The sequence below is a fragment of the Lepidochelys olivacea genome (genome assembly GCF_965140295.1).
Source record: "Lepidochelys olivacea isolate rLepOli2 genome assembly, chromosome: 20".
Lineage (NCBI taxonomy): Eukaryota > Metazoa > Chordata > Testudines > Cheloniidae > Lepidochelys > Lepidochelys olivacea.
Window position 1 is genome coordinate 4,584,553 of NC_140430.1, and position 143,857 is coordinate 4,728,409.

General features: G+C 46.3%; 3 protein-coding genes and 1 long non-coding RNA gene across 6 annotated transcripts in view; 2 read left to right on the top strand and 2 right to left on the bottom strand.

Moving 5' to 3' along the window:
- Positions 1-4,640: 4,640 nt before the first annotated feature.
- CELA1 (chymotrypsin like elastase 1) lies at positions 4,641-16,219 on the bottom strand (the record flags this gene model as incomplete). Its single annotated transcript, XM_084610462.1, has 7 exons — positions 4,641-4,791; positions 6,741-6,890; positions 8,237-8,382; positions 9,856-9,992; positions 11,744-11,869; positions 14,074-14,174; positions 15,929-16,219. 7 exons carry the CDS (start codon positions 16,217-16,219, stop codon positions 4,780-4,782), a joined length of 963 nt encoding a protein of 320 aa, XP_084466588.1. The 3' UTR covers positions 4,641-4,779.
- Positions 16,220-23,391: 7,172 nt separating this feature from the next.
- GALNT6 (polypeptide N-acetylgalactosaminyltransferase 6) lies at positions 23,392-66,988 on the bottom strand. Its single transcript, XM_084610075.1, has 11 exons — positions 66,825-66,988; positions 52,441-53,020; positions 47,325-47,497; positions 41,058-41,207; positions 39,369-39,603; positions 32,845-32,962; positions 32,068-32,268; positions 30,647-30,778; positions 27,582-27,683; positions 24,990-25,142; positions 23,392-24,279 (listed from the first exon to the last, which is right to left on the bottom strand). Exons 2-11 carry the CDS (start codon positions 52,926-52,928, stop codon positions 24,157-24,159), a joined length of 1,875 nt encoding a protein of 624 aa, XP_084466201.1. The 5' UTR covers positions 52,929-53,020; positions 66,825-66,988; the 3' UTR covers positions 23,392-24,156.
- Positions 66,989-71,148: 4,160 nt separating this feature from the next.
- Positions 71,149-82,137, top strand: LOC311510827. 2 transcript variants are annotated; one of them, XR_014709150.1, is made up of 5 exons: positions 71,149-71,652; positions 74,053-74,179; positions 77,219-77,763; positions 79,335-79,394; positions 81,782-82,137. It is a non-coding gene; the product is annotated as an uncharacterized lncRNA (long non-coding RNA). The 2 variants fall into 2 exon arrangements; XR_014709151.1 differs by lacking the exon at positions 79,335-79,394.
- Positions 82,138-98,180: 16,043 nt separating this feature from the next.
- SLC4A8 (solute carrier family 4 member 8) overlaps positions 98,181-143,857 on the top strand; it is a 69,481-nt gene continuing 23,804 nt past the window's right edge. For both annotated transcript variants that reach the window (XR_014709139.1, XM_084610751.1), the window contains exons 1-11: positions 98,181-98,310; positions 122,612-122,693; positions 127,668-127,802; positions 130,191-130,326; positions 131,380-131,540; positions 134,313-134,501; positions 135,988-136,079; positions 137,979-138,136; positions 138,550-138,637; positions 139,756-139,902; positions 142,255-142,346. Coding sequence is in view for 1 of the 2 variants with exons in the window: in XM_084610751.1 (XP_084466877.1) it covers positions 98,263-98,310; positions 122,612-122,693; positions 127,668-127,802; positions 130,191-130,326; positions 131,380-131,540; positions 134,313-134,501; positions 135,988-136,079; positions 137,979-138,136; positions 138,550-138,637; positions 139,756-139,902; positions 142,255-142,346 (1,328 nt within the window). In the remaining variant the exon portion in view is untranslated. The remainder of the gene's footprint in view (positions 98,311-122,611; positions 122,694-127,667; positions 127,803-130,190; positions 130,327-131,379; positions 131,541-134,312; positions 134,502-135,987; positions 136,080-137,978; positions 138,137-138,549; positions 138,638-139,755; positions 139,903-142,254; positions 142,347-143,857) is intronic.

The window sequence follows — 143,857 nt, forward strand, 5'->3', positions numbered from 1 at the left end:
TAAACACGGGACATCTTGGTATTCATCTCTCTTTGAAATATATTGTGAATGGTGGAGGAACAAGCAAATGGCCTTATGTTAATTCGTATTGCTAAGTACCAGTGATGGACCTCCTTCAAAGTCATCCTAATTACCTTTTGTTCCCTGAGAAATTCCAACTTGGCAAAAGACATGACATTGTATAAAGGAGCCTCGGGTCCTGATTCTGTCATCTCAGATCTGCTTAGACTTCATTAGGGGAAGTTTGAGTCACAAGACTGAGGTCCCAGTTATGCCGGTATGCCCTGAATATGAGATTTGGACATTGGACTGTGACCTATGAACTGAATTCTAAAGGAACTCTTTGCAACTATGAAGCGCACCATCTCTGCTATGAATCTGCACCTCAATGAATTGAACTTATGTCTGTCTGTATATTGATCTTTTAACCATATTCTCTCTCTTTTGTTTTTTAATACATTTTAGTTTATAAGAATTGGCTGTAGTGTGTATTTGGGTAAGATCTGAAACATTCATTAACATGGGAGGTAATGTGTCTGATCCTTAGGGATTGGTAGACCCTTTTATTTTGTATGATGAAATAAGATTTACAGAAATGTTCATCATATTTGATGTGGGTACCTGGATGGAGGCCTGAGGCTGGATCACTTTAAGGAATGTTGTTTGGACTTCTGAGCAACCAGTAAGGTAATAAAGAAGCTGTTTCATGCTGGCTTGGTAAATCTAAGTATTGGAATATCCACCAGCTTTATGGGGATTGTCTGCCGCATTCTTTGCGGTTTGCCCTAATTGATTGACCACAGCTGGCTCCCCAGTAGGGCCCCGGTCACAGTGGGCATTAAAATTAAAGACTATAAAATGTTACCCCTGAATGAAGTTGTTTGGGTTAGATGTACTGAAGGTGGTGGGTGAAACAGTCACTAAAATGCCTGGGGGAAAAGACTTTGTTAAAAGGACAGTGAAGTCCTAAGGTGAGCTCCAATTTCCAAATTTTCATGAGGTTCTATTGTTCCCCTCATGTATGAAGTCCTACATGAACCGTGTACATTTCAAAGCCTGGTAGGTTTTGTTATCGGCATGGCTCATGTGACTTTCTAGGGTTGGTTTTCCCTCTTACAGGCCACATCTTCTATTGGTGTAAATTGGCATAACTCCATCACTCCATTGGTGCTCGGGCGATTCACACCAGCTGGGAACCCAGCCTCCTATCTGTATGACTGTACTGACCCTTGGGAAAAAATAATTTTCTGAAAATTCCTTCCCTAGTTGTATTATTGTAGTGCCTGGGAGCCGCAGTCACAGACCTGGACCTCACTGTGTGACGTGCTTCATGAAGAGAACAAAAACAGTCCCTGCCCCAAAGAGTTTGCCATTGAAGTAATCTCTTTCCCTCTTTTTTTCCCCCATCCCAGCACCTCTCCTTGCTTTTTGACAGCTATTGCAGAGCGAACCATCCACAGAGATGCTCAGAACTTTCTTGTGAGAGGTGGCAGCTAATTCAAAATCTGTGCCTCTCCGTGAGTCGTTTAGTCTCTTCCCGTGTGTGTTCGTTTCCTTCGACTTGTGCACATTCCATCTACCATTGCACTGTCCAATTGGCATTTCCTGTGTTCCTGTTTAAAACCTGGCAAGTTAGATCATACCCAACGGTCCAGCTCAGGCCAATACCAGACACTTCAGAATTCGGTGCTACAATATTTATAAATGGACAGTTACGGAATAATCTGCCCAGGTAGGAGAAGTCTTTCTAACCCCGGACTGTTATTGGCTAATTTATGCCCTGAAGCATGTGGGTTTATAACCTTACATTCCAGCCCGTTTAATGTAATGAGAGATATTTGCTTTACTCATACATCTCACACCACCACCTAGCTCTAAGATAGCTCTTTTCATCCACAGATCTCAGAGTACTTCACAAAGGAGGTCAGCACTGGTATCCTGATTGCACAGAGCAGGGACGATGGAAGCTCCCACAATGTGGAGGGGGCCACAAGCACCTGAACTGTGGCCCCGCCTCCCCTTCCCTCCCCGAGGCCCCGCCCCCTGCTCGCTCCTCTCCACTGCCTCCCCCCCCACCATCGCTCTCCCTTACAGCCGGTAAAAAGTGGGAGGGCATAGCCCTCCCACTTTTAAAAGTGATCGGGCCATGGACCCCTGGCCACCCCTGTTCCAGCACACAGGGTGGGACACAGAGTTACAGAGAGGGGAAGTGACTTGCCCAAGCAGGCCAGTGACAAAGCCAGGAATAGACCCCAGGTCGCCTGAGTTCTAGTCCTGTGCACCATTCTCTAAGATAAATGGGAGCTGAGCCCCTCTGGCCCCCATAATAACTTCATCCTCCTACTCCAGCCCCCATTTTAAAGTCTTACGGATTCCATATTACAGCAAATGATAACCAAGCCTGGGCGGATATAGAAGGGAGTTAGGCAGGAAGGATTCCTGACCTGGGATTCTTTCACACCCCTCCCTATTATCTTTATGGATGAAGTGAGGAAATCTTGGGAGCTTCCCGGCTCATTCAAAGCTTTTACATTCTGGAGGAAGTTGGCCGGCACTTTCCAGCTATGCCTGTAAGGTGGATTTTTCTGCAAGATCTTGAGGCTCAATGCTCAGGGATCTTTCCTGGTAGTTACTGTAGCAGTGAGCTGCTTGGAAAGGCCTCAAGACTAGAGCTGGGCTGGTAACTGATTTTGGGTGGCAGTTCCAAAAACATAAATTTGGTTCAGGTCAAGCTGAAATCAGATTTTTTTTTGTTTTTTGTTTTTGAATTTTTGGTAATGTAAGCAGTGTCAGGATGAGCTCCACCCTGACATCTGGTGGTGAAACGTGGCAAGTTGTGGAAAAAAAACTTCAGGGGCCGGTCTCATTTGCATAGGCACACCCACCCCGCCTAGAATGAGGCCATAGCTGCCCAAATGGTCACTTTGGCTGCTGTGGGATCCCCAGTGTCTCTGTTATTGGGGCAGGAAGAATAAATTGTTATTACGCTGATTATGGGAACTGTGCTTGGAACTGTACTTGGCCTTTTGTTATGATGGAGGGACTCACCATCACCTAAGTAGCACTCTCTAGGCAAGGGTCATGGGTTCCAAAACTCTGTGAATTAAGAGAAGCTGGGGACAAGTATGAATACTTGGTGGCATGGGCCCCTTGGTGAGGGCCTTACATGCTAACTGCACTTCCTCCTTTCTCCACTGTGGAATATCAGAGCTAATTTTGATTTCATTAGGAGTCTAGTTACAGGCTGCTGAGCTCACTTTGGGCTAAGGGTGCACCAGCCCTGAGGCTCCCCTACTACAAGTTGAATTCACTAAAGAGCTGAACTGACTAAGAGCTGAAATCACTGAGCGTTGTGTTAAGTAGTGGGGGAGCCTGAAGATATAGTGTGGAGCAGTTTGCCGGACGGCTGGAGTGCCTTGTGGACCAGCTGCTAGTGGGATGCGGAGCAGTTCATGGGGCGGCTGGGGGAGCGGAGCGAAGGCCTGTGGAGCTGTGGGGCATTCAGCTTCAGATCACGTAAGGTGCCTCTTACCCCCGTCCCATCTCCACCCAGGTTGGGAGGTAAAGCTCCGCAGATAAACTTTCGAACTCTGGGGCTGCCCTGACCAGGGACAGAGACTTTTGGGTCATTGGACTTTTGGGACTTTGGGTGATCTGGGGTTGCTGGACTCAAGAACCAAAGGGAAAGGGGCATGCCCCAATTTGCTTGGGGTGAGGTTTTTTTTTTGCTCATGGTTTGTGTTATGAATCCTGTTGGTGGTGTTTCCCCAACATAATGCCACATTGTTTCTCTCTGTTATTAAAAGGCTTTTTGCTACACTCAGACTACGTGCTTGCGAGAGGGGAAGTATTACCTCTTGGAGGTGCCCAGCGGGGGTGGTATATATTTGTCCCAGGTCACTGGGTGGGGGCTTGAGCTGGTTTGCATTGTGTTATTGGATTGGATCCCCTAGATATTGAACCCAGCCCTTGTTGCTGCCAACTCTGACGGGCAGAAGGGTTACAGTAAATTGAACGAGTCCGTTTCAGGTCTGTTCCAGAGCAGAAATTTGAACCTGGTTCTCCTCCATCCTAGGTGAGCATCCTAACCACTGGGCTGAAGGTTACAGGGGGGAAGAGAGGAAGAAAGTTACATCTGTCACCCATCATTCCTCCTCTTTCCCCTGTTTTTGTGAATGGTCAAAACAGCGTGTGTCAAATTTATGGAGCTCGGTTCCTGCCCTTCTCCTAACAAGCTGTTCCTTGAGGCTGGAGGTGCTTTGATACTTCAGTTAACGGGAGCCATAGAAGTAGCTATGATAGGTGATTTGATTGATTTCCATGGTGCGGGAAAGCCCTCGTAAATCACTACACAAAAGGACTTCTCATTATCACTGTTGAACGTCCTTAATGCTTCAAATCAAACCACTTCAGGGTGCGGGGACCGTTCAAAGGAGGCATCACTGCCACAACACAAACCAACACACTACACTAATCTTTGCCACAATGTTGGTGTCAGGTACAGGAGGGGAAAACGTTCCATCATGCATGTCCAAAGGAACCCTCACTGGGGACTGGAGAAGAAAGGGACTTCGTATGTGGTTTCGTCACTACTGAACAGAGAAGAGAGTAATTTTAACATAGGTTTATTGGCACTAGAGTTACAGGTATAATGCTGCAGAGCAAATGGGATAATTGAGCAGATGGGCAGTAGAGAAGATGAAGACGGACAGCGTGAGCGTGTATTCCGATTAGGAAAAGGGATTGTTCTTTGACCTTGAGTCTATCCTCTCAGCCTGTTCAGTTAATTATCTGAAAGGAGGAAAAAAAATTCAAATCAGGCTGTTTCTCAAGAGTTTTCAACAGAGTGGCATCAATTGAAGGCATGGAAGCGTGAATGAAATTTATACATTATTAAATCTTTAAGCCGGAAAGGCTCCAGGTGGCCAACGCTAAAACTTCAGCTCCTGATAAAAGGTTCCAGCACATACATTCTTACGTGCAGAACTGGGAATTGGCACAGACCGGCTGGAACAGCTGCCATTAATCTCACTGCCTCTGCAACTTTTCATCTCTTCTGATGGACTTCAAGGCCAGAAAGACCATGAGATCATTTAGTCTGACCTCCTGTATAACACAGGCTTTAGAATCTCACCGTTACCCTGACACTGAGCTCAGCTTGTGTTTGGCTAAAGCACAATTTACCAGAAAGGCATTCAGTCTTGATCTGAAGGCATCAAGGGATGGAGCATCCACCACTTCTCTTGGCATTTTATTCCAATGATTTATCACCCTCACAGTTAAAAATGGGCCTTCATCTTACTCAAGTTCTTTTCTCCCTTGCAAATGCTTCCTGCTCAGCTTCCCCTATTATATACTGTATTTTTGGTATGATATATTTCTTTAACGATCAGCTATTTAATTCCATAACTATATTATTTATCTCATAAAGCCTGTGTGATACTTCTGATAGACACGATCCAAACCATACACTGGAGAGGGTTCAGAGAAGTGAAACTCCCAACTCTAACGGTTCAACGTAGATCCCACGGCTGGAAGTTGAAACTAAACAAATTCAGACCGGAAACAAGGTGTAAATTTATGATGGAGGGTAATTAGCTATTGGAACAATTTACCAAGGGTCATGGTGGATTCTCCATCATTGACAATTTTTAAATCAAGGCAGATCTTTTAGGAAAACATCCAGTCTTAGGAATTATTCTGGGAAGGTTCTATGGCCTGTGTTATCCAGCAGGTCAGACTAGATGAACACAATGGTCCGTTTTGATTCATAGATTCCAAGGCCAGAAAGAAGTATTTCTCTGGCATTGCATGACCTCAGATTCATAGATTTTTAAGGGACCACTGTGATCATCTCATGCCAGTGGTTTTCAACCTGTGGCCCAATCAGCACAGCGCTCCAGTCCAGATGACATCTTCAGGGCCATACAGGTAGTATTGGATGCGATCCACAATGGTAAATAGGTTGAGAACCACATTCTTGTCGGACCTCCTGCATAACCCAGGCCAGAAAGAATCTCGTTCAGTGATTCTTGCTTCCTAGTTCAAACAGTTGAAACAGATTTAGTTATGCCTTTGTCTGCTAGATTAAAGAATCCTCCAGCCTCAGATATGATCTTCCTATGTAAAGATGTCTAGACCGTGATCAAGTTGCTTCCTAACTTTCTCCCTTCCTTGCTGTTTTCCATCAATGCTAGCGGGTGTGTGTGTGTAAGAACATCACATGGGGGAGAATTGACAGAAGACATGGTTAGGATCCCTTCGCATTAAGGTGAGATTATACTTTCATGCAGGGTAATGATCAGATCTGGTAACCAACACCCAGATGGAAACACCTGAACGTAAATGATAGCAATTCCGTAGGGATGATAATACTGCAAACTGAATCCCGAGTGGAAGAATGCTGAATGGCAATCAATCCCACAGAGATCCCCTGAAGCAATGTCCTTAGGAGAATAGCTCTTGGCAAGTTCAGCCTCATAGAAGAGATCGGTTTGGAAAAAAACACATGCTTACTGTCATCTATCCGCCCGCTCCCATGCTGCAGCCACCATGCATGGGGAGGGTTTCTAGCCACGCTCTTCGGCATGACTGCAGAGGCCGCATTTAAGAGACACGTGTCCTGCAGCTGGCTCAGAACAGCTGATATAATTAGAACAAAACAACTACAAGCAAGAGGCCTTTGTCTGCAGTGGGGTGTTTCCTCAGTGCAGCTTCCCTTCCGTGCAAAGCCAACTTACGCTATTGATCCAGGAAATGTAGGCAGACACCCTGGTGAACACCGTGGGCTTCCGGTAGACATTACAGCCCAAGGAGGAAACAAAACTGGTCACTCCACAGACGTAGTAATTGCCATTCACCAGGCAGTTCAGAGGGCCCCCAGAATCACCCTGCAGAGCAAAGCCAAAGGGCAACAAAACTTGGCACATATTGCAACGAACAGCAATGTTTGGCTTTCTTAGCACTTTCCAACAGACAATCTCAAAGTGCCTTCAAGACTCCACGTCTCCCCTTCCCCAGTGAAGTAGACTATCTCTGAGTGAGGTGACTGAACAGAATAGCCAGCATTAGAATACAGGCATCCTGACCTGTGGAACTCATTGCCAGGGGATGTTGGGAAGGCCAAAACTGTAACAGGGTTCATAAAAGAACTAGCTAAGTTCATGGAGGATAGATCTATTGATGGCTATTAGCCAAGATAGTCAGGGATGCAACCCCATTGCTCCGGGTGGCCCTAGCCTTTGACTGCCAGAAGCTGGGAGTGGATGACACGGGATGGATCACTCGATTGCCTGTTCTGTTCCTGCTGAAGCATCTGGCATCGGTCACCATTAGAAGGCAGGATAGTGGGCTAGATGTACCCTCGGTCTGACTCAGTATGGCTGCTCTTATGACAACTCCTCCTGGGCCATCCACTGGTCCATACAACTCCTCTTCCCACAATATATAGGGCAATGTCCGGTGAATTCATTTCCTATCAGCACTTATAAAAGCCCCGGGCGAGTGTGGTGTCTCCCTTTGTGCCCGTCCACAGAGGATACGAGTCTGTTCTATCCCCAGCTGTCACAGGCTGGCTCTTCAGCGTCTGCTGCAGCACCCTATCCCTTTAGTTCTGGAGGTTCCCCGTTCACTTCCCAGAGCGTTGATCAAGGTGGTGGCCAGACTTGCAGCATTGCAGCCAGCAAATCTACCATTCATAGCCTCGTAAGGGGTTACGGCCAACTAACGCAGCAGCTGGCGAAGCACCAACGGCAGCCTGACTTCCAAAGACAGAAGGTCCAGCTGGAAAGTCAGCACAGGAGAAGAGAATGGAAAAGCGAGCGGTCCCTTGGAAAATCATTTTTTTCAGCCCTAACCCCCTGGGAAGGGAACACAGCCAAGTGGACATTGTGAGTGTATGATCTCCCACCAACCCAAATAACATACAATACCCAAGCTTAACCCCTACGCAGCATCTCCCTTCCAGGAGGTGGAGAGCCCTTCTAAAGGGCTATTCATCTGAAAGTGCTTTGGCAAGGAATTGACTGATGGGCGACACAGAGAGGGGAAATGACCAGACTGAGATCACACAGCAGGTAGGTAGCAGAGCCAGGAACAAAACCCAGGTGCCACTGGACCACAATTCGGAACAATACCCAAGTGTAAACCTTCTATAGAAAACCCCCGTCCAAGGAGGCGACAAGAGCGGCTGAGATCCTGGCAATGCTCTTGCTTGGTTCACTCGCTCGGCAGTTACCTGGCACCCAGAGCGCACACCATCACCTCCAGCACACACCATGGTGTCCTTGACCGTGGAGCCCCAGTAACTGGAACTGGAGCAGATACTGTAGGACACGATGGGAAGCGAAGCTTGCTGCAGGATTTGAGCCAGCTGCCCATTAGCTGCGCAAAACACATCAGAGACCTGGGGTTAGTTTAAAAGGAAAATGGCCCGTTTTTCCCCAGACACCTGGGGTGAAGTTCTGAGCTGCAGGATCAAACACAACCAACTTCGGGATCTAGAATTCTTTTATATTTTCTTACTCGTTGGCCAACTTCTTATCCAATATATGAGCTTTGCTATGCTAATCTCTCCCGTTATGGAGTTACGGCCATAAAACTTGGCTGGGAATTTGCTTTCAATATGCTCGAAAGCAAGGGATTGGAGTCAGTCTGGACTGTTACGGGCACGTCTTGGGATCCCCAAATTATAGATCATTGACTGGGCCTGATTCTGAGCTCATTTTTATGAGTGTAAATTACAACTTCAACAGAGTTACGCCCAGTGTTAAGATCAGAACGAGGCCCAGCAGTTCGTAAATTTGTTTAATCTAGCGCATTTTCTGGAAAAAAAAGGGAGCTTCTAAAGGCTGCACTGGTGCTGGCCACCACACCAAAGGGAGAGTGCCGGATGACCCCACATTTCCCCGAGGTGTTCTCAGGGCTCATGTGAATCAGTGAGCAGATCTCCAAAGGGCAGCTGACTGCAGCTCTGACGTTCCTCCGTAGCGTCTCCTCACTTAGCTGGTGCGGCCGGGAACGGCATGGTCCTGCATGTCAGGTCGTGTTGCAAAACCATCCAGGGGCAGCCGCGTAGCCAGGTGGAGGGAACAGGGGGGAGCGATCCAAAAGAAAAAAGGCACCGCCCACCCACTGCGGCGCTTTTACTCACCCAGCAGCGCTCCGGCGGCCGGCCCTCACTCGCTCGCTCCGGAGGTGCCGCCGAAGACCTGGAGTGAGTGAAGGTCCCGCCGCCGAACACCCGGAGCGCCGCCGGGTGAGTAAAAGTGCTGAGGCAGGTGCCTTTTTCTTTTTGGATCTCTCCCCCCTGTTCCCTCAACAGGGGAAAATTTAAAAAGGCGGCAAGACATGGACAAGGCGCCACTTCTGCTCAGTGCAGGAGCAGCCGCTCCTCCCCCTTAGCTGCACCACTGTCCAGGAGGAATGAAGTGAGGCCAAGCTTCCTCTGGAGGGGGAGCAAACAGGGTTTAGATCTTATGCACCAAACTACAGACCAGGGTATAATCCTGGTCCCGTCGAATGGCAAAACTCCCAATAGGGCCGGAATTTCCCACAGGTCTTGTGTAACAAGTGATACGTTGGCTCTTCTATTACACATTTAATGGGAAGGTTTTAAAGGGCTTTGCAAACCGTTAACAAAGCCATGGGTCGCAACAAGTCTGAGCGATCACCACTGTTTTATACAGGGGGAAACTGAGGCACAGAACGGTCCGGGGTTTGTTCAAACTCTCAGGAAGTGTGGGGCAAAGTGGGGATGCTAGTCACATCCATGCCTCACCCACCTCCAAGTCTGTGCCCTCAATCACTGGGCCATCCCATGCCCCCTCTGGAACGTTCCTGAATTCCAGCACTTACTTTGGGTCAAGCCCCAGCCAGAGATGTAGCAAGGATTGTTGTTTGGCAGAATCTGGCCTGAACTGGGCAGTGCGGCCAGCTGCACGTAGCTGTTCAGAGATGCGCTCTGGGAGAGACGGAGCAGAGCGATGTCGTAGCTGCAGAAGAACAAAGGAAACCGCATCAAACGGCCTTTCACGGGCAAAGGGGTTGCATTTAAGTGACCCCCGCTGTCGCCGATGGTAAAACCGAGGCTGGGGCTTTCAAAGGAGCCCCAATCAATTGAAAGCAGGGGGTGGGACCACCGTGTTGTGCGACGGTCACTTGACAAAATGACCGTACTTGGTGATGGACACTGGGGGGGGGGGTTGGGTTGGGTTATGTCATTCAATTTTTTGAAAAATTACCATGGACCACAAAATTTTTACCATGGGCATGTTGCTGACCCCTGATTGAAAGCCGATTGGAACTAAGCACTGAACTCTTCATTCTTTTGAGCAACCGAGCCCTAATGTCCCCTAAAGAAGGCACAGAAGAAGGGACTCAGAAGTCAGCTCTCTCAGGCACATTCCCACCGAAGGACAGCACAGAGGACTGGACGAGGACCCAGCACTAGGCCTTGTATTATTAAGCAGATGCTTGATAAGGTAGAAAAATACCTGAGCCCACTGCCAGCCCAACCCAGAAGCACCCAGTACCACCAGAAACCCAGCTCCCCAGCAGCTAGTCCAGAGGTGGGCAAACTATGGCCCGGGGGCCGAATCCGGCCCTTCGGACTTTTTAATCCAGCCCTCAAACTTCTGCTGGGGAGCAGGTTCCAGGGCTTGCCCCACTCCACGTGTGCCATGGCTCTGTGCAGCTCCCAGAAGCAGCAGCATGTCCCCCTTCCAGCTCCTACACATGGGGCAGCCAGGGGGCTCCGCACGCTGCCCCCACTCCAAGCGCTGCCCCCACAGCTCCCATTGGCCGGCAACCACGACCAATGGGAGCTGCAGGGGTGATGTCTGTGGATGGGCAGATGCAGAGCCGCCTGGCCGCACCTCCGCATAGGAGCTGGAGCAGGGACATGCCGCTGCTTCTGGGAGCTGCTTGACGTAAGTGCCACCCTGACCCCTCCAGAGCCCCAACCCCCTGCCCCAGCCCTGATCCCCTCCCTTTTTCCAAACCCCTCAGTCCCACCCTCCTGCACCCCAGAGCTCACACCTCCAGCTGAAGGCCTCCCCCCCTCCCCCCCGCACCCCAACCCCTTGCCCCAGCCCAGAGCCCCCTCCCGCACCCTGAACTCCTCATTTCTGGCCCCACCCCAGAGCCCACACCCCCAGCCGGAGCCCTCACCCCCTCCTGCACCCCAACCTCCAATTTCATGAGCATTCATGGCCCGCCATACAATTTCCATACTCAGATGCGGCCCTCTCGTCAAAAAGTTTACCCACTCCTGAGCTAGTCGGCCGGAGGATCCTGGTGGTTACCCAGGACAGTCTGTATGGAAAAAGTATGCAGGCCCAAGTGCTACCCCGGTACCCATTAGAGCTGTAGGAAGACACTGGCCAAACTGGAGTCTGCTTTCCTCATTTCCAAACACTGTTTGTTCTGCCTGTGCAACTCTACCTCCTTAGGCCCTGGACCATCCGGCTCTGGTCTGAACCGATCTGTCATACCAGCGAAGAACACTATTGAGTGGGACCTTCTCCAAGATATCCATTTGGGTTCTGGTTCCACCCAAGGGTTTTGAAAACTGTCTATACTGGGGGCCAACTCAGGCTGTACGTCACCGAGTAGCTCAGACGAAGGGAGTGCCAAGTGCAGCGCATTCTTATTTCTCCAGCGTGTAAGGAGCTCGGACTTTGTGACCCTTCATGTGAAATCCCTTATCCGAAGCCATGCAGGTGTGAAACAGGAGGTGCCTTACCCAGCAGCAACAGAGTTGCTGTTCCAACGAGGATGGATGACCTTACTCTGCACGCTCAAATACTGCTCCATGCCATCGTTCATATACAGGTTGTACTCTCCGGCAACCACCCGGAAAGTCAAGGATCTGTGGAGAAGAGGAACAAGCTGTGATGTGTTGTAAGGTGCCAACTTGGCATCAATCCCCCTTCGCCCCCAAGTCCTGACGGCATCGTGATGTGATTGGAATATGAGCCAGTCCCCCCTTTCTCTACTTCTGAGGGGAAGGGTGCTGAACATAATGTTAATAACTAACTCATCTAAAGCTCTTTCTTACCAGATCTTCACAATCTTTATCCTTGCAACATCTCTGGGGGGGGGTAGGCAACTATTACTGACCCCATTTTACAGATGGGGAACGGAGACCTAGAGAGGCTAAATGATTTGCCTAACGTCACACAAGAAGTCTGTGGCAGAGCAGGTAACCAAACCCTGATCTCCCTGATCTAGTGCCTTAGCCACTTGTCCATCCTTTCCCTGAGTAGGAATCACCATACTGGATCAGTTCCAGGAATTCACTGAAGGTTGAGTACAGGCCTCAGGACTGGGCCTTGAATTATTAAATAGCCGCATGATAAAAAGGAACAAAGTCCTGTCTGAGAAGCCAGAGCCCAGCTGCTCCAGAGGAAAATTCAAGAAACCCTATAATGGGCAATTAGTGAAATAAACTGCACAATGGACAGATTTCTGCCTAACTCTAGAGCTGGCTGAAATTTTTCCATTGAAACAATCTCAGAAAAATCACAAAAATGTCTGGTTTAAGAGGTCATCTAGTCCAGCAGTTCTCAAACTGTGGGAGACAACCCAATTTTCATGGGGTCACCAGGGCTGGTGTTCGACTTGCTGGGACTCAGGCTTCACTAGCCTTAGGAGTCAAAGTCTTCCCCAATATCCCTTTGGATGAAAGGTGGCTTTTTTTGTGTGTGCCAAAAACTAAAATTTGAGGTGAACAAGGTTCCCGCAGTGAAAACTCAAGAATTTTCACTGAAAATGTGGGAAATTCTGACAAAATACAGGGCGGGGGTGGGTGGGGGAAGGGGGAAGAACGGTATACATTTATTGGGAAAATAATTAGCATTTTTCAGCCAGCTGTAACTAGCACCCGCCCCGGAAACATTCAGTGGTTGGATTCTGCCCTGCGGTGGGGTGAGAAAGAGAGGAAGTGTGTGTTTTGGCACACCTAGGCCCCACCAGGAAGGAGGATGAGCTACTTAAGTCATGTTTGGATCTGACATGTTCAAGACTAAACACTGCATTGTTGGTAGTTTCAGATGCTACTTGGAATGGGCAGAATTATACACAGGAGGGTGTGTATATAACACGCTGTGTCATTGTGTGCTACAGGCATAGACAGGCACTGGCTAGGGCTAGAGGAGGCTTAGGCCGCCCCCCAGCATCGCCGAAATTTCTCTGTCCAGCCATGCCAGGCAAAGCTATCACAGGGGGAGGGCCCTGCCTACACACTAGACGATTCCCAGCAAGTGGAGCTAGATTCCTCAGTCCCAGCAGGGATTGCCGACTCCTGAGCAGCGCTCCCTGGGCATGGGAAAGGGGATCCTGAGGTGATTGTGGGGGAGAAAGGGAGTCCCAAAGGCAGGGGGAATCCTGAGACCTTGCATCCAACGGCGCCAGGGCCAGGAAAGGGGAGGGATGTTGTGGGGGGACGGCCCCACCTGCGTGTGAACCCATGCCTCATGTGATGCTGGGGTGGGCTCTGAATTTGTGAGGATTGAGAGCCAACGGGTCAGAGCGGGGAGCCAGGCCCAGCCCTGCGGGACAGGCTCCGCCATGGCGGGGTGAGAGTGGGGCGGGCAGGCTCACCTTCCCCCCCACCCCAGTATTTTCACCAGCCACCTATGGGTACAGGTTCCCCCCCTCTGTGCTGATCCCCAGAGGTAGGAGTTGTTACAGCCGCTAGCTACAGAGCCTTGAGTCTTTCACTCAAGCTGTAGCAGTTCCTGTTTTCAGTTCTGGAGGACTCTGGTTTAATCCCCGGTGTGTTGGCCATCATACACGCTCAAGCAGTGGCTGCCTGTCATGCATCCTCATGGGTGGACAAGAAAGCTGCAGGCGTACAAGAGACGTCCCGCTCAAGGGTTAAGAGAAGGGGGAGCCCAACTCATCCTCTGCTAAAAGCACCCCCCTCCCGCATCTTCTCCTTTGCTTCAGAGAGCAACTCCCCTCCTTGCTTGGTGCATTGCCAGTGCCCGCTCCTGCTTTAGACCCTGACCCGCATCTGATTAAAAAGTCTCTTTAATGGGTAGATAAACCAACCACTGGGGCCTCCATTACCTGTCCACGCAGTGAGCTGCAGTCATCACCCAGTTCTGCCTCACCAACGTCCCACCGCAGGTGTGATACCATTGTCCACCAGAGTTATACTGGAGGGAAATCTAGATTTGGGGTGACGAAAGGGAAAGAGAGAGAGAATAAGACAGCAAATATCATAATGCCGCTATATAAATGCATGGTACACATCCACACCTTGAATATCGTGTGCAGTTCCGGTTACCCCATCTCAAAAAAAGATGCATTCAAAATGGAAAAGGTCCAGAGAAGGGGTACCAAAAATGATTAGGGGTATGGAACAGCTTCCACATGAGAAGGAATAGAAAGACTAGGACTGTTCATCTTAGACAAGAGATGATGAAGGGGTGATATGATAGAGGTCTGTAAAATCATGACTGGTGTGGAGAAAGTGAAAGTGTTATTTACCCCTTCACATAACACAAGAACTTGGGGTCACCCAATGAAATGAATAGCTGGCAGGCTTAAAAACAAACAAAAGGAAGCACTTCACACAACGCACAGTCAACCTGTGGAACTCACTGCCGGAGATGTTGTACAGACCAAAACTATAACTGGATTTAAGAAAGAATTAGATAAAGTCATGGAGGATATTAGCCAAGATGATCAGGGATGCAACCCCATGTTCTGGGTTTCCGCTCAGTCTCACTGCCAGATGGTGGGACTGGATCACTCAATAATTGCCATTCTGTTCATTCCTCTTGAAGCATCTGGCATTGGCTACTGTCAGAAGACAGGTTTCAGAGCAGCAGCCGTGTCAGTCTGTATTCGCAAAAAGAAAAGGAGGACTTGTGGCACCTTAGAGACTAACCAATTTATTTGAGCATAAGCTTTCGTGAGCTACAGCTCACTTCATCGGATGCATTCAGTGGAAAATACAGTGAGGAGATTTATATACACACAGAACATGAAAAAATGGGTGTTATCAAACACATTGTAAGGAGAGCGATCACTTAAGATGAGAACCAATTTATTTGAGCATAAGCTTTCGTGTAAGCTCATCTTAAGTAATCATTCTCGTTACAGTATGTATGATAGAACATGAAAAAATGGGTGTTATCATACACACTGTAAGGAGAGCGATCACTTAAGATGAGCTTACACGAAAGCTTATGCTCAAATAAATTGGTTAGTCTCTAAGGTGCCACAGGTTCTCCTTTTCTTTTTGTCAGCAGACAGGATACCTGGCCAGATGGACCATTGGTTTGGCACAGTATGGCCATTCTGATGTTCTCATGGTGGAAGAGAAGAGCTGCATTTTAAAGAGGAAATCTCTCACACAAAGGAGCAACAACCTCTCACCAGCCCAAAGTGAACGTGCATCAGGTGCATGAAGAAACAGTCTTGCTTCTATATGCACCAAGCACATCACATTAGCTGGTTCGAGCATTGGGCCATGGTTTATGGACTTGGTCTGTGCAGGGTGTGCCCTATAGATAGTGGGGCTGAAGTAGCTGGTTGGCTGGGGCTCCAGACACTACCTAGTGAAACAAAAAAACCACCACCACCAAACAAGAAGCTAAGGACTGAGGGTCAGGGCTGGGGTCCGCACAGAGGCATGCTTCACAAAGCTAAACTGGCAACGTGGCCTTATGCCAAGGCAGTAACAGCAAAGAATAGAGATGCCCACTTCAGGTGCCCATCATCCCAGACAGGCACACCCCTCTCTTCCCCCACCAGCTGGGGCTTTAGAACTGGCAAAGGCAAATCCCCCTTGGGAGCGGCTAATCTGCACTCACAGGTATTCTGTATGCCATCCTATCTCTGCGCACCCTCCTTGGGTCATTACTGGGAGGAGAGTTAGATGGAGAAGGGACTTAGAAGTAGACATTGTACCCACCTGCCATGGCCATGCACCACGCTGTGCATTGCTCCCTCCGACAACGCGCCCACTGTCTTCCAGCGACTCTTCCAAGCAGTGTCCTTCAGGAGTAAAGAAGGAACAACATCTGGAATAGCCTCTGCGTATTGCAGGAGGAACCCCAAATCCCATCGCCTCTCTGCTGTTTCCATCACAGGATGGGAATCTAGACTTTTTTTTACTCCCTTTCTTGCCGAGAACATTTTCCTGCTCCAACTCCTCAGAGATAGAGTTTGAGAAGGGAAATGAAGCGCTCTGAGTGCCAGGCATCCCAGCTTTTATGATGAGGGGGCAGATGTTCAACCTTACTTGGCATCCACAGTGGGGGGCCAGTTTTCCAGGAGAACTGGATACACATTGCGTGTGGACCTCTTGAAAGTCTGAAGGGCCCCAATGGCAAATGTTGGGAGCAGAGCAACTTTGAAACCTGTGAGGCCCAGGGGGACTAGGGAAGAGATTAAACTTCTGGAGGCAAAATGGACACAGCGTCTCTTCTGAGGTGATGGAGGATTTTCTCATGTAGATCAGTGCACAGTGGGGCAAAACCAACCACTGCAAAGCACATTTCCATGAAGACTTCAGTCCTAGCTTAGACTTTGGTGGATTTGCCCCTGCTAATACCTATTCTGGATGTGCCCCTCCAGCTACCTCTTTGGGGTGGGGATTTTTATTTTCTATGTTCATACAGGGCCAAGCACAACAGGTCCCTAGCCTGGCTGAGGCCTCTAAATGCTACTGCAATGTGGGTGGTAACCAATAAGTTTCTTAGCACCAGAATGCAAGACATCACCGCCTCAAAAAAACAAAAACCCACTTACCACAGAGGACAAAGACAGCGAGGAGGAGTAGTTTCAGCATCATGAGCGAATGGTAGGGACAATCTCAGTCACTCTACTTCCTATATGCTTCTGGGTCTTATCTTTCATACCATGGCTGGTGTTAAATAGATACATGTGGGGAGGAAGGCATGGGAAGAAATGCAGGTGATTTGGAACTACAAACGGATTCTTGGCTCCATTTCCAAGAAAACACACATTTCATTCTTGGTTCCGGCGAAGGTCAAGGCTGAGACCTGGCATTGAGGGCACCGGATACCAATAAATGCTCTGGAGAGTTTAAAGAAAAAGAAAAAAAAGATTTTACCAATATAGAACATGCTCTGAGAAACTGGAAGTGCAGAATCAAGTGAGTTAGGGGTGGGTGTGCCTGAACAAACTTGGGACCAGTTTTTCCATACCTGGACCTCCTCTTGACCCCAGCTGAAATTGTGGGTGCTCAGGATTAGGGCAAGAATTCCATTTGAAAAAAAAAATGAAAAAAATGAAGGTTTTGGAATTTGTTTTTGCTCTGCATCAGGACAAAAACGAGACCTTTTGAAATTTTTCATGGAAAACAACATGAAGGCCTTCTCCTTGACTAGCCAATAGCCCAGTGGTCAGGACACGCACCTGGATGTGGGAGACTCAGCTTTAAGCCCTTGTTCTGCCTGATTTGGATAAGCTGGGATTTTCAGAAGATTGAAGGGAGTTTGGTGCCACTTGAAATCCAGTAGGCGATGGGTGTTTTTCTCCCTTAAGATACTTAGAAAAATTCTCAGTAGTAGACCTAGGGGGAGGCATCTTCAGGGCTTGGAGAACCAGAGAGATATATACGTGATCAAGCAAAAGATCAGTTGAAGAAGTCTACAAGGGGCACTTAAGAATTCTTGTCCCTTATCCCACATACCCCAACACTGAGCATACATGACTAACAAGATTCAATATATTTATTCTCTCCCTTGCTCTATTATACCCGATCTTCACGTTTCCCTTTAATAGCCAGATCTGCACTTAAAACTGTTACAGCAGATCCTCGCAACCCAAGTGTTCCCTGACCACTTACAATATGGTCGAAGTTTCTACTGTGGATTGGACCGATGCGTATTGGCATCAGGTCACGTAACTGAGTCTGCACCTTTAACATGGACGAGGCTTTGGCCCCGTTACATAAACCCCAGCTAAGATCCTGTCTATATTACACATTATACTTGTGTTATGACTGGCCTTGTGAAAGTTGTATTTGTACCACACTGGGCCTCAGAGCCTTGTTTGGCCGTTACATGAGTTATAAATATATTGTGACCGGATAACCACTTTACATGTTTCCTATTGATATGACCACCATGCTGTTTTGCAGCTATCTGTATTTATAGCCTTAAAACTTCCAGCTTCCTGTGTGTTTGGGGAGCTGTTGTGATAAACACATGTGATTGTGGCCATTGGAAAGTAGCTGTAATTGGGTCACAAAGCGTGCTGTTGGCAAAACGTGTTTATGCGGCCCACTGGAGAGCATACATGACGCATCCCCAGCTATACAGGAGGGCCCTTTTGCGCCAAGCTACAGAGGCTTGCAGCTCTGGAGATCCCCGACATCAGCCACCCTACTGAGACGCCTTCCTAAAGGCGCCCAAATTCATGGTAAGTGCCTCCCAGAACAGACGAGGTCAACCCTGCTTCTGAGTGATCGGGGGAAGATAATTTAGACACAACGTTTCTTCAGTATAGTTTCCATTGGATTTGGTTCTGCATAGTGGTTGGAACACACTTTCTAAATCGATAGCTTCCCGCCTGTGTTGATGTGTCTCAGTATAGTATAGGTCTCAGGCAACGTAACTCATGAGCACCCACCACTGTCTGTCTTAGGCACTTCCATAATAATAAATTAATACCTAGCTCTTCTCATCAGTAGATCTCCAAGTGTTTACCAAGGTGGTCAGTATCGTTATTACAGATGGGGAAACGGAGGCACAGGGGTGGAGCAACTTGCCCAAGGTCACCCAGCAGGCCAGTGGCAGAACCAGGAACACAACCCAGGGCTCCCAAGTCTCAGTCCCACGTTATAGCTACTTACAGCAAACTGCCACCATATGCCCACCACCATAGGACATATGCCTTTGCAGGCTTTGCCTGCACACAAGTTGTACAATGCATGAACTATAGTTAAGCAGTACCAACCCACCAGTGTGGACACAGTTATATCAGTTTAAGTGGTGCCTTGTACTTAGCTTATTCCCTTTGCTGTATGGGAATAAGTTATGATCAATATAAGGCAAGTTCATACCGATATAACTGCATCCACGGTAGAAATTTGTTACTGAAACAGTTCTAGATTTCATACTTATATTTTCAGTAAAAAAAATCTAGAATAGGCATTTGTTTCTTTACGTCCAGGATGTGAGACCCCCGCCATTTTCTCTAAGCTTATTTACTACCTACAACAGGAATCTAACAAATTCCCCCTACCTATCAAACGTCCTGGTTCTTGTGAGCAGTGCTAACATATTTCATTACTACGGAGGTGCATGCTAGCGACACCGTTGTTCAGGTTGGATCTTGGTTTCTCCCATTTGACATGACATTAAGAGCCGTTCAGCTGTGTTTTTAAGTAACCAATGTTTGTTCTGGAATAAGAACAGGCTTCATGGTCCCACAGCACAAATTATCCTACAGAGTGATCACTGTGTAAACTAGTTTGAGATACAGACATTCCGAATCAACGGCTACCCAAAAATAGCAATAGGCACTTGGGTAAAATCCCAACACCCTGAGCACCTGTTGGATTTCTGCTTTTTATCTTTGTTGAAGTACAACATGCCAGGAAACGTAGCAGTGAAGTAAGAAGATGATAAAGGGGTAAGGAACTGACTGCAGAAAAGCAAGAAACCTATAGACCTGTAAGAATAGCTTAAGCAGTTAGCATAAGTACAAGGCCTGACAGCCTGCACAGGAGTACTTGCTTAATAAGTTAGCATAAGTAAGTGAACGAATAGTAACGCTAAGTCACAAGATGACATCAGGCTTTGTTTGCTGTTTTGTAATGATCACAGGTGTTGAAAACTGCCGACAGGTATCTGCAAGAAGGCAGTTTGTAGCAGTTCAGGGTATTTTGGGATGGGAATATCAGCAGATGCCTAACCGCAAGTAACCACATTAATCCAATTGATGTATATGTGAATGGCTTTCATCGAATTAATAGACTAATCTCTAGGAGGACACCCCAACATTATGAGGGTACGGAAGTTAAGATATTATAGAGGGAGGAGGTAGTCATATATATGCATGAAGGACATGGGGCTTATTCAACATTTGGCCTTAGGTAAAGCCCTTGGAGTTCATTGGCATGCCCGGGTCAGACTAGGATCTGTCTCAGTACTTAGAACTCTCCCCAGGACAGAGTGAGTATATACATGTCATGGTCCAGGTCATCCTTACGGTGTTCTATTATCTCACTTTACTTGTTTGGATGGTTTTACTTATTTATTTATTACTACATGGTAGTAATAAAACTCTTACAATTGCAGGTGGTCTTTCCCGCCGCGTGCGAATGGTGTCATTGCTGGGCTCCTAAACCAGTAACTCTGATAAATGTTGGGTCTGATCCTGGGACAAGAACATATCAAATTACAGAATGCAAATTGGAGAACCTAAACAGGTAATCTAATCAATAGACCTTCAGTAGATCAGGCAACAGAAAACTGTCTATGCAATAACTAATAAGTTGATATTTAAAACACACCACATCCAGTAGGCAGCATTATTCAGAAGAAATGGGCTGTGAATATCTGTCCGTCTTCAGAGTAATTCATCAGACTCTGAAATTGAGAAAAACTCAAGACGATTGATATTGAACTTTGTGACAACAATCGAGTAGCATTTCCAGCACCATTCGATTGCATTGGTAGGTGGGGAGTTTTAATCAGAGGAAGGGACTTTATGAACAGGGATGAGATGGGATAAGCCAAACCAGTGTATGTCTGGGGTACGCCTGGGAGGGGAAACAGAATGTGGTAGGACTGCAATAACTGAAAATAGTGCACTGATTATGCAAATTGTCTCAGTCGTGCAACTTTTCTCTGACTCCGCTTCAGTGCGAAACTCATGCGATCCAAGGATGCCTCCCTCTCCAACTCCAAATCAAATAGCTCAGGGCAGGTATAATCATGCTTTGCATCTTCTACCGCTGGCTATCAAAGCTTTCGACCAACATTAGTTGAGCTCTATTACTCTGTGTAAGACCCGTTCTCCAGAGGGGGAATCTAAACCACAGTGCAGCAAAGCGAGTTGACCACAGTCTCAAAGCTGGTCAATGGCAGAGTCCCGACAAGAACCTAACTCTCTCGACTCTCAGTTGCCTGCAATAGCCACAAAGCTAACTTCCCCATCTGTACAATGGGGGAAAAAGAGCACTGCCCAGCTCCACAGGTATTGGGAAGATAAGTACATTTACAAATTCTGAAGTGCTCAGAGACTATGGGAATGGGTGCCATGTAAGTACATAAGATAGAGATCCATCAAATTAAGTCTGTTGGCCACTCAAACAGGACAAGGACGTGGGGACTTGCGACACCCACCGAAGACACTTGGGACAAAGGGAAACTGACAGGGCACTGGTGCCCCACTAAAATACATCCACAGTATAAAGAGGCTCCAACAGAGGACAGCTGAGCTGGCGTGGTCGAGTCAGCAATCCAGGCTGTTTTTCTAGGACACATTGAATTGGCTGGCATTTTCATGCTGAACTCAGGCCCTTTAATACTCTCAGCAGCCTCTAGGAATTACAAAGCAAGACTGCTTCCAGGAGACTGTTCTGGAGTCATCAGGGACAGAGGGGAGGCCTTCCCCAACATGAAGGGTTAGGGGCTTGTGTCTGATCCTATTTTCCTTGCAGGACAGTGAACCTATCGAGCAGCAAAGAGGACACCCGAGTCCTTTGGAGGCAGTCACGACTCTGTAGTTTGTCTGAGATCGAGGGCTAAAGAGGCTGATGGGGTAAGAGTGCCACCTAAAGGGGCCATACCAGAGTGAGAGCTCTAGCATCAGCTTTTAGAGCTGGGAGGTTTTCCTTCCCAACTGGGAAAGATCCCTCCAACTCAACAAGGTGCTCCAAAGGGCCTAGGGAGCCTGAATGTACCGAACAGACCCTGCCCGTCCAAATCAAGCGCCTCACAAACCATCTGAGCGCACCAGAGCGAACGCTTTGAGAGTCTGCTATGCCTAGAAACAAGCTGCGCCATGGGGCGACGTTGTGACTTGCCCCTGGCATCCAGGAAGGGACGGCGTTGAGGAAATGGACACAGGAGCTCAAACCCCAGAAGGGGGCAGCATGTAGCCCTGTCCTCGTGGGTGGACATGACCAGCAGGGCCTGGGAGTTTGCTTCCCCACCCCCGGCACTAGTTTAGCAACACGTGTCTAGGGTATCATGCCGACAAAGTCTCGTTTAGATCTAACCCTTCCCCACCCCAAACCTAAAAGAAATTAAATAAATTGTGGAACTAATATGATATTTACCACCATTGCATTATTCACTCTGCTAGTGTGTTCTATCCCCTTCCTCCCCGCTCCCTGTGTCCGTCTTTTCTATTTAGATGGAGTTCTCTGGGGCAGGGACGGTCTAGTACTGTGTGCAGTGCCGGCAGAATCATAATGCGTGTGGTTAATAACTGAACTGAAAGGTGTGCCAACTCAGAAACAGCTGGGTGAAGTGTTTGTGCCTCTAGGGCCTGTTGCAGCAAACTGGGACCATCTGCTCCAAAGGAACCAAATCTAGACTGGATTCTTTTGTAAAATAGAACATCTCTTTATTTTTGGTTCAGGTCATATGCCCAAAGGTAGGTCTCCTCCCGCATTTCCAGGAAGATTTTTCAATTAAAATGGAAATGGAATCGATTAGAAACTAAAGGAAACTACAGTATTCAAGTCTCAAAGAAAGGGCTTACATTCAATCTCCTACTAGGCCATCTTTCCACAAGATGCTAAAATTTTAGAGAAACTAGCTGCACGGTTTAGTTCGGGAGGCAGGGGGATCCAACAGGGGGAACAGAATCAGAGTTTAAACTAAGCCCTCCAGTAAAGAACGCCCCAGATTCTGGAGTGCGCGCGTCCTGGGATTTGCATCAATGTATCCCGTAGAAACCAGTTGCTCTGCTTGTGCACGTCCTAATTTAAACAGTCTATGGGTGGGGATGAGTCATCGGAGGTGTTCCTTGGATGCAGATTTTTATAAAGGACCAAAACCCAAGCAGGAAATTGAAGCAGACAGCCCAGGATAAAAGTGACACTACATATTTCCTCCGACTGGCACACGCTGTAAGTTATAGATGGTAGGATTGCTTCATTGCACAAGGAAATCAAAAGCCATGAGCTTGCTGGATCTCAGGATCTGTGTTCATGTGCACTGATCCACTGATTCAAAAAAAAAAAAAAGAAAAAATCTCCTCCTCCCATACCCTGCATGCTATTCCATAACCTTCAGTCCAGCCACCAACATGATCTCGCGGGCTCATATGGTACCCGTCTCTCAACCATATCAGGCTTTCCCCTGCTAGGCTATGCTTAGCAGCACCATCACCAGGCCACTTCCCTGCATGGGCCAAGTAAATGATTCATCATCTCTCCTTTGGGGATTAACTGCACAGAAAGTCCTTTTTATTTGCAACACAATTAGTACTACTATCTCCTTGTGCTGGCAAGAGCTCCCAAGGTAACGCACAGGTTTCATTTGGTGCAACAGGCTGGGATTTCACACAACAATGCACCCTGGTGTTATGTTTTAAATGCACACACCTATCTCCTCCTTCAAGGTTAAAAATCTCATTAAACAAGAGCCTGTGCTAGAGAGCAGGGAGATGCTCTCCTGACCGTGACACTGAAATTTCTTCTTGCAGCATCCTGATCTGCCTTTGCACGCAAGCCTATGGGATAACTAGAGGACACCGGGTACTATCTTTGGCATGAGACATATTCAAAGGCCAGCTGGCACCGCTTCTTAGTTGTATTCAGTCTCATCCCTTGCATTCTGACTGGTTGTGGTCCAATTTTCCGGGGCTTAGGAAGTGGGATTGATCATTCATGCAATTATCGATGTAGTTGGTCCCATGTTATTTATCTTTGGACATGTTACAATATGACACTCACATAGGCTGCTAACAAGAAGTTTGCTTAGTCTCTTAGAAAAAGTGGTACAACAATCTCCACGTATTACACAGTCTTATCCCAAAGGCACAGAGTAGAATTAAAGGCAACTGTGAAATGCAGCATATTTAAGACGTTAACTTCTTTTAAATAAAAGGAGAGAGTCTTAGCTTCTGTTTTCCTGAGTGCAGTTTGGAATCAAGGTCTCAAAGTGAGATGGGCTGGCACATTTCTTGCTGACACTGGTTTTGTCTTCATTATGTTGCTTGAGTAAAGAACCACTGTTGATAAGAATCCGAGGGGTTACAGGAAGTCATAGAGGGATGCTCATCTCTTGCAGATAAACACATGTTAGAGGCTATGTTTTTAATCAGACGATCCTAAAAAACAAATAGAGATACCTTGCTCACATCATCCACCGATCTCAAAGTGCTTTACAAAGGACCATTGTTATCCCCATTGTACAGAAGGGGAAACTGAGGCACAGGGAGGCGACGTGACTTGCCCAAGGTCACCCAGCGAACCGAGGAATAAAAACCAGGTCTCCGGAGTAGATCTGGGCCAGATTTTTCAGCCAAGACTTTTTTTGGTGGGGGGAAAAAAAAAATGCAGATTTGGATCGACTGAAACACTTCACAAATTTGTGTCAATTTTGGCTCAATTATTTCAGTCGGAAAAATTCAAAAATTTTGTTTTGACATTTTCAGAACAAAATGTTTAAATTTTCCAATCCAAAATGACTTTTCACTTAAAAAAATTAAAATTGAAGGAAATTTTTCTTTTTGTTAAAAAGCTGCAAATTGCAACAAAACTGTTTGACCCAAACCAAAATTTTTTGATTTTTTGGAACTGCCAGAGATCCAAAATAAGGTTGGTTACTTGCATGGCTCCACTCCTGCGGCCCAGTCCAGTCCTCTCCCCAGTAGGTCCCAATGCCTCCCGAAGGAACCCTCCCGAAGGAACCCTCCCAGTTTGACAGCAAAGCACAAGACAGGCTTCTGCAAGGCACCTAAGAAACTCTCGTCAGAGGTGAGGAAGAGGGAAAGACACTGCTGCTTCTGAGTGCATTGAGCCCATGTTCTTTACTTACGTGGGTCAGTTCCCATTCTTCATTTCCTGGAACACGCGAGTTCTTTCCTGTGAAGTGACAGTCTCCCAGCTCCACTGGCCCAAAGCCGGATCGGAGGCAGAGCTGCTTGCCGATGTTGTGCCGCAGGTCCTTCTGGGACGTGTATTCAAAATACTGAGAACCAAGACCAGACAGGGGAGATTAGGCTGCTGCTATCCAATGGTCACTCATGCTACACGGAAACAGCCTGCCTTCTTCACTAATGAAGGCAGCACCAAAATTAACTCAAGATGCTAGGAGAATTCGCTCTTATGCCAGTTGATAATCAAGTGCACACCAATGCCAGTGGGTCCCCACAAGTCTGAAGGAGTCACCCCCTGCCCTTGATGAGACATCTAATCCCCCAATAAGTTGCGCAGTGAGCAGCTTGGATACCGGATGGACAAGGGGCAGCCCGCTCACACCACCAGTGGAGTGAATCCCATCTCCAATTGTGATGTAATGCCGACGGCCCTGTCATTGTCTTCAGCAGTCGGGACTGAAACGGAGACCTCTGAATCTTAATGCAAGAGCCTCTACCACTCAACCCAAAAGATCCAGCTGTTAGACAAGGCTGAGGCAGGCTCATTGATTTCTGGGCAGTCTAGGCACCACCAGAGAGGGACAGAGGGCTGCACCAAGTTGAGCTGCCGGGGGACACCAAAAAAAAAAAAAAGTGCAATTTAGTGGAGCATATTCAAAAGCAAAACGGTCAGGCACCCAATGGAGCTGGCAGAGTGGGGTGACAGATTTAGTGGTTGGAGCAGAAGACTAGAAATCAGGTCCCCTGAGCTTAGATCAGCCACTGCTGGGCTGCGTGAACTGGGTCAGAATTATTTTCCCTGTCTCACTCCTTCCCCATCGTCTACCATCAAGATAGTTAAGACCAAAGCAGACTGTGAAGAACTTCAAAAAGATCTCACAAAACTTAGTGATTGGGCAACAAAATGGCAAATGAAATTTAATGTGGATAAATGTAAAGTAATGCACATTGGAAAAAATAACCCCAACTATACATACAATATGATGGGGGCTAATTTAGCTACAACTAATCAGAAGAAAGATCTTGGAGTCATCATGGATGGTTCTCTGAAGACATCCACGCAGTGTGCAGCAGCAGTCAAAAAAGCAATTGGGATGTTAGGAATCATTAAAAAAGGGATAAAGAATAAGACGGAGAATATCTTATTGCCCATATATAAATCCATGGTACGCCCACATCTTGAATACTGCGTACAGATATGGTCCTCTCATCTCAAAAAAGATATACTGGCATTAGAAAAGGTTCAGAGAAGGGCAACTAAAATGATTAGGGGTTTGGAACAGCTCCCTTATGAGGAGAGATTACAGAGGCTAGGACTTTTCAGCTTGGACAAGAGGAGACTAAGGGGGGGTATGATAGAAGTATATAAAATCATGAGTGGTGTGGAGAAAGTGAGCAAGGAAAAGTTATTTACTTGTTCCCACAATGTAAGAGCTAGGGGCCACCAAATGAAATTAATGGGTAGCAGGTTTAAAACAAATAAAAGGAAGTTTGTCTTCACTCAGCCCACAGTCAACCTGTGGAACTCCTTGCCTGAGGAGGTTGTGAAGGCTAGGACTATAACAGGGTTTAAAAGAGAACTGGATAAATTCATGGAGGTTAAGTCCATTAATGGCTATTAGCCAGGATAGGTAAGGAATGGTGTCTCTAGCCTCTGTTTGTCAGAGGGTGAAGATGGATAGCAGGAGAGAGATCACTAGATCATTACCTGTTAGGTTCACTCCCTCTGGGGCACCTGGCATTGGCCACTGTCGGTAGACAGGATACTGGGCTGAATGGACCTTTGGTCTGACCCAGTATGGCCATTCTTATGTTCCCCATCCTCTACCATCGCTAGGGATAACCACCTACTTCATGATGGAAAAAGGGAGTAGAGCTAAGGTGAATTTTTTGGATGACATTTTTACTGCCAACAATGAAGATTCAGACAGACCAAAATATTTCACGAATTCACCAAATTCTTTCGGTAAAAAACAAAACAGAGAATCAGGAAAAAAATCTTAACGTTTGTTTCAACACTTCTAATATGCTTTTGGGATAGAATTTTACATTAAAACTGCTAAAAGTCAAACATAACATTTTGTTTCGGTTTGAATGAATTGGTTTGTTTGATCCAAAACCATTTTTTTTTCTTCAGTGGTTTGGTTCAGCCTGGAAACAAACAGAAAATTGGGACAGTTCTGAAAGGGGGCTTTAATTCACACTGTAAAGTGTTTAGAAATCCTCAGATGAAAGGCAGAGAGGCACAGTGTGTCGCTGAAGCGCCATGGACTTCAGCTGTTTGGGGCGGAGACCATTCAGGCTCAGGACTTGAATGGAGGTTATTGTCCTTACTGAAATAAAATAACTTGTTTAAATAAGAAGAGGTATGAAGGAGGGAGAATTGCCCATGTTCCGTGCATGATTCAAATCTTAACTGTGAATATGGAAAGGCTGGGTTTTCTTCCTTCTCCCAGCTCTGGGCTTTCCTATTTCAGTGGGGGGTGGGATAGGGTGAAAGCAGGGGGGACACATTTGCACAGATTGCATACCTGATTGCCTCCCATTCCATGGCAAGGGTACATGATCAGCGGCTTCCCTCCGTGATTGTTCTCGCCAACATCCAGGCAATTCTTTGACCCTTCATTTTTAATCTGAAAGCAAAGAACAAAACAAAGCAAGCAAGCAGCTCAGGTTGGAGGGGACTTTGCCGCGTTTGGGTGCTCAGACACAGACCCGACCCAACCCTGTGTGCTTGGCCAGGGATTCAGGATCCACTTTTCAGCTGAAAACACAGCCCAGCAAATCCTATTACATCCTGTCGGGATCCTTGGCCAGTTTTTTTTTTTTTTTAAAATCAGGGCTTTGCTGTGGTTTGGGGGTTGCGATCCTACCTATTTCTATTCTTTCAGCAGCATTTCATTTAATACTCAGTATATCTGAGCTGAAATTTTCAAAGCCATTGGAGACGGAACACTAGACAGAGAAGGCTCTGAGTTTCTATAGTGAATTCTTACCTCAGGTGTCCAGTTGGTGGGTTTCTCTAACATGCACAGGTTCTGATCACTGTTTGGGGTCTGGAAGGAATTTCCCCCCACGTCAGATTGGCAAAGACCTTGAGGGTTTTTCCCCTCCTTTCATTTGCAGTGTGGGGCATGGGACACTTGTTGGTCTGAACAAGAGCACATGGTGGATTCTCTGTAATTGAAGTCTTTCAATCATAATTCGAGGACTTCAGTAACTCAGCCAGAGGTTAGGGGTTGAGGTAGAGGAGGTTCTGCGGCTGTGATGTGCAGGAGGTCAGACTAGATGACCAAGATGGTCCCTTCTGGCCTTAAAGTCTATGATTGTAGCAACCAATTCACATTAAAATTAATGAGTATTGGACATTCAAATTGCCTCACAATCTCTGCCTTGGAGTTCTAAGTCTTAAGAGGCTGGGACCTTTCGTAAGGCACTAACTTTCCAGGGATGATTATTTTTTGGAGATGGGAAGACAAAGCATTCTGGGGAAATAATGCTGAGAACTCCACAAACTGAAAACTACCCAGAGCAGGCGTCAAGTAATTGGCTATGGACAGATAGCTGTAAAACTGCCTTTGATACAACAACTTCAGGGAGCAGCCCTGCAAATTAATAAATCTGCCATGCTGACTTCTGGCTGCACCTTCTGGAATGCAAGCAAGGCCGGGGTGAGCAGGAGAGTTCAACCAGGATTAGGATCCTATGCACGATTGGCTTATATTTGGTCACTCTTCTGCTGCCTACGTATCACTAGATAACTGGATCAGAGACTTGGAGCTGCAAGTTTTTAACTATGCAAAGCAACATCCTTTCTGCAGTTGGCATTTGACTCCATTTCTCTGAATTGGAATGAGCTCAGCTGCGTGATCTAACTTCCCAGGACAAACCCAAAGTGTGTATTTTCCTTGAGGCACCTGACCTTGAATCGCTGGAGAAGCCAGCAACAACAATCTTTAGTGGCCATAAGAGATAAACAGTGCTCTGCACAGAACTGATTTTTCTGTTTGGAGCTGACAGCACTGCTGTCTCTCACAGGGGTGCATGGGAATTATATATTTAAGTTTGCTTGCATATTTATACCCGCCTCTGGAAATTTCCACAACATGCATTTGAAGAAGTGAGTATTCACCCATGAATGCTTATGCTCCAATACATCTGTTAGTCCATAAGGTGACCCAGGACTCTCTGCCGCTTTTACAGATCCAGACTAACGCGGCAACCCCTCTGATATTTAAGATTGTGAGGCACTCAGATATTATAGTAACACAAGCCAGATAAATATCTAAGAGATGCTATTTTTCTTGACTCACTGGGAAGGTGGGAGTCAAACTCCTTTGTCCGTTGGTGGTTTCACTATATTTCAGCCCCACTTTAAACTCCCCAACTCTCAGAACCCTGCGTGGATACTAGTATCCTTTCAGGCAAGAACTGGATTGGCCACTTAGAAGCCTATTACTTGGCCAGCAGTACAGTTCTTCAGCAATATGAGGTGTGCCCAGCCCTCAGGCAGTGAGTCATCTTTGCTGCACGCCCCTTCCCGGCTAGCCTGGGTGAAAGAGCAAAACCTGCTAAATCACAAACCAGCCTTCCTCAGCGCTGACAGCCCCCACACCCCACCGCTTACCCTCCACTGTTCCATTCTTGAGCATAAGCTGCCAATCATGTAGCTAGTTGGGGAGGAAGATATGGGGAGAAGTCTTAGAAAAAAATTTGCTCCTTTCCATTTTAACATTTTCTATGAAGCTGTTAGTCCTGGTGTAAGATTGTTCCAGTAGGAATAAAAGCCCACTTTAAAAAACAAAACAAAAAACAAAATGCCTTTTCCACGGGGGGGAGGGGGGGAGAAGAGGGGAGGTTGTGTGTGTAAATAAAGGGAAAATGGGTTCTCTATCTCACAACCAGCTAGTGTAGACGAGCCCTGAGACAAAGGGGAATGGGATGGGGGCAGGCGGGGGAGGGAGGGGGGGAGAAGAAATAGCAGGGGACTGAACAGAAGTTTCCCAAGTCTGACAGAGATGCTCATGAACAACAGGGAGGATTCCAAGTGCCAGGGCACTGTTTAAGGCTATGTCTACACTATGAGGTAGGGGTGCAATTCCCCTGCTCGTGTACACATGCTCACTGAGCCAGCCGTGACTATAATTAGCAGTGTTGTTGCTGCAGCAGTGCCGATAAGCATATGAAAGGTATTCCTGGCTCCTGCTGGGACGCCTTCATTTGTAAGTTTCAAACTCAAAAGGGACCCAGCGTGATCGGACCTTCTGTATAGCACAGACCACAGAACTCCCCCAAAATAATTTCTACAGCGGATCTTTTAGAAAAACGTCTAGGTCTGGGGCAAAGTCATTTCCCTTTTCGGTGTCTGCGTTTCTCATCTCCAAGTTTTGTCTTGGACATTTAGACTGTAAGCTGTTTGGGGCAGGGACTGTCACGTCGGGAGCCTGCTCAGTGCAATGGCAACCTGATCTTCGTTGGAGCCTCTATACCATACGAACCGCTGCTACCATCTCCATTTGTTTCTAGAGAAGGAGGGAATTGCGGGGGTGGTTAACCAAAAGAAAACAGGACAACACAGACGCACTCCTGCACTTACTGCTCCATAGAAGGTTGGAGTCAAGTCTGGGATGAAGATCTCTGGGTAGATAGTTTGTAGATACCAGGTGAAGTTTTTACAGTGCAGTTGCTCCTTCAGTTTGAGCCGTTCTGTAATGTCGCCGTACGTTTTCTATCAAAATCATGCAAGAAAAATTAAACTAGCCTCAACGGGGCAGCAAAAGAATCCAGAACCCAGCATTCCCTTTAATAGGTTTGCCTTAAAGCATCACAGAGAGGCAGTTTCCATTTGTAATTCATCTTAGAACCTTATGGGATTAAGTTACGACACACCTTCCCTTCTTATCACAGGTAGGAGGATGTTTCCCAGGATGCTTGCCACTGGAAGGAGGGAGGGAGGGAGGGAGGAAGAGAGAGAGAAAACCTGTTTTTCCCTCCAGCGAATCTTTGAGAGTTTGAAATCCCCCCTCCCCCCCATCCTGAATCAGGACAAAGTGGAAATCTCAAAAATGTTTGACTTAAAAAAAAAAAACCCAGAAAGTTCAGCTTGGGTTAATCGAATGGTTTTCTTTTAAAGCTCTGTTTTTAAAATCTAATTAGAAATTTAAACTAATGATGTTTTGACCCAGAAAACCTGAATTTTTTTGTTCAGAAAAACGGCAAAATGAAATATGGATAGTTCTGAAGCTTTTCCACGGTGGGTTTTTTTGGGGAGTCAGGAGGTTTGTCCAAACCTACCCTGTTTTGCAAACAAATTTCAATTAATCAGCATTTTTTGACGAAAAACCTTATGTTGAAATATTCTCCGACTGGTTCTAATCGGAAGGCTCATCTCAGACAGCACAAGGCATTTGGGAGCCATCCTCACTTTGGGTTCTGAACAGTGGCAGAGCTAATAGGGAGGGGGGTGTGTGTGTGCGCGCCCCCTGGTGGCCTTTACATGTACTTGTGGCACCTTTTCAAGCCAATAGATATAGTTGAAGGTTGTACTACCATAGAATCATAGAATATCAGGGTTGGAAGGGACCTCAAGAGGTCATCTAGTCCAACCCCCTGCTCAAAGCAGGATCAATCCCCAATTTTTTCCCCAGATCCCTAAATGGCCCCCTCAAGGATTGAACTCACAACCCTGCATTTAGCAGGCCAATGCTCAAACCACTGAGCTATCCCTCCAATAACCCATCGGCCCCCCAGCTCTACAACCTAGCTCTGCTACTGATCCAGATCCCACATGGGTTGGCTACTGACTCTGCACAGAGTCTAGTTGACTTCTATGGAGTTCTGCACAGGCAGATGGGTCCATCCATGTGGTTCTCTTCATAGGACCAGCGCCTTAAGCATGACACTACAAGAAGCCTGGCACTGCCAAGAGGAATCAACCAACTAGTTTCCCTGCATACAGAAACACATCAAAGATGCTTTGATTACTTGTGAGATGCTTTATGGAACTGGGGTTGGTACCTCTCTGGCCATCTTCGAGGCCTGCTGGTTTCTTCTGTAGAAGATTTCCTTATAGTCGTCCATCCAGACCTCTGCCAGGCGCACTTGGTTCCTGGAGATGACCTGAGTTCCTTTCGGGAAGGTGTGTGGACTTTTGGAGCGGAACACGTGCCCAACCACCGAGCAAGGGATGATCTCCAGCTGACCACCACACTGCCAAACCTACACAAGGGGGAAGCAGCCCATCCAGTGGATTTCAAAGGGAGCTTTAGTCAGACAAACCCGGACACATCAATCAAAGAGGAAAAAAGAATGTTTCCTATGTCCAAAGTGTTTTCTTCCATAGTTTGAAGGTCAGAACTGGACTGGGTTGAGATCTGGCATAATGTACTTTGAGCTTTGTTATTTGTATTGCAGTAGTCCAAAGCCCACAGTTAACGAATTTTGTTGGCCAAGGTTATGAGGCCTTATACTCAACTCACTGGCATTTCTCCGTAACGTGATAACTTTTGAATGCTACATCTGATCAATGCCAGAATTTCAGGGAATGTTTTAGGCATCAGTGGGCACAATCCTATTGATTGCGGGGGGGGGGGGGGAAGAATTTCAGAAAATCAGAAGAGGGGAAAAATAGGAAACACACAGGGACCATATGTGTTTGTGGGGGAACTCTTGGTATAACTCTTGCAATACGATGGGCCTACAGAAGCAACAAAGTGCGTGGGCCCCCTAGTTTTAATCCTGCTAGAAGTTAACTGTTCCCCTCCCCCCCCACACACTGTTTCACATGGCTCTTACCCTAAAGGACATTTCCACATTCTCCCCGCCCCAGATCTCCATCTGGTCATCATAGGAACCAATGTGTTCAAAATAGGACTTGGAGATCGCAAAGAGGCCGCCAGCAAAAGTGGGAGACCTGAGGGGAGTCAGAAGCAGAGTCAAGAGAACATACTTGGTGCATCACAAACGTTAATTTAGCAATCTGGGCAAACCCCACCATTCATCCTGCTGCAAGACAAATATCCATAGGAAGTGGCAGGACAAGATCAGAAATGAGGATATTCAAAGCTGAACCCAGCAACTACCTCCGTCAGCATTGGTTTGGTATTGGCATGGGCACCTTTCTTGGTATGGACATATTAGGACAGAAGACCAAGGAACACGTTTACCAAGGAAGGCTGCTATACAGCCAGCATCCCAAAAGCTTCAGTAGGGCAATAAGGTCACCAAGGATGGACAAACTGAACACACAGCCAGACTGTCTTAGGGATCTGGCTAGAGATCAATACAGTGGCACTCAAATCTGTAGGGAGGCCTGGGGTGACTGAAGTGTGGGCCCCCCCCTCTGCCCCCCACTGGTGCCTGAAACATGGTCCCGCCCCTGTGCTGCCCCTGCCCCACAAGGCCCCGCCCCCCAGGCACTCGCCCTTACAGCTGGTAAAAAGTGATGGGGCCATGACCTCCTGGCCCCCAACCCCATTCCAGGGACCCTCTGGGATTTGCCATGATGATGCAAATATCCCCAGTTTGCAGATGGGGATAGCTACACTGAGATGTTAAATAATCTTCACATTCACAACTCTGAGCCCTGGTATTGCGGTGTCCTCCTGTGATCAGGAAAAATGTCTTGAGCAGGCCAGTCACAAGCGTGGAGACATTAGGATAACAAAGAAACCCTTAGAACAGACCGCCAGAAGCCTCTTGCAAAATACTTCAGATAAGGGATTATCGTCCAGACAAGGAGGAGGATCCAGTGGATAGCATACTAACCTGGAGACTCTGAAGACCTGGGTTCAATTCCCCACCCTGCCACTGTCTCCCTATCTGACCTTAGGCAAGTCACTTGATCTTTGCGCCTCAGTTCCCCATCCACAAATGAGGATAATGGTGCTACCCTGCCTCACAGGTGTGTTGGGAGGGAAAAATACATGGGACTGTGAGGCGCTCAGATCGTCCGGTAATGAGGGTCATGTAAGTACCTAAGACAGAGAGAAGTCAAGGGAGCAGCTAGCAGCTGCGACACCGAGTGGATGCAGGACCCAGGGGCTGATCTGATTCAGGAGGAAGAGAAGAAGCCTTGAGTATCATTACTGAATGTCAGAGCAGAAAGGAAATCCAGGTACTCAGAACTAAGCGTCTCCTTTTGTCTCCCTTTATAATCTGTTACATCTCAACTTTAAATGGGGGGTGGGGTGGAACCGAAACTGGCTTTTATAAAAAACTTACTGAACTGCTGTGTTCTCGCCGAGAGGAGCCAGCGGAGATTAGAGGCAGCTGGAAGCCAAGTTACCAGTCCACAGGAAAAAAAGGGACCTTTATTGAGAAAGAAAGAAACTTCTCCCGTCTGACCTTTCCACAAAGCGGAGCCGTACTCCAGGCCAGAGGCCAGGCTTTGTCTCGCTATCGCGGAAAGGGCCAAGAGCAGGCATTGAATGTCTTCACTTGGGACTTCAAGGTTATTCTGTTTCTGAAGGGGCAGAGACAGGTGACTATCGTCTACAGTTGCTTGTGCCAACTGGGCAGCAGGCTGGCTGGGTTTGAAGGAGACAAAAGACTCTTTTCTATGGAGCTTCAGGAGCAATGCACTTTAAAATGTCAAAGGTAAGTTACCAAAAACAAAGAAAAAACCCAATCTCAGGAACTTATCTGGCCCCTGTCGCTGTTGTATTTTTATTGTATTTATCCTTGCAGCACTTCAGTGCTGCTCCCCTCCCTTTTACAAATGGGGAACGGAGGCAGAGGACAGGTCGACATGAGACAAGGTTTGCCGGTATCCTACGCTAGCACCGTGGACGGACCTCATGCTGGCAAAACTGTGCTTTGGGCAAGATAGACGATTCCAGCCCTTCTGAACAAAATGAGTTATATCAGCAACACTATCACCAGCAGGAGAGTGAATTTGTGTGGGGGGGGTGGAGGGTGAGAAAACCTGGATTTGTGCTGGAAATGGCCCACCTGATGATCACTTTAGATAAGCTATTACCAGCAGGACAGTGGGGTGGGAATAGGTATTGTTTCATATTCTCTGTGTATATATAAAGCCTGCTGCAGTTTCCACGATATGCATCTGAGGAAGTGAGCTGTAGCTCACGAAAGCTTATGCTCTAATAAATTGGTTAATCTCTAAGGTGCCACAAGTACTCCTTTTCTTTTTGCAAATACAGACTAACACGGCTGTTACTCTGAAACCTATCAGCAACACTGTGATTTTACCAGTACATCAGTCGCAAATCACACTTCCTCACGTCCCAGACTGAGACAGCTATGCCAGCATAAGTTTAAGGTGTAGAACTGATACTAGTTTATATTAGAAAAGGTTTGCTGGTATAGGTTTCAGAGTGGTAACTGCGTTAGTCTGTATCAGCAAAAACAACAAGGAGTCCTTGTGGCACCTTAGAGACTAACAAATTTATTTGGGCAGAAGCTTTTATGGGCTAGAACCCACTTCATCAGGTGCAAGGAGTGAATTTTCCACTCCATGCATCTGATGAAGTGAGTTCTAGCCCCCGAAAGCTTCTGCCCAAATAAATTTGTTAGTCTTTAAGGTGCCACAAGGACTCCTTGTCGTTTTTGCTTGTATAGTTATGCTGCAAACCGTCCTAGTCTAGACACAGGCTACGCTGGCCAAAGGAGATCTTTTGCGGTATAGTTAAATCTCTTCCCTGAATGACAGCAACTATACTGGTAAAATACCTCTTCTGCCTGTATAAGCTACTTCTCTGCTAGATCTTTTACAGGCAAATCTTCTCTAGTGTAAACAAGGCTTAAGTGGTTTGTCCAAGATCGCACAGGTAGTCAGTGGCGGAGCAAGGATTTGAACCCAAGTCTCCTAGACCTGTGCTCTAGCCACTAGACCATGCTGCCTCCAGCCTACTAGAATTAATTGGAAATTGACCAATACCATCTCACTGGCAAAGAAATAAAACACAATAAGTTTTAAGTCAAGTCTCCGTATCACAATAAGCAGGTTCTCCTGTTTTGGCGGGACAGCAATTCCTACTAATCTTTAATGCTCCCTCTGTTCAAACAGGAAAAGGGCCTTTTCATAAGACTGAACGGGCAGATCGCCCCCTTTTCCCAACTCAGGTACTGACAGTGCGTTCAGATGACAGGGTTTTTTGAGGTAAGTGGAAAGATAAAAAGACACAGCAATTACGCTCTTAATGAGAGACTTTGCCAGAAAGCAAGGTCTGTCTGGAGCCTGAGGTGATTAAGAGCTCCTTTTGTAAAACGCTGACAGACCCAGGTTGTCGGTGGGCAGGATCAAATCGGGGATCTCCAGAGCTTAATGCACGAGCCTCTACCACATGAGCTAAAAGCCAACTGGCTTAGTTAAGGGTGTAGAGCAGGAGCAAACTTTTCCTCTCCCCCTCCCCGCCGATGGGACAGAACACCCCACCCAGGAGGTGTGTGGGTGACACTTTCATTCGTAGAAATTAAGTTCATAATGGCTCTCTCTCATTCAAACCCAACTAGAGATATCCTCCTAACCAGCCACCCCACTCCGTTCAGCTAACCCAAACAGAACACACAACAGTGTCTGATGTAGCTGCCTTACACTGGGAAGGGGAAGCTATTCAAGGCCTAAGAGCCAAGCACCCTAAGGGGACATCCTGACACTCAGTTAAGAGGCTGTACATGGTATATGAACAAAAAGCCAAGCTGCCAGGAGCTGCCACTGGCTTTGGAGGTTTGTTTTCAGGCCTGATTTTCAGATAATTCAAGGGCCTGCAGGGCCAAGCCAGTCCGAAGCATCTCAGCATTAGATCTGAGCTAGAAAACAAGAATTCTGTTTTGTGAAAATCTGAGGTTCTGAAATGTGCTTTAGTTTTGCATTGGAACGATGAAGCTCTCTGAAATTTTCCATCAAAAAACATGAGCTAACAGCTCTGTGGTTAGGTCACTTACCTGGGATGTGGGAGATCCAGGTTTAAGTCACTGCTCTGAATCAGGCTATTGGCTGTTCTGGGGTAGGAGCCCCCCCAAACCCCTCAAAAAATTCCATATTGGATATTAGACACCTTCCTGACTAATGTTTAATCAAAACTACTATGTTTCCATTAGAAGTTTTGGTTTTGACAGATCAGATTTCTCAGACAGAAAAGTGTTTCATTGAAAAACCCCTGGCTAGCTTTGCTGGCGCCTCTCAAAGTCAGCCCTGAGGTACCTTGAGCTAGGCACTCAGCATCTGACACATTCAAAACATGACACGCCCAAACTCAGCAGCCCTCTATGAGAGCTTGGCTGTAGGGCGTATTAGGAAGGGTGGGGTCGAGGGGCTACCCCTTCCCACAAAGATACATGTTGCATGGTAGGTAGACGGTGTTTGTCTTTGCCTCTTTTCTCCCCAAGAAAAAGGACAAATACCATCTAGAGCTAGTTGGGTAAAAAAAGATCAAAAAACCCAAACAATTTGGTAAAAAAAGCTTCTTAATTAAAATTTCATTTTGCAGGGTGCAACCCTCCCGTAATTTTTAATTGGTTGTTTTCTCCTTCCCTGCCTTTTTTTTTTAATGGGGGGGGGGGACCTGATCTTAAAAATTGACTGGAAAAAAGAAAGGAGAAATCAAAAAATGAAAATAACCCCACAAATATTTTAAAAATCGTGAATAAATTAATGGGTATTTTTTTTTTTTAAACAAAGATTTTCCAAATTCAGAAAAAGGCTGATAAAAAACCAAGAGAGAAAAAACAAACCCCCAAAGCCCCGCAAAAAGCCACCACCACACGTTATCTGTCAAAAAAAGAGTTTGGTCCACTCCAATACCCGCCAATATCGAGGACAATATTTGCAGGTCAAATTTGCCCTCTCTTAACAAAACAGGCCACACCACTGAATGAACCTCAGACAGACCGAGGGCTTGTCTGCACTAGAAAGTTGCACCACTTTCACTATCCCAGTATAATACCGCCTAGCTCTTTTCACCAGTAGATCTCAACGCGCTTCACAAACTTTAATATACTGATTCTCACAACACTCCTGTGAGGTAGGGCAATACCATTATCCCTATTGCACAGATGGAGAACTGAGACACAGAGAGGCTAAGTGACTTGCCCAAGGTCATGCAGGAAACCCGTGGAGGAGCAGGGAATTGAAACTAGGTCACGCATCTCTTAGGGTACCGCCATCATCACTGGACCAAGCGGTATAACCCCTCGAGTGTGGATGCTGTTACTGAGATATAAGCACCTTTATACCAGTGTATAGCTTATTCCTACAGGGGAAAGGGAATAATCTATACTGGTATATAAGCAACTTTGTGTCAACATTACTGTCTCCATTAGGGGTTGTACCTGTAGTCTGCCAAACCGAGTTATTAGATTTTTAAAAAAAAATTCTACGGATAATATAGATGTTTATTGCTACGCATCCCCTCCGATTTTTATCAATTTAAATTTTCACAGTTCTGCAAAATTCCGGGGAGCGGAACCGTGGGGGTGCGTGTTACACAATTATTTAATGACAGTAGATGCCGAGATTCAGAAAGTTAAAGCTTTATAACAGTAACACACACAAATTGTCACCACCACATGTCAAAAATACACACTCAATATCCTTAAATCAAACTTTAGTAAGTTCTCAAGCAGCATTTTGTTTTTTTATTTCTGTAAATTTCAGTTATTATTGAGGGAAATATTTTTTCCGTATGTATGGTGAAATTGACATTTACTGACATTTGCCGACAAAAAACTAACCCTTCCAAGCGTAAGGATAACTCTAAGTGATAAATCAAAAATCACATCCCTGACTGGACGGATATATCTGTGCTTAGACCAGCCCTAAGAAGAAAACCTTGCAGCCTGAAGAAAACAAAACAAAACTGCTCCACACATAGAATTATTCTAGTATTTGTTAACTACACCCTTAGACTGACAAGTAGGACCAAGCACTCCTTTCCATGACTGCCTATTGCTAGGGTGACCAGGTGTCCTGTTTTTAAAGGGACAGTCCTGTTTTGGGGGACTTTCTTATATAGGCGCCTCTTACCCCCCACCCCGTCCTGTTTTTTTTTTTACAGTTGCTATCTGGTCACCCTAGCTATTGCGTGCGGTACTGTATCATGTACCCACAAAGAAAAATAGCGTGTTAGCATAACACCCAGAAGCTCCAGTCACGGACAGGGCCTCGTTGTGTCAGGCGCTGTATAAACACAGAATAAAAGTCCTTGCCCGGAGGAGTTTACAGACTAAGACAAGAGACAACAGACGGCTGCTGACAGACGGGGGAGCATATCGAACCAGTGAGACAATATTGGCCAGCACGATAAGCAGTGGTCTCAGAAGACAGCAATATACCACAGGCATATTCATTTTGCACTTACTTGATAGGGGAGGTCTCATCTTTTCTTCTCTGCTTCTCCTTAGGAGGAATGGCCTCCCACCCAAAGGTCAAACTCCAGTCAAAATTTCCCCGACTGTGTTGCTTCCCATATTGGATTGGCTTGGAAAACTCAAAGGTATTCAGGTCGATGGTGGTGATGTCTGGACTCACCACGGCCGTGGGTTCCTCTGCAATCCGGGATAAGAGAGGCTCCAGCCAGCCATGGAAACACTCGCCTAAGAAGCAGCGAGGAAGAGGACCATAAAGGTGGGATTTCATCATTACTGGTTAGATTGCAAGCTCTTAAGGCAGGCCCCGTCTCTCCCTATGGTCCCAGATTCAACGAAAGAATGAAGCATGAGCTTAATAGGAATGGCCTACGGTGTTTACCTAGCTCTCGACACAATGTCTCCGTATTTCTGGTGGGGCATCTAGACACCAACGTAATACAAATGATGAATGAAATCTTCTGGTGAGACCTGTCTCACCCTGGTTGGAGAGAAATAAGATTCTCAAGCCTCTTAAGAAGGGGGCAGAAAACAGCCAGAACACACTGTATTTTCAGGAAAATGCTGTCATTTCACGGTGGTCCATATATAGCTAGCCTTATGTGTAGAGAACAGCACTTTACGCTGCAAGAAATCCCATTCAAATACAATTGACAAAAAGGGTTCACGTAGGAACAGCTTTTGGTTTCGGCTTGCATTGCAACTGACTGGCTGTCTTGCAGAATAAAGCACTGCTCAGTCTGCGTGAGGCCCTGTGAGACTATCGATTATCTACAGGAAAACAGGCAAAAACAATCAACCCCCCCCTGCCCGAGTAACCCAGGCCGCTCCAAACACAAATGCCTTGTTACAAGGAGAAAAGAAAAAACCCAGAAAAAACACAAACCTCCAGTTTTGATGTAAGTAACTATCCAACTGGCATGACCGAAAACAGGGCTGGATTTAGGGACAGGTGATCCAGGCGGTCGCCTGGTGCTGGGCTTGGGGTTCTGTTTTTCTTGTTAGTGACAAAGGGGAAAATAGAATGTTTGAAGTAAGATGTTTCAGGTATTCTGTATGTGCACCTTCGTACAACCTTCCAGACTTTGAGAACTACATTTTCCTTGAACCTCCTAAAATGTCAGCCACGCCCGTGCGCCTATATAAGGGGCAGGGTGTCGCCAGTCAGTGAGATACAGAACGAAGGGAAGTGAAGCAAGAGCCCAGCTGTGATATTGCGAACTTTGTTTTATTGTGTAATTGTGAAAGCGTACCTGTGTTTTAAAACGCGGAGAGAGTGTCAGTAGCGACGAATAATGGACATATTTAATGAGATGCCAGAGGTATCAACTGAACCCCTATCTATGCAACACGCTTCTTTTCCCATACTCAACATGGGATGTTTGATGACTTTCTAAGACTGCGGAACTGAAACGAGCCACAAATACGATAAAAAAATAAGGCATTCAAAAGTTTAACAAACGGGGGAGGGGAGCACGTGCCAAAGATGCTCCTTGCCTGGTGTGCAATTTGGGCTCGGGCTGGGCCTGACTGAAAAGAACCAAAAAGTGGGGGGAATGTAAGTTGCACGGTTTCTTTCTAGGAAAGAAATGTAATTTCTAAGTAACATTTTCAAAAGCAGCTAAAACCCACACCTGGGGTCCTGAAGCTGACTCAAGGCAGAAAGGCCCAGCTATACTTACAGTGAGCATCCAGGAAAGTAAGCACCTCTCCGCTCGCGACACCAGCGCCGAGTAGTCGTGCTGTTATTAACCCTTTCCTCTCCTGCTGCCGCACAACTCTCACGATCTGCAGCTGCTTCACGTAGAGATCCAGTTGGTCTTTTAAATAGTCTGAAAGGGAGAGTTTATCGCAAGCACGGAAAGTGAGCAGGGGTCATAATTCAGAAGGTCTGCAGATCTCAAAGCACTTTGCAAAGGCAGCAAGTGATATACGCAGAACACACTGTGGGATTGACGCATACAGCACTTGCATCAACACAACCTGAAGCTCTGAAAACCCCAAAATACGTATTAATTGACCAGGCTGATCCTAGATCTGAGCCTCACAGAGAGGACTAAATCCATGACAAATGCCAACTTCTTAAAAGTTGGTTTCCCCCACAGCTGAGACTCTCTTTCCCACTTCCTCAGGAAGAAAAAAAAAAAAAAAAGAATTAAATCTTTTCTGCAGAGCTCACTGACCAGACAATTTCCTTGATTTTCTCCCACCTCCCCACTAAGATTCATGACTAGCTTGAGACTAAACATGGGGAAAAAAAGACATTCCTCCACCAAAAAAGGATTTTTTATTTGTTAAAATGAAAGCGGGCCTTGCAATGAAATGCACTCTGCAATCTGAACTATGGAGCTCTTCCTGCAGCTATAATCTCTCCAGCTTTCTCCCATCAAAGAGATTAGTCTGGGACTCAACAATACAACTAAAAAATTCTCTTGACCTGTAGTTAAAACTTCATCATGACCAAGCAGATTGGGGATGGGAGGAGTGTGACTTGCTTAGAGAACAGGCTCAGGTTCAGAGTCGAGTGCACAAAAGAGAAAGAATTAGGTTTTTCCCTCCAGCCAGATGCTACCATGACACAAAAGGCACCAGAGGATGAGCTCAGCAAAGAAAAGGAAAGGGATTAAGGAGAAAGAGGAACGTTGTGAAATATCTTGGCTTACTCGGTGAGAGGCAGGTCTAAGAAATGCAGGTGCACAAAGCTACTCTCATCCCCAACAGAAAGAAAGAAGAAAGAAAGAAAGAAAGATCAGGTCACCCAAGCCTCTTCAACATGCAGCCAGGAAACATTCCCCAATTAACATTTCAGGGGATAATATCTACCTTAGATATTAACATGGCCTCCATCCCTGAAGAATCTGGATACCTCATAACCTTTAATGTATTTAATTATCCCAGTATAACAACAATGCCTGTCTTTTATATAGTGTTTTTCATCAGGAGATCTCAAATGGCGTTGCAATTGGTAATGTATTTATTCTCCCACACCTGTGTGAGGCAAGGCAGTGCTGTTAGCCTCAGTTCCCTATCTGTACAATAGGGATAAGGAACTTGCCCAAGGTCACACAAGGCAGCCTATGACAGAGGAGGGAATTGAACCCAGGTATCCTAGAATCTCAGACTAGAGACCTTACTGCTGGATCATCTTCCGTAATGATTGCGGAAAGGAAATGATTAGATCGAATCTAGGCATTTGCAGAGTGAAAATGGAATCTCAGATCCAGTCACATTATGGAACAAAGCAGGGAATTACACTCTTCCAGCAACTCTAACGTCTGACCTTGGCACATTGGCTCCCCCAAGGACATTCAAGCTCACGTGAACGGCGACAAGAGAGTCTGCTGCTGCGAGGCTAGACAGGAAGTGGTGAAGCACCGTTTGCTCTTCTGTAAATGTCAGAGCAAAGCAGCTGTGGGAAAGGCACTCAAGTTACTGGTTACGACCAAGTCCACAGCTCCAGGGCCTGGGCCACAACAGGAAACGGTGGCAGAACAGAAAGCACAATCCACGTTCAAGCAGGTTTTGCAAAGTTTGTTGGCCTGCCGGTCAGGATTCCTTCTCCAGCTTTTGTGGCCAGCTGGGAGAGTCACTTCCCTGCTCTGCGCCTTTTTGTTTCTCCTCCAGTCCTTTCACTTGACTATTTAGACTAAGCTCTATGGGGCAGGGCCTTTTTCACGGTTTGTACAGCACCTAGTGCCATGGGGAAGCCGCTTGATGCTCCTGTAATAAATAACAATCGCTGCTAAAATGCAGGAAGCTAACCCAGCTGGTAAAAACCATCCGCAACAGAATTAGGCTGTAAAGTGGGTGATGCAGTTGGGGGTGGGGTGGGGGAAATGTAGTCCTACTTGGTGCTGAAAGAAAATAAAGCCTTCGCCATCCTATCAACATCCTTTTCCCCAGGATAAAAAGACACCAGCACAATAGAGGCCATTGAGCTAGCAAGGCGACTGGATAGCACATAAAAACTGCACACGAGACATGATATTTCACAGGACAGTCTACAGCGCTCTTTTAAACAGGCTGGGTGGTGAGCGGGAAATGAGATCCACTGATAAAGAGGAGTTGGAAGCTTTATAACCAAGTGCTAAAGTGTCAAATGCCAGGTCTGTCTTTAGGGAGATCCAGTTTTTCACCCATTAAATTAAGAGCGTAGAGAGGTCATTGGAGGCTGGAAACATCTCTGGATTAGCAGGGGACATGCATCAGCCAACTGACTTGATTTTGTTTGCATTGTCAGCACGAGGGGTCCATTACTGGTGCATGGAGGAACACTTCCCTGAAGAGTGTAACAACAAAAAGAGCATCCCATGTCGCAAAATTTAAATTTCTTCTGAGCACCGAGTGGGAATCACCACACATGGTACATACCTGTCCTCTCGCCAAACTTTTTAACCAGCCTGCCTGCTGGTGGACATGGGGGTGGTAATGTTCAGCTAGGACACTGGACAGAGTCATCCAGTAGACCTAGGTTCTATTTCTGGCCCTGCCATGGGTGATTCACTTCCTACCTCAGTTTCCCCACTCACCCTTTGTTTTATGCTTTTAGACGAGAAGCTCTTCGGGGAAGGGTCTGTGTCTTACCATGGATCTAGCTACACTGCAATCAGAGGTGTGATTGCAGCATGCGTATCCATACTTGTGCTAGCTTTAATTTAGCGCTCTTGGTACCAACGGCAGCGAATGGCCGCAGTCACATCCCCACATGCACAGGGTCTGTCTACACAGCATTTAGCATAGTGGGGCTTGGAGCTTCTAGGTCCTACCGTAATACAAATGAAAACAATGCAATAAAGCCACCCCACAGACAGAGTAAAGCAAATCATAATATAAACTTCACCTCCTCTCTATCTATGCCCACATGGTGTTCATATAAACACAGATCCGCAAACTAAGGACCCCTCGGCCCTATATGATGCTCAAAAGGGAGTTAGGGTTGTCACCTGTCTGGGTTTTATGCCGACAGTCCTGTTTTTGGCTTCTGTGTCTGGGTGCCATTTAGGGTTGCCAGGTGCCTGTTTTTTAAACTGGAAAGTCCAGTCGAAAAGGGGACCTGGCAGCGTCTGGTCAGATGTACTGACTGGACACCAAAAGTCCGGTTACCACGGGGCTGTGTCATTAATCCACCTCGCTCAGCTGGGCCCAGCTCCTACCTGCAGTAGCTCCTGGCCCAGCCTGGGAGATGAGGGAGCCCAGCCAGGGGTGGGGAGGGAAGTAGAGATGATCCAGTGAGCGAGGGGGGAAAAGAGAGGAGCAAGTGATGGGGCAGTGCCTCTTAGAAGAGGCGGAGCAAGGGGCAGGGCCTCAGGGATCCAGTTACTAGCAATTAGAAAGGTGGCAACCCTCGCTTCCACACTGGCTTTGCACTGTGTGGAGGTCTCTGTGGCTGCCCATTCACATGCAGCAAACTGAAGATATTTGTTTATCCTCACCCCCACCACTTGGTCAAAGCTTGATCTTCTCCGAGATCTAAGCTGCAGGCAGATCTGATGCTGAACCACGTGATTAGTTTGCCTTGGTTGCAACTACTCTAGATCACTAAATGGCAGCTTGCCTTGCAAGTGAGTAATTGCCAAGGATGGAAAGCATAATGTGTTCTGTTTACAGGATGTGGGAGGGGTTCCCAGGTTGTTACTTGCAGACAGGTATGTGCAGAGACCAGATTTAAAAACAAAACAAAACAAAAACAAAAACAAACAAACCCAGAATTCAGTGCAACCAAGGGGAAGAATCAAGGAATTCGCCACATATACAAAGGGGATCATCTGAATGTTACCAACTCTTTGGAATTGCACCTCCCCTGCATGTGGAAATTGAAAGCGGCATTTAACCTAAAATAAGGCCTGGTCAGGATTTCTAGGCCAAAAATAGGACCTTCACTCCCTAGCCCCCACCTCCACAATCATAGGTAGGAACCTGTGACTCATTTCACCTGCCCAAAAGAAAAATGAAGTTTGCAAGTCTCCTTTCCAGGGAGCGTTACATAGCCTAGCTCATTTGCCAATTGCTGAGCAGACTTCATCAGTGGAATATGCCATCCATAATTAACCCAGCATTCCACAGACATTTGGGAACTAAGCTTCCTTTGAGGAAAGTGGAACTAACCCCCTTCAAAATCTGGCACTTCTTGTTAAAGGCCCAAAATAGACAGTCAGAATAGATTCTGTAGCTCTTCCGAATAGAATACTTCCTCTCCTTTCACGCTTTGGCGAGCAGCAAAACACTTAACAGCGTTGATATTTCAAGTATCACCCAAGTCCGCACCTGCTGAAGCGAATGGGGCAGTTCACACGTCTGAGTTATTGTTTCAGGCTCTCTGCAATCTCAGGCAGATGCTACTGCGTCTGTTACAGATGGGTTAAGTTAGGTTGTAATAAAGCCCTGAAAACAGCTACAGAAAAAAAATTAAAGGGCCGAGATTGGAGAACAATCGGGAGGCCTGCCCCCTCAGGGATGCATGCCTTAATGAGGCTTGCTGTGCATGCATGTTGCAGTAACAAGCAGAACAGGACCCCCAGGGACAGTGGGAAGCAGCTCTTCTGGGGTAGCCTTATTGGAAGCTTTCCCTGGCTGAACCACTAGGAACTCCTGCACTCTTGTTTTAGCTGAGTCCCCTCTGGTGGGCTGGGTCTTGTCTGGGAATCAACTCTTTGCAGCCCAGCTTGGAAAAAAGCTGGCACCTTGGGAACAATTTTGTTGCTGCTGGGTGGAAATGAGCTCACTATTATTGGAGTCATCTCTCACCATTTCTTTAATACCGTCAGCTGCATGCGCGGAGGTTTTTTCCCCCCTTTTTGCTGGCCAATCAAAAATTCCAGCCTCACCGCCCCGAGGGAACGTCCTTGTAGTTTAATGGGAATTATTTGCAATTGTGCTGGAAGGCTTTTAGGGACAGAGCTCTCTTTGGCCCTTTGATGACCAGTTTCACTTGAGTTTGGTGCAATAGATGGTGCTGTATGGTTACGTTTCCTTGAGTACCCTACTGCAGGTGGACTTGTCTCATTTTCACACCCAGCTGTGCATCACAGAAGCTGAAAGAGAAGCCACTTGAGACTAACTAGAGGCCAGCCTCAGAGATTAGAGCTCTTAATGTAACTTGGAATCAGGCCCATAAAGTAAATCCCTTTTTGGGCAGCTATGGCTTTTAAGTGGGTGCAAAACAGCCTGGCTAAGAGCGTCCTTTGCACAGGCAGCTTCTCTAGCCAATAGAGCTAATAAGAGCTCTACACCAATGCTGCTGCCAGCCCCAGTATAGGGGCACATGTACAGTGCATGCACCAGGGCTATTCTATATGCTCTACTTCCCAGGGCTGCTCTAGCTTACACCAGGAAATGGGTTGGCTCCCGCACAGTCCTGGAATAAAGGGAGTTTTCCCCCATGCCAATCCTATTTAAGCCCTGCTCCACATGCAGGAAAAGTAACTGAGAAACCAGGCCCCAGCCTTCCAGTGGGAGAGAAGGGGCCTTTTAGCAGCCAGGGATCTAAGAGATTGCTGTGTAGAATCATAGAATATCAGGATTGGAAGGGACCTCAGGAGGTCATCTGGTCCAACCCCCTGCTCAAAGCAGGACCAATCCCCAATTTTTGCCCCCGATCCGTAAATGGCCCCCTCAAGGATTGAACTTACAACCCTGGGTTTAGCAGGCCAGTGCTCAGGAAGGAGGTTTCATAGACAGAGCACTGCACTGAGACTCCAGAGACCTGGTTTCAATACTGGGCTCAGACACAGATTGTGCGCGTGACCTTGGGCAAGTTACTTAATCTATTCTGCGCCCCAGTGCCATCTCTCAGAGGGCTACTGCAAGGGTTAAATCCTTTAATGTCCATGAGATATGGTGATGAGGTACCTAAATTACAATGGTATTGGGTTGAGGGAGCAGGAGACCCCCAGAGACTCTTCCCATTTCAGACTCTGCTTCCCTCAACTAGTTCCAAGGCCCTAACTCACCATCTGTGCTGGCGTCGTCCACCAAAATGATCTCCTTTAGTAAGATGGCAGGGGAGGAGTGCATGACGCTATACACAGTGCGGAGCAAGGTGGACCAGGCCTCGTTATGAAACACGATGATGACACTGGTGGTGGGCAACAGCGGGCAGCGTTTGAACTTCTGATCAATGCACCTACGAGAGAAATTGAGCCTAGTTAGTGAGTGCGTTTGTAATGCCCTGGCTGCTCTTGGCTTAGTCGCTCTCCAGAGCCTGGACCTCATAGCTTTATGGGTCTGCTACTGTCTACAAGCTCGCAGGCCTGACCTTTTAGCTCAAGCAGCCTGTGTGGTTAGATTCAGAGGACCCAGACAGAGCTGGGCAGGTTTTCCTGTCCTGCAAAGATTCAAGAGTTCAAAAAAGTTCTCCTTCTACAACCGGAGAAAACAGAGACCTTTTGCGAAGTTTCTCAAAAGATGAGACCTGCCTCAGGACTGCCCAGTGGTTAGCGCTCCCCTGGGATATGGGACAACCAGGTTCATATCACTGTTCTAAACCAGGCAAAGCAGGGATCCATGTTCCCGCAGGCCCAAGTCCCTGATTCAGGGCAGGGATTTGAAGCTAGGTCTCCCAAACCCTAGCAGGGTGCCCGAACCAAAGGGTCATCAAGATGGATGCATTTCTGGAAAAAAAAAAAAAAAAAAAAAAAAAAGGGGTGTCAATGCATTGGCATTTTCTGACGAAAAATCGTTTAGTCAAAGAGATTCCCAACCAATTCTATTCCCGCACTCACTCCCGGCAGCGGACCCAGTCAGGACATCTTCACATGCATATTTGCAATGCATAATCCAACATGGGTGATGCTCCCTGGTGGCAAGTTGAACATCTCCTGATATTTCTTTTCCGAGATGTTTAATCCCCAATGTTCAGAGACAACATCCAGCCCTCATCACGCCTTATACTTAGATTGCCAAGCTTTTGGGGACAGAAACCATGAGTGGGGCTCCCAGGAATGACTGCAATGCAAGTAATTAATAGAAGGGCATCTTTTCTCATTAATGTGCAAGGCCACTAAGCAGCCACAACGGGAGTTGAGCTCTGAAAACGTGTGTGTGTGTGTGTGTAACAGGTGCAGTGGGAGGAGAAGCTTGCACTGAAGAATCACTCCGGACTGAAAGGGGACCTCATTTTTCAGTGGTTCACTCAATTCACAGCTTCTCCAACACAACCAACCAGAGGGGAAGGTTCAGTGACAAACATGGTGGCGGTTTTTGCCAAACAGACAGAGACTCCTTCCCTTCCTGTAGGCCGTCTTATAGCCATCCCATTTCATTTGTATCTGCTCTCAACGTGGGCTTGGCTCTATATCCTGTTTCCAACCCCGCTCCTCCAGTGGGAAAGGTTTACAAACCCCCTTAACAATCACTGTGAAGTGTGTTAATGTGTTTACACCAGGTTCCTAAAGCAGTTAAACAGCCAGGCTGCAACCTCCAAGGTTTAAGCTTTGCCAAAGTGCCCATCCTCCATGCCCTCTGTTACTTTAGCTTTGGAGCACCTCTGTCTTTTAGTCTGTTTAGCCTGCCAACACTCCACTGTACAGATTGGAACTGAGGTACAGACATACTAAGTGACTTGCCCAAGGTCACACAGGAAGTCTCTGACAAAGAAGGGACTAGAACCCAGCTCTCCTGAGTCCTAGGCTAGTGCCCTCACCACCCCTCCTGCCACATGTCTAGTGCTTTTGGGTGCCTCAGAGAAAACCTTTTAAAGTGGCCTGATTTTCTGATAGCAAGTGCTCAACATTGTTTGAAGGGGGGTGGGAAGAATCTGGTCCCTTTAAGGTACCACTTCAGGTATCCCAAAGATACTATACATCTGAAAATCTTTCACTGTTCAGTCAATACAATGCATATGTAAATAGTATACATATGAGAATATGTAAATAGAATTGTACTCTTTTTAGAATAAGAAAATAGTTAGCTCCTAGCTACAGCCAGTTCAATATCCATGACATTTGGGATAGGCTGCTCTTAAGGATGGCACCAAAACAAGTCTTGAAATACTTTGGGCCTAGCGTGGGGAAAAAAAACCCCAAAAAACCAAAAACCCAACCCCCTCTTTTGATTCAACTGCATACGAGCCCTGTTCTGAACTTTCTGGAGGGCGTGTGAACAGCCCTCTTACATCCTACATACTTCAGCTGCACATCAAAAGGGGAAGCGTTCCACATGGCAGATCAGGCTCTGCGTCGGCCTTGAAATCAAACAATGACGGCCCCTTCCAGCTGAGCAGCAGAGCCAATTTCTCTAGCTAGCCGATTTATGTTTCGGTTCTGGAGTGCTTTTCACATTCATTTAAATTGGTTTATTCCTTTTCGGTTGACTGAATACCGTTCCTGTGCTTTTCCCTTCCAGAACTCAGCGACCTTCCATTGTCATAGCCACACCTGCTAGGCAAAGATAATTACCTGCTGGGAAACACAGTCTGCAAACCGGGTCTGGGCTTCGAACCACTATTCAAAGCTGTTTTCTTGGATGCCCTCCCTATAAAGCCTTTCCTAACCCACCTCCCGGCAATGGGGCAGGCTGAAATCTCAGAGTGCCTGGCTTGAGACCACAGGAAGGTCAAGCCAAGTCTGGCACATTTGACTCCTTTAGCCATAGCAGGAAGGTAGGGGGCTGTTCCACTCAGCTAAGAAAGAAAAATTAGGGCAGGGCTTCCTAGGAATAAAGGGAAAAATCGATCAAAGCCAAGGGCAGTCTGAGAACAGGGAATTAAATGTTTTTGAAGTAGGCAGACTTCTTTTTCTTTAATGGGAGGTCTATATCTGCACTGGGAGACTTATGTTGGCTGGTTTTTAACAAAGGGCAGCAGGAGGAAGGAGACAGAAGAGGAGGGTGGAAGGAAAGAATTAGTGCCCTAGGCTTTCACTTTAAGTCTGCTGTAGGGAGATTTCTTGTGATCTCCCTTTGTCCCAATGGCGTCTACTAATCAGAGCTGGTAGTCAAACTATGGCCACAGTCTCTCAGTATTCCCTGGATGTTGGCAACTTCTCTTGGGGCTCTGAATGCTGTACCCATAAGACCAGAATCATTGATGTGGTCTACAATGGTTCCAACAATGACCTGGTGCAGACAAAGATCCTGGTGAAGAACTGCATCGTTCTCATTGACAGTACCCCATACCGCAGTGGTATGAAGCCCACTATGCCTTGCCCCTTGGACGCAAGAAGGGTGCTAAACTGACTCCTGAAGAGGAGGAAATCTTAAACAAGAAGTGTTCAAAGATGATCCAGACGAAATATGACAAGCAGAAGAACAACGCCAAGATCAGCAGCAAGCCTGGAGGAGCAATTCCAGCAGGGAAAGCTGCTTGCTTGCCTCGCCTCCAGACCTGGACAGTGTGGCCGAGCAGACGGCTATACTCTGGAAGGCAAGGAACTAGAATTCTACCTGAGGAAGATCAAGGCCTGGAAAGGCAAATGAATGTATGATACACAACTAAAAGACCGAATAAAAACCCCAGAGTCTTGTTATAAAGAAAACCCCTCCATAAAACTCAGTCAAGCAATCATGTGGATAGGGACTATTTCATATCAGTAACTGGCCAGTCCTAGATAAGGCAGTTAGCTAAATCAGCGTTCTCCCTGACTTTAATCCTTGTCGGGCATAGACCTAGTCTACGCTGCAAAAGTTGCACTGGGGTAACAAATGGAAAAAAGAAAAAAAGACCAATCTAGATATACTAGTGCAAGCCACTTATATAGAAGCACTTAAACTGATTTAAACCTAGATTAAACCGCTTTCGATTCATTCAAATTCAGGTACAATTGATTTAGTTGCACAAGTGTAACTTCTGTAATCGAGACAGGCCCCTGGAAATCTCTCACACACCTGGCTCTACCCACATATACCAAGCCGGACTGGTGCCTACGGGCTGAACTCTGCCCTCCAGTGTGTGTGCGCACAACTGCCACAGGTCAATGGGAGGATGCTGGATGTCTCAGAGTGTGGAACTCAGTTGCAGATCTGGGAGTTGCAATGACTCTGCATCTAGGGGAGTTTGTTTGAGTAACTAAATTCACCTGATGCACAATAGAACTTTTCTGAAGCAATGCCATGAGTTAGGGCGTGTGTCCATTCAGAACCTCATCTACCCTGGCCAATATTTACGGCTTGCAGTAGCAACTTTAGCATTCAAATGAGCGGTAGAGATGCAGCTGTCTGTGAAAGGAACGGCGCAAGTTCTATATACATTGGTTGAACATAAAAAAACTCCTTTTCAGAAAAACATTTTGGTGGCGTTTGTGATTATCTAAGAAGGAAGGGAATGCCAGGCTACACCTAAAATCAAAACTGAAACGCAAATGAAATGTCAATGAGACTCAAACTAGCTGCCCGGACCCTGTAATAGCTACAGTAAAAACCCTAGCGATGGCCTAAGAAAGGAAAGATGCTAGATAAAGCGTGAGTTTTCTGAAGCTTAGAGAACTTAAAAAAAACCCTATTGTGTCACTGCTGTAATGCAGAGAACACTCAGACTGCAGAGATGGGGGTGAGATTTTTTAATGCAGTCCACACATCTTCCATGCTCTTAAATTGGAAGATGTGAGGTTAATTCCTCTGGCTTGCTTTGAAAAAAGAAACCTAAACTATAACTCTCTCTTGCCTTGCACTCGTGTCATCATTTACACCTGGGCGAAATGGGTGTAACATTTTTCACATTCATTGTGCATAAATATAAATGATAAAATGCAAGGCAGCGAAGAATCAGGCTCTGGAGAGGATAGCCATCAGAAAGACTTCCCCTCTCCACTGGATCTAGAGCTGGTCTCCATCAGTTGAAACCAGTGCAACTTTCAGGTGTTACTTTAAAGCGATTTAGTTAAGCAGGTGCAAAGGGCCACATGGCCATTCTTATTTTAGTTTAACTTAAATCAGTTAGGAACAGATTAATGATGAACCCAAATTAAAGTTTACATGGGTTTAAAAAGCAGATTTAAGTTATATTGGTGCAGCTTGTGTGTGTAGATGTGGCCTCAGTCCAAGACTTGGTTTACAGATCCCATCTCTCCTGCGGTACTGATTTTTGTGCTGCTTTTTACAGCAGGCATAAGAGGAGGAAAGGGGAGTTCTTACTCTGGAGGTCGGCTGTCAGGTCCCAACGCCCTTTGGAGAGAGATCTGGTCGCTGGCAAAGGCATTAAAGCAGTGTTTCTCATAGCCGCGCTCCTTCTCCTTGGTCTCCTGCTGTGTCCACTGGTCCTTTTTAAAAGCTTTGCCCTCAGCTCCTGGGCTGTTGGGGTCTTGGGACGGTCGTTCCATCAGTGGTTTCAGTTCAGCTGGGGTATAGTAGCCTGGAAGGCAGGACTTGCTGCTCTGCAAAGGCACCTCTTGCTGAGCCGGAGCCCGGATCTGTAGCTTTGGCATCGAGTCGCGAATGTTATTTACTGCCCCCATCATCATGTCAATTACTTGGTCTTTCTTCTCGACAATGTTTTTCAGCCAGGGCTCCTCGGTGTGGTCCCCATTCCCAACATCCTTCTGTATTATGAAGAGGAAGATCACAAAGACCACACCCACCAAAGCCAGCTTCAATGGGCCATAATTTCGCCGGAATAACCTCATCTTCAGGGATGTTTCCAAAGTCCCCACTAAGTTAGAGTTATGTGCATTTCAGGGTCTTACGTTCTTTGGCTATTCCATGGCCTTTTCCAAACCTGGGGGAAAACAAAGAAATATGTATGAACTCTATTACTATAAACTCATGATCACCTCACTAACATGCCACTGATAAAGAACCTAGCAGATGGAATTTATTCTTGGTACAATGTGAATAGATCATTTCATTTGAGATGTAAGAGAGAAGCCATGACCCCTTCGAATTGTTGTGATCCACTGGCAGTGTGTGTGTGTGGGGTAGTCATTGGGGGAACAGGGCCTTCCATTTCCTGGGAAATTCTACTAATTTTCAAATGTGTTTTCATTCCCAATCAGAACAAAACCATGAATTTAGAAATTTCCAGCCAAATGAAATTTGGGGGGACAAAAGAGCTTCAGGTCAATTGAAATATTTTGCTTCAACTTTGACTTTTGGAAAAGTGATATTGTAATTTAGAACATAACATACATTTTGAAATGAAAAGTAGTTTTAAAGTAAAAAATCAAAATGTTATCAAAATGCTTTGTTTTGATTTTTTTTTTAAAACCACACAAAATCAACATGTTCTCACAGAATGTTTCGCTTTTCACTAATTGGCATTTTCCAAATGGGAAAATGTTCTGTTGCAAAACATTCAGTCAGCTCTAGTGTCGAATATTAGTTCCAATATCTTGGACACATTCTACATGTGGAGATTTTGGTTGTTTCTCTGGACTATCCAAATCTCTTGGGTCTGCAAAGCTGGGCTGAAATCTCACGAGCTTGTTATGAGATTTTCCAGTATTTTCTGCTTCGGATCATGCTGGACAGACCATGACAGCAGCCCATCTCGGAGTATTTTAGCAATTTCTTGTCCAGTCCTGTACTTAAAACAGCAGCTTCAGTAAATATTAAAGAAGGCAACAAAAAACATTATCCAAACTTTTTTGAATCTCACCACCAGGTTTCAAGAACTACTCCCTAATTTAATGACAGAATTCCAAAGCAGACTATTTTGCTTGATCATAAAATCATAGAACTGGAAGGGACCCCGAGAGGTCATCTAGTCCAGTCCCCTGCGCTCGTGGCAGGACTAATTATCTAGACCATCCCTGACAGGTGTTTGTCTAATCTGCTCCTAAAAATCTCCAATGATGGAGATTCCACAGCTTCCCTAGGCAATTTATTACAGTGCTTAACCACCTTGACAGTTAGAAAGTTTTTCCTGATGTCCAACCTAAACCACCCTTGCTGCAATTTAAGCCCATTGCTTCTTGTCCTATCCTCAGAGGTTAAGAAAAAATGTTTTTTTCTTTCTTCTCCTTGTAACAACCTTCTACATACTTGAAAATTGTTACATCCCCTCTCAGTTTTCCCCAGATCTAAGAGTCACGGATAAAGATCAAAACTAATTTCAAGCTGGCCTCAAGGCAACTGAAAGACTTTATTTTCAGACCCATTTACGGAAGATGTACAATACTATATAATACGCACACTGTTTTATTATGTACTACAGAATCCTGATATTTATTTCCCACTACAACAAAGATGAGGGAGGATTGAAAGACACTATGGAGACTGGAATAAAGTTACACGTATGGAGGCTAGCTGTCACACACCTTAAATTCCAGGTTGGTTAAATAGGTAACTAGTCGTAGTTCGATTAGTTGCATCAGATCATTACCTACCATGGGACATAAGGCTGGCTATATTAGTTTGGAGGTCTCAGTAGAACTCATTCCTACACAACCGGTAGGACGAAATTCAACCTCAGCCTGAATGCACAGGAATCAATCCTGAAGCACTTACATGAGAGGAAACTGATCAGGAACAGTCAGCATGGATTCACCAAGGGAAGGTCATGCCTGACTAATCTAATCGCTTTCTATGATGAGATTACCGGTTCTGTGGATGAAGGGAAAGCAGTGGATGTATTGTTTCTTGACTTTAGCAAAGCTTTTGACACTGTCTCCCACAGTATTCTTGTCAGCAAGTTAAAGAAGTACGGGCTGGATGAATGCACTATAAGGTGGGTAGAAAGTTGGCTAGATTGTCGGGCTCAACGGGTAGTGATCAATGGCTCCATGTCTAGTTGGCAGCCGGTGTCAAGTGGAGTGCCCCAGGGGTTGGTCCTGGGGCCGGTTTTGTTCAATATCTTCATAAATGATCTGGAGGATGGTGTGGATTGCACTTTCAGCAAATTTGCGGATGATACTAAACTGGGAGGAGTGGTTGATACGCTGGAGGGCAGGGATAGGATACAGAGGGATCTAGACAAATTGGAAGATTGGGCCAAAAGAAATCTGATGAGGTTCAATAAGGATAAGTGTAGGGTCCTGCACTTAGGACGGAAGAACCCAATGGACAGCTACAGACTAGGGACTGAATGGCTAGGCAGCAGTTCTGCGGAAAAGGACCTAGGGGTGACAGTGGACGAGAAGCTGGATATGAGTCAGCAGTGTGCCCTTGTTGCCAAGAAGGCCAATGGCATTTTAGGATGTATAAGTAGGGGCACAGCGAGCAGATCAAGGGACGTGATCATTCCCCTCTATTCGACATTGGTGCGGCCTCATCTGGAGTACTGTGTCCAGTTTTGGGCCCCACACTTCAAGAAGGATGTGGATAAATTGGAGAGAGTCCAGCGAAGGGCAACAAAAATGATTAGGGGTCTGAAACACATGACTTATGAGGAGAGGCTGAGGGAACTGGGATTGTTTAGTCTGCAGAAGAGAAGAATGAGAGGGGATTTGATAGCTGCTTTCAACTACCTGAGAGGTGGTTCCAGAGAGGATGGTTCTAGACTATTCTCAGTGGTAGAAGAGGACAGGACAAGGAGTAATGGTCTCAAGTTGCAGTGGGGGAGGTTTAGGTTGGATATTAGGAAAAACTTCTTCACTAGGAGGGTGGTGAAACACTGGAATGCATTACCTAGGGAGGTGGTAGAATCTCCTTCCTTAGAAGTTTTTAAGGTCAGGCTCGACAAAGCCCTGGCTGGGATGATTTAATTGGGGATTGGTCCTGCTTTGAGCAGGGGGTTGGACTAGATGACCTCCTGAGGTCTCTTCCAACCCTGATATTCTATGATTCTTTCACCAGGAGTTGGGTCTATTTGTACCAAGGATTCATTTGGACTTTTAAGAGAGACAGGTGTAGCTGCAGGTTAGGAGTGATGGACATTCATAGGAATGTGATATGTGCTTTACTTCAATCCAGAAGGGAGTAAGTGTCAAACTTACACACACACACACCATTTAGATATGAGTATATTTCTGGCACTGGCAAGATGGTTCAATGGTTAGAACACTAACCTAGGACTCTGGAGACTCAGAGTCAATTCCAGGCTCTGCCATAGGCATCCTTTGTAACCTTGGGCATGTCACTTAATTTATGTGCCTCTGTTTTCCCATCTGTACAAAGAGGTCTACAGTCCTGCCTCACGGGGATATGATGAGGATAAACATTAAAGATTATGAGGTGCTCACATACTATGGAAATGGGGCCCTGATAAGTACTTAAGATAAACAGGAACCTGTACACTTTGAGAGCATCATTCACCAGATTCTACCACTTTCTACTCACCTTAGCTTTCCAGATATTTTAGCCTTTTTTTAGCTTGTGTAATTACACAGACGCAGGCGGTCAATATCCTGAAGTGGAACTGGACACCTGCTATTAGCTCAGAGGGCTGAATAAGGTCATCTCTAGCTTTCTTGTTCTTTCTTGGCTGCGTGAGGTTTTATGTGCCAAGAGAGAAGTGGCCGCATCTCTAAAGGCAAGGGAAAATTCAAATCACTGTCCCAGGGATGTAGAGGTCATTGCTTTTAGCTAGAAAGAGGACTATGGGATCAAGGACACCTTAGCAGGAGAGCTGTAAGCAAGCAAGTGTTGACTTTCAAGAGTATGCACTGTGCAGAAAACAATCTGGGGACTGAAATCTGGCACTATGAGCTGTGACAGATTTAAAGCTGGCAAATACCCATTTATGTTAATGCAAAGAAATCAGCTTTATGTTAATCTCCCTACTGATTTTATTTAGATTTAAAATGATACAAGACTCCTCTCCAGGTCTCTAGGTCCCCTAAGACATTCGCTAGATAATAGAATTAAGTACCAGCAGCATTAAAACAATCATTCCAACAGGAACTCAGGTCAACCAGCCACCAACAAAAACTCCTATGAGCCTCTTCATTGTTATAGCAAATCCTCAGCCCTTTCCAGAAGCCCTCTCAAAGCAGAGATCTTTTGCAGCGTGCCCGAAAGGTCACTTAATTTGGATTATTTTGGCCCGTCATGGTGGATGGAGCACGTTCAAGAGTCTGGGAACTCTCAGACAGGCTTGGATTCTTGAGTCTGATTGTAAGTTCTTTGGGGACAGAGACAGTCTTTCTGTCCTGTGTTTGTATAGCGCCTAGCACCACTGGGGCTCGTAGGTGCTACAATAATGCAAATAAATAATAAAATTGATGCTGAATATGCCCCTAGATGGGTACTGCCTCCACTAATGAGTGACGTTAGGCAGTTTCAAGGAACTCTCCTTCTTGCTAAAATATCAATGGGAAGCTTTTCTTCTCTACTGATAAGCCATTTCCAAGCCATTTCTCCAATTCCATGGCCCCATCGAATCAAAATAATCTGTGTTACTGTAATGCTCAAAGTGATAATGGCATACAGAGTACACTTATAACGTTTTTGGGTGATACTGAGCTAGGAGGATTGCAAGTGCTTTGGAGGACAGGATTAGAATTCAGAATGATCTTGACAAACTGGAGAAATGGTCTGAATTAAACAGAATGAAATCAACCCTGACAAATGCAAAGCACTACACTTAGGAAGGAATAACCAACTGCACAAATACAAAATGGGAAGTGACTACTTAGGAAAGAGTACTGCAGAAAAGGATCTGGGGGATATAGCAGATCACAAACTAAATATAAGCCAACAATGAAATACCGTTGCAAAAAAAACAAAAACAAAACAAAACAAAACCCCAACCATCATTCTGGGATGTACTAGCAGGAGTGTTGTAAGCAAGACCTGAGAGGTAATTCTTCCGCTCTACTCAGCGCTGATAAGGCCTCCACTGGAGTATTGTGTCCAGTTCTGGAAAGATGTGGACAAACTGGAGAAAAGCAACAAAAATGATTAAAGGTCTAGAAAACACGACCTACGAGGAAAGATTGAAAAAATTGAGTTTGTTTAGTCTGGAGAAGAGAAGAGTGGAGGGGGGAAATTATAACTCTTCAAGTTCATAAAAGGTTGTTATAAAGAGGAGGGTGAGAAATTGGTCTCCATATCTACTTAGCACAGGACAAGAAGCGATGGGCTGAAATTGCAGCAAGGGAGATTTAGGTTAAACATTAGGAAAAACTTCTCAACTGTAATGCACTAGAACAAGTTCCCTAGGGATGATGTGGAATCTCAGTCATTGGAGGTGTTTAAGAACAGGTTAGACAAACACCTGTCAGGGATGGTCTAGATAATGCTTAGTCCTGCCTCAGTGTAAGGGACTGGATTAGATGACCTATCGAGGTCCCTTCCAGGTCTACATTTCTATGGTTCTATGAACATGGCCCATAGGTCACATATGAGGCAGCAAGGTTCAGCAGGGGTGTCTGTTTTGGTCACTTTTGTGGGACTTTGAGAAAATGCCCAAAATTTTTTTAAAAGGGCACCCAAGACTGTAGCAGCCTGACATAATTCTGAGACAGGCAATCAAGCAAAAATACAGCTGCTAACTCCCCCTTCTCCAAAAATCCCATCCGTCAACAATTCTCCATGTCCCTATCTGAACCTCAGCTCTGATCAAACACCTTCCCCTCCAAAGCGCTCAATAAATAAGAGCCTTGCAGAATGATCTGAAGGGCAGATCCAGGCGAGTCAGGACTAGCAAGAAAGGATGGTCCAGTGGTTTGGATACTAGCCTACGACTTGGGAGACCAGGGTTCCATCCCTTGCGCCTTTCCTGCACCTACTGAATGGACACCGTTTATACTACCTGTCTTCACTGTAACCCACAGCAGAGTCCCCACTTTGACAGCACACACCAGTAGTTTCTACCCTGAAACTCTATCCGCGGAAGGGTTTGCCTCAGCAGCCACGTCAGCAAACTGCGTGAACTGGATTCTTCAGCAAACTTCACCTGACTGCAAACAAAAGAGCCTCTGCAGTCACTATGCTAAGAAGCAGAGGTATTTTAACACAGTTTCCAGTTCACACACTTGGGACTCCACTTGAAACGTAATCAGAAGTGTTGGCTTTCATAAAGCTCAATGAGCTCCACAGTAGCTCAGAGTTTTGCCTCATGCCATAGTTATTTTCTCCTTATAACCTGCACCTTACAAAGCCTATACATGGCCAGGAAGAGTTTGCCGCTAAAAGACCAAGTTGTTGGCAGAAGCATTACTGAACAGGTAAATTAAGTCTTGCAAAAATGAAGACTTAAGACACATTCCGTAATGAATCCTTCCTACTGCTATGAAAACAAGATTGTTTTTGCTGAGAGAAACAAGAGGGCTGTGTAATCAGAGAAACTCTTCTACCAGAAGATTACAAGATTGATTTTTCCAGCAAAAGTCTTATGGCCAGATTCCCTGGGGGAAAAGGACATTATTGGCCCAAACTTACTTTTACTTTGAGGAATTATTTAAAAAAATATTTAAAAAATCCTCTTCCCATTTAAAATCCTGAATATTGTTGCTATAGGGTAACATTTTCAGAAGAGTTTAAGTGACTTAAGCACTTAGGGCCAGATTTTTGTACAAGGTCTATAGGTACCTAGTGAATTTGGGGATTTAGGAGCCTAAGTGCCCTGGAAAATCCCTTTAGGTGCTTATCTGCATCTTTAGGCACTTATGTACCTTTAAAAATCTGGTCCTTAGGAGCCTAAAATTACATTGAAAGTTAATGGGATTTAGACTCCTAAATACTCTCAAATTAGATTTAGACCATGAATAACATTTTCAAAAGTGCCTATGTAACATGAACTTTTACTAGTTAATTTTTGCAAAGTATCATGAAATTCCATTCCCCCCCCCCCCAAAGACCACACTTCTCAGGACATGAGAAGGAATTAGATACTCCTCATCTTACCTTAGCAGTGAGATCTTGTCTAAGCAACAAAAACCCACCACACTGATATTTGGTCAAAATGAAATACCTGCTCCACCCATGTCAAACAGGAAGCCCCTTTTCTCGGTTTCAGATGGATCATAACCTGAGTATTAGTTAGTGCAGTGGTTTGTTGATTTTATAATCCAACAAAAGACACACACAACCAACCTGTTAGAGACATTTCAGCCTGAAAAAGAAGCCAGTTACTACTAGTGGCAGAGTAACAGACAGCTCATATCCTGTCTGAAATAAAATAACATCTTAAACGCTCTACGAGAGCTGAGTCATTACGTCTAAACCTGGGGCAGAGAGAGATTGATTTGCCAGGGTGGATTTTACAGCTATTACTTCAATTCATACTTTCAGCACCAAGCACTTACTTCCCACACCCTCCACAAAAAAACACCCCACCCTCTTCGCTCGTCCGGTTTCATGTGTTGGGTAAACTGGACTAATATAGATGAAGGCCTGAGAGGACCAAGTGATGATTTAGTGATCTGACCTTCTGTATAACACAGACCATGGAATTTCCCAAGACCCACGTATTGAGCACTTCGCATTCGTCATACAAAATTTTTTAAACCCAAAATGTTCTTTATGTCTCCATTGCATTTCAGAAGCTACTATGCTAGGGACAGGCAACGAGATTCAGATCAAATAAAGACTGACCAGAACATTATCTTCTGAAGCTGAGGCATCCAGTGAGACATTACACATACACACATGCTAGTGTCTCTCACACACAGTGCATCTACACTTCCTCATTGAAGCAGGAGGTGGAAACAGTATGAGATAGCCTATTCTTGCAACATTTCCAAACCAGCTGAATCAAAGATGCACTAGACACCTTGCAAGAAAAGAAAATGGTTCTCAGGATCTCCCTACTTTCCCAGATAGGACACCCCCACCCCTCCAAAAAGCAACCACCACAGCCTTCTTTCTATTCTACGTGGCATGCAGGAAGCAGCCAGTTTTATCCACTTACATATTTGCACAGTAGTGCAGAGATTAGCAGCACACATAACTACAACATTCTCTTTGGGAAACATGCCACAGGACAGAGCTACAATGCAAAGTGTGTGGTCACTTTAATACCAAGATACTCCTGTGTGAGTTAATTTTGCCTCTCTCCTAAGTTGAGCTGGAACAGGTTTTGTATTACTAAGTACAGGAGATCCTTCTTTCCTACCCCTTGAGGTTCTTTAGATAAGCCAAGACTGGGCAGAGTTGTTTAGACCCAAGAGATTTTCCCATTTTCCATGGTGTATTGTTACCAAATGCATTAGAGGGCTCAAAAATAAGTTTTCCCATCTACTAGCTGGAGGCTGATGTCAAAGAAGGACTAGTTTCAATTTCACTCTCCCACAGCTTGAGAAAGTTGTTTATTCTCATGTATTGGCTTTCCTAGAGCATTTGCCACGGCAGCATCTGAGCTCAAAGGTCAATCCACTCACAACAACCCTTAAGAAAAGGAAGTTTTATTAGCCATGTGCCATGCCAAGAACAGACCCCAAAAGTCAGCTGACTTCCAGGTGAGTCTTTCACCATCCTCTCTCTCTCTCTATGGCCCTGATTCAGCAAAGCACAGGAGTATAATTCAATCTCTATTGAACAGGACACTTGAGCATGTTTGTAATGTTAAGCACATGCTTAAATCCCACAGAAGTCAATGGGGATTTAAGTGTTTTGCTGAGCAGGGATTGGATTACACGTGTGCTTAAAGCTAAGCATGTGCTGAAGTGCTTTATTGAATACGGTGCTATGAACAGAAGCAGACGCACTGGAGTTATTTGAACGTAGATGATGCGGGGGGGGAAACCCACACTGTATTGGGGTTACATTTGGAAGGCTTCACACAACCACAAAGGGTTGAACTGTAGTTTTTAATTATATATAATTTTTTAAAGGAAAACTAGAGACCTGCAGATATTGGTCATTCAACCCAACTAAGCCATGATCATCAGTTGCTAATTTCAAGCATTTCCATTCCGTATGTCTTGATGCTTTTCAATGGAATTCCCATAGATCAAACAAGAGTCTTTCATTCTGGCAATTCCAAAGCACTGGAGAAAACACTGAGTTCCATTAATGACACCAAGGCAGGTTGAAAAGGCTCAGGGATGTACTAGCCATCCACAAGCACTTCCAGTTACTGCAGGAAGCAGACTAGACAATCCATATAGGTGACTGAGATTGGACAGGTGCACGGGATGCCTCTGTCATCAAGGACACAAATACTAGCCCCTAGAAAGCAAATCCGCCATTGCATCTCATCCTGAACACCATTATACCTTTATTTAGCAGCATCACTTTCCTTTGTACCCTGCCCTATTCTATAGGCCATCTCCTCTCAGTTCTTTTCCTGGACAGCAGTTTTGTATGTAACTCTTATTCCACTCAGTCTCCTTGAGGAAAGGTCACATTCCTCAGCTCAGGTGTTCAAGCGTCCTTTGGTTTAACTCACTAACCACACATTGTTGCATAAAAGAAAGTGACATCAGATTAGCCTGGGTTTGGCTACACACAGGGAGTGATATAATAGCCACATATTTTTCAAGAGAAAGACTTTCTCCCCACACGCTTCCCATTATGCTCACAAGCTAAATTAACGTAGATTTAACTCAGCAGCAGAATTTCCATTTGGCTTTGTATTTGATGGGAAACAAGTACCTGGAAAAGCCCACGGTGCATTATTTATTATTTAAGTGCTGATAGCATGCTTGGTGCTGAATAAAAACACAATCAGAAAGACTAAGAATAAATATATTACTACTATTGTATTGGTATCACCATTTTGATTCAGGACAAAAAAAACTAACAATACTGTAAAATTAATTAGAAGGTCAGTCAACTTCCACCAAGATTAGGAATTTGAAGTCTTCTGACAGTACAGTGTTGTTAGTAATCACGGAGGACTAGGAAGAGAGGACTAAAAAAAAAAAAAAAAATCCTGTTAAGGAACTAAAAACATCTGTTGGCCACTGCCGCGAAGACCAAAATCAAGCTCTAGGAATCTTCAACCAACTTCAAGCTAGGTGTAAGCAGGTGCAACTTTGTTTGAACTCAGAACTAAATTGCAACTGCTTCCACCCAGTCTGCATTTGACACTTCATTATGGATTTCCTGAATGTGTGCGCGTTTTAAAGTCTTCCCCCTTACATTGCACTAATACTGGGTTTCATTTAACTTATATCATAGAATCATAGAATATCAGGGTTGGAAGGGACCCCAGAAGGTCATCTAGTCCAACCCCCTGCTCAAAGCAGGACCAATTCCCAGTTAAATCATCCCAGCCAGGGCTTTGTCAAGCCTGACCTTAAAAACCTCTAAGGAAGGAGATTCTACCACCTCCCTAGGTAACGCATTCCAGTGTTTCACCACTCTCTTAGTGAAAAAGTTTTTCCTAATATCCAATCTAAACCTCCCCCACTGCAACTTGAGACCATTACTCCTCGTTCTGTCATCTGCTACCATTGAGAACAGTCTAGAGCCATCCTCTTTGGAACCCCCTTTCAGGTAGTTGAAAGCAGCTATCAAATCCCCCCTCATTCTTCTCTTCTGCAGGCTAAACAATCCCAGCTCCCTCAGCCTCTTCTCATAACTCATGTGTTCCAGTCCCCTAATCATTTTTGTTGCCCTTCGCTGGACTCTCTCCAATTTATCCACATCCTTCTTGAAGTGTGGGGCCCAAAACTGGACACAGTACTCCAGATGAGGCCTCACCAATGTCGAATAGAGGGGAACGATCACGTCCCTCGATCTGCTCGCTGTGTCCCTACTTATACATCCCAAAATGCCATTGGCCTTCTTGGCAACAAGGGCACACTGCTGACTCATATCCAGCTTCTCGTCCACTGTCACCCCTAGGTCCTTTTCCGTAGAACTGCTGCCTAGCCATTCGGTCCCTAGTCTGTAGCTGTGCATTGAGTTCTTCCGTCCTAAGTGCAGGACCCTGCACTTATCCTTATTGAACCTCATCAGATTTCTTTTGGCCCAATCCTCCAATTTGTCTAGGTCTTTCTGTATCCTATCCCTCCCTCCACCCTCCACACTTCCTGATGAGGGTGTGATATTGGCCTAGAGAGCCATGAAGCGGTCATGCCCTGGATGGGTATGACAGGCCAAAGACTATGTGAGTACAGATCCAGGTGCCCATTTGCAGCAGAAAAACTGATCTTGCACTGAGTGTTGATATAAAAAAACTAGAGCTGAAGATGCCTGGGTGAGAGGCAACATGTAATAGCTAGGGTTAATTAGCCACTGGGACAGTTATTAAGGGAAATAACAAATTAGTCATCACTTGGAGTCTTTAAAAATCAAGACTGGGTATTGGTCTAAATATATGCTCAAGCTCAACCACAAATTATTGGGCTCAATAGCAGTCACTTATATTAATAGGCAAAGAATAATTTCCTCCACGGCAGAAATCACTGGCTGACGTTCAAAGGCAGACTAGCTAATCATAGCTGTACTTTCTAGCTTTCCAAGTCTAGGCATGGACAAGCTTATTCTGTGCCCCTTTAGAAGACAGCATTCAAGAAACTTCACAAAGAAACTCAGCAGACCTAGACAGGGGTCATTCATAACTGCCATGACGCTCACACCAGCTCAGGGATTGACTGCAGAACCACAATGTACTTGGCTACTTTTAGGAGGGAACCAAGCCTTTCCCCTGTGACTTTAAAAGCTAGGTTTGTCCCTCGCCGTACAACGCAGTCAGATACAGTTATCTAGTAATTAGTTTGTTAGCCTACCCCCTTTACATCAAGTCTATTCTGCCCCTTTTGCATGCTCTAACTATAATTGTAAGAAGATAAAGATGAGCTCGTGGGACTATTGCATACAATAGTTCTTTTGTTATTCTACAGATACTCTAAACATTTCATATATTGTGAGTTCTGCATTGCTACACCTCATGATTATATTGCAAGTGTCACAACATTTAGTAAAAAGAAAAGGAGCCACAAGTCCACCTTTTCTTTTTGCAAATGCAGACGAACACGGCTGCTGCTCGGAAACCCAACGATATTTAGTGTTATTCTTAAAGCGCGCAGCACCTGGAGTCATGTGGTTGGGTGAAGAAACCTCAGTTTTCATTAAAATAATAGAAAGGAATTAAAAAATAGCCCTCCAACTTGAAGAGAAAGCCTGGGAAGGTAACCAGAGTGCACCCGAAGAGCTCAGAAACCAAATAAAAGAACCCAAGAAATATTGTTTAATTAAAAAAATCTCATGATTTTTAAGCCAATCATGATTTTTTAATATGAGGTTGGCAACATCAGGAGTATAATGATACGTCAGACTTTAGCACTGAGTACTCCCCAAATCCAGCCAGCATTCAAAAGTGTGCTTGGTGCCATTCCAGCTCCCGGCTCCAAATGCACATCCACATCCCCTGGGGCACCAACAGCACCCTGGTTAGGAGCAGGGAGGGTGCAGTCATGGGAACCCACACACTCCTCCAGAGGCTCCACCTGGGAGAAGCTGTTGGCAGAAACTGAATGTTCAGGGAGAAAAGTAGGCCAGGCTGGGGAGAAGCAGCCTAAAGCCCCCCCATGAAGAGAGTCCTTGACCCGCCGGAATAGGGAGGTCTAGCCTCACTGCACACTACTCAGTGCGGCCCCTACCTCGCTTGGCCCTCTTCTGCTCGCAACTTCTACTGGGATATGGAACCAAATTCATCATACAGGACAACCAGAGGTACGCACAACACCCCGTCCAGCCAGAGACTTTCCTGTCCCCAATCCTTCCCAGAGCCAAACCCCCCTCTACCACCAACGTGAGACTTGCTGCCCCCCCAATGCCCCTCTTCTCTCCAGGGTATCATAGCCACCCCTAACTGAAGGGGGAAACCCTTCCGCTCAACCAAGAGAATACCTCCACCCAGAGCCCTGTCTGCTCCCAAGAGAGCCCCTCCAGTGCCCTCTACCCCAGCCACAGCCATCTGCTCCCCCAGCCACAGATCTGTCCCCAACAGAGGTGCTCATTCCTGCCGCAAACCTATTTGTCCCCCCAACACCTCCCTCCCTTCCCTCCAGTGATTCACCTCCACCCATAGCTAGGGGGATACCACACCCCACAAACAAGGGGACATCACCCCAAGCCCTCAGCAAAATCTTCATTACTCTCTACCCCAGCCAGGGACCTGCCGGTCTCCCTCCTCCCAGCAACCCCCTTCTTCAAGAGCCACCCCTAATCTCTAGCTGGGAGGATATGGCTCCCCACAGCCAGTGGGCTACCACCATACAGAGCCCCCAGCAAGTCCCTCCAGCCCCCCCACCGCAGCCAGAGCGCCCCCCCCTTTCCTCCAGGGATACACACCCATCCCTAGCTGGGGGGGGGGTACCACACTCCACAGCCAGGGGGATATTTCCACCCAGATCCCTACCCACTCTCGCAACAAGCCCCTCCAGCGCCCCCCACCCCAGCCAGAGCCCCCCCCTTCCTCTAGAGCACTGACACCCCCCCACAGCAGGGGGATACCGCCCCTCAGAAACGCCCCCGCCCCTTTCCTCCAAGGAGCCGACACCCCCACCCATAGGGGATACCATCCCCCCCCCCCACCCGAGACCCCCCCACCCATAGGGGATACCATCCCCCCCCCTCCAGGGAGCCGACCCCCGCACCCATGGGGGATCCCACCCCCCCCGAGACCCCTTTCCCCCAGGGAGCCCCCCCCCGGCCAGGGAGCCGACCCCCCCACCCATCCAACGCCCCCCCCCACCCATGGGGGATCCCGCCCCCACCGGAGACCCCCCCGGAGCCGGACTCACCTGGGTGGGGAGGTTCCGAGCCCCGGGACGCGCCTGCAGCAGCCGGGACACGTCAGAGTGGCCCGGCCGCGGCTCGGGGGCGGGGCCAAGCCCTTCACCTGCCCGGGCGCGGGCTCCGGGGAGGGCGGCGGGGAAACGCCGCCGCCGCCGCCGCCGGGCACAGGTGTATCCCGGCCGCCGCGCCCCGGCCGCCGCGGGGTCCTAGCGCCGCCGGCTTCCGCCCTGCCGGCCGCCGCGCGGTCCTAGCGCCTGCCTCGTGTCAGGCTCCTACTGCCGGGGCTGCTGCAGGGCGCTATAAGATCCCGGCGCCTATAGGCTCCGAAAGCCTCGGATGCTGCAGGGTGTAGGGGCTCCTACAGGTTCCTAATGCTCCCGGCTGCTGCAGGGCGCTATAGGGTCCAGGGGCTCCTTTAGGCTCCTAATACTGGGGCTGTGTGGCAGATTGCTATAGGGTCCTGGGACCTGAGGCTCCTTCCTATAAGCTCCTAATGCTGGGGGCTGGCTGCTGCAGGGTGCTAGAAGCTCCGGGGATCCTATAGGCTCCTAATGCTGGGGCTGCCACATGCTCCTGGAGGTTCTGGTGTCAGGAGCTCCCATAGGGTCCCAATGCTGGGGCTGGTGCAAGGTGCTATAGGGGCCCTAATGCCTGGGGCTCCTAGAGGTTCCTGATTCTGGGTTTGATGCAGGGTGCTATAGGGTCCTAATGTCTGGGGTTCCTAATGCTGGGACTGCTGCTGGGTCCTAGTGTCGGGGGCTCCGGTGGGGTCCTACTGAGGGGGCTGCTGCAAGGTGCTACAGGGTCCCGAGTGCCTATAGTTTCCTAGTGCTTAAGAGTTCCTGACTGGGCCTTCAGGGAGTGTCACTGCCCGTGGGTACTGCTGAGGGAGGTCAGGGAATGTGCTCCTTCAACGTGCCAGGTTTAACATTCAGACTCTCGTGAAAAGGGTCAGAGGATCCCAAAGCACAAGGGCCCAGGCCCCTCCGTTTCTCTAGCACCCCACAGCACTATATGACAGTCTTATCTTCATAATAATTCAGAGGGAAGAATGTCACAGCTGAATTATCAGCTCCTCCTTGAAGCATCAAGGTATTTCCCTGGAGGTCTCCTATTCAACTACTTTCCTGAGCTAAAACGATTTATTATGTGAGAGCTGGTAGGCTCGCAGCTGAAGGTGTGATGGCTGTAAACAGTAAAGATGCTGGTGGAGGGATATGGAGAGATGTCGTAGCAAATTTGCCTTGGCAGCTTCTCCCTGTCTGTCCTCCACTCTTTCCTAGTTCGTCTGGTAAACTGTTCTTTGGATTCTGCATTGAAATCAATGGAGCTGCTCTAGTCAGCATTTCTCATTTAGTGGGTTGTGGCCCCCAGGGGGGTAATGAAAAGCAACTGTCGGGCACAAGTCATTGAAAATGTTACTACAATCTAAAGCAAAGAAAATCTCACTCCGACATCCTTACCCGTCGAGGTCAAATATTCTCTGCTAGCCTCTCAAGACACACATGCACACACGATCGAACAGGGGTTCTCAAACTGTGGGGTTGCGAGGCTATTACATGTGGAGTCGTGAGCTGTCAGCCTGCACCCTGAACCCCGCTTTGCCTCCAGCATTTATAAGCGTGTTAAATATATTAAAAAGTGTTTTCAATTTATAAAGGGGGGGGGTCACACTCAGAGACTTGCTATGTGAAAGGGGTCACCAGTACAGAAGTTTGAGAACTACTGCTATAGAAAGATGTGGACAAATTGGAGAGAGTCCAAAGGAGAGCAACAGAATGATAAAAGGTTTAGAAAACTTGACCTGTGATGAAAGGTGAAAAAAACTGGGCATGGTTAATCTTGAGAAAAGAAGACAGAGGGGGAACCTGAGTGTTGTCTTCAAATCTGTTAATGGCTGTTACAGAGAGGACTGTAATCAGTTCTTCTCCATATCCCCTGAAAGTAGGACAAGAAGTAATGAACTTAATCTGCAACAAGGGAAATTAAGGTCAGATATTAGGAAAACCTTTCTAATTCTAAGAGCATTTAAGCTCTGGGATAGGTTTCCAAGGGGCTCCCTATCACTGGAGGTTTTAAGAACAGGTTGGACCACAGGTACTGACGGTCATTTTTCTAGGTGGGTGCTCCACCCCTGCTGTGCCCTGAGGCCCCGCCCCTTCCCCAAGGTCCCACCCTTGCTCCACCTCTCCCTGCCCCTCCCCAACCTTGAGTGCCCTGCCCTCACTCTGTCTACCGCTGCTCCACCCCCTCCCCACAGCTCCTCTCACCTGCTGCCAAACAGCTGATTGGCAGGGGCCGCGGAACAGCTACACTGAGGTTTAGGTTGGTATAGGGACCAAGCCCCAGTCAGACAAATGACAACGTTGCCACCAGATTTTCAAAAGCACTTAACGCTGGCCTGACGCTGCTGCTGTTGAAATCAATGGCAGTTTTACCATCATTTGCCTTCCACTGGGAGCAGAGCTAAGCCAACGCAGAGAGCGCTTTTGAAAAACGCATCTCCAAGGTCAGAGCCTGAGTGGATGGAAATTGTCACAGCGCCATTGAAATCAATGGAGCTCTGGCAATTTACATCAGCTGGCCATCTGCTCCCTAGTGTCCAACTCCAGGTAGAGTTTTGCTGGAATAAGACCTGAATAAGGAACACAGGATTTGGCCTGAAGAGTTAGCATGGAAATTAGGAGGAATTTGAACCCTTTCAAAGTTTTAATTGCCCATAAATATTTACTGCAGCAGAGACAAAAAAAGCCCCTTGATCTTCACTGCTTAAGGGCACTGGTTCATCGCTAAGGACACAGGGTTGTTGTTTCCCATTTATCTAAAAGCATTTAAGTATTCACAGAAAATGTTTGTTTTCTTTTGCAGTGGATCAATGTGCTCTGGTGCAACATGGGCGGGACAAGAACCTAATTCTCCACTTCTTTCTCTGGCACATCTACGCCTTCTTGGAATGCCTTCCCCAAACTAATCTTTGAAGCCCCTGTCTTCCTTCAGATCCCTTTCCAAGGCCCATTTTCAACATAACAGTCAGCTGTCAATTTATAGTGGCCAGGCAAGTTGATCACAGGGTTAACCGAGAACATTAATAATTCTTGTTTAGTGGGTTTATACCTTTAAACTTCCTGAGTCGAAACCTGCTAGGCCTTGCAACTGTGTGACTACTTTCCTTCCTCTTTCATCCTCTCTGAATGCTTATTGCACCAGCTTGTTGCATTTTATCTTAAATTTTAACACAAACTCTTGGGGGCAGGAATTGTTTTACCCCGTGTATTTTACAGAGTGCCTAATACAATCCTGATTGTTCTGATCTACAGCTAAAAGCAAGCGTCAGATCCTCAGCTGGTGTAAAGTGGCCTGGCTTCACCAAAGCTAAGAAACTATGTTAAGTGGGGCTGATTTACAGCATCTGAAGATTCAGCCCCAATATTTCAACTTGAATGCAATGCAAAGGTTTCCTTTTCATGAAGACCTATTTTTAACACTAGATGGTGGTAGCTTCACAAATCTCAGATCCAGGGAGATGCAGTTACTACAGCTTCCATTACTGCAAGAAAGCCGTGGCTTCTAGAAATCCAGAAGTACTGCTGGGATTGCTCTCCAGCTAAAAGACATCTGAAGTACGGTAGGAGATCAGTGGTGGCGAACAGCTGCTTGTGGCTGGGGACAAAACTTTGAAAGGGCACCATCAGAGGGATGGAACTTTTTTGCAATTGCCATGGCAGGTGTTGTCAAAGGCTAGTTTTAATATTTGCAATACAAGAAGGAGCTGTGGCATGCAAGCGGCTACGTTGGGACATCACACACAAAAACCACAGTGCTAGGAAACACTAACCTATTGGGACAGCCATCTGTTTTAGATTGCTTGAGGAAATTCTGATTTCTGCAGCGAAAGGGCTGAGGAATTGGAACCTTGCACCCACACCCCAGGAATGGTCTGATGAGATGGTGGGAGAGAGCAGAAAGACGCTGCATCAGCAGGCGTGAGAAACCAACTAGCCACACGCAAGGTTCTTAAAATCATCAGGAATAAGTCCAAGGAGAGGTTTTAAAAAAAGGCGGACAGTTTTGGCCTGGATCTTGCATTGAACAGGGGCCAATGGACAAGGATGACCTGACCACGAGGAACCTCTTTCTGTATGAAAGAGTAAATCATATTATTACACATATCAGCGTGGCACCTAAAGGCCTTGGCCAAGGATGAGCTACCCTGTGCTAGGTAGTGTACAAATGTAACCCACCGATAAGAGCATGTTACAGGTTTCTCCCCTCTGTGCCAATCCACAGAAGATTGGAGGGGTTCAAACCCCTAGTTTTAGCTCAGAGGTTCAGCCCCCGTGTGTTGACCAAGAGGGTGGCCATCCCACAAGCGTCCAGTAAAAAGACAGCCCCTCTCTTAAAGACCTCACCCAATAAACAGAGGAGACAGAAACAGTGTGGGAGGGGAAACAGAGACAGATGAAATAACTTGTCAGAGGTCACACAGCAGTTAGTGGAAGAGCCATATGTATGGGGCTCAGAAGAGTTGTGCTAACCCCTGGGCAACACGACCTTGAATACCAGTCCCCTCTGATGTCGTCCTTCAGGGATACAACGCATCCTGCAGAACCTAATTTTGAAGACTTGCTCTGCAGTCTGCACAGACTGCAGCTTTAATTCACGGCTACTCTATTTCCTGTTCTGACGCTGTTCTGAGGTTTCACTATTAACATCAAAATTGAAGGGAAATTCCCTGCCCCCAAAGTGCTCCCCATGAATTTTTTCGGTTGAAACTCACAGACCCAAATGCCACGCAACAGCAGAGAGGCAATGTAAGGAGGAGACCCGGCACGAGTAAGTTGTCGCTGGAAATTTAGTCCTTTGTGTTCATCAGGTGTATAGTGTGACTGCATCTCCATAGAGTAACTCGCTTGATTTGACTGTTTAAGGGAAGGGCATTGTACAAGCCCCGGAGAGAACCAGGCAGCCATTGCTGATGATTGCAGCCTGCAGCTATGTGGCCTACATCTTTTAACTAGCTACAAGAGCAAAGTGTGTGTGTGGGGGGTCACCACAGCCCCACTTATTGTTATGAGCTTCACATCGAAAGCAACAGAGCTTCACCTGGCTAACATACTGGGGGATAGGCGAAAGATTCAGGGTCGCATGCTTCTCTGAGTTGTACCAATGCCATTCTACTGAAGTCTCAGAAGTCATACGAGCATGCTCCTTTGGGTTCAGAACCAGAGTAAAAGGTTGAAGCAGAAGTCGTCAGCCAAACAATCAAGGTTCAGGAAGGTTTACCATTTTGGGATCACTACTTTGATCTTAAACTGTGAATAACTGGCAGGTTGCATATCAGATTAAAATTCCTAACTCTACAGTGATCTCATCTTCACTACAGTAATTGTTGGAAATTAAATAGCAATAAACTATTAAAGCATTTATTGAATGCAATCAATGTAATGAAGGCAAACTCAGTAATTAAACCCCCAAGTCATGCACTTTTTAATAATTCACTGGTATATTAATTTATAACTCTTGTATGAAATGTGTATTAAGGCTCTGTAACACATTCCTGGTGTTTGCTTCCCACAAGATTTCTACAGTGACTACTTTGTAGCATGGTACATCTGAGATTGGCTTATGCTTCTATGGTCCAATGCAATGTTCACTGAAGTATTTTGTTATGTGTTTATAATTATACAATGCCCAGCATAATGCAACCCTGGGCCATAACTGGGCTTGCTAGGTGCACATAAATAACAATAAATCAATGGAAAGGCTCCTTTTGATTCCCCGGGACATTAGATCAGGCGCTGGCTAGTGCATCTTAGGCTTGTAAAATTAATGAAGAGCCCAAAATAGCTTTGGTATATTCTGTAAAAGTGAAAGGAATCACTGGGAACCAGACAGCAGAAAATAGGATCTAAATATTTTTCTAGCTGTGTTCATGGTGTGACAGATATGTAAACATCCCGCACTGTAATTTCCTTTACAGTTTTGTCAAAAGTTCTCTTTGTGCCGTGCGTATTGCTCCTTGTTTGCTAATGATTGCAGCAATAGCCCATAAAGAATCATCCCTATCTTCCTAACAGGCAGGGGATGTTTCATCAGACGGATTAACCGAGCCCCTAATTATGGAGCTAGAGTTTAAACTTTCAGAACTGAGCTGCTGAAAAAAACTGGAAATTATGACAAGAAGCAAAGCTGATTTGCGTAGTTATGCTAATGGAGATGCATGAGCCCTTCAAACGACAATTGAAATTGAAGGGAAACTCCTCTGAGCATTGGTTTTATTTCCTTTCCTTCTCCCCCGCCCCGCAGTAATTGGTGCAAACAGCAAAGTCAAATCCACAATATGGCAGGTAAGGCAAGGAAGAATGTGCTAAATATAAGACAAAGATATTTTTCTTTGTGGCAAAACTGTTTTGATATGGAGTAACCCGTGGGCCATGAACTAGATTTCCACTTGCATGGTATTTTAGGAGGAGATTTTCAAAAGGCACAAAGGGCAGTTTGTGTCCCAATTCCAGCTGAAGAAAAGAATAAATCATTTCCTAGTTCCCACATATGCCTTTGGCAATCTTCCCCTTTCATGTCTGTCTCCCTGGAGTCAGTTTGCTGCTATGCTACTGCATGGCATTAGTGGTCACAGGTGGGATGAAATTCATGACTCCCCACGGGTTGATGGTAATGGTTCATGGGTGATGCAAAAGCAAACCTTCCCCCCACAGAGGAAGCAGCCCTAAACATATCTGAATGATGGCTTTATTCTGCGCCCTCTTCAAATCAGTGAGGAAACTCAGGCCTGGCAGGTTTGTCTTTAGTAAGGGTAATTACAAACTTCCCACTTTTAATTACTGAGAAGCAGCATGGCCTAGTGGCTAGACTGCTGGGCTAAGAGTCAGAAGACCTCAATTCTAGTCCCACTGCTGTCACTCACTGACCTTGTGACTTTGAGCAAATCACTTCCCCTTTCTTCCCCCACCCACTCTTTGTCTTTTCCTGGTAGATTGCAAATGCACTGGGGGAAGAAACTGCTTCTTATTATGTGTTTATACAGTGTCCAATATAATGGGGTCCTGATCTCTGTTGGCACTGTTGCAATTCAAATAAATAATAATCATATCAGTTGCAACAGCTCCTCCTAAAAAAACCTGCATCACAGTGCCTGCCTGGCTCCTTGCTAGTGTTTCTTCTTTAGTAACATTCAGGGCTAATCATTTTATACTAGTTTTTGGTTTCCGTTAGCCAGGCACTGGAGAAATGGAAGAAGCGTTTTTCCAGCTTTACCAAGAATTCACACACCTGCAAGATTTATGTGCAAAGCAGGCTGAGCTGCTACAGAAGTTGACTGTGAAGAAGGAACCAATGACTGGTAAGGGACACTGCTAACTCCATGCTTCGGTTTGTGTTGGTTACAATTTCTGGCCCCCTAAAGAAGGTGTGAAGCTCAGGCAAACGTGAATTCACATACCTTAGAATTGGATTCGGCATGTAGCTGGTCCGAGGGGGCACACTTTGTTGTGGCAGTTGCTTATGCTGTGTTGGATGGGAACTACCCTATACATCGTAATAAGGATGTTGAATACCAAGCAGACAGACAAGGTAAGAATCATGCTTGGACTCTTCGGAGGACTCATGGCAGATGCAGCGTCTTTTAGAGTATGCGTACTCTGGAGCTGGCGGTGGTCTCAAGTGGCAGTGGGGGAGGTCTAGGTTGGATATTAGGAAACACCAGTTGTCAAGGTTCCTCCCCCACTCTGAACTCTAGGGTACAGATGTGGGGACCTGCATGAAAAACCTCCTAAGCTTATCTTTACCAGCTTAGGTCAAAACTTCCCCAAGGTACAAAATATTACAACCGTTGTCCTTGGACTGGCTGCTACCACCACCAAACTAATACTGGTTACTGGGGAAGAGCTGTTTGGACGCGTCCTTCCCCCCAAAATACTTCCCAAAACCTTGCACCCCACTTCCTGGACAAGGTTTGGTAAAAAGCCTCACCAATTTGCCTAGGTGACTACAGACCCAGACCCTTGGATCTTAAGAACAATGAACAATCCTCCCAACACTTGCACCCCCCCTTTCCTGGGAAATCTTGGATAAAAAGCCTCACCAATTTGCATAGGTGACCACAGACCCAAACTCTTGGATCTGAGAACAATGAAAAAGCATTCAGTTTTTTACAAGAAGACTTTTAATAAAAAATAGAAGTAAATAGAAATAAAGAAATTCCCCCTGTAAAATCAGGATGGTAGATATCTTACAGGGTAATTAGATTCCAAAACATAGAGAACCCCTCTAGGCAAAACCTTAAGTTACAAAAAAGATACACAGACAGAAATAGTTATTCTATTCAGCACAATTCTTTTCTCAGCCATTTAAAGAAATCATAATCTAACACATACCTAGCTAGATTATTTACTAAAAGTTCTAAGGCTCCATTCCTGGTCTATCCCTGGCAGAAACCAGCATACAGACAGACACAGACCCTTTGTTTCTCTCCCTCCTCCCAGCTTTTGAAAGTATCTTGTCTCCTCATTGGTCATTTTGGTCAGGTGCCAGCGCGGTTACCTTTAGCTTCTTAACCCTTTACAGGTGAGAGGAGCTTTCCCCTGGCCAGGAGGGATTTCAAAGGGGTTTACCCTTCCCTTTATATTTATGACACTAGGAGAGGGGTGAAGCACTGGAATGGGTTCCCTAGGGAGGTGGTGGAATCTCCTTCCTTAGAGGTTTTTAAGGCCCGGCTTGACAAAGCCCTGGCTGGGATGATTTAGTGGGTGTTGGTCCTGCTTTGAGCAGGGGGTTGGACTAGATGACCTCCTGAGGTCTCTTCCAACCCTAATAGTCTATGGAGCATACGTCCACATAGGATGACCATACGTCTCGTTTTGGCTGGGACGGTCCCTTTTTTAAGCCCTGTCCCAGCCGTCCTGACTTTTTTTGGCCAAACTGGGCATTTGTCCCGTTTGACTGCCAATGGCATCACTGCAGCTGCGCCGCGACTTGTAGCGTGCTTGCTCAGTCCGAGCGAGCGTGGGTCTATCCACCCGAGGTTTGGAAATTATACCTCTAGCGTAGACGTGCCCTACGAGATTCATTTATGAAGCAAAAAATTCACCAAGGGAAACTAGCAATAGAACTGAGCAAATTTCCTCTTTTTGCAATTTCCCCCCCTGCCTTCCCCCAAGTGAAAATCCGGCTTTTTCAAACAGTTTTGTAACCAAAATTCCATCCATTGTTATTGGTATTAGAGAGGGGCTCAATCAAAGCCAGAGCACCAGAGAGCTTATGATCATACATTTTTAAAAGATGCAAAGTTACCAGGAGAGCGGATGGAAGATCAGAAATACTTTCTGGATTACCCCGCTAGCCAGGTTGAAAGCTCTTTGGGGGCAGGATCTGTCTTTTTGTTCCTTGTTTGTCCAGCACTGGGTTCCTAGTCTGTGACTACGGCCCCCAGGTGCTACCCTAATACACCAAATAAATAAGCATCGCCACAGAATGCAATGCACATGTCTTTGACCATGCTTTCTCTAACATAAGCATATAGCAATATGTGTCTCTATGTATTAGATAAAAAAAATATCCAAAACAAGTCACTGCACCGCACACACTTCTCCCTCTGGGGAGAAGACGAGAGAACACACCCATGAGAGAAGTTAGTCAGATTGCTTAATGCAATACTGGAAGGTGCTCAGCTACTCAGAGCAATGTGGCTTAGCGCACAGCCCCTTCCCCATTTTACTGGTGGGCAAGCTGAGATGCAGAGAGGCTAGTGATTTTGTCCTCCTTTGTAAACTGCTTTGAGATCTGCTGATGAAAGGGCTAGGCTGTTATTTTTATTACTACAGTGATGAGTGTGGTATAAGAATCTAGACAGCGTAGACTAGAATGCACCTATCTAAACATTCTTTTCTTCCCTCTCTGACACTTCCTGGTTTGCTAGAGAAATCCCAGAATGCATCAACCTGTGACATCACTGACATCATTCGTTCCACAAGATGCAAAAAAGAAAAAAACCCCACATTCACTTAGTAGAGTTTTGTCATTTTTCCTGAATTCAAAGCAAGAAGGGATTTACTAAGAATCAAGGCTATCTTTGCCTGTGATGTTAGCTACCAGGCAGGCTCATTTGCATTTGTGTGCTGGTATAGAGCACTTACCATCGTCCCATAATTAAGCAAGGTGAGGAATGGTAGATGGAATTGCCTTTACCTTCCTGCTCAGGAGAAGCCCACTGAGATGAGGGGGTAGCCATATCTGCTGTGAAGACAATGCCCAGTCACCAGTGTTTGTCTGCCAGGGCTATGATTCACAAAAGGAGAATGATACCATTGGGGGGAGATGCAAACAAAAGCAATAACCTTCTTTCAGTCCCATGAGTAAGTGGCCCCACTGTTTTCTTTTAAAGACATGCCAATTTCGATGCCAATCCAGTGCACAGACGACGGGGGGTTAGCACAATCAGAGAGACTCTTCTTCAAACAGCAGTTACCAAAGGTTCCCAGCTCTATCCTTTCCAACCCAACAGTTCCTACATGGCCCAACGCTGCAGTTCTTCGGGACCAGCCACAAGATGCAGACACGGTTTCTCATTTTGCTATTAAGTACCCCCTGAGTGCAGCAAACAACGGCTTGTCAAGCGGCGCCAAGGGGAAGGCAGATTTCGCAATAGCACTTTCCAGCCAGAACCACCACAAACCGCACGTGGGCAAGAAGGTGGCTTGTGACACGCTGTTGAAAAATTATACGACGTTTCCTGCCTTGAAAGCGGACAAGGAAAAATCCACAGCCCCTCCCATACCTCCAGAGCTTGCTACCCTAAATCCAGAGGATGTAGGCTCCTTTCCCAGTTTCTTGGATCTTTATGAAGCACCACAGGATTTACAGATGGAAAGTACTTCCCTTCCAGCTGCAGAAATTAAAGTTCCTATAGAAATACGAGGACCCACGCAGGTACAGTATATGGTTACATAACAGTATCTACTATTTGTATTACTATAGCCCTGGACCAAACCCCATTGTGCAAGGTGCAGTACAAATATAGAACAAAAAGACTGCTTAGGTACTTTTATTGCTCCCTTTACTGTAGTATCTGAGCACCTAACAGTTTCCAGCATAGCTATCCCCACCACAGCCTGGTGAAAGAGGGAATTATTGCCAGTCCCACCTTACAGATGGGGACAGAAAAGCTCAGTGGCATGCCCCAAAGTCTGTGGAGAGCAAAGACATAAACCCAGGTCTGTCAAGTCCCAGGCTAGCTCCCTAATCATGGGGCTATCCTCTTTCTCCAATAGATTTTAGGATTTGCCATACAGCAGTGGTTCCCCAAACTTTTTGCTAGCACGATCCAATTTTAATGATTTTTTTCCTTCTGGGACTATAGACACCGAGTTTTAGTTTTCCCCGGAGGTGCTCCACCCCTGCTCTGCCCCGAGGCCCCGCCCCGACTCTACCCATTCCCCCAAGGCCCCACCCCTGCTCTGCCTCTTTCTGCCCCTGCTCTGCCCCCTTCCCCGAGACCCCGCCCTCGCTCCGCCTCTTCCCACTCCTGCTCCACCTCCTCCTCGAGGCCCCCACCTGCTTGCTGCTCTCCACCCTCTCCCAATCCCCTTACTGAGCCGCCGATCAGCTGATCGGCAGTGCCACCAAACAGCTGATCGGCGGCAATGCCCCTGAACAGCTCTGGCTGGTGGGTGCTGAGCATCCACTGTAGCGCACTGCTTAATTTGTGCCAGGGCTTGCCAGGGCTGAGCCCCAGCACCTCTTGGCTTGGCAGTTCATAGCCCCGCCATCTCTGAGCTTCCTGCGTCAGTTATGAATGTAAAAAAATTGCTTGAGCCCCAGCTCCTCATTGCTGGAGCCCTGGGACCTCTTTCATTACAAATTAAGTACTGGGTGCGAGGACATGCTGCGTGGAGCAAAATGGTGTCCTCCACATGCTAGGGATCCATGACACCGTCTGCGGATGGCGCAACCCCATTTGGGGTCGTGACCCATAATTTGGGAAACGCTGCCCTGCGCTCTAGCATCATGTTTTCAAGGGGGAAGTGCTGGATTCATCACCAAAAAAAAATTAACACTCCCCCACATACTGTACCTAGACAGTTTTTTAACTCTGTACACATGGGGAGCAATTCTTTCCTGAGCCTTGGGGCAGCCAGTTGATGCCCTGAGCATGAGATCTGATAACCTTGCTGTAACACATCACCATATATGTTGTCTTTGCTCATAAATTTACCAAGCCCTATTTAGGCGACAGCCCATTTGCAAGTACTCTTGGAGGGTCTAATCACCTTCATTGCCCTTCTCTGGGCCATTTCACTCTCAGCTACTGTCCGCCTCCTTCTCTGAATAGTCTAGAATATCGTCCAAACCCCAACAAATACTGAGGGACCCTGCCATGCATTTCTGCACCTCAGAGGGACCAACCTTGCACTCTAACTCCGTGTTGCTTATAACTAAGCCATATTTAATTCATTGGCAAGGCTTTGCTGCTTACCCCATATTGATATTTTCCTTCACAGCCTCGTCCAAAGGACTTCATCCAAAGCCTTTTGAAAAATAGATGATTTGGTCCATCTAGGGTAAGTGCTCGGCCACTGCTCTGTTGGGCACGCTGCAAATGCGTGTAATATCCCCACTAATCTTTTTCAAAGGCCTGGACACCCTATCACCAGCCTGGTACAACACTCTGCCACGTCCAGTTATAGCCCTTACCTCAGGGCCCCGTTTATCCTTCAGCGCACACACACTCAAAAAGAAACATGGAACACCAGACCGCCACAAAATACTAGGCCAGGTCCACACCAAAAAAGCTAGATTGACCCAGCTACATTCCTCAGGGGTGTGAAAAATCCACACTCCTGAGTGATACAGTTAAGACAACTTAACCTCCGGTATAGACAGCGCTAGGTTGATGGAAGAATTCTAGCTACCACCGCTCATGGTGGGTGGGTTAACTGCAGTGACTGGAGAACCCTTCCGGTCGCTTTTGTGAGTGTCTACACTGACTCCGCTGCTATAGCATTCTAAGTGTAGACATAGCCTTAGCCCTGTTCTCAAGCTGGGCTCCAGCAGCTTAATGCCCTATATATTTCCCAGTCTAGAGTAGTCTGCAGGATCGGCTTGCCCTCTCGCGGTTCTCTGCTAGAGCCCCAAGAGAATACGATTCCCGGTCCCCTCCTGGTCCCAGGCTCCCTCACGGAGCCGGGACCGTCATTTATATCCCAGAGCTGCGACTCATCAGACCCAATCCCTTGATGCTGTCAGTTGGGTCAGATGATTCCCAGCACATGCTTTCTGTGTTCTTCTCAAGAACAGGGCTGGCTGCTCCCCAGTCCCCCTGGGCCCTAAAAGGGGCAGCCCTGTTACAGACCCCTAATAAGTTAGAGGCAACATTTTCCCCTTCATAGATTCATAGAGGCCAGAAGGGACCATTGTGATCATCTAGTCTGACTTCCTGGATAATGCAGACCAGAGAACTTCCCCATAATACTTCCTAGAGCAGATCTTGTAGAAAAATTAAAAAATGGTGTGCGAGGCAAGATCTCTCCTAGGCCTCTCTGGTCCAGCCATCTCCTCTCTGTCTCTCTTTTTAACTGTCCCCTGCTGATAAGCTAAATCATTTTGACAGGTGTTTAGCCATCCAGTCCTTAACCACTGATCACCTTTCTTTGGCCCATGTGGGGATGCTGGCAGAGGTGCACAGATCGAGGAGTCCACCTTAGGGTACTCACGTGCTGTCGCAGCTCCATTGTGCAAGGCACTGTTCAAGTCCATAGTAGAAAAATAAGACCGCACCTCATTAGCCTCCTTTAAATCCCTCCGTCTGATTGCTTCCTTTTGCTCCTCCTTCTGTCCGTATGTCTCTTGTCAGATTGTAACTCTTTGCAGGCAGGCACCGTCATCTTGTTCTGTATTTGTACAGCGGCTCGTGCAATAGGATCCTGGTCCATGAGTCGGGCTCATAGGTGCAGTGGGAGTACAAATAAATAATAATGGCAAGACACCACAGATAGATGAAATATACAGGTTGTTGTTGTTGGGGGGGAGTTTATGTTTTTGCGTAATTTCTTTTCACTTTTCCAAAAACGGGGATCTCGTTATAATTACACTATTAATAGTAACTGCTAAGGATGGTCAGCACTGAATCAAGGGTTGTTGTTTTTTTTAAGAAGGAAAAAAATGGACGTGTCTTGTAAAATCCAAATGTGCCTTATCAGCACTTAATAATAAAGCAGCAAAAAGGAAATTACAGAGCTTTCCAACTGACCTTTCACAAAAGCCCTTTGATCACATTGTGGCTTTGGCAGAGATTGGAGTCTCCAAGGAGGAAGCGATGGGCAACTTGAGACACTCAAGTGCCATAAATAAATAAGATGGGGGGGGGAATCACCCAGGGGCTTCTGAAGGAATTGAAGTGCGAACAGAGGGGCCGCTGCGAAGGACATATCAGACTCTATGGCCCGAGACACAGCTGGATAGATTCTGCGCTGGGTCTCTCAGGAGGTGCAACCTTAGAGGAGGGGCAGGGGCAAAAGCTGGCTTTAAACCACATTTGCACCTTCTGCCTGCTCCAAGGGTTGGCGTGGCTGTGGGGTAAGTTAGAGCAGTCCTGGGGCTGCTCTGTGTTAAGGACAGCTGTATTGCTAAGCACTACAGTCACCCCTCCTCCTGCCTTGGCCCCCAGCACACCTGATACGCTGTGGAACAATGGGGGCAGCATAGGGGTATAGAGGTTAGTTCTAGGGTGGTCCTGCATAGGGGAATTCCCCGGGGACCAGTGTGATCTCTTTTTATAGCCCCTGCAGCAGAGGCCAGCCACTGGTCAAGCCTATTTTTAAACAAGATGCCAAGATTAATCATGGGAACTAAAGACCCATGGAAATAAACATAGTTAAAAGCCAAACACAAATAATACCCCTATCTTGGTTAACCCAGTTATCACTCTTTCCCTTTAATAATTTTCTAGACTTCCTGGACTCCAGGATGGGCAGTAGAAGACAGTCCACTTGGTCACAGCGGGGATTGTGAACTCCAAGGGTACTCTGCATACACAGACCTGTGACTTTTGCCAAGTCATTTTCGCAGCTGGGGAAACAGCACAAGGAGACTATTACAAGCATCTCATAGCTCATATCGAATAGGATTGGTATCATCATGTACTCGTAACCCAGATTACAAAGGATGGCTTTCTGTTTATGAGCCTACTGTAGAGTTGTTGGAATAAGTGATGTCTTGACTCAGTGGCTGAACTGAAAGGTTGTGAAAAGAATTTTTGGTTTGGGTTGACCCGAAATAAAAAAGTTTCAATGTTTCCAGCAAAGCTCAAAACGTCAAAAAAGAATTTGTTTTGAATGGAATGAAACATTTTATTTAATTTCTGAGTTTTTATTTTTTAAATCTTTTTCAAATAGTAATTTGTGAAAATGAAGTGACACTCTAAGACGAAATGTTTCATTTTGAAAATGGAAAAAAAATAATAAAAATGAACTGTTTCAACAGTTCTGATTTTTTTGATATTTGACCAAACCCATTTGTGAAAATTGACCCAAATTTGTGAATTCATAGAATATCAGGGCTGGAAGGGACCTCAGGAGGTCATCTAGTCTAACCCCCTGCTCAAAGCAGGACCCAGTTCCAATTTTTGCCCCAGATCCCAAATAGCCCCCTCAAGGATTGAACTCATACCCCTGGGTTTAGCAGGCCAATGCTCAAACCACTGAGCTATCCCTCCCCTCCCAAATTGTTTTGCTCCGTCCAAATCTGCAGGTTTTTCACGCGGCGGCAGCGGAAATGAATCACACAAAAAAGTTTGTTGAGCTTGGTTGGCTTTGAGTTGGATCTTTTAGCTCAGGCAGTTGTGGCTCAGATGTTAAACTGAACGTTGAAATGTTGTTCCTGTGACCCAATTGGCTAATGCATCAGCTTGGTGGCCTTTGATTGGTGGGTTTCAGGGGTATTAAAGCAGCTTCTGTTCTGCTGGCTCTGAGAGAGGCGGTTATGTTTTTATTAGGTCACATGCTTTTATATGTACATGGTCAGATGCGGTAAGTGGACTTATCCATGGCTGGGTATCCCAAGCATTTTACTTGGGCAGAAACTATCCCAGCAGTACGGCTGGGGCAAAGATCCGTGCCTTCTCGTGGCACTGAACAGTTATTCATATCACGGCTCTTCCTCTGACTCAGCTCGAAATCTTGCCACAGAGAACCAGATGAATGAACATCCATGGAAGCAGCTGCTGGGCAGGGAAGTAGAGAATTATTATTTGTTCTCATATAAGGACTAGCGGCCTCAACCAAGATCAGGGTCCAATTGTGCCAGGTGCTTGACAAACCCATAGTAGGAGACGGTCTCTGCTTTGAAAAGCGTACCGTAAATAGACAAGGCAGGAGGAAGAACAGAGGCACAAAGAGTTGGTATGATTTGCCTGAGGTCCCAGAGCTGGGTAACGGCAGAATTAAGAAAGAGCTGAGATCACCTGAGTCCCATGCTAGTTCCCAATTCCCTAGACCATGCTGTCTCTCTAACTTAGATGAAAAACAAAGTTAACACAGATAAGCCCCTGTTAAATAGTCTCTTTATCACGAATGGCAAAAGCTACTCCAGTTCTCACTCTTCCTTAAAACCTCATTGGCACCTGTTTAATCGATCCCCTAATGAGCATGAGCAAGGTTCTGCACCGTCTAGTGGTGATAACAATAAAAGAACAGCCAGACTGAGTCAGACCAAAGGTCCATCTAACCCAGTATCCTGTCTTCCAACAGTGGCCAGTGCCAGATGCCCCAGAAGGAATGAACAGAACAGGGAATCATCAAGTGATCCATCCCCTGCCGCCCATTCCCAGAGGCTAGGGACACCATCCCTGCCCATCTTGGCTAATAGCCATTGATGGACCTATCCTCCATGAACTTATCTAGTTCTTTTTTGGACCCTGTTACAGTCTTGATCTTCACAAGCTTTTCCCGGGGCCTTCTGTGTATTTAGAGAGGAGTTAAGCAGAAAATGGTGATGTGAACAGAAGATACCTCCTGCTCAAAGATGGGACAGGCATGTCATTATTCTGTTTTTCTATTTAGTCCCTTGGGAAGAGCTGCTTTCCAATGGGAGGCGGTGGGAACAAGTGGGTGAAGCACTAGACTAAGACTCTGAAGGCCTGGACTTTATTCTCGGCTCTGACTTCCTGTGTAACTTCGAGCAAACGCTCCCGAGCCACAGCTTGTAATGGATCAGTTCCATTTGCAAGCTTTTGATCTTCACTTTGCTCCTACCTTTACTAAGAGTGGCAATTAATCTACTATAAGGGAGTAATTCATGATGCCCTAAACATATAATACTCCCTAGCTCTAATAATAATATTACCGAGCGTGTATCATCAGTCAGTCTGAAAGCAATTTACAGAGGAGATCAGTATCATTATCTCTATTTTACAGATTGGGAAACTGAGGCACGGGGGGGGGGTAAATGACATTCCCAAGGTCACCAAAGCAGGCTATTAGTAGAACCAGGAATCAAACTCAGGTCTGCAGGGTCCCAGTCCAGTGTATTATGTGCTAGGCCATGTTGCCAGCTGGAAAACAGGTGCCTTCAGATATCGGAATTTAGCCACTCTACTCCAATTCATTTTAATGTGGCTAACACCCCTCCTAGCTTTAGCAATCTCAAGTTCAGCCTCCAGACTTGTCCTTTCATCAATGGTCCCACGTTATCATCCACTCAAGGGGTTCACCCGGCCTGCTGGCAATACAACAATGCGCACAAATCCGGCCAGGGAGAGATTGTCCTTCTTTTGTGCTCCTGTTTAGTACGTGGACTGTATTGCACCTCCGTATGTGGGGAAGGTACTTTGTAATATAAGTGACACTAGAGGCCCCCCCTCAGTTGCACCGGGAAATGGAGTCTCAGAAAAACAGGAGGCAAATACATCATTCCCAGCGACTGCATCATTCCCAGCGACTGCTCAGTATCGTAAGCCCCTACTCAAATGGGTGGGAGTTTTGTAGCAACCAGCACTGCCCCTACTGAAGTCCATGGGTGGGTTTAATGGGCGCTGAGTTAGATCCAGCCTGACTTCAGTGGGAGCAGAGTTAAGCCAACCCTGAGCTCTGCTGAAAATCCTACTGTGGTGTCTTGAGGACTGTGTTGGAATTGCAAGCTATCCCTTTAAGAGTATGCTGTTCCCTGGTAAATGGTGTTGTCTGTTATTCTGATGCCATATTAAGACCTGGGGAGGAATTCCAAGGAACGCTGACAAAACTTAGACGGGGTTCTAAAGAGATGGCAGAAATATGGTTGTAGAGGTAACACAGAGAAACGTGCTTCATTCCCAAGTCAGGTTACATATGTGGGGCGGAAGAGGTACACCCCTTAAAAGTAAGCCATAGCAGCACAACTCACCCCGCCTTGTTCTAGGCTGGTTCTTTCGATGCTGACTGTCTCTGATCATCTCTCTACTTCCCTGTAGAGCCCTTAGCCTGAAAGCAAGACCAGGAAAACCTTCCTCGCCTACTCGTAAAGTGACAGCTTGCTATTCCAGTACAGTCCTCAATACCCCACACCTACCCTATCGTTCCAGGACACAATATGTATGCAGAATAGCAGGTTAAAGTTATTTGGCATCATTTACATATCGGCCTGGATCCTAGGCCTACTGAAATCAGAGGTAAAACTTGCAATAGTTCCAGGCCTGGGTTCATTCTCCAGCAAAATTTTGTGGTTTTGTGCTGGCAAAGAGAAAATAATATCTGCTTCTCCTCCCAGAAATGTAGCCTCTCCAATAAAGCAATGTCTGAGCTTGTTAATTCTCCTAAGCCACGTTCTGTCATGTGTTGGTGGCAACCAGCCTCTTAATCACCCTTGTAACTTTCAAAAGAAAAAAAATAGAAAAAGAAAAAGAAAGGAAGAACTTATACTGAGCTGGACTTCTAAGTCACCAATATAAGGGGCGCTAATTAAATCGAACATTCATTGGACATAAAGCGTCTAACCTTTCCTCCTGATCTGAGGTGCCATTAAGGCTCTGACATCTGGCACCAAATGTGAATGCAGTGGAGATTCTGGATGAAGGTGGGTGTATACGGTGATGGGTGACAGTAGTGTCACTGTGACTTATACAAATGCCAAGTCATATTTATAATGTATCACAATACACAGGCTTTTCTTAGGGGAGATTAATGACAGTTTCGGTTTTTTTTGGGTGTGAGCCATTGGTCACAGGAGCTTCCTCCATGCAGAGACCAACAACTTCTTAACGTACATCACAACATTGCATCTTGATACAGGTGCGAGGCCTCTGACTTCGGTGGAGTTACTAATGTTTCGCAGCTGTGTGAGAGGAGAATCAGACTGATTATTTTGCTGTAGGCCAAGGAATAGTCCAGTTCCTAGGACTCTGCTAAGCCTCATGTGTTCACTCATAAGCGTTCGGACAAAAGTCTTATAATTTTCCCCCTTCCTGTTCGCTTCATAACTGCAACCAGAAGAAATGGCTTCAACACCCCCACCCTGAAGCGTGCATGGGTGCACACACACACTCACTCACCCTGCAGCTAGGCTACTCCAGGTCATAACGAGAGGACAGCTTTTAACTATGCTCCTTTGGGGTCCAGAGAAGATTCCCCAAGTGCTGAGTTACTGGAAGGAGTGTGTCAGAAAGCCGGCACAGGGAGAGTGGCCATACCTTGGGTTGGTATGAAGTTCTAGCTGGCATCGGGAAGCTGAGAGTTTGCCAGAAGGAAAAGGCGAGGTCTTTTCTGCTTTGAAAGCCAGAGTAGCAAATTTTATTAAAAATAATAATGAAGTACAGATGGATTTTCATAGAATCATAGAATATCAGGGTTGGAAGGGACCCCAGAAGGTCATCTAGTCCAACCCCCTGCTCAAAGCAGGACCAATTCCCAGTTAAATCATCATTTTCTCAGGAACTAAACATGTCTTCGGTGTATTGCTGATCGACAATCTCTTTTACATAAAGTAATAGTATATGATACTCTAATAGTGAGGCATGCTTGGAGCATTTGTGTTGTGTCTGAGTGTGTGTGTGTGTCTGTGTGGGGCTGCATTGCACTGGCGAGGGGTGGCACCATATGGGTAATTGCACTGAGTGCATCTTTGGACCCTGTGCTAACAGGACATTTCTCTCCTTTCTGGGTCTCTGATTCAGCAAGCTACTTAAGCATGTGCCTAACTTTAAGCATGTGAGTAGCCTCATTGACTTCAACAGCACTACTCACAGGTTTATAGTGAGTCATATGCTCACCTGCCTAACTGAGTCACAGCCGAACCCCCCTTCCAAGTGCCATAAAAACTAGCTTTACTTTTTGATCATGCTTTGTTGCATTTTTAAATGTCATGTTGTAAGGAGCCATTAGTCACCCCAACTAGGCAGATGGTCCACACTGACATAAAAACTTTTTTTTTAATCTAGTGCTTTTCACTAGCATGACAATTCCTTTGCTCGGTAAATAACCTTCAATTCAGCATGTTTGTCTGAACTGCAGAGGGAGTAGGTGGCATCTCAGTCTAGTGGGCTGTGTTGAGCTCACTGAAATGGATGCGGTGTCACTTCTGAATAAGCATGTGTTGGCTGATGTTCGCAAGTTCAGACGCTGCATAGGATGTGCAATAGCCCCCGTAAGGTTTTATTTTTACTATGGAATTTATTATAGATACTGTTGCCCTCAGAAATGAGCATGTCCGCTCCCTGGCAATTATCTACCCAGCTGGGAATGTTGTTGTGGATACATTTCTCAGGTCTTTGTCTTAGTGGGAAGGTGAGATTCTCGGCTTTCCCGGAGCATATAATTTATGTTAAAGCTGGCCAGAAAATGCTATTTCCCTCCCCCCACACACACACAGAAAATATCAACCAGAAAAAGTTGACATTGAAATTTGCAGTGGAAAATTTCAACTTTTCTGCAGCAAAGTGAAACTTAATTTGTTTTTCATTTTTCTGCCAATTTTCTGATGAGAAATGAAAAAAATTCAGCTGAAAAAGGCTCAAAAGAGTTGGGCTTTTTTGGGGGCTGAAAATGTTTGTTTTCTCAGCTTGCCAACAAAAAGTCAAAAATGTTCAAGAAGCGCAGACACTTTATGCAACATTTTTCGTTCGCTCAAAACGCCCATTTTTCTGTCGGTAAAAAAAGGTTCAAAGGAAAATTTTTGACCAACCTGGTTTATATCCTTGTTGGTTCACAAGATGTGCCTTGAAATGGCCACTGGTCACTTGGATCAGACAATAATGTAACTATTTACTAAACAGGTTAGGATGCTTTCAGCATCTCAAACATCCTGGGCCAGTCCACTCCTGCAGTCATGTCTCAAACATCTGGTGTTTTTTGGTGACATGAACAAGGATCTCTTGCTGAATATGCCCCTGATTCAGTCAAGCCCTCAAGTGATTGGGTAATCCCATCGCTGTTCAGCAAAGCACATGTGTTTAAGGTCTTGGCTAAATCAGGCCCTATGGACCAAGGCCATCAAACGTATTTAATTGTGTCCCCCTCAATCCAATGATGGTTGCCAAGCTTGCGAGGGTGGCAGAATGCAGACAGAAGGAGAATAAGTAGCTCCTCAGAGCTCCATCTGGGACTAGATTCCCTCAGGGTTGGGGGGAATTGTTTTTTGTTTATTATAATCGCATCTGTTAAGATTCCATCTGAGTTAAGTTTCTTCCCTAAGGGGTGGATCCTAGACTCCCATTCAAGTCCATGGAGAACCACCCATTGATTTCTAGTGCAGGATCAAACCTTTAATGACAGTAACATTTTTTCCTGCTTTCATACAAATCAGTAGGCTGAATTATATCCTATATATACATGCTCTAGGAATTCTTTTTGGGAAGATCTATGGCCTGTGTTATAGAGGAGGAGGTCAGACTAGAGATGATCACAATGGCCAAGTCTGGTCTTAGAATCTATGAATTCTTCAGGTTGCTACAGTTGCTATCCATCTGAAAAGGCATGATGCCTGATTATGGCACTGTCTCAGACCTATTCCTGATATCAGCTGGGAGTTTGTTAATTTAGGGATAACACATGAGAGGCCTTAAACGACACAAACATAATAGTACACCTTGTGTGCATTCAGAGGCCAAAGGCTAAGTACTAATGTAACTGCCTAATAGCTGGTGTATATTACTCATATTTAAACACTGGTTTATGATTTTATTTTTGTTTCTGAGGGGGGAAAATTGATAAATATATTCCATGAGTCTTTGCCACAAATTAACTGAACCAGGGCAATTGGGACTCATTATAAAGTTATGGTGACCAAATATGGGCCAAAGTCTGTTCTCTGTTAGTGACACTGGTATCAATCTGTGGTAAATCCATTACAGTCAATGAGTGTTATGCCCATAACTGAGAGTGGAAATTTCCCCTCTTGGTTTTGCATAGACAAAAGCTCATTTTGCAGTAACAATCAGATACGGACTGCCTCTGCATTCTCATTGGCTAAAAATTGTTGAAATCATGGTGGAATTTCTCAAGGGCTTCTTTTCTATGGGTCCAGATGATGAAGATGTCATCAATATAATGCAAGTAGAATAGGGGCGTTACGGGACAAGAGCTGAGGAAGCGTTGTTCTAAGTCAGCCATAAAAATGTTGGCATACTGTGGGGCCATGCGGGTACCCATAGCAGTGCTGCTGATTTGAAGGTATACATTGTCCCCAAATGTAAAATAGTTATGGGTAAGGACAAAGTCACAAAGTTCAGCCACCAGGTTAGCCGTGACATTATCGGGAATAGTGTTCTTGACGGCTTGTCATCCATCTTTGTGTGGAATGTTGGTGTAGAGGGCGTCTACATCCATAGTGGCCAGGATGGTGTTATCAGGAAGATCACCGATGGATTGTAGTTTCCTCAGGAAGTCAGTGGTGTCTCGAAGGTAGCTGGGAGTGCTGGTAGCGTAGGGCCTGAGGAGGGAGTCTACATAGCCAGACAATCCTGCTGTCAGGGTGCCAATGCCTGAGATGATGGGGCGCCCAGGATTTCCAGGTTTATGGATCTTGGGTAGTAGATAGAATATCCCAGGTCGGGATTCCAGAGGTGTGTCTGTGCGGATTTGATCTTGTGCTTTTTCAGGGAGTTTCTTGAGCAAATGCTGTAGTTTCTTTTGGTAACTCTCAGTGGGATCAGAGGGTAATGGCTTGTAGAAAGGGGTGTTGGAGAGCTGCCGAGCAGCCTCTTGTTCATATTCCAACCTATTCATGATGACAACAGCACCTCCTTTGTCAGCCTTTTTGATTATGATGTCAGAGTTGTTTCTGAGGCTGTGGATGGCATTGTATTCTGCACGGCTGAGGTTGTGGGGCAAGTGATGCTGCTTTTCCACAATTTCAGCCCGTGCACGTCGGCAGAAGCACTCTATGTAGAAGTCCAGTCTGCTGTCTCGACCTTCAGGAGGAGTCCACCTAGAATCCTTCTTTTTGTAGTGTTGGTAGGGAGGTCTCTGTGGATTAGTATGTTGTTCAGAGGTGTGTTGGAAATATTCCTTGAGTCGGAGACGTCGAAAATAGGATTCTAGGTCACCACAGAACTGTATCATGTTCGTGGGGGTGGAGGGGCAGAAGGAGAGGCCCCGAGATAGGACAGCTGCTTCTGCTGGGCTAAGAGTATAGTTGGATAGGTTAACAATATTGCTGGGTGGGGTGAGGGAACCATTGCTGTGGCCCCTTGTGGCATGTAGTAGTTTAGAAAGTTTAGTGTCCTTTTTCTTTTGTAGAGAAGCAAAGTGTGCGTTGTAAATGGCTTGTCTAGTTTTAGTAAAATCCAGCCACGAGGAAGTTTGTGTGGAAGGTTGGTTTGTTATGAGAGTATCCAGTTTTGAGAGCTCATTCTTTATCTTTCCCTGTTTGCTGTAGAGGATGTTGATCAGGTGGTTCCGCAGTTTCTTTGAGAGCGCGTGGCACAAGCTGTCAGCATAGTCTGTGTGGTATGTAGATTGTAATGGATTTTTACCTTCAGTCCTTTTGGTACGATGTCCATCTGTTTGCATTTGGAAAGGAAGATGATGTCTGTCTGTATCTGTACAAGTTTTTTCATGCAGTTGATAGATTTCCACTCCATACATTGGGCAAACTGGACAGTCTCTACGTAAAAGAATAAATGGACACAAATCAGATGTGAAGAATTATAACATTCATAAACCAGTCGGAGAACACTTCAATCTCTCTGGTCACTCGATTTCTGATCTCAAAGTGACTATCCTTCAACAAAAAAACTTCGAAAACAGACTCCAACGAGAGACTGCTGAATTGGAATTAATTTGCAAATTGGATACAATTAATTTAGGCTTGAATAGAGACTGGGAATGGTTGATTCATTCTAAAAAGTAACCTATTTCCCCTTGTTTATTACTCCCCCTCCCCACTGTCCTCAGACGCTCTTGTTAAACCCTGGATTTGTGCTGGAAATGGCCCACCTTGATTATCATACACATTGTAAGGAGAGTGATCACTTTAGATAAGCTATTACCAACAGGAGAGTGGGGTGGGGGTGGGGGTGGGGGAGAAAACCTGGATTTGTGCTGGAAATGGCCCACCTTGATTATCATACACATTGTAAGGAGAGTGATCACTTTAGATAAGCTATTACCAGCAGGAGAGTGGGGTGGAGGGAGAGAAAACCTTTTGTAGTGATAAACACCCATTTTTTCATGGTCTGTGTGTATAAAAACATCTGTTGTATTTTCCACAGTATGCATCCGATGAAGTGAGCTGTAGCTCATGAAAGCTCATGCTCAAATAAATTGGTTAGTCTCTAAGGTGCCACAAGTACTCCTTTTCTTTTTGTTAAACACATAGGAAGCAGTAGGGCAGAAAAGGATCTGGGGTTACAGTGGATCACCAATTAAGCGACAGTCAACCGTGTAACACTGTTGCAAAAAAGCAAACATCATTCTGCGATGTATTAGCAGGAGTGTTGTAAGCAAGACACGAGATGTTATTCTTTCACTCTACTCAGCACTGAAACAGCTTCATCTGGAGTACTGTGTCCAATTCTGGGCACCACACTTCAGGAAAAGTGTGGACACATTGGAGCAAGTCCAGCGGAGAGAAAAAAAATCATGATTAAATGGCTAGAAAACATGACCTAGGTGGAAAGACTCTCAAAATTGGGTTTGTTTAGTCTGGAGAAGAGAAGACTGAAGGGGACATGATAACAGTCTTCAAGCAAGTAAAAAGGTTGCTATAAAGAGGAGATAGATAAATTGTTCTTTTTCACTGAGGATAGGACAAGAAGCAATGGGCTTAAATTGCAGCAAGGGAGATTTAGGTTAAACATTAGGAAAAACTTCCTGTCAGGGTAGTTAAGTACTTGGAACAAATTGCCTAGGGAGGTTGTGGAATCTCCCTCACTGAAGGTTTTTTAAAGAACAGGTTAGAGAAACACCTTTCAGGGATGGTCTTGATCAGTAGACTACTGTATCCCTTTCAGGAGTCTGGTTTGTTTTGCAGACCCCAAGTTTCACCTCACTTAAAAAACTACTTGCTTACAAAATCAGACGTACAAATACAAAAGTGTCACAGCACACTACTACTGAAAAATTGCTTCCTTTCTTATTTTTACCGTATAATTATAAAATAAATTAATTGGAATATAAATATTGTACATACATTTCAGGGTATAGTATATAGAGCAATATAAACAAGTCATTGTGTGTAAGAAATTTTAGTTTGTATGGACTTCGCTCGTGCTTTTTATGTCGCCTGTTGTAAAACGAGGCAAAGATCTAGATGAGTTGTTGTACCCCCTGGAAGACCATTGCATACCCTCAGGGGTATGTGTACCCCTGCTTAAGATCCACTGGGCTAGATAATACTTAAGTCCTGCCTCAGTGCCGGGGACTGGACTAGGCGACCTATCAAGGTCACTTCAAGTCCTATATTTCAATGTTTCTATGATCAAAGTGGTGCCTTCTGACCTTAGAATCTATTAATCTGTTTTCAAAATTATAAAAATCATCTGGCCCATACACATCAGTTTATGGTTTTTCTCTTGATTTCATGAGCATAGGTCCATTCCCCACACCATCATGAATCAGAGAAACTCATAAGTTATCATTCTATGATTCACATCTCTAAAAAAGACAATTTGTTGCCATGTGGTTTACATAGAATAGACTTTGCTCTCAATGTCTGCATTCAGAGGAGCTATATTTCATTAGATTTTTCTCAAGGCTCGAGCCAACGGCCATTAATTTTAACACAAGATGGTGCAGATTCTAAATGAATAATTGTGAGTATGAATCTGAATTACAATTAGAGCTGAGTGAATAGTTGTTGTTTTTTTGGGGGGAGGGGATTGTTGGCTGAACTGAAAAATTTAAACAAACAAACAAACATATAAACAAACAATATTTTTGGGTCACACTGAAATTGAAATTTTTGTGTTTTTCTCCTCAACAAACACACCAACCAACCAACCAACCAACCAACAAAATTATTTGCTTTGGGTCAAACAAAACACTGTGTTTGACCCAAACTATTTTTGGTTGGTTGTTGGCTTCGTTTAGTTACATTTTTCTGGTGGTTTTAAACCTTTAAATTTTTTCTTTAAAAAGAAATCCAGATCAACTGCAAACCAAAACGTTACTTTGAAATAAAAGGCCACAACAAGTGGTTTGAGCATTGGCCTGCTAAACCCAGGGTTGTGAGTTCAATCCTTGAGGGGGCCATTTAGGGATCTGCGGCAAAAATTGGGGATTGGTCCTGCTTTGAGCAGGGGGTTGGACTAGATGACCTCCTGAGGTCCCTTCCAACCCTGATATTCTATGAAGTTCTATGAAGTTCTATGTCATTTTTTACCACATTTTTTATCATCTGGCATTTATCTGCCAGATCTGACCTGAATTTGCAGGGAAGGATAGTTCAGTGGTTTGTGCATTGGCCTGCTAAACCCTGGGTTATGAGTTCAATCCTTGAGGGGGCCATTTAGGGATCTAGGACAGAAATTGGGGAGTGGTCCTGCTTTGAGCAGGGGGTTGGACTAGATGACCTCCTGAGGTGCCTTCCAACTCTAATATTCTATGATTCTATAGTTTCAGTTCCCCAAAACAAGCAACTTTTTGGCAAATAAATTATTCCTTAGCAGAAGAAGGAGGCAGTGCTGCTGGGCAAATGCATTTCTCCTAAGCTACAAGGTGCTGGAAATGCTTATCCTTTGCTCCTGAAAAAATATACTGAGTGGACTGACGATAACACAGGTGTCAGCATATGCAATATGAAGGTGTGGGGAGTTTGGAGGACTGGGTGTCTCCTGATCTCCGTCCCTCAGGTAATGTTACCTGGAAATTTGCATCCTTTGGTTCAATCTGGTCCATTCCATAGGCAAAGCATTTGCATTTGCTCTTTGGCAATAAATAAAGGAATAAAATACTCTCCGGCAGGTAGGGTTTAGCATTACGGGGAGCTTGGGGGCGGGCAGGAGGAAAGCCATGGACTCCATCAGAGGCAGGGAAAGTGCCTCGGCTCTCCTTCCAGTTTGGAGGCAAAATTTTAGCAGAGAGCTTTGGGGCGCTCCTGTCCTGACTGTCCCGTCCTAACACATCCCCCTGCTCGTCCATCTCGGACTCAGAACAGGATTTCTTTCTCCTCCCCCATTTCCCCCCTCTCCACCCATCTCTCCTCCTTGATTTGCCATTGCCTCCTTATATTTCCATTAGCCCCTTCCCCATCCCCCTCCTCCTTATCCCTCCCCCCGCAACCTCTCTATCTCCTCTACCCCCGCTTCCCCCGTACCTTTGTCTCTACTCTCTCTCCCACCTCTTTTCAGCCTACCCCTGTACCATCTCCCCCATACTGTCTCCCCTTTATCCCCAAACCTCACATCCTCTCCCCTTGCACCCGCTCCCCTGTACCCTTCCCTCTGCAACCCCCACTCCTCCCCACCCCCTGCAACTGCATCCCTCCCCTATATCACCATACCCCACCTCTTCCCCCCGTGTATTCTCCTCCCCTACAACCTCCCCCTTATCCCCTCCTCCATACCCTCTCCCCTATATCCCCAACACCCACATCCCTCCCCTTGTACCCCTCCCCCAGCAACCCCACATCTCCCCTCTCCCCTCAACTCCCACCAATCCCCATAACACCACACCCCACCCCACCCCACCTCTCCCTTCCCCTGCAACCTCCCCCTCCCCCACATATTCCTCTGCCATACCCTCTCCCCTATATTCACAGCCCCCACATCCTCTCCCCTTGTACCTCCTCCCCCGGCAACCCCACCTCTTCTCTCCCCTGTACCCCTCCCCCTGCAACCGCCATTTCTTCCCTCCCCCTGCAATCCCACTCCTTCCCTATATCACTATACCCCACCTCTCCTTTCCATGTGAACTCCCGTCCACTGCAACCTCCCTCTCCTCCATACCCTCTTCCCTATATCCCCAACACCCACATCCCCACCCCTTGTACCCATTCCCCCAGCAATCCCCACCACTCTCTCCTCCTTTTCACCCTCCCCCTTAGCCCCCATCTCTCCCCTCCCCTGTACCGCCTCCATCATACCCTCTCCCCTCTACCCCAACCCCCATATCCCCTCCCCTTGTACCCCCTTCCCTGTGCAACCCCCACTTTCTCCTCCCCGTACCCCCTCCCCTTGCATTCCCACCTCTCCCCTCCCCCTTTTGGCCCCCTGCAGCCCCATCTCTCTTTTACCCCATAACTGCCTCTTTTCCCCTCCCCTTGCATCTCCCACCTCCTCCATACCCTCTCCCCTATATCCCCAACACCCACATCCTAACCCCTTGTACCCCTCCCTAACAATCCCACATCTCCCCTTCCCTGTACCCCTTCCCCTGAACCCCCACCTCTCATCTCCCCTGTACCCCCTCCCCCTGCAACCTCATCTCTCCCCTTCCCTGTACCCCTCCCCCTGAAACCCCACCTCTCCCCTCCCCTTGCATCTTCCACCTCTTCGCTCCCCCGTGCCCTCTCCCCCTGCATCCCCATCTCTCCACTCCCCCTGCCTCCTCCCCTGCAACCCCATCTCTCCACTCCCCCTGCAACCCCCAGCGCTCCCCTCCCCCTGCCTCCCACCCCATACCCCACCTCTCCCCTCCCCCATAATCCCCACCTGTCCCCTCCCCTTGCATCTCCCACCTCTCCGCTCCCCCTGCCTCCTCCCCTACATCCACATCTCTCCACTCCCCCTGCCACCCCAGCGCTCCCCTCCCCCTGAAACCCCACCTCTCCCCTCCCCCACACCCTCCACCTGTCCCCTCCCCTTGCATCTCCCACCTCTCCGCTCCCCCGTGCCCCTCCCCCTGCATCCCCATCTCTCCACTCCCCCTGCCACCCCCAGCGCTCCCCTCCCCCTGAAACCCCACCTCTCCCCTCCCCCACACCCTCCACCTGTCCCCTCCCCTTGCACCTCTCACCTCTCCGCTCCCCCTGTGCCCCTCCCCCTGCATCCCCATCTCGCCACTCCCCCTGCCACCCCCAGCGCTCCCCTCCCCCTGAAACCCCACCTCTCCCCTCCCCCACACCCTCCACCTGTCCCCCCCTTGCATCTCCCACCTCTCCGCTCCCCCTGTGCCCCTCCCCCTGCATCCCCATCTCACCACTCCCCCTGCCACCCCCAGCGCTCCCCTCCCCTGTCCCCCCTCCCCCCCGAACCCCACCTCTCCCCTCCCCCACACCCTCCACCTGTCCCCCCTTGCACCTCTCACCTCCCCCTGTGCCCCTCCCCCTGCATCCCCATCTCGCCACTCCCCCTGCCACCCCCAGCGCTCCCCTCCCCTGTCCCCCCTCCCCCCCGAACCCCACCTCTCCCCTCCCCCACACCCTCCACCTGTCCCCCCCTTGCACCTCTCACCTCTCCGCTCCCCCTGTGCCCCTCCCCCTGCATACCCATCTCGCCACTCCCCCTGCCACCCCCAGCGCTCCCCTCCCCTGTCCCCCCTACCCCCCGAACCCCACCTCTCCCCTCCCCCACACCCTCCACCTGTCCCCCCTTGCACCTCTCACCTCCCCCTGTGCCCCTCCCCCTGCATCCCCATCTCGCCACTCCCCCTGCCACCCCCAGCGCTCCCCTCCCCTGTCCCCCCTCCCCCCCGAACCCCACCTCTCCCCTCCCCCACACCCTCCACCTGTCCCCCCTTGCACCTCTCACCTCCCCCTGTGCCCCTCCCCCTGCATCCCCATCTCGCCACTCCCCCTGCCACCCCCAGCGCTCCCCTCCCCTGTCCCCCCTCCCCCCCGAACCCCACCTCTCCCCTCCCCCACACCCTCCACCTGTCCCCCCCTTGCACCTCTCACCTCTCCGCTCCCCCTGTGCCCCTCCCCCTGCATCCCCATCTCGCCACTCCCCCTGCCACCCCCAGCGCTCCCCTCCCCCCCGAACCCCACCTCTCCCCTCCCCCACACCCTCCACCTGTCCCCCCCTTGCACCTCTCACCTCTCCGCTCCCCCTGTGCCCCTCCCCCTGCATCCCCATCTCGCCACTCCCCCTGCCACCCCCAGCGCTCCCCTCCCCTGTCCCCCCTCCCCCCCGAACCCCACCTCTCCCCTCCCCCACACCCTCCACCTGTCCCCCCTTGCACCTCTCACCTCCCCCTGTGCCCCTCCCCCTGCATCCCCATCTCGCCACTCCCCCTGCCACCCCCAGCGCTCCCCTCCCCTGTCCCCCCTCCCCCCCGAACCCCACCTCTCCCCTCCCCCACACCCTCCACCTGTCCCCCCCTTGCACCTCTCACCTCTCCGCTCCCCCTGTGCCCCTCCCCCTGCATCCCCATCTCGCCCCTCCCCCTGCCACCCCCAGCGCTCCCCTCCCCTGTCCCCCCTCCCCCCCGAACCCCACCTCTCCCCTCCCCCACACCCTCCACCTGTCCCCCCCTTGCACCTCTCCGCTCCCCCTGTGCCCCTCCCCCTGCATCCCCATCTCGCCCCTCCCCCTGCCACCCCCAGCGCTCCCCTCCCCCCCGAACCCCACCTCTCCCCTCCCCCACACCCTCCACCTGTCCCCCCCTTGCACCTCTCACCTCTCCGCTCCCCCTGTGCCCCTCCCCCTGCATCCCCATCTCGCCCCTCCCCCTGCCACCCCCAGCGCTCCCCTCCCCTGTCCCCCCTCCCCCCCGAACCCCACCTATCCCCTCCCCCACACCCTCCACCTGTCCCCCCTTGCACCTCTCACCTCTCCGCTCCCCCTGTGCCCCTCCCCCTGCATCCCCATCTCGCCACTCCCCCTGCCACCCCCAGCGCTCCCCTCCCCCCCGAACCCCACCTCTCCTCTGTCCCCCGCTGCACCCCCCAGCGGCCGCTCGCCGGGCCGGGATTGGCTGCCGGGGCGCCGGGAGCCGGACGGGAGGCAGCGGCGGTGGCTGGGCTCCGGGGAGCTGCCAGCCCCGCAGGCGCTGGGGGCCGGGCCGGGCCGGGCCGGGAGAGCCGCGGGGGGAGGGCGGAGCTGGCGCAGCGGAGCTCGGCGCGGCGCAGCCGCCTGCCCCAGCCATGCCCGCGGGGAGCAACGAGCCGGACGGCATCGTCCTGAGCTACCAGGTACCGGGCCGGGGCCGCCGCCGCGGGGATGGGGCGGGGGCCGGTCCCCAGCCCGGCGCCAGGGGCCGAGCCCAGCTTGCGAGCCGAGCCGGGGAGCTGCGGCTGCTGCCCACTGCGGCAGAGCCATTTCCTAGCGCTGGAGCGGGGGGGGGGGTCTGACTCCGGAGTGGGGGGCTTGCAGGAGGAGAGGGGGTCTGGCTCCGGAGTGGGGGGCTTGCAGGAGGAGAGGGGGTCTGGCTCCGGAGTGGGGGGCTTGCAGGAGGAGAGGAGGTCTGGCTCCGGAGTGGGGGGCTTGCAGGAGGAGAGGAGGTCTGGCTCCGGAGTGGGGGGCTTGCAGGAGGGGAGGGGGTCTGACTCCGGAGTGGGGGGCTTGCAGGAGGGGAGGGGGTCTGACTCCGGAGTGGGGGGCTTGCAGGAGGAGAGGAGGTCTGGCTCCGGAGTGGGGGGCTTGCAGGAGGGGAGGGGGTCTGGCTCCGGAGTGGGGAGCTTGCAGAGGGGGGGGTGCACAGCTACTGCTGAGGCGGCTAAGGGGAGACCCCGTCCCCCCCGCTCCCCTCCCGGCGCGCAGCCCCCGTTGCAGGGAGCTGTCCAGGTGCGCTCACCTTGCGGGGTGGGGGATATACAAAGCAACTGCCCCGTGGCGGCGCGGGGTGGGGGGGTGTTAAGGGGAGACCAAATTCCCTTTCTGACCCCCCCTATGCAGACAACTGTCCAGATGCACTTATCTTGGGGTGGGGGGTACATAGCTACAGCCCCTGTGGCGGTAAGGGGAGTCCAAACCCCCTCCCATAGGTGCTGGAGCACCCCTTGGCTTGAAATAGATTCCACTATAGACAGGGTTTACAGTTTGATTCAGTGGCTTTCAGCACCCCCATTATACCGATTGTTCCAGCCCCCCAGTCCCCCCGCCTCCTCCTCGCCTCTCCCTGTCTGTAGGGAGCTCTCCAGATGCGCTCACCTTGGAGAAGGGGGATAGACACAGTTACTCCCCCTGGGAAATAAGGGGAGACCAAATCCCTCCCGCCCTTCCCTGCCCCCATCTGCAGGGAGCTGTCCACAAATCCCTCCTCCCTTCCCCTCCCTACCCACAGCCCACCCCTTCTCTACCGCACAGAGCTGTCCAGATGCTCTCGCCTTGGGGGGCTTGCGGGGGGGGGGGGGATACGCAGCTACTGCTCCTGGTTGAAAGGGGAGACTAAATTCCCCCTTTCCCTTTGCAGAGAGCTGTCCCGATGAAATCATCGTGGGGGGGGGGGGAGATATGCATAGCTACTGCCCCTGGGGTTAAGGGGAGACTGACTCCCACCGCTCCCCTTACTCCTGCCCCCCTGCAGAGAGCAGTCCAGATGCCCTCACCTTGGGAGGGGGGGTTACATAGCTACTGCCCCTCAGAGGTAAGGGGAGAACAGTCCCCCCACCCCCAAGAGCTGAGAACCATCCAAACCCACTTACCTCTGGGGGTGGGGTGGGAGCAATGCACAGACAATGCCCCAGGGGAATCCGATGGGCCCAGCCCTAGCCCCAACAGTGTAGAACTGTTTGGGTGCACTGACCTTTGGGGTGTACGATGTACCCGGAGATATAAGAAGAACCCATTTATTCCCCCCACGCCCTTTTGAAGCCGCCGAGTGGAATCCAAACACTCTCCCCAGTTGGCACCTGGCTTCCCTTTGCCACTAAACTGGTGGCTTTACATACAGAGGCTGAGTTTTTGGGAGGCATATGGGCAAATGCTGAATGAGCTTCCACAACACAAAGAGACAGTCCGGTATGGACAACAGGCGGAAGGATTGCACGCTGCATGCTCAATGTCAGCTGGGAGTGGGGTGTGGGGGAGGCAGAGGACTCAGACTCCCTGAAATTGCAGTTTACTATAACGATTGACAGATCACTGTTGTCTTATTTCTCTCTTGCACAATGTGTGTGTGTGGGCACATGCGTGAGGGAGGATGGAGGAAGAGAGAATGGGAGACGTAGATTTTCAATAAGCTTGTTTTTTCCCTTGTATCTTAACGATATTATAGGTGGGATTTTCAAAGCAGCTTAGGGGAGTTTGGCACCTAATACCCACCAGATTTTCCTGTTAGTTATCAGGTTTTTAGTGATGTATATTGGAGGGGTGGGAATATAGCAGCTGTTGGCTTTATAATAACGACTCAATATCCTTGTGATTTATTTGTGTTACGGTAGCACCCAAAGGCCTTGGATCACTAGGCAACGTACAGATGCATAGTAAGAAACAGACCCTGCCCTGTAGAACTTGCAGCCTGAATAGACAAACAGTGAGAGGGGAAACAGAAGCACGGATAGGTGAACTAATCTGGTCAAGGTCAGACGGTGGCTGAGCCAGCAAATACAAGCCAGCTCTTCTGAGCCCCGGTGCTGTTGCTTAGTGCCACGACTCTGCTGACACCATCGTTCACCATGTCCTGCCCAGAGTAGAACAGGGAGGGAGGGAGGATTCAGAAAAGTAGGAAAAACTTCCTAACTGTAAGGATAGTGTCGGGGTGGAACAGGTTCTCGAGGGAGGTTGTGGAATCCCCATCACTGGAGGTTTTTAAGAACCGGTGGCCAAACTCCAGTCAAGGATGGTCTAGGTCTACTGGTCCTTTCTCAGCATGGGGGATGGATGAGATGACCTCCTGAGGTCCCTTCCAGCACTACGCATCTGTGATTCTATTCCTCCCAATGTATAATGAAGTGACAGTTTTTAACGTGCAAGCCGCTGTGTTTGTGAGCCTCTGGTCACCTTAACACACATCAGCCGAAGTCCTGACTTACCACTGCAAAGGCGATAAAGGCAGATAAAAATTCCAGAGCAGGAGCAGAAGGGAAAACCTTGAACAAACAATACCAGCCTACAAATGCAAAAACTAAAGACGCCGCTTGCCTCACCCTTAAAAGGCGGAGAAGCATCCTTCAGCTCGCAGTATTGTGTACTTTAGCATGGACAGTTCATCCACTGCATTTGCTTGGGTTACACAAAATAAGTGATGTTTACCCCTATACACAGTAACAAGGAGTCTGTTTTCCTTTTCCCTTCCCCGAGCTAGGGATTTAGTCCTGCTTATAGTAGTTTCGGTTACAAATGTCCTGTTTGCTTCCCCCCATTATAATCATCTGTGAATCAGTTTCATTTTTCACATCTTGTGACTGGTTTTTCCCCAACTCTCCGTGAGTATCAGAAAAGTAACCTGAGGCCATTTGCTAGGCCAGGCAAAGGGTACTGAGGACAGGACTGGGACAGGGACTCGTTTTAAGCTACTTTTACGCTTGCCAATCCTGGGGTCTGCCTGGCCCAACAGTCCCCTCCAGTAGCTGTGGAGCATGGGGTGCAGAGATCATGTTTATTACAGTATCACCTAAGGGCTGTCTGAAAACAGGGGCTCCATTGTGCTAGGTGCTGTACTAACTCAGGGTAGTAGACAATCCCTGCCCCAAAGAGCCCCTCTGCCCATGCCACCTTTCCTCCGGGGATGTCTCATGGTCTGGGATGAAGAGGCTGCTGAGTGCACTTTGCTAGTTCTGCACCACCTGGAGATTCTTGCCTACAGAAGGACAGCCAAATCTTTGTCTTTGCTTTGTGCTGAAGTGCCGAACAAGGCACAGAATCCAGCCCTTAATTTCATCAATCGTCATTAAAGCAGGGAAGTGGTCCAGGGGTTAGCAGAATAAACAGGTAGCAGATAGATTAGCAAGGGAGGACATCTGTGGTGAGTGAAAATAACCAAATAAATAAATAAATAAAAGCAGGAATAAGGAAATGACACTCAGTTTCAAACTGTTCGTCTTTTTTTTTTTGGTGGATTGTAACCCCATTTTTCTACATCTCTCCATCCCCCTCGGTCTCGTCAATGGCTGAATTCATTGTTTTCAATAACGGGCTACGTATGTTGAAAATAAATAAAGAGACCCTGAAAGTGACCAACAGCCCCCATTCCCAGGGCTCTTGTTGTATCTCATCATTTCTCACTTGGATGTCTATTACACATCCTCACTGCCTGGAAATGTGATTTTTGCTTGAAAGGTCTAAGAAGGACCTTACAGCTGGCTCCAGTTCAACTTGCAAACAGGCTAGCTTGCAAGATATGTTTACAGCTCCTAGGATGATATGCTTAACAATTTGATCCTCTACCTTTTTAAGAGGTATCTACTCATGGGATCGCAAAAAGGCCATTAATGGGCCAAAGCGCAGCATGAAGAACACATTCGTTCTGGTTAATAGTAATAATAATGTGGTGGACTCCACCGCATTATTGTTACTATTAACCATCTACTTGGACAGAACCAAACATGGGCTAAGTCTGGTACTTTGCAGTCTGCCCTGAGTAATGGGCAGTGCGGCGCTGCAGTGCCCCAGGAAGGGACTGAATCGTGACCCTCTTCCTGGTGCAGTCTACTTCCCCCTGTTCGCCAGCTCAGTGCGCTGGAAGGGAGAGAGCCAAAGTTTGCCAGCTTCCCATTCATCTGTGCATGAGGGTGAATTGCAGTCAGGGGCAGCTGCTCTTCCCGAGCCCAGTGTATTGTGACATGCAAGGGTGGCAGCTCTTGAAACAGAGTAGGGTGTCACCTTAGGCCTCCTTGCTCTTCTATGTAGTCTGGCTCAGTTTGAGGTAGAAATGAGCGGAAAATGGCTTTCCTGTTGTGCAGCATTTTTCAAGTTTGCAAAAATTTGCCTGTCTCACATCAGGACAGAAAGTCGAAATTTTTTGCGGACTGAAAATCTCGGGCGGGGGGAGGAGGAATTGCTTGGGTCCATCAAAAGATTTCATTTGGATCAGTTTGAAAAGTTTGTTTTGATGGCCACCATTTTGAATCAATTTGTGGGGGCTGTAATTAGCTTAAATTTCAGCGCCAAAAAAAAAAAAGTCATTTCGACCCAGAAAATGGGGAACGTTTTCATTTGGAACATGCCGAAACAAAATGTCTGAACAATTTTGAAACTTACTTTTTCACAGGTTTTTTTTCAGGCTGAAAAAATTAATCAGGACTGGCCCTTTCACACCCACCCTTTTGGTTTTGACAAACCGGCATTGTCGGATGGGAAAAATGCAGTGCTGAAAAATCACTGGCCAGCTCTTGATGCCTGGGGGCGAGAATGATCAGGAATCAAGCGACTAGAGTAGAAGAGATAATGGATTAGAAAGGGAGGCGTGGACAAGTGTGGATTTGGACAGATGAGGATTACACTGTGCTCTGCACTTGCTGTAGAAAGCACCTTTCTGCCAGGACCTCAAAGTAATCATCCCTACTCAACTGGTTCACATACGTGCTAATTGTATCTGAGGGCCTTATATATCCCCATCACCCTAATAACATACAGTAGCACCTCAGATTTCTGAACACCAGAGTCACCACCTGACCAGTCAACCACACATCTTGTTTAGAACCGGAAGTACGCAATCATGCAGCCGCAGAGACGAGAGAGAGAGGGAAAAAAAGGCAAATGCAGCACAAAAATCAAGGGACAGCAGCATTTTTCTTCTTCTGAGTAAAGTTTCAAAGCTGTATTAAGTCAATGTTCAGTGGTAAACTTTTGAAAGAACCACCCGACCGTTTTGTTCAAAGTTACGAACCACCTCCATTCCCAAGGTGTTTGTAACTCTGAGGTTCTACTGTATTACCTTGAACATTTAATGTATTTATCCTCACAATACTCCTATGAGATTGTGAAGTGCCTGTTATATACCAAATGAGCAACTGAGGGGCGGAGAGGCTGAAGGACATGCCAAAGGTCTCTAGCAGAGTAGGGACTTGAACCTAGGCTTCTTAAGTTCTAGGCAAATACTCTAACCACAGGGTCATTTTCCCCTGTGTGGGCATCCCTCCATCCTTGCTATACACGCTTAATACCAGGTGTACCATGACTCAAGTATTAAAGGCCTCTAGCCTAATGGCTCTAGCCCCTGGTAGATTCAAAATAAGCCCTCTGACACTGTTGCCTTTACACCAGTGCAAACGCCTAACGCAAACGCATTACACCAGTACAAATGGGACTGAAACTTCCCCCAGTAAGTTGCACTGGGGAAAACACTGATTTACACAGTTGCTGTGTATCTGTTATTATTATTTGTATGACTGTGGTGCCTCGGAGTTCGAGTCATGGGACCAGGACCCCCTTGCGCTAGGTGCTGTGCAAAGACAGAACAAAAGACATTCCCTGCCCAAAGAGCTTACAGCGTAGATATGAGCGAAGAGATCAACAGATGGATACCGACAGACAGGGGAGTACAAGGAAACAATGAGACAGGATTGGTCAGCATACGATAGGCAGTGTTCACAGCATACCGGAGCCTTATCTCCCAGGGCGAGTTCTACTACTGTAACTATACCAAGCAAGGAACCAAACACAAAACCACAATATAGACAGAGCCTCGCTTCATGCAGCCTGAAGGCTCGAACAAAGCAGCCAGCCAGAACTGATAAATTGAGTCCCAGGAGTCCTGACTCCCAGTCCTCTTCTCTAACTTTGGGGCATTCTTGAGAAACGCTAACTAAAGGTTGCAGATTATACACGGGAGAAAGAGGAGGATACATAGCTCCTAGACATGAATCAGCTTTTTCTGATTCTTAGTACCTCCGATGACCATGATCAAGTAGGTGGTGAAACACGAGTTGGGCATTTAGCTGGGCTGTGGATAACTGAGTGATTCCCCAGGAATACACTGGATCACCATATGCGAATACTGTACATGCTCGTCCATTTTTTTCCTGCAACCGGGCCCACCAGTGTCATCTGCGCCTTTGTATTCAGCGAGCAGGCACAGCCGATCCAACCTACAGAATGCAGAAACGGATCACATGCATCTTTGGTTTTTGCATCGAATTTGTCCTCCAAGTTCTGAGATGTAACTCCTAAGCAGTGGCCTTAAAAAGAAAGTGGTGCTGTGGTTTTATAACTTTGCATTTGGCAAAGTGATCAGTAAGAAAATAAAATCTAATTAGCAGCTGCTTCTGGCAGCATCAACAGCAGTGACATGATAGATTGCAACACTCATGGGGCAGGGACTGTCTTTGTGCTCTGTCTTTGTACAGCACCTGGCGCAATGGCATCTTGGTCCATGATGTGGGCTCATAGGCACTATTGGAATACACAAAATTAGTAATAAGAATAATGACACAGGGGTCATTGTATTGTGCAACCATATAGAAAGACAATGGGTGAAAATGAGGATTAGTTGAAATGTTTCCATTGAAACTGTTTTTTGTGGAAAATCGGGTTTTGGACAAAACAATTTTTCAAGTTTTGTTTTTTCTGTAGAAAAAATGGACTCTTAGTTGAAAAACGGAACATCTGAAACCTCCCAAAATTTCAATTTGGAAATGCCATTATGGTGCCACATGGGAACTGTAGTCTGGGTGACTCATGCCCTTATTCTCCGCTATTGGCCAGGGTCCCCTGAGCAGACTACATTTCCCATAAAGAGAATGAGTCTAGAGGTCATGTGATGGGAGCATGTGACTCAGAACTAGGCATGCTGGGAGATATAAAGGGCAGCCTGAGCTCAGTTAGAGGGTGAGGTCTGTAGGGAGTGGGTTGGTTCCTGTAGGAGGTAGATCCTGGTTTATCTTGAACTCCTTTGGTTTGGAGAAATGAAACTCATCCTTGAAGGAAAGGGTCTGAAAGCCTGCTGCTGTTGGGAATATTATTTGATGCAGTGGCTGGTGGGTTGGCTTGGGGGCTTATCGGCGGTGCCTCGACTGCAGGTACAATTTTAGAAAATGGAAAGAGTATGTATCCCGCCAAGAAGGGGATGCTGGCACTAGCAGTTGCTTTGAAATGAGTTGGATTCTTGTTATTCTGTATAAATGTCGGGGTTTTTTTTGAGACAGGATCTCTCTTTTCTCAGTATTGGCTATACCAAAACCTGAATTAATATCTCTTCTATTAGGAGTTATTTATATTACTTTATTTCCCCCAACTAGGATCGGGGCTCCATTGTGCCCGCGCTTGTACAAACACATAATAAAAGACAGTCCTTTGCCTGAATTCTTTTCTACACAGCTTCTTATACTGCCCTCATCACTGCAGTATCTAAGCACCCACCATTAGTACATTAAGTGGTGTGGTCTAGTGGATGGAGACATAGACTAGATCTTAGAAGCCCTGGGTTCTGTTCCTGGCTCTGCTGCTGGGTGAGTCCCTTCCCTTTCCCTTGCCTCATTTTCCCCATGTGTAAAATGAATGTAATGATGCTGACCTCCTTCGTAAAGCACTTTCAGTACTACTGATAATGGGAAACTGAGGCACAGATAAGTAAAGCTACAGACTAGGGACCAAATGGCTAGGCAGCAGTTCTGCGGAAAAGGACCTAGGGGTGACAGTGGACGAGAAGCTGGATATGAGTCAGCAGTGTGCCCTTGTTGCCAAGAAGGCCAATGGCATTTTGGGATGTATAAGTAGGGGCATAGCGAGCAGATCGAGGGACGTGATCGTCCCCCTCTATTTGACATTGGTGAGGCCTCATCTGGAGTACTGTGTCCAGTTTTGGGCCCCACACTACAAGAAGGATGTGGATAAATTGGAGAGAGTCCAGCGAAGGGCAACAAAAATGATTAGGGGTCTGGAACACATGACTTATGAGGAGAGGCTGAGGGAACTGGGATTGTTTAGTCTGCAGAAGAGAAGAATGAGAGGGAATTTGATAGCTGCTTTCAACTACCTGAGAGGTGGTTCCAGAGAGGATGGTTCTAGACTATTCTCAGTGGTAGAAGAGGACAGGACAAGGAGTAATGGTCTCAAGTTGCAGTGGGGGAGGTTTAGGTTGGATATTAGGAAAAACTTCTTCACTAGGAGGGTGGTGAAACACTGGAATGCGTTACCTAGGGAGGTGTGGTAGAATCTCCTTCCTTAGAAGTTTTTAAGGTCAGGCTTGACAAAGCCCTGGCTGGGATGATTTAATTGGGGATTGGTCCTGCTTTGAGCAGGGGGTTGGACTAGATGACCTCCTGAGGTCCCTTCCAACCCTGATATTCTATGATTCTATGAAAGTGACTTGCCCACAGCAGTGCAGTGGCAGAGCCAGGAAAGAAATTAGGTATCTCGAGTTCCTCATTTGGTGCTCTAATCCTTAAAATTGTGCTCCTTCCTCAAGGTTTTTGAAAGTTTTCAGTAACACAGAAGATGGCCTGTGGGAATGGACAGTTGGAACATTGTCAGCTTAGTTTATCTTTCCCATGCGTTTTACTGAGTGGGGCAGAATAGCCTCTGTTCTTAGATTATAAATTGTTTGGAGCAGGAAACTTTGCTATGTCTGTATCGTGCCTAGCAGATCAGGACTGGGGACCACCCCAGAGCACGACCATAATATCCTTATTCAATAACAGTCTTCGCACGTCACATCACTGGTTGATGTTGGGGCAGATTTCCTGATAAACTCTTTCCTTATTTAATTGATCCTGCTCTTTTTTTTTTCTTTTCCCTGAAAGCTTTTGATGGTGTGTAAGTGAGAGAAGTGGTTCCATCCTCCCAGATGGCCAAGCTGGAATATCAATTAATTCTTCTCTAATGGTTTCTTTGCTTTCTTCTCTGCCTGTTGATTGCTGAAGTTATCCATGTGACCCAGCAAGTCAGGCTGCTGTTCAAGTCACTTTCATTTGTCCACGTAGGTATATGGTTTAATTGAAGGTTACACGTCGTGTTGTCCATTCTGTTAGAAAAGGCCCAGTAGAGCTGCTAAAGTAACTGGCCTCCTGGGCAAAAGAAGACGTTTGATGAAGAAAAGCTGGGCATACCCGCCAGCTGTTAAGGCAACTCTGGCCTTGCAACACAGGTTGGAAAAGGTCATTCCAACAGGGAACAGCAGTCAGCCATTGTGGTTCTCTGAGCCTGCCACAGCGTGATAACTGAACCGTGCAACAAGGATATCCAAAGATGATAAGTTTCAGAGGAGCAGCCTTGTTAGTTTGTATTCGCAAAAAGAAAAGGAGGACTTGTGGCACCTTAGAGACTAACCAATTTATTTGAGCATGAGCTTTCGTGAGCTACAGCTCACTTCATAGCCATGCATCCGACGAAGTGAGCTGTAGCTCACGAAAGCTGATGCTCAAATAAATTGGTTAGTCTCTAAGGTGCCACAAGTCCTCCTTTTCTTTTTGCGGATACAGGAGGACTTGGGGCACCTTAGAGACTAACCAATTTATTTGAGCATGAGCTTTCGCGAGCTACAGCTCACTTCATCGGATGATTATAGCAACTGTCCGGCAGCTTTACACTAGACAGACAAACTACGCTGCAGCAGTGAGCATCCAAAGGCATTGCAACACGGTGCTTGAGAGAGAAGCCTCGTTTTTAATTTGATTAGCGATAGTGGTTGAGATTCAGCATTTTTCTACATCTAGTGCAGGGTGTTGCATATGACTGGATAGAACGGGCAATGTTTTCAAAACCGAGTGCTTGAAATTAGGCTCCTAAATTCATACGCAGGCAGCTAGATAAAGACGGCCTGATTTTCAGAGGTGTGGAGCATTGGCAAACTCCAGGGGCTTCGGCTGGATTTGTGGGTGCTGAGAACTTTTGAAAATAAGGCTACTTGTATTTAGATGGCCAACTGTGAATTCGGAAGCCTAGCTTAGGCACTCCTGGGTGAAAAAATTTTGGCTAGCAACTTATGAAACCAAACTAAAGCTGCTTAAAGAGTTAATAGGATCAGCTGCACTCTGGTATTTTCCAAAGGGTTAGGCAAGTTTAATATTCTGTTTTATGGAAACTTCTGCATCAAATGTTTATTTTAGGGAATCAGAAGGATGACAAACTTGTGAAAGTAGCAGGCACAGAGCCAAAAAGCTAGAAAAATCTGTTCTGTTTGGATAATAGCAAATTCCCTGGCTGACTGCTGTTCAAAGACTGGCTTACTTAGCTCTAAGAATCAAGGCTTCGAGTCCTGGATGCCTGCTGAGGGAGTCTGAATTCTCAGCCATACAGCCTGAGAGAGAATTACACAAACTGAAGATATCCAAGGGAGATCAAGGGAGGATGACAAAAACTGTTTGCATCTGTCAGGAAGTGGAGGCAGGATAATAGATTTCTGAATAGGTTGTGTTGTTGCAAAGGTCATAATATTGCAGCTTTATTAGATTGCTAAATCCCTCAATATAATAACCAATCATAACCTATTCAAAAGTCTGCTCAGAAGAGCGTGCATCCACTTTTAGGGCTACTTTTTTTTAACGGCCTCTAAGTTTGCTGCATGTGGTCACTTAATATTATTTATTGTTTGTATTAAAGTAGCCCCTGGAAGCCCTGAGATCAGAATCCCATTATACTAAGCACTGTGCATCCACATAGCAAGAGACTGTCCTTTTCCTGCAGAACTTAGACAGGACAGACAAGGGGTGGGAGGGGAAACAGGTGGTGACTTCCCCAACATCACACAGCAGGACATCAGCAGAGTTGGGAGCAGAGTCCATGTCTCCTGGCTCCCAGTCCAGTGCACTGTCCAATGGACCACCTTGACTCTCTAGTCCACCCTCCTCCTCCAAGATTGTGACCCTTTTTGGCAAATTATGGCCACACCCTTCAGTCATGGGAGTGGGCCCTAATCCTGCCATATTCTGTGGTTGCTTCCCTTAATTAACATCACTGCCATCTTAATCTGGACTGAGCCTGATACCTGTCTCAACATGACACTAGGGTAGCATGGGTGGGACATTGTCAAGGTTAGATGAGGGACAGAGAACTGCATAGTGACAAGTGACAATAGAACACTGTGAAATGCTGGGACAATAGACCCTTCATGGTGGATGAAAAAATGCCAGTTGTTGCCCTCTGGGATTTCTCTAGGAAGCAAGCAGAGTCCCATCTACACCTTCCAGAATTTGCAGTAGAATCTACTTCATCTTATGTCCAGTAGTAACCAAGACGGCTGCTAAGTCTTTAAAAAAACATCAGCATGGATCTCTGATTCTGGTACATTGCTAAGAATAAATCACTAGCCAGTGTCTTCTCTGTATCATACACCAGGCATTCTATACCAAGGTGACTGGGAACCGAGCACTTAGATTTCCAGATCTAAAACCAGACTGACAGTGACCAAGGAATCGAACGTACTTATCTGGCCTCCATTACTGTAGTATCTAATCTTTAATGGATTTATCCTCACACGCTGCTTGCATCCAGTTTCGATTCAGTCCTCTTTTATTAGCTTCCTATGGATAAAGAGGATGATTTATTGAGTTCCTCTCAGATCTGGGAAAGCCTGAGGTCACTCAGGAGAAAGTCCCTGTTTAGACCAGCTTTATTGGTTCTGGAATAATTCATAAACATTTCCCTTCATCAGCCAGGATTCTTTCTGAGAATTGCCTATTGTACCTCCAGACACTTTGTGAGAGCGCTTGCATTGATTTTTAAAAGATCTAGCTCATCGGAAAGTATTTATAGCAGGAGAGAGAAATTGTTCCAAATGGCAGCGGTCTTTCATTGCAAATTTTATGCAACTGAGCATCACCACAACCTGTTCGTCATTTTAAAGTCAGGATTAAAATCTTACATTAAAATAATTATTTCCCGGTCTTACTAATGATGAGAAGTGTTTGAAAAATGTCCCTCCCCCCCGCCCCTTGAAAAGTTTGATTCAAAGCAAAAAATGTGTCATCAAAACTTTTGGCAGAAAATTATAACTTTTTGTTGAAACCAACCCCCCCCCCCAAATGTTTCAAAATGGTCATCTGAATGCACCTGAAGAAGTGGGGTTTTTTACCCATGAAAGCTTATGCCCAAATAAATCGGTTAGTCTTTAAGGTGCCACCGGATTCCTTGTTGTTTTTGTGGATACAGACGAACACGGCTACCCCCTGATACTTGTCAAAATGGCCAGTGTCCCAATGAAAAACTGAATTTTTTTGAGGAAAGCAGACACTTTATGCAAAACTGTTAGTTGAGTTGAAAACCCAATGTCCCATCAAAAAAAAGTAGATGGAAAATTTTCAACTAGCCCTAGTAATCACGCCTTAATCTATTGTTAAATTATTGTAACCATTGTATTGCAATTGTTCAGCATTTATGATGCTTGAACTTTTTGCCCAGTGTGAATAATGAGTGTAAACTGGCCTGTTCCCCTTTCTGTTTATACGAGAGCCGATCCAATATCAGAATTTCTGTCTCGTGGGAAATTCTGGTATTTCAAAATTTGTTTTCATCCCAAACCAGGACAAAAAGTCATAATAGTAGAATTTTTCATACAATGAATAGCTTTATTTAGGTGTCTAGACGGGATTTGTGTTCTTTTGGAAATCTAGCTCCAATTGTGGGGCCCTACCTGATTACGTTTAGGCTCCTAAATTTGAAACAGTTGGTGTGGAATATTTGAAAACTGTGCTGGAATTGTAAGCTGTCACTTTAATTTGTAAGGGCTTTCCTGATCCTGCTTGCATGGTGAGGGGCTCTGCAGGGAAGCAAGGATGCGTCTGAGTCAGTTCAGCAGACTCTAGCTAGAATAAGGTGTGTTGAGTTGTGTCTCTCTCTTGTGTGGAACAGCCTGCTTGGTCTATGCTTGTGGGTTCTTGTTCTTATCAGTCTGAATTCTAAGGAAGAGAGTCGTGTTATGTTGCAACCTTCCAACAAGAGTATTTCATATTTTTATCTAACTTCTTTGTGTGTATGCCGTGAAACATAACAGTTGACCATAATACTTTCTTTCTTTTTATTACTTCTTGCAGATTGCCTCTTCCGTTTCTTCAGTTGTTTCCTTTTGAGGTTTTACTGTTAAATAATAAAAATGCAGCCGGGATCTGAGACTGAATCATGACCTGATTTTAATTGATTAGACCTTGGTGTCGTTTTCATGTACCAGGTCATTTTACACTAAGTGTCGCATTTCCTTTAAAGCTGGGCAGTTGATCTTGGTCCTGAGTAGGAGTAAGCCAGCCCATTACAAGAAGTGAATTTGTAGCATATAACTAATTAGCCGTGCTTAAAGAAAGAGAAGTAATTTATCACTTGTGAGAGAGAGGAGATGAGCACAGTATAAATAAGTGATTGGATTATCCCTGTATATGCCAGGTTCATATTCGACTGGGGCTCTGTGGAAGTTATTGCATCACCTGCACAATGCATGCTGGGAGACTCAATGAAGCAGGAACCACCCCTCTGACTTCAGGCAATCTGAAAAGAAAGGATGGATTTTAAATAGAGATGGTTGAAACTCAGAATTTCTGTTCCATGGGAAATTCTGACATTTAGAAATTTCCTTTTTGTCCCGAATCAAAAAAAAAATTGAAGTTTCAAATTTTCCCTTTGAAATGAAAATTTAGAAAAATGTCATTTTGGAAGTATTGAAACAACCTTCTTGGAATGTTTCATTTAGCTAAAGGGCGAAGAGTTTCATTTTGACTTTATCAATTTAATCTCATATTATTTACAATAAATTAAATATTATATGTAATATTATGTACAAAATGAAATACTTTGACTGTATGTGACAGAATGGTAGCTGTATCCTAGGTTTCAGAGTAGCAGCTGTGTCAGTCTGTATCCGCAAAAAGAAAAGGAGTCCTAGTGGCACCTTAGAGACGAACCAATTTATTTGAGCATAAGATTTTGTGAGCTACAGCTCACTTCATCGGATGCATTCGGTGGAAAATACAGTGAGGAGATTTATATACACAGAGAACATGAATTATCTGTGTATATAAATCTCCCCACTGTATTTTCCACTGAACGCATCTGATGAAGTGAGCTGTAGCTCACAAAAGCTTATGCTCAAATGAATTAGTTAGTCTCTAAGGTGCCACAAGTCCTCCTTTTCTTTTTGTAGTATCCTAGTCACTTAGATAGCTGCTAACAGAGACGATTGCAGGCAATTAACCTGTTATGTGGAGATTGTTGATACTTGGGCTAATGAGGTAATTAGCTCAATAAGGAAGATATATAATTGGCAGGAACAGGAAGTAAGTGGGGAGAACAGAGAATGAGCTGGGTGTGGTAGAGAAAGTTGGGTGGAAGGCTTCTCTTGATGCCTGCCTGTACTGTGTCTGCGATGCTGAGACTCTAAAGATTAAAGATCCACATGGGGAAAAGAAATGGACTGTGTCTATTGTGAGTGAAACAACCCAGAGGGGCCTGGCAGCCTGGCACACCGGTTAGCGGAGACACTGTATCAAAATGAACCACTCCAACCGTATCAAAACGGAACATTTTGATAATTTTTTGTTGAAAATGTTGACGAAATTGAGATGTTCATGCAAAACATTTTGATTTTTGTCAGATCAGCACTTTCCGAAAGAAAACTTTTCTATCAGAATTTTTTTTGACCCCCTCTAGCTTTAAATGTATTACCTCTGCTGAATGTGCCTCTTACCCTTGGCATGCTGGGGCTTTTAACACTTATTCAAAAACTTTCTGCTATATGCAGTAGCAGACAGTGCCATTTATGGCTCCCTGGTTTTTAGAACAGATTTGTGCCCCCAGGATAATTAAAGCAGCCTAGGGGTTGCTCTAATCTATACCAGTTCAGGAGGGGTAGAGTGCTATATGCTCTGGCCATGCCCCCAACATCTTCCTCCCTGCATGCTATGCGAGTTCTTTGGTAGGTCCACAAGTCTGTAGCTTTATTTTTCAGTCTTTCGTTTGATTTCAGTCAAGACAAGCCCACAGAGGCCTTTCTCCAGGCTGACTCTATGCAAAAACTCCTGTCACGGGAACCAAGTTCAAGAAGTCTATGTATCAAAGAGATTTTAAACTAAGTGGAAAGAAAACTCTCTTGAATTTTGTTGTGGCGATGGCCGTGCTTGCTCTGAAGGATATAGCATCCATGTAAATGCCATCTGGGATGGACCCATTCCACAGATCTCTTGGATTCAGGTGCAATATCTTTTAAAAACCGCATAGAACCTTTCTGGCTGTGATGCGTATTTTCAGAAGCCAGTAGAATCAACCCCCCACTTGCTGTTTGCCATGCTGGGCCATTTGTCACCAGAGCGGAGAGTCATATGCCTCTTAGGGGTTAACAGGTGGACTAACTAGAGTAGTATTTAAGTGACCATTGTTCCCCCCCTCCCCCCCATTGGCGCAACGACTAGGATCGAAGTATTTAAGGGCTAATCAAGTTTTAAGTTGGCTTCTTTTTCTTTTTTAATCAAAAGTGATTGCTGTAAAGTTGACCTCTATCCCTGTGGCTCAAATGGAGCATGCAGCAAACTAGGGGCTGAATTCAGTGATACCTGTGGTGAATTTGGTCCTAGGTCTGATCTGGACACTGGATTAAATACAAAAGGGGATTGACTAACTTCGCAGCCTTGTGGCCGAATTGAAAACCACCATGACATCGGAGGAATTGCAGGTAGTAGATGCTTGGGCTGCCGCTAACAGGATGGGGATTTTAAAAAGAATAATGTTACTAATAAAATATAAAAAACCAGTGGCAAACCTCATGATCACTTTAGGAAGTGAAATGCGCTAGCTTCTCAGCAGGAGCGGGGAAGAAAGAGAGAGGTGTTGCATTGGAAGCAAAATGTCTGAGAACATTTCAAAGGGATATAGACAGCAGCAGGTGTTAGGAGAATAGAAAAGGGGAAGAAGGAAAGGGCTCCGGCAATTTAGTACAGCAAAGGGAATGTTGAAGGAATAAGGACCAATGTAAGTATGCAGTTAGTTCATGCGGCTAGAATCCTGCATTGAATATCCTGAATAGAGGATGTACTAGATAGATTTCAGAGTAACAGCCGTGTTAGTCTGTATTCGCAAAAAGAAAAGGAGTACTTGTGGCACCTTAGAGACTAACCAATTTATTTGAGCATGAGCTTTCGTGAGCTACAGCTCACTTCATCGGATGCATACTCTGGAAACTGCAGAAGACATTATATACACAGAGACCATAAAATTCTCTGTGTATATAATGTCTTCTGCAGTTTCCACGGTATGCATCCAATGAAGTGAGCTGTAGCTCACGAAAGCTCATGCTCAAATAAATTGGTTAGTCTCTAAGGTGCCACAAGTACTCCTTTTCTTTTTACTAGATAGATGTGTGTCTGACAGCTGCTACAAAGCAGAGACTCGCTGAGAGTAATAAAGGGGGTACCTTTATTTGGGGATTCTGACATTTCCGGGTCCCAGTCCCCTGGTTCAGGTCCGGGTTATGCACCTTCATAACGCTCATATGATAGGATTCAGAGTCCACAAACTTCTGTTGAGGTTGAGAGGCTTTGCCATCTAGAAAAGGTATAAAGTCCTGACCAAACTTCCCCCTTAAGGGCATGCTTAGTAGGAGACTATGGAAAGAACTGTGTAGGTTTCCTGCCATTCCCTGGGATTTCTCTGGGGGAGCAGGTGATTAGGCCCTTTGTTACCGCTGGAGAAATGTTACATGTGCCCCAGCTTTCCTCTCCTGCCCCGTGAGAATTGAGAACTCCTGTTCTCGCTTCCGTAACATGCTGCAACCACTTCTCAAAGCAGGGCAGGGGCTACGAAAACACTCCCCTGCCAATGACCGTTATTCCTCTGCTGTAGGTAACTTTCTCCCCTCTAACTATGGCTCTACCCTTCAAGATTGTCCTTGATTGATCAGGAATATTGATTATCGTATTTCGGCAATAGCCTCCTGTTAGGGCTGCTGACTTCTCCAAATTGCCCAGTGATTCGAGCTCTTGGAATTTTTCTCTTTATAGGGATTTAGGACCAGACCCTCAAAGGTATTTAGGCTTCTAACTGCCAGAGAAACCGGTTACAGATCAGGGCCACAGTGCTGGTGAAAGGAGCCAGGAGTCACAGCCCTGCTGGATGAAATGTCTCTGCTTATCCAACTGGGTGCTTACATTCTCCCAGTCACAAGGGCTTTTCAGCGCTTGGGCCGCTCTCAGGAGTCTAATCTGTGCCCATTGGAATCCGTTGACTTCAGTGGTGCAGTAGGATCAGACCCTAAAAGGCGCAGGGAGGAGTTAGAGCCAAGGGCCATCCGATGCAGCTGGTTGGCTGCAGAGTTGAGCAGAAGGTGAACCCTCTTTTGTGGTGGGGGTGGGGTGCACAACAGCTGGCCTCCCCCTTACTCAAGTCTGGGCCTTAATGGTAGAATCTGGCCCAAAGTTTGGAACAGGATCAGGCTGTTTATACTGCAGCCATCCCCGGGGTATAAGCATTAGGGGGCCTCAGAATGACAGCTCCTGACTTGCTTCGTGCTAAGCTCAAGTCTGGGTTTCCTGTTTGATCTGTTCCTCATGTACTAGATTTTAAAGCAGTAATCGCAGAGACCTAGCGGCCGATCTGTGGTGTCGGAGAAATCCAAGCAGTGCCTTGTGAACAGACACCCCTGGCATTAGTGCTCGTGGGAAGTTCTCACTGCGTCTCGAGGCTGATCTTTTTCCTTCCTTAGCCCAGGTCACGCTGGAAAAGCTTTGTTGGTGTGGCAGCAAACCTGCTAGCATAGACCTAGCTTCACTCTCCTCCGCCGTGATACCTGCAAAAACACTTGACTCCCTCCCCCCCCACAAACTCACTCTCCTGCTGGTAATAGCCCATCCAAAGTGACCACTCTCTTTACAAGGTGTATGATAATCAAGGTGGGCCACTTCCAGCACAAATTCAGGTTTTCTCCAGCAGGAGAGTGAGTTTGTGTGTGTGGTTTTTGGAGGGGGGGGGTGAGAAAACCTGGATTTGTGCTGGAAATGGCCCAACTTGATTATCATACACATTGTAAAGAGAGTGGTCACTTTGGATGGGCTATTACCAGCAGGAGAGTGAGTTTGTGTGTGTGTGTGTTTTGTGGGGGGGGAAGGGGGGGAGAAAACCTGGATTTGTGCTGGAAATGGCCCAACTTGATTATCATACACATTGTAAGGAGAGTGATCACTTTAGATAAGCAATTACCAGCAGGAGAGTGGGGTGGGAGGAGGTATTGTTTCATGGTCTCTGTGTATATAATGTCTTCTGCAGTTTCCACAGTATGCATCCAATGAAGTGAGCTGTAGCTCACGAAAGCTGATGCTCAAATAAACGGGTTAGTCTCTAAGGTGCCACAAGGACTCCTTTTCTTCTCACCTGACAATAGTTAGCCTGGTGGTGTGCTGACACCACAGCTTATCAATAGTGTCTCATTGTTTCCTTGTTCTCTCCCATCTGTCTGTATCCAGCGATCGATCCAGCGGGGGTCGATTTATCGCGTCTAGTCACCGCGGTAAGTAGTAAATAGATCTAAGTACGTCGACTTCAGCTACGTTATTCATGTAGCTGAAGCTGCGTAACTTAGATCGATCTCTCCCTTAGTGTAGACCAGACCTTAGATTGTAAGCTGTTTGAGACAGAGACCATTTTTTGGTTTGGTGTTTGTACAGGATCTAGCACGGTGGGGCTCATAGGTGCCACAGTAATACAAATATTAAACAATAATAATAATTCTGGCAAAAAATTCTTTTGCTTGTGTAGTTTGTACTGGGTCCCTGAACAAAATAGGTTATATGGACCAAACACTTTTATGCTGGTATAACTGTGTCTACAGTAGGGCTTTTGCTGTTATAGAAATGCTGCAACCCCCCCCCCCCAAACAAAAAACCTACCCACCCACAAATCACACCCCTGTAGACATTACATTACCAGCAAAAGTTCCTAGTGTAGATCTGGCTTTAGATTCACACCCATTTACCAGTGTTTTACACATCACTTCTGAATTTCACACATTTAGTCTACCCCAGTGTAAGGGGATCCAAACTGATCTAAGTTACACATAGAAGGGGTTGGGAAAAGGTGTGAATTATACCCAGTTAGATTCCCTTTGACTCACCTCTGAGTTGGCCCCAAGTCAATATTTGCCAACAGCTACCACACTGTAGTATCCTACATTACCACAGTTTCCTCTGAGAACTAAGGAAGTTAATAAATATATTGACCCTGTGGTATCAGGTGGCAAATATTGACTGTTTAAATGGCAACCACTGCTGTTTTAACTCCCAGCAATAGTGATTCTTTTCATTAGCAAATACAGGGCAAAGGGTTCGCCGAAGCCACACGGTGCAGCGTTGCTGCAGACTGTTTTAGCAGCTTTAGTGGCTGTTGCATTGTATCTGCTTTGTTAGTTAAATTGCATTGGATTCATAAAAGGGTGCAATGCACTGAGGTGAGGTGTGCAGCTCACCGTCCTATTTCCATGATCGGCTGATGTGTAGTGTACGTCACATGGGTTATTTCATCCACTCTATGCGTTCGAAGGTGGCATGTTTTGGTCGGCATACAATTGACATCCTTGAACATGTGGAGGAGTCCGGTGGTACCAGACTCCTCATTGTTTTTGTGGATGCAGACTAACACGGCTACCCTCCTGATACTTGAATATGTGGGTGATGTACCTGAACAGCAAGTCTGGGAATGGGCTACATAAATGTGATATCCACGGTCTTGAGTACAGTGAGCCTCTCCCACCTTGGTCAGACCTCTTTGCAAATGCTAGCTCAGGCAGGAATGCAAAGGGCAGGCAATACCACTGAAGGCTTTAATTGGAAAGAATTTTCTGTAGTGTCTGGCTGGTGAATCTTGCCCATATGCTCAGGGTTTAGCTGATCGTCATATTTGGGGTCGGGAAGGAATTTTCCTCCAGGGCAGATTGGAAGAGGCCCTGGAGGTTTTTTGCCTTCCTCTGTAGCATGGGGCACGGGTCACTTGCTGGAGGATTCTCTGCACCTTGAAGTCTTTAAATCATGATTTGAGGACTTCAATAGCTCAGGCATAGGTGAGAAGTTTTTCGCAGGAGTGGTGGGTGAAATTCTGTGGCTTGCATTGTGCAGGAGGTCAGACTAGATTATCATAATGGTCCCTTCTGACCTAAATATCTATGAATCTATGAAAAACAACCGGTGCTGAAGAGTTTAAATTTGCATTACATATAGTTTTGCAACAGTGGTGCAGGGCTATTGCTTTTATATGCTCCCTTGAAGAAGGGCCAGATAAGACAAAATGCTAATCAGGATCTGAATGATGTCTCAGAAATGAAGCCACTTACTGTCTGCGGTGGTTCCATGCCTTGAAACCTTGCCAGAGGTGATCTGGGTGACTGTTGCTAAGAAGGGACAGACAGAGGCAGAGATAGTTACAGGAGTAATTAGGAAATGGAAAGTCAACTGGTCTTGTAATGATAAGCCTGCTGCTAGGTAACATGAATTAATTCTGCAGAATAGGACCAATTTGCTTTCTTGCAACAAAGTAGTAACAAGTTTACTCTGAAATTGGAACTTGGGGGGCTACTAAGCATTAATTCTCGTTCTCCGACTGGAACCACCTCTGGTATTTCAGCTGTTTCCTGTTATTTTTAGTCGCCATAGCTAGGATTCTCCTAGGAATGAAAGTTGCTTATTTACAAGCGCTGTTGCTCCTTTGAAATAATAATGCAAAAGAGAAACAAACAAACAAACCCCCAGCACCACCAATTTAAGGTGACAATTCCAATTTAAGGTCTTTTTCTGTGGAGTTATCGTTCTCTTTTTAACGAAACTCCAGCACATTCAAAACATCAACATGACTTGGGTCTGTCATAAATATGCCAAAATTAAGCAGAGAGTGATAGCTGCCATTTTGGCCGGGTTTGAACTGCAGATCTCCAGAGCTGAAAAAGCGTAAGCTATTATAACTTGAGCTAAAGCTAGGGCTTATATGCTCTGTGAATCAGACACAGAAGGGAGCCTGTAACACATGATCACCACTGGGTTACAATAGCCCCTCCGTTCTCAGGTAATGCCCCAGACAGCACAATTCCAGTTCACCTCCTGATTTACCTTATCTACCTGCCTCACCACTTCTGTTCCGCTGTTTGCTTTTGGATCCCTCAATCCTCCGCTGTTCTCCTTCTTGTTAGTATGGTTGCATCCAGAGGCCCTAACCAAGATCTAGGCTCCATTGTGCTAGTCCAGTAAGAGACCATCCCTGCCCCAAAGAGCTTGTGGTCTAAGGAACTGGAACAAGCTCATGGTGAGCGTTTTTATTTTAAAAAGTTGACTTATTCCAGCTGCCTGTTCCCTGTTAGAGGTTGCAAATCTGTTGGGGGCACCCCACACAAGTCGTGGGAGTCTCTAAACTTTGTTCTTTCCGAGGGTCTTGATTACAGAGTGTATTTTGTAACAAAATCCATGCATGCCCAGTGTGCTGCACCCACATGTCCAGACTGGACTGTGAGAATGTGCTACCCCATCCAGTAATAGAGAGTGAGATGCAGCAAACATCAGCCAGAATGGCCAGTTCAGAGCTGAGTGGTTTGTTTGCCTCTACCAGATTTAAAGGGCTAGTCACCCAGAAAGGTATGCAGGAAAAAAAATCCAATTCAAGGATAAAAGGGTGGAGGAGTGGGTGACAAAGAAAGGAGCTGCTTGTGTGTATCCCTTCTGAAGCAGATGGAGGTGTTAATTACTTCTCCATTTACAAGTTAGTGCACTATGGATGTTGACATAACATATGCTTTTAAATCAAGCTTAGTGTTCTTGTTTGATTCGAGCCAATTAATATGTATAAGCAACATTCATTGTAGTTTTCCTGTTTCCACATAGCAGCATTGCCAACTCTTGCAATTGTATTGATTTTCAATTTTAATAGCAGAAATGTATCATGAAGAGAGGGGCAAAATATGTTCAGTTTTTTCCCAGAAGGTGCCAAAACCGCAGCATAAGTCTGAAATGCAGGTGGTCTTTGCTTCTTTGGTCAGAAAGGGGTAACCCCTTTCCGCAACACCGAGGACAGGGAGAAGCAAGAAGGACTCGTGTGTGTCCTTATTGGTTGCTGCTAAGCTTCAATTCTGTAGCTTGTCTCCTGTGAATTTTGAGATATGAACATTTTCTCTGGCCTGAATCGTTTTGGGAATTACTGCACGTGTGACCCGCTGGTCAGTGTGTGTTGTGTCCCCTTCTATGTGGGTTTTTTTTGTTTTTTGTTTTAACCAATATAGTCAGACCCTTGTGTGGACATAGTTTTACCAATTTAAAGGTGCTTTCTACCAGCATAACTTATTCCCCATCCCATATGGGAATAAATTATACCGGTATATGCACACTGAAACCATTATACCTGCTTCCACACCAGGGGAGCTTTATCGCTTTAACTGTACTGGTTAAACTATACCGGTATAGTTAAAGTGGTACAACTTTTGTGCATAGACAAGGCTTGAGGTTGGATTAAAAATTATGAGCTTTACCCCATCCCCTCCAAATGGTTGGGATCAATTTATTTATCTTGTGTTTTTCTTAACTTTTACGGTACACTTTGCCCCCCCCCCCCATTTTTGAGCTTTTCTCTGTAATGACGAGGGCTTTTAAAAAAAGGAACCTGTGGTTGCATGAGAATCTCATGACTCCAGTTGCTAGGGCTTTAAGAAAACCACCAAATATCTCAAGACTCGCAGCAAAATCATGAGGGTTGGCAATGCTGCGATCCATTATGTTGCTGATATTTAACTAACAGCCTTTCACTGAGCTCCTTGCTTTTTCAAGAGTTCTGCTGGTCCCAGTCAGGATGGGGGTTGAATTGTGGTAGGTCAGAGGTGGGGAAACTATGGTCCGGGGGCCACATCCGGCCCTCCAGACGTTTTAATCCAGCCCTCAAGCTCCCACTGGGAAGTGGGATCTGAGGCTTGCTCCGCTCCAGCTGCGGAACAGGGTCGGGCTCTTACCCCACTCCGCATGGATCCTGGAAGCAGCAGCACATCCCCCCTCTGGCTCCTACTCCTCCCATTGGCCGGGAGCTGCAGGAGCGGCACCTGCAGACGGGGCAGCGCACACATCCGCCTGGCTGCGCCTCTGCATAGGAGCCAGACGGGGGGGACATGCTGTTTCTGGAAGCTGCTTGAGGTAAGCACCACCCGGAGCCTGCCCTCCTGCCCCAACCCCCTGCCCCAGTGCTGATGTCCCTCCTGCCCTCTGATCCCCTCTGTCCCAGCCGGAGCACCCTCCTGCACCCCCAACCCTTCATCCCCAGCCCCACCCCAGAGCCCGCACCCCCAGCCGGAGCCCTCACCCTCCCCTCTGCACCCCAACCCCCAATTTTGTGAGCATTCATGGCCCGCCATACAATTTCCATACCCAAATGTGGCCCTCAGGCCAAAAAGTTTGCCCACCCCTATGTTAGGTGCTGTACAAACACATAGGAAGACACATGGTTGAAGTTTTACCAGTGGGAGCAGAGTTAGGCCAACACTGCTTTTGAGAATCCCATGCTGTGCTTCTAAGTAGACCTGTGCCAATGTTTCGATGCCACCAAATTTGCATTTTTTCACCAGCAAGGACTTTTGGTTGATAAATAGCACCCCACTCTTCTCCTAAGTCACTTTGAAAATCTTGTGCACAGTGAGTAAATTAGGAAATTGCTTCTATCTAGTTGCACATTTTTGTGTTGTTTTTTAAACAGAGAGTTGATGAAGAGGCGGTGGTGGATCAAGGTGGGACCAGTAATGTCGTCAATATTCATTATGAGAAAGAAGAGCTGGAAGGTAAGGTCCAAGCCTGCAGCTGATAACTATATTTTGCAGTTTTTCTAGTACATCGTTAATGTCTAGCTAGATGGAACCTGGAGTAAATGTACTTCTTGGCTAATAAAGTTCCAGATCAGATAAATGATGGGCCATAACTCAACTTCCATCGGTCTCTTTGCGATTGGATTGCCCCCCCCACCCCCCATTAGCGCTGAAATTTACTTTTCCTTACACACCTGAGGCCCGGTGTTCCATTGTGCAGTCCTTTACACCAGTGCAAAGGGAGGTGTAAATTGTCAGCATTCAGGCTTGGCAGCATTTTACGCCCACTGGCGTAAATGGCAGCACGAGGGCAGAACAACAGAGAATCAGACTCTTTGGACACGGTTGAACTTTGCAATGCTAATTCACCCGCATGACATTTTTGTACCAGCTGGAAGACAAAATGCTTAAAGAGTCATTGCCCAAGCTGTAAAAGACAATGGAGTCTCATTCCCATCAGTCTGGGGTGTTAGTGTGCATGAGACTCTGGCCCATTAACTGGCCTCATGCTAAAGAGAAGCAGTGGGACTTGAGAGCAGATCTGGGCAATCTGTGGGTAGTCCGTGATTTGTCATTTGACAAACTGAGCCCTGTTTCGGCTTGCAAGTTATCCATGAATAAAATGTGTTCCTTCTCACAACCTGTTCGACCACGGCGTGCAAACCTTGTCTGGGGATCCAAAGCCCCGGCTGGGATGATTTAGTTGGGGATTGGTCCTGCTTTGAGCAGGGGGTTGGACTAGATGACCTCCTGAGGTCCCTTCCAACCCTGATATTCTATGATTCTATTCTATGATTCTATGATTCCTTCTGCTGAGAAGCTCCCAAAGGAAAGAAACAAATAGGAACCCAGTTAGTTTACCCAGGAATTAGCTGATCCAATGCTAAGCAGGAGAGTTCCTATTTGCACGGAATGCCACATTGTATTGGACATTCTGTCAATTGCTGAGAGTTTTTAATTGTGATGATTATTTTGCTTGTGCATAGAGATCAACCAAGCACGTGGCCTCATTGTGCTAAGTGCTATACAAACATAGAGCAATGGACGGAGGTGCAGAGACCGGCTAAGGAGAGGAAAAAAGGGCATAAGGGCAGATCTACACTTAAAACACTGCATCGGTGCTTCAGTGAAAATGCTACTATGCAGATGGAAGAGCTTCTCCCGTCAGCGTAGCTAATCCACCTCCGTGACATGGCTCTGACTACACTGGGGGTTAGGTCGGTACAACTGCATCGTTCAGGGGTGTGGATTTTTCACACCCCTGAGCAACGTAGTTATACTGATGTACGTTCATAGTGTACAAGCGATCAAGGTGATGGGGTGGCAAACGGCATGTTAATCCCATCAGTTTTGATTTTTTTCCGGGTGGGGAGTTTTTGGGAGGGGATTAGCTAAATAGAGAGACGAGGGAGGGGAGAGGGGATGCAGAGGGGAATAGGACTGGGTGGAAGAGGGAAGGGAGAAAGAACGTGGGGAAGAACAGCAAAGGGAGAGACTATCCAGCTGACAAAGTGGACAAATCTCTGACGTCATTGCTCGTGGGCCCCTGCTGCAGAGCCATGTCTGGCGCTGCCTCCATGCTGTGTCCTATCGCAGCCTAGTGTTTTGAGTAAAGACCAACCCTCGTGAGGGCTCAAAACATATTTAGAAAAGAAGAGAGAGAGCACTTTGGTTCTGCTGACTCTGTGTGCGTTGTTCAGGGCACGGAGATACACCATTCAGGCTGTGTCTTCAACACGCCTGGCCTAAAGATTTCTGCACTTGCCTTGCACTGGAGTCGGTGATGACCCAGAATACAGGGCAACATATAACCCGACCTTTTGATTTTTGCTTCATCCCCGTCCCTGCTTTCACAGATTTCAAAGCCAGAAGAGGGATCACTATGATGACCAAGTCTGACGGCTTGCATAACAGAGGCCAGAGAATCGCATTAAATTTCAGGTTCATTCTGGCAAAATGGGCTTAAATTAGTAATAAGAGAGGCAGCAAACATTTTTCATATTTAAAAAAAATTATAAATAAAGGAACAAAAAAACTCCAGAGGAAACAACATTAGAAATAGCAGATGGGTGGGATGACTAATCACCATGTTTTCTCAGTCGAGCAGGTAGAAAAACCCAGCTTTGATAGACCACTGGAATAATTTGAATGCTTAAGGTGTCTGGCTGTGATTTGTCTAATACAGTTCATTATCAGGAGATTGGCCCAATCTCCTCTCATGCTATGCCTTAAGCAAGCTTTGAAAATAATTACCTTCTGCCTCTGCTTAATGAGCTGTTGGGATCGTTGTCCTATTAAAGTTGTAAATTGCAAAGAGGGTTGTTTCTTTCTTAAGGGCGTTTTAAATCAAGCTGCCGCCTTGTTTTTGAAACTTTGTAATAATAAAATAAACCAGATATGTCAGCTCTAAAATAGAACAAGTCCATGACCTTTAAGAGGCCCTGTGAAAATGGCTCCTTTGCAGATATCTGACTGACGCAGTTGAGAGAATATAGGCTGAGTTCTTGTCTAAATGAGAAAGTTGCACTGGTTTTACTTAAATCGGTTTTTAAACCCGCGTAGTTAAGTCAATGCAAACCTCTATGTGGATATTCTTATTTTGATTTAAGAGCAGCTTATTTCTGTTTAGCTTTACCCTGTTTCCAGTTGGCCAAAGACAAACCAAAATAAACCTAGTTTAAAGGCACACAACATCTTGTCAGTCCAGACTAAAGAATTAGGAGGCTAGATTTGTATGTTTGATGCTCTTGCTTCTTACACAAACTTTCCTATCTTACAGATCTGGTTGGGAATTTTCTATTGAAAATATTTTCCCACCGAAAATGCAGTTTCTGCACAATCAGAATTCGAATTTTGCTGATGTTTTCCAATTTTCTGTTGAGGTTCATTTGAATGAAGTGTTGTGTTTCACATCAGTTCTGCCCGAATCAAATAATTTCGGCTTGCTGAATTGAATCAAAATGTTTAGGTTTGAGTCAGTTCAGCTTTAGACTTTGGCACCCCAGTGCCTTCTGGGCGGTGCGGTTTTGGTGCTTCATGCTCCCATTCTACACTATCCACTTGCCAGACTCTATCTCCCATGATGCATAGTGGTCTGCCCTCTGGCCAGGCCGCGTAGTGTAAGTGCATCATGGGCGATGTAGTCAGATTGGGGAGCTGGGGCCATATGGGAGAACGAGAATGAAAGGTAACTGAACGATGTCTCCCACTGGGGCCCCACGGTAGGTGCAGTTTATAGATTCCGAGGCCAGAAGGGTCCGTTGTGATCATGTTGTCTGACCTCCTGTGTAACACAGGCCAGAGACCCGCGGCGCACAAAACTGAACACCCTAGCCCTGCCCCTTCCCCGAGGCCCCTCCCCCTGACCCGCCCCTTACTGAGGCCCCGCCCCCACCCACTACATTCCCCCTCCCTCGGTGGCTCACTCTCCCCCACCCTCACTCACTTTCACTGGGCTGGGACAGGGGGTTGGAGTGCAGGGGGGTGTGGGCTCTGGGGTGGGGCCGGGGATGAGGGGTTTGGGGTGCAGGAGGGGGCTCCAGGCTAGGGGGTGGGGCCGAGGGATTTGGAGTGCGGGAGGGAGCTGTGGGTTGAGATAGGGGGTTGGAGTGCAGGAGGGGGTATGGGCTCTGGGCTGCGGGGTGCAGGCTCTGGGATGGGGCCAGGGATGAAGGGTTCAGGGTGTGGGTAGTAGCTCTGGGCTGGGGGTTGGGGTTCAGGGGGGGTGAAGCTTCCAGCTGGGGGTGCAGGCTCTGGGGTGGGCCTGGGGATGACGGGTTTGGGGTGCAGGAGGACACTCCAGGTTTGGGGGGCTCAAGGTTGGGGCAGGAGGTTGGGGCTCGGGGTTGAGGCGTGGGCTTACCTCGGGCAGCTCCTGGTCAGCGGCGGGTCTAAGACGGGCTAGTCCCTACCTGTCCCGGCACCACTCTGTCCCCCGGAAGCGGCCAGCAGGTCCGGCACCCAGGCATCCCAAGTTTGCATTAGCTCTTTTGGCCACAGAGTCACACTAGGAGCTCATGTGCAGCTGGTTATCCACCACCACCCCCAAATCTTTTTCAGAGTCACTGCTTCCCAGGATAGAGTCCCCTACTCTGTGAGCATGGCCTGCGTTCTTTGTCCTTAGGTGTATAAATGTGGATGTAGCTGTGTGAAAATGCACATCTCTTTGAATCAGTGGCCTGTTCTCTTCATTATTTACCACCCTGCCAATTTTTGGGTCATTAGCCAACTCCATCATGATGAATGCTGAACTGACTTGGTACGAAACGGTCCGATGTTTCCAAATCAAAATGTTCCTGAAAGTTTTGGTTCATGAAAACTTTTGATATTTCACTTTTTCTTTCCCGATTCAGGATGAAAACAGAAGCTGAAATATTGGAATTTCCCCCTGGAATGAAATTCTGATGTTTTGCTCAACTCTATCATTGTACGACCTAAGTCAGCGGTTCTCAAACTTTAGCAACCTGAGGACCCCCATTTTGATGTCAAATATTTTGCAGAGCCTCAAGCCCTCTGCTCAGCCCCAGGTCCTGCCCCCACTCCACCCCTTCCCCCAAGGCCCCACCTCTTCCCACCCCCCGCTCCACCCTTGCCCCTCCTCTTTCTGCCCCCTCCCACAAGTGTGCCCAGTCCTCACTCCTTCCCAGTGCCTCCTACACGCTGCTGAACAGCTGTTGCCGAGCGTGCGGGAGGCTCTGGGAAGGAGAGGGAGGAGTTGAGGGACAGGGAGGAGTTGATCAGCGGGGCCCGCAGACCTCCTGGAGTACCCTCGTGGACCCGTTTGAGAAACACTGACCTAAGTGTTTTTTTTTTTTTTTACTGACTTTTAACATTATAAGTTATGAAGAGCAGCTATATGAAGAGCAATGTTATACCATGGGCACCATTCATCTTGACAGGCACTGTGGGGCCAAGAGTGACACTGACTAATGTGCTTCTGCTTTGTTGCAGGGCACAGAACACTGTACGTTGGGGTACGGATGCCTTTGGTGAGACAAAGCCACAGACATCACAGGAATCATGGCCAAAAACATAGGAAACGAGACCGGGCGAAGGGAGCCATTCAAGAAGAGCAGGAATCTCATGGTAAATAAAACCTCAGGCTAATGTATGATGGGAACATAGTGTGCGTTTAATGATGGAAGCATAACTTATGTAGGTAATGGGAATAAATATTTTTTAGTAGATCCATCGATTCCGATGCCAGAAGGGACCATGATGATCATCTAGCGTGACTCCTGTATAACACAGGCGGGAGATCTTCCCCAAAATAGTTCTTAGAACAGATCATTTAGAAAAACCCAGAGTCTTGATTTGAAAGTTATCAGGGATGGAGTATCCACCACGAGAGTTGGTAAATTGACTGGTGTTGCTCTTCTTGGGATAACATGGGGCACTGGACGTTGAAAGTTCATTGCCCAATCTCACCCCAATGAAAGCAACATCTGAAATTTTTAGTCGTTTTAGTTGCTCTGAAATAGTTGGAGCCAATCTCGTGCTAGTTAGCGTGTACGAAAATTAAGAGGGGAAATCCTGGCTCCACTGAAGTGAGTGGGAGCTTTTGCTTCATGAGGGCCAAGAATTTACTCCTAGTAATTCAGTTTATGATCAGCATTTATTATTTGTAGAGGAAGCACCCAGAGGCCTCTACTAGGATCGGGGCCCCATTATGCTAGGCGTGATACAGACACATAGCAAGTAGCGATCCCTGTCATAAAGGAGCTTACAGTTGAAATAGATAAGACAGAGGAAAGGTGGAAGAGAAACATGCAGCATACCAGCAAAGTTATCCAAGTGAAAGCTGGGAACAGTAGTGTTATTTCATGATTCGTTTTTACTTTTTGGCTCTGTTCTTTTCTTTGGGGGATTTTTAATTTGCAAAATACATTTATAATAATAGAATCACAGAAAGGTAGGCCTAGAAGGGACCTCAAGAGGTCAGGTAGTCCATGCCCTTATACTGAGGCAGGACCACATATACCTTGCCAGGTGTTTGTCTAACCTGTTCTTAAAAACCTCCAATCACTGGGATTCCACAACCTGTCTTGGAAATCTATTCCAGTATGTAACTATCCTTCTTGAATAGCTGGAAAGTTTTTCTTACTATCTAACCTACATTTCCTTTGCTGCAGATTAAGCCAATTATTTCTTGTTCTACCTTCAGTGGATGTGGAGAACAATTAATTGCTGTTCTCTTTCTAACAACCCTTAACATATTTGAAAATGGCTATCCTGTCCCTTCTCCCAACCAGTCTTCTTTTCTCAAGACTAAACATAGCCATTTTTTTTAAACCTTTTCCTCATCTGTCACGTTTTCTAGATCTTTTATTATTTTTTTTTGCTCTTCTCTGGGCTCTTTCCAATTTTTCCACATCTTTCTTAAAATGCGGCGCCAAGAAGTGGACGCAGTACTCCTGCTGAGGCCTTGCCAGTGCTGAGTAGCGTGGGCCAATTACCTCCAGTATCTTACATATGATACTCCTGGAGTAGGGGTGAGGTGAGATGGGGAAGTATGAATTAGCGGAAAAGACAGAGGCATTAACTGAAAGGTCACTAACATTATGATGTATTTAGGACCAAACTCAGTAGGGAATTTGGGGTGTTGCCACGACAATACTCAACACTGGGGCTTTATTCTGTTATGTTTTATGTAAATCTACTTGCTGTAATGTCTCATGCGAACAACATCATGTAAACATGGGCCCTCTTTTTGGGGAAGTGATAGTATCTTAGTCCCAGATTTGTACTTGCTCAGCACTTGCATTTATTTAAAACGCCTGTTAATCAAGTGTTTTGAATTTTTCCTTCTACTTCTTCTCCTTTTATTATTATTAATTATGTTACTGATCTGGTAGTGTCTGGATGTTCCAGTCATGAGCTAGAACCCGGTTGTGCTAGGTGGTGTATAAACATAGAACAAGAATCCCTGCTCCAAAGAGCTCATGGTCCAAATAATGCAATTTTTTACAAATTTTATCACAGGTGCTGACTTTCTAATTTCCCGGGGCGGGCGCGGGGAGAGGGTGCTTGACTTGTGCTCTGCCAGAGGCCCCGCCCCCACTCCACCCTTTCCCCCAAGAGCCCACCCCACCTCGTTCTGCCCCCTCTCCTGAGCGCCTCGTCCCACCCCTTCTCCCTCCAGGACCTCCTGCACGCCGCTGAACAGCTGATCTGCGGTGGGCGGGAGGTGCTCGGTGGGAGGGAGAGGAGCTGATTGGCGGGGCCGCCGGTGGGTGCTGAGCACCCACTTTTGTTTTCTGTGGGTGCTCCAGCCACAGAGCACCCATGGAGTCGGTGCCTATGAATTTTATATTTGGCTTCTGACATGTGGGTTGGTTTGAAACCAAGCATCTTTGGCATGCTGTTTCTTTTCGATACATATAACAATGAGCAACCTCTTCCTTTTAAATGTGGCATTTTTTGAATGGCGTAACCTGGTCACAGCAGATGCCTCTTTAATTGTTTGTTAATTAGACACCCCGTCTCAGCGAGTTCAGTTTATCCTTGGTATGGAGGAGGATGAGGAGCATGTTCCCCATGATTTGTTCACAGAACTGGATGAAATCTGTGTGAAAGAAGGGGAAGATGCAGAATGGAAGGAAACGGCCAGGTGACACAAAGCTATATACTCCACCGGCTCAATGAAACTGAATGTGTTTTTGTGACCTCCCATCAGGCCATGTTTTTGGTCCCATTTCCTTGAAGTGCTGCCCAGTGACACCACCTGCTGGAAGAAGAGATGCTGCTGCTAGACAGGGCTTTCATAGTCTTGTCATTTCTAGAGTGTGACTTGGTAAAGCAGTGTGGGAGGAAGATATGATGCAGATCCCTTGTATATAGCACAGCACCTCTGCTTTTTCATGCACCTCTGGTGTAATAACAGCATGTGGAAGAATCAAAGGCAGGCATGTTGATGTACAGACATGGGGAGGCAGTGTAATCCAGTGATCAGTGTGTTAGCCTGGGCACATGGGAGACCCAGGTTCATGTCCCTGCTCTGAGACAGGCTTGCTGTGTGACCTTGGGCAAGTCACTTAGTCTCTTTCTGCCTCAGTTTCCCATCTGTAAAATGGGGACAGTAGCGATGCCCTGCATCACAGGGGCTTGGGAAGCTAAATACATTAAAGACTGAGAGATGCTTAGGTACTAGGATAATGGGCACCATATAAGATAGAAAGGCATGATGTTGCGAGGAAAAATGCTTTAAAGATTATGAGGCATTTGTGCATTATACTAAAAACATAAAAATGGTCATACTGAGTCAGACCAAAGGTCCATCTAGCCCAGTATCCTTTCATCTGACAGAGGCCAATGCCAGATGCTTCAAAGGAAATTAACAGAACAGGGCAATCATCAAGTGACCCATCCCCTGTCGTCCAATCCCAGCAGCTGATCTGCCTTATGTAAAATAAATATAAAATAGACCCTTCAGCACATTATTAGAGCTGGTGGAAATTTCTGCCTCAGCTGCTTAAAAAACAAAATGTGCACTCGATCCTCTTCCCTTCTCCAGCTTTGAACCGTTAATTGAGTTACCGAATGTCTGTTGTATAGATTTCAAACACAGCTTTGTATCTCTGCAACACCTGCTTAAGAGTATTTTCACTGGAAGTGGTCGCTGCCGGTACGGTATTTATTTGTGTTTGGTTTGCCATGCTTCCAGGTGGCTGAAGTTCGAAGAGGATGTGGAGGATGGAGGAGAACGCTGGAGCAAACCCTATGTCGCGACACTTTCATTACACAGTCTCTTTGAGCTGAGGAGTTGCATCATGAACGGGACTGTCCTTCTGGATATGTGCGCCAACAGCATCGAGGAAATTGCAGGTACCGCTCTAGTGAGGGATCAGTTGTGTCATGTCAGAGAAAAAAGCTTCAGGGAATATCCTTGTGCATTTTTGAAGGAAATAAATTCCCTTTGCACCATATTTGTTCCTGCAAAATCCTAGGTAGGGATGTCATCAAAACAGCAAATGTTAAGCAAATATGCACAGAAACCGAACTTTAGGTTTGGAATCATGATTTTTCCACCCTGAAATCCTGATTACATTCATGCAAGCAAGGTCTGGAAACAGACCATGTGACAATCAAAAGAGTGCATCTTTCAAATATCAAATTCGCTCATGTTTTACAGAATGAGAATGATTCAGAGAAATCATTTGGAGAATAACTTCAGATAACAGAAACGAGTCTCATAGGTTAACATGCTGTTGTTGTAGTAGAAGTGTATGTCTGGACCATTTGGGGTCAGAGAAAGAGGTAAAATTCATTGAATAAACTATTTGTTACAAATAATTCACCTACGTTTATTCTGTTTTAAGACACGGGAATCTGTGTGAACTGCGCAACTTCTTTAAGGGCTTATCTACTTAGGAAAACAGTCCAGACTAGCTATTGCAGGCATGAACTCCCCATGTGGACACTTTTATTCCACACCAGGGGTGCTTGTATCTGGTTTAATTTAATCCTTTTTGAAAATGGATTAAGCTAAACTGCAAAAAGGCACTTTTAGCGTTTGCCTACACATGAAAATTAATCCGGAATAAGGTAAGGTATAAATTTAAAGTGTAATAACTATTCCTGATTGATGCCATGAGTGGACACTCTTATTAGTTTAATCCAAATAGTTGGGATTAAGATAATTACATTATAAATAATTCAGAATATTGCACTCTTACTCTGGGGTAAGAACATCTGCACATGGAGATAATCCGGAATAGTTAATCCTCTTTAAACTCATGCCCCAATCTTATTTTGGATTGATTTTCATATGTGGACAAATCCTAATTCCGCATTACCTTAATCCATTTCCAAAGTGGATTGAGACCATTCAGAATAAATCAGAATAGTCGGTTTGGAATAACTCCCCATGTAGATAAAACCTTACTGTGGAATAAGCGTGTCCATACAGGAAGTTAGTGCAGAATAGAATAGAATCATAGAATATCAGGGTTGGAAGGGACCTCAGGAGGTCATCTAGTCCAACCCCCTGCTCAAAGCAGGACCAATTCCCGACTAGCTTTTGCACTTTATATTCAGTCCCTAGTTTATTTTGCAATGTGTAGACAAGACCTAACTTTCAAAGCCAGGCTTCCTTTGGCAGATGACCAAGTAATACATTTCTGTTGAGGAGATAATTGAGGGTAATTGAGAAAGCAGCTTTGTAGAAATTATTTTTGACTGGCAGGTCTCCATTCAAACTCTTTCAAGGTCTGGTGATGTCAGATCCGTTCTTAGAACATTCCTCCCCGAGTGCTGCCAGTTACAGTCAATTATCCAAGAAATCTCAGGGAAGCCAGTTATAGACTGGTTATAATTTGGTTAAATGTGTAGAGCAATGCAATCAGGAAAGAAAACTGCATTACTGAGAATGGGGAATAACAACTGCATTCGCTAAGCAGTGAATAATCATTTCGCAGAGACTTTTTAGCAAAGAAAAATTCCTGCCTCCGTTGAAAGACAAAGAATATGAGTACACAGCAGCTGGGAGTGTGCTTCTCTGCATGGTTAGACAGACGTGTGCTCGCTCTGCTTGAGTTAGCTGTCTGAGTAAAAGCCTGATCCCCTGGGTATGCACTCAGGGGGCTAGCCTGAGTCACTGCGTGTGCCACCGTGGCCATGCTGCTCCTTTTAGCATGCTAGCTCAAGCAGAACCAGCGTGTGTCTGTTTATCCATGCTGGGAAATACGTTCCCAGCAGCTGTGCAGGCATACCCAAAGATGTATTAACAATGCTACGTCTCCCTAAATAAGATTGCGTCGGCATTGGTTGGCTGTTCCGTCTGGCGGTAGTAATGCTCTCCTATGAGGCGTGCAACCTTGTTCCTGGCTTATCATGGGTTGAGAATATCACAGGTTTTGTTCTTTGATGGCTGGCTGGGGCTGTTGTGATTCTTGGAGTGAATCCACCAAAGTTACTGTCTCACCCTCTCTCTTCCTCAGTGTTTGGAAAGCATGTAGCCTGCTGTCAGCATGACTGCAATACGAACATGAGGGGGTGGTTTGCAGGGGGGAAGGATGATCTTGTGGTTAAGGCTTTTCACCAGGAAACAAAGGGGGAGGGTTTAACTCTCAGCTCAGGCATGGGCTTGATGGAGGTACTTAATTTGTGTGGTACCTCAGTTTCCCCCATGTGTGAAATGGGGATAGTCCTTTCCCATCATATGGGAAGGTTGTGGAGGTATAATTCAGATATGGGAATCTGTGATTGCTGTGGCCATGAAGTCTTTCTAAGCACAGAGCTAAATAAGAATAGTTTGGGGGCATGTTTAGTTCTGTCTGTGGTACTTACACGGCCTGCTTTACTGAGGACTCCGAGCACCTCCCATTCATTAATGCATTTATCCTCACAGCTCCCTCTGGGAGATAGAGTAATGCTATTATCCCATTTTACAGGTGTAACTGAGGCATAGGGAGACTTGCCCAAGGTCACACAGGACGTATGTGGCAGAGCAGGGACACAAATTCAGTCCTAGAATAGCGCCCTAATTACTGTACCACCCTTCCTATTGGCTTGTACATTTAGCACATGGACATTCATCAGTGACACAATCTGTACCTGTTGCAAGCTAGAGAATTGCCTTTTTTCCCCCGGCCCCAGATATAATCCTGGATCAGCAAGAACCAAGCAGTGAGTTTGATGAAAGCATGAGAGAGAGACTCCGGGATGCCCTCTTAAAAAAGCATCATCACCAGAACGAGAAGAAGAGGAACAACCTCCTTCCGATTGTCCGCTCTTTCACTGATGTCAGCAAGAAGCAGTCGGATCCACACTTATTGGACAAAACGGGTGAGGATTTCTGGGTCGCGTCTTCAGACAGCCTGACCCTTTGAGATGGGATTTTCCAAAAGCCTAAATCACCAAGGATTATCTATGACTTCACTGAAAAAAACCACAGTGTTGGTTTTTTACCTCATGATTAAAGCTGGAAAGCTGAGGGAATAACAGATTTTACGGTTTGCCGGCGGTTCGGAAAAATGAAATATTTTGCAATTTTTGTGAAGCAAAAAAGTAAAAAAAAAAAATAAAAAACCCACCTTATTTCAGGTCAAAGAAAATGCTCCATTTCAATGTCACGCATTTCAAAAATAACATTAAAGGAAATTTCTGTGCCGTGTGTCGTCTCGACCCAAAAGAAACATATTATTTTGTTTTGAAAATGTCGAAATGAAACATTTCAACGTTCTTGGAATTTTTTGTGGTTGTTTGTTTTTCTCGAGACGAACAATTCGGCCAAACTGATACGAATCCATGAAATGTTTCATTGTCACTGACTCTGCACGTTTTTGCTGAAAAAAGCTTCAGGCAAAAAACGGCGCTTAGTTCTAATGATGAAGCCGGCTGGCTGGTAGTTTTAACTCCTTAGCATTCATGCAATACGGATTGCTGTGTCACATGTATCAATGTAAATAAGGAGGAGTCCGGTGGCACCTTAAAGACAAACAGATTTATTTGGGCCTAAGCTTTCGTGGGTAAAAAAACCCCACTTTTTCAGATGCAACCCACGAAAAGCTTAGGCCCAAATAAATCTGTTCATCTTTAAGGTGCCACCAGACTCCTCGTTTTCGTGGGTATAGACTAACATGGCTACCCCTCTGATAAGTATCAATGTAAAATCTTAGTGGAGATAATGCATTTTAGGTGAGGGGTATACAATTAACCTCAAATAGCTACACTGAGGTCAAAACTACCCAGGCCTTGTAAAAGATACACCTTTTCCTGCAGTGAAGCTAAAGCCTTTAACATGTATTAGAAAAGAGAGGTTTCAGAGTAGCAGCCATGTTAGTCTGTATCTGCAAAAAAAACAGGAGTACTTGTGGCACCTTAGAGACTAACAAATTTATTAGAGCATAAGCTTTCGTGAGCTACAGCCCACTTCATCGGATGCAGGTGATCCTGTAAAACGCATGAAGCTATCGCTTGTCAAGACGCCCCAAAATAAGAAGACTTCTTGTAATGGGACTCAGGGAAATTGGGAGGAAGTTTTTATAAGGGTTTTCTTTTCTTTATTTCTCTTTAGTTATTTTGTTTTTTCATGATAGGACCTTGGGAGAAGGAGCTGATGTTCGGCAGCTCAAAAGCTGTTTATATATTTGCTCTAGAGTCCTTCTAGCTGATGGTAGCAGTGTGTGACTACTTAGCATCCATGCAAATACAATGCTGATCAGTACATCACAAGTACTAACTACTGTCCTGCAACCGTGTGTGTTGGCCAGAAATGGTGCACAGGAAGCATGCATGCTTCCTTGGGCTTTCTGATATCTTTTTCTTTTAGCAATGCACACGCTGTCTCCTCAGCCTGGCACTACCAATCTAGAAGTTAAAAACGGAGTGACCCAGGACACTAGTCCTATGGATTTAAGCAAGGTGAGAGGCTATGTGTGGCTGTCACTCAAGGTAAATACAAGCAATGTGGATAATCTGGTGGGCCCAGATGTTTCGAGAGCTCAGCATGCTGGGTGGCAATTAATTGACCTTTAACTATTCATGGTAAATAGGCCCAATGGCCTGTGATGGGATGTTAGAGGGGGTGGGATCTGAGTTACTACAGAGAATTCTTTCCTGGGTATCTGGCTGGTGAATCTTGCCCACACGCTTAGAGTTCAGCTGATCATCATATTTGGGGTTGGGAAGGAATTTTCCTGCAGGGCAGATCGGAAGAGGCCCTGCGGGTTTTTCACCTTCCTCTGCAGCATGGGGCACGGGTCACTTGCTGGAGGATTCTCTGCACCCTGAAGTCTTTAAACCACGATTTGAGGACTTCAATAGCTCAGACATAGGTGAGAGGTTTATCGCAGGATTGGGTGGGTGAGATTCGGTGGCCTGCATTGTGCTGGAGGTCGAACTAGATGATCATAATGGTCCCTTCTGACCTTAATATCTATGAGTCTATGAGGAGCCTGCTTGAAAAAACTGGCCATACATTTCATAATGGGGGGTGAAGTAGAGTTTGGTGACATTTTTTAGCCAAAGCTTTTTTGGCTAAAAAATGCAGATTTGGGTTGTCTGAAACCTTTTGGGTACTTGTGTTGAATTTGCTGAAATGTTTTAGCTGGGAAAAAAACGGCGGGAAAAAACCCAACACATGTTTTGGTTGCGACATTTTCTGACCGAATCATTTTGATTGGAAACAACTTTTCCTTTGGAATTTTACCTCAGTTCCATTAAAAAAAAAATACACGCCTCCCCTTGAAAAATGAAACAAAAAGTTTCTTTCAGGTTGAACAAAATATTTCATGTGACCCGAAACAATTATTTGCCCCCGTTTTTTTCTGGTTTGGGCCACAAACCAAAAAATTGGTTATTTGCAGAGGGCTAGTGCTGAGTGCTTTGACAGACATCCTTATTTAGGTGCCTAAACTGGAGGTGAGCTTTTTTAAAATCAGATCCTAATTGTGGGTGCTGAGAATTTGAAAATCTGTTCCTGAGTTCTTACAACTTGGTTTGGCCCTTGGGTTGGGCCATCTTGGCTTAACCATTTGTCCACTGAGATCAACCATTGGCATGTGATGCTTATTCCACATTGGGAGGTTATACTGGAATAACTATATAGATTTAAATTCACTCGTTATTAGAGCCGGGTGAAGTTTTTTTGAGGAATATTTTTTTGAGAAATTTGCCAAAAAAATAGATTTTTCCGGGTGGTGACACTTCACAAATTTGGGTTGAATTTGGCAAATAGTTTCAACAGAAAAAAAATTGTGTTTTTTTTTCCAAAAAGTCAAAGTACCCCCAAAATGTCCCAAAACAGAAGTACCCCCAAAAACATTTCATTGTGGGTTGAACAAAACATTTTTGGTTGAAATGAAAATGAAATTAAAAAAAAAATTAGTTTCAGATCAACCAAAATGTTTTCTTTGACCAAAACCAATTTTTTTCTTCAGTTCTTTCCCCCCGTTTCATTACCAAAAAAATCGAAAACATTCAGTTTTTGACTGGAACCGAACTGAATTTTGTTTCAGATTTTTTTGGTTTGCCCCCTCTTCCCCCCCCCGAACATAATATCAAATATTAGCTCATCTCTTCTCCTTAGATTATACAGAAAAAACTTTCCCATGTAAACAAGTCCAAAGGCACCTTTATAACAGTACAACTGCATCCATGCTACGGTTGTATCGATTTAATGATTTCAGTAGAAAAGCACGCCCTCCAACCAGAATAATTAAACTCATATAAAACCTGTGGAGAGAGCAGGCCTCAAAGGTGCAGCTGTTGATCTGCAGAAGTGACTCCTAATTGTCTGAAAAATTATTTCTTCATAATTAGGCGGAGCTTCATTTCATGAAGAAAATTCCTACTGGAGCAGAAGCTTCCAACGTTCTAGTGGGAGAGTTGGATTTCCTCCTTCGTCCCCTGGTGGTGTTCGTGCGTCTGACGCCAGCTGTCCTTCTCTCAGGCATGACAGAAGTCCCGATCCCAACAAGGTAAGGATGTTAAAAAACACTTTACCTTTTTTTAAAATTAAAAAATATTTAAAAAATTAAATTAAAATATGTCTATATATTCAAATCTGATCCAAAAAAAATCTATGGAAAGTCCCAGTACACTCAGGCCAGCTTTACTCTTGTGCCTTTTATCAGCTCAGTGCACAGGGATGGGTTCCGAATGAACTCCATCCAGTGGGTGAAGTGAAGTTTTTAGAGAAGCAATACACTTAAAGGGAGAGATTTTCAGGGGCATTAATGTGCCTAACGCCCATTGCAAGTCTGTGAGCATTGTGTGCTAACTCCTGTTGAAGCTGATTTACTGTGCAGATCCCTTTGGAAACTTCACACAGTTTTTTTGCTCTTTACCAGGATTTTAATAAGGGCATTTTTTCTCTGTTTTATGTGGCCAGGTTCTTATTTTTCTTGTTGGGACCAGAAGGGAAAGCACATCAGTACCATGAGATTGGCAGGTCAATGGCTACTCTCATGACAGATGAGGTATGGTATGGCACAAGTGACAATTTCAGCTCTTCTCCTTTGCGTTTCCTTGTTTTCTGCCCTTTTCTAAATCATTCCCTCTCTCAGCCCAGGATTTAAGGGCATGTACTGTCTGTTTCCAGACTGATCAGATAAAGAATGAGATCAGGATGGGTGTGTAACACTAGGGAAGTTTGTTCTCTTCCCCAGCAGCAGCCAAAATCCAAATTTGCAAAATAGCTCAGCCCCCATTTAGGCATCAAAATAAGTGCCCGGCTTTTCAACAACTCCGCTCAAAGGCCCTTATTATGGGCGAGGAATAGGCTGTCTGAAAATTTTCCATTGAAACTGTTTTTTGATGGAAGGTTGAGTTTAATTTGAACGAAGCAAAATATTTTGCAAAAAGCGTGTTCTGTGGAACATTCTGATTTATTTGTTGAAAAAATGAGTGCCTGAAATTTGAAATATTTTAGTCAAAAGCTGAAATATAATGGCCAAATCCTGAAATATTTTGACTCTGAAATGCCACCCCAGTGCCTCATGGGACTTGTAGTTCAAGCACCTCAGGCTCCCATTCTCCTCTTTGTGCTGGGTTCCCCAGCCAGACTACATCTCCCATGATGCAGCACAGCCAGTGACTGTCCAAGAGGGGAGGCCATGTTTCATCATGGGAGATGTAGTCTGACCAGAGAACCTGGCTTTTACAGGACAATGGGAGCATGAGGTCAGCAAACTACAATTCCCATGAGGCAAATCAGTGGCATTTCAGAATCAAAATATTTTTGTTTTTTTAATTTTTCACTGAGCTCTTGAAATTTTATCTGGGAATAAACCTCATTCTCTGACCAGCTCTAGTCAACTAGCACTTGACAATCTGGCCCATTATTATGGTCTTTTTGTTATTACTCAAGTGAGGCAGTGTGATCTAGTGGATAAGGCACTCGACTGGGATTCAGGAGACCTGTTTTTGGTTCCCTGCTCTGTCTTTGAACTGCTGTGTGACATAGAATCATAGGGTTAGAAGGGACTGCAAGGGTCATCTAGTCTAACCCCCCAAAGGGCAAGTCACTCCATCTTTCTTTGCCTCAGTTTCCCCTTCCCAAGCTAAGCATGCCTAACCCTTACTCTCTTATTTGTAGATTTTCCATGACGTTGCTTATAAAGCCAAAGACCGTGCTGACCTTGTAGCTGGTATTGATGAATTCCTGGATCAGGTGACGGTATTGCCTCCTGGAGAATGGGATCCATCGATTAGAATTGAACCACCGAAAAATTTACCTTCCCAGGTAGGTAACATTTTTCACTTCCAGAATAAGAGAGAGACTAGAATGGCTGACGGGGATGTCTGAGCAGGAACTGTACAAAAGAGACCCCTGTGAAGCAGTGTGTCATACTGGACAGAGCACAGGACGGAACTTGAGACCTGGATTTTATTCATGGCTCTGCAACTGTCGTCCATGCTTGGGGCAAATCACGTCCCTCTCTCTGCCTCAGTTTCCCCATCTCTAAAATGGGGATCATCGCTAAGGCTACGACTTAAATGGGTATTTTTAGTAAAAGTCATGGACGAGAAACAAAAAATCATGGCCTGTGACCTGTCCATGACTTATACCATAAATACCCCGATTGAATCTTGGGGGGCTGCTGCCAGAGGGGAGCACACAGCACCAGCTGCTGGGGGGAGCCTCCTGGGGGGGAGGACCAGCGTCTGCTCTGGCTGCTGCTGCTGGAGGGATAGAGCCCCGAGGCCAGCCACTGCTCCGTCCGCCCCGGGGCCGCTGCTCAGGCGGTCTCCAGGGCCAGCTGCATTGGCTATTGCTCTGGTGGTCCCCGGGGCCACCTGCTTGGGTGGCCCTGGGGCCAGCCACACTGGCTGTTGCAGAAGTCACGGAGGTCGCAGGAAGTCACGGAATCCGTGACTTCCGCAACCTCCATGGCAAACACCAAGCCGTAATCAGAACACTTCACTAGCTCACGGAGGGGTTGTGAGGATAAATACATTAAAGATTGTGAGACATGCAGATACTACGGTAATGGTGGCCACATAAGTACTTAGATAGATAGCAGAGGTGGCCAGTCTGGATTTCAAAGAGAGCGGCTGGTGGAACACTGTTCGGTGCGAGAGACCATCAGCTCTGGATCTAGCTGTGTCAGTCCAGTCCAAAATTAGACTATGGGGTGTCCACCTTTTTTGCCTGCGCAAAGTGCATCTGTTAGTGCAACCTTCAAAGGCAGGTAGGGGTTGATTTGTGGAGTGGGAGTTTGGGGCTGTTTACTTCTATTTCTGGTTTTGCAACTGATGGCCGAGCACCGTGTGCAAGTCAGAAGAAATGAACACAAATCAATAAATAATTGCAGCAGAGTTGCTTAATGAGGCTGGATGTTTCAGTGTAGAGATGTGATTGGCAAGGTCCTAATGCTGCCCTGGATACAATTAGGGCGACTAGATAGCAAGTGTGAAAAATTGGGACGCTTTTATTTTCGGGGGGGATGAAGGTTTACTTGCACATCTAAGACAAAGCCCCTAATATCAGGACGTCTGTCACCGTAGGTAAAATAGAATGTGAAAGAAACAGCGTGAACAAGCTACTCCCCTGAGCGATGTTAAGTGACACTGACGTAAGCGCTTGTGTACACAGCTCTCTGTTGGCAGGAGAGCTTCTGCTGACGAAGAAATGGGGTCGGGGTGTGGGGGCTTCCCCCGCCCACCCAGCACTCTTGCCGGCGAGCGGGATCAGGACACAGGGGCTTCCCCAGCTCCCTGGCAGGAGAGCTGGGTGGGAAGAGCGGGGCAAGACACCGTGCCCCAACCCTGCTCCCCAGTAGGAGTGCCGGGCGGGTGGCGGGAGCGGGGTAAAGGCAGGGGGCACCTATTTTTCTGGGGTCCCCTGATTGGCTGGTCCCTGGGCCTGTGGCTAATCCGCCACTGCTTACACATGAGTATCACTTTACTTGTGTGTGAAGTGCTACTGACAGCATAAAATTAACAGCATGCATCAGTGTTTGCAAGATCAAGGCGTTAGTGTAGTGTATAGGAATTGGGTAGTACCCCTTTAAATAGTTTGGTAGCTCTCTAGTGGGCCTTTCTGTTATGGCAGAAGCCACCAGAACCTCCCAGAGCAGCTCACACACAAGGGAATTTAAAATTTGTATTAAAGCTAATGTTAAAAAAATTATATAGTACCTAGGTTAGGAAAAGAGTGTCTGTACATCTGGGTATAGTGCTTAGATTATCCACAAATATAAAGTTAGTTTTAAAAAGTCATATGATACATAGAGTATATAATCAGCAATAACCCAAATTTAGGTGAATAGATTTAACAGTACAGTTTAGATATTAGAATCCGAATACTCGCATACATCGCTCATGAAAAGTTGTACAGAGATTTGGTTGTGGAAAGCAAAATGTATCAATGAGTGGAGATTGTCCCACAGTAATAAAGAATCAGATTGGTTGTCCATTTAGAAAATACAATCCGTGAGGACAGTATTTGTTACTTTCCTGACTGTGCTTCTCATTGGCTACTACCCAGTTCCTGCACACTCTACTAAGCACGGAAGAGTGTCTTACAATCAGATGCCTGGGATCTAGAGGAGAACACCACGAAGATCTCGCTCTTGTGTTTCTGTTTTAACAGGACAAGAGGAAGATGCCAGGTGTCCCTAATGGCACTGCTTGCCATACTGAGCCAGAACAGCACAGTGGACCCGAACTTGAACGAACAGGAAGGTTAGTGCGATCAGATTAAACATTCATCTGCCTCTCATTAAAGTTTGCCCTAGAGCTTTGCGAATAATAGATTTTTTTGGGGTTGGCACCTGTCTTTTTGTTGTGTTTGTACAGCACCTAGCGTGACAGGGGCCCTGACCTGCTAAGATAATACAAATAAATAATAATAATAATTTTTTAACAGTCAGGGCAAAAAAAGTTTCAAGTTGACACAAAACATTGTTTGGTCAATTGAAAAGTCTAGAACATTAATGTGGGGTTGAATGAAGTGTTTTGTTTAACTTGGAGCAATTGTTTTCACATGCGTGAATTTCTTAAAAATCAAAGTGAAGGAAATTTCTAAACAAAAAGTCCTTTTCAATTGAAAAATCAAAATATTTTGTTTCCGAAATGTGCTCATGGGGGAAAAATGGATCTATGTGGGTCAGTACTTGTCCTGAGACCACTTTAAAATGGAGAGGTGTATTATATTAGTTAATACAGTTGTTAATTAGTTATCAGTTAGTTAATAGATAAGGTGCCCAGTATATGATGATGCTCCAGTCTAAGCAGAGTAGTTCCTGGATTTTGTGGGACCAATCAAGCTTGTTGGAGCTCTTAACAAACACAAACGACAAGAATCGCTGAAGGGGATGGCTTAGTAAAGACAGTGTGTTTCCTGCACAAGGCAACGTGGTTTATGACCAGTAATGCGTTGTATCTTGCATATCTGTAGGTAGGAACATTTGGATAAAGAGCCTTAATTTGAGTCAGATACCACAAGGATGCATTTTAATGATTAAAGGAAGAATATAAGCCTTAACAACAGAACCGGCTGGAAAATGGGAAGGTTTTCTAAGGGAAAATTTTGACTTTTTGGCACAATATCGAAACCTAAATATTGTAACTGAAATATTTCCATTCAAAATGGTGCCTCGTGGGAGTTGTAGTTTGGGTGGCTTATGCTGCCATTCTCCTTTATGGTTGGAGCTTTCTAGCTGGACTGCATCTCCCATGATGCACCACTTTCTCCCCCTTTTGAGGGGAGTGTCTGCATCATAGCAATTTGTGGTGGTGGTGTAGCATGGGAGATGCAGTCCTGCCAGAGTGCCTGGCCTGTACAGGAGAATGGGAACATAAAGTAGTTGAACTACAATGCCCATGAGGCACTGCAGTGCCATTTTAAATAAAAATACTTAGGATTTCAGTATTACACAGATAAGCTGAGATTTTTCTCAGAATTTTTTTAAACAAAAAGAAGGGGAGGGGGAAATAATTTTTTGTCAAAATTTTCCATGGAGGAAGGGGTAGCAAAACATAGGGGCAACTCTCATTAGCATGATATGGCTCTTTGTTTCTCTCTAGAGACTAGACCATGTAGAGAGGTCCTGCAACTGTCCCCGAGCTTCTGTGCTCATATGACCCCCTTTAGTGTAGTATCTGAGTATATCCCAACGACCACTGGTCCCTCTAAGCTGTGCGCGTGTGTGCACGCACACAGATCCTAAACCCCGCGCACATGGCGAAACAAT

Bases quoted from the DNA above. Each gene is read 5' to 3' on its own strand.
- GALNT6 (XM_084610075.1), bottom strand. From the start codon at position 52,928: ATGAGGTTATTCCGGCGAAATTATGGCCCATTGAAGCTGGCTTTGGTG. The intron at 41,208-47,324 runs GTGAGTTAGGGC...TCTCCCTTTCAG, and splicing joins GGACGACGCCAGCACAGATG to ACTATTTAAAAGACCAACTG. The intron at 25,143-27,581 runs GTATGCAATCTG...CTTGGTTCTCAG, and splicing joins ATGGAATGGGAGGCAATCAG to TATTTTGAATACACGTCCCA.